This window comes from Taudactylus pleione, unplaced genomic scaffold, assembly GCF_031769625.1.
Source record: "Taudactylus pleione unplaced genomic scaffold, aTauple2 ptg000494l, whole genome shotgun sequence".
In the NCBI taxonomy this organism is placed as follows: domain Eukaryota; kingdom Metazoa; phylum Chordata; class Amphibia; order Anura; family Myobatrachidae; genus Taudactylus; species Taudactylus pleione.
In genome coordinates this window covers 1,487,564-1,613,071 of record NW_028284896.1, presented here as the reverse complement: position 1 = coordinate 1,613,071, position 125,508 = coordinate 1,487,564, and the positions used below count along the sequence as shown (strand labels likewise).

At 46.8% G+C, this 125,508-nt stretch overlaps 1 protein-coding gene across 1 annotated transcript; it reads left to right on the top strand.

Moving 5' to 3' along the window:
* Positions 1-34,532: 34,532 nt before the first annotated feature.
* LOC148502532 (urokinase plasminogen activator surface receptor-like) lies at positions 34,533-93,168 on the top strand. Its single transcript, XM_088449726.1, has 7 exons — positions 34,533-34,665; positions 63,846-63,959; positions 72,648-72,788; positions 75,273-75,410; positions 81,595-81,753; positions 85,950-86,081; positions 88,837-93,168. The coding sequence occupies exons 1-7, from the start codon at positions 34,617-34,619 to the stop codon at positions 89,082-89,084; spliced, it is 981 nt and encodes a 326-aa protein (XP_088305852.1). The 5' UTR covers positions 34,533-34,616; the 3' UTR covers positions 89,085-93,168.
* Positions 93,169-125,508: the final 32,340 nt, after the last annotated feature.

Sequence of the window (125,508 nt, the reverse complement as noted above, 5' to 3'; positions counted from 1 at the left end):
CTACTGGGAGCACTACAAGGGGGAGAATACTACTGGGGGCAATATAAGGGGGGAATACTACTGGGGGCACTACAGGGGGGGAATACTACTGGGGGCACTACAAGGAGGGGGAATACTACTGGGGGCACTACAAGGGGGATACTACTGGGGGCACTACAAGGGGGGGAATACTACTGGGGGCACTACAAGGGGGGGAATACTACTGGGAGCACTACAGGGGGGGAATACTACTGGGGGCACTACAAGGAGGGGGAATACTACTGGGGGCACTACAAGGGGAGGATACTACTGGGGGCACTACAAGGGGGGGAATACTACTGGGGGCACTACAAGGGGGGGAATACTACTGGGGGCACTACAAGGGGGGGAAATACTACTGGGGCACTACAAGGGGAGAATACTACTGGGGGCACTACAAGGGGGAGAATACTACTGGGGGCACTACAAGGGGGGGAATACTACTGGGGGCACTACAAGGGGGGGAAATACTACTGGGGGCACTACAAGGGGGGAATACTACTGGGGGCACTACAAGGGGGGGGAATACTACTGGGGGCACTACAAGGGGGGAATACTACTGGGGGCACTACAAGGGGGGCTACTACTGGGGGCACTACAAGAGGGGGGACTCTTACTAGGAGCACTATATAATGGGCACTGCATAGGGGGTACCACTACTGGGAGCACTGCATGGGGGATGGAGTACTACTGGGGCACTATATAAGGGGCTTACTACTGGGGGCACAAGGGGCACTGCACTGGGGGGACCACTACCGGGGGCACTGTAAAAGGGGCACTGCATAGGGGGGGGCGCCAAAAAAATACTCGCTTACCAAAAAATTTGGGCTAGGGCCGGCCCTGTCTCTTTTCCACCAAAAACCCGGGTTCCGACCTGGGTTTTGAGACATGGTTCCTTCCAACTCAAGTCAGACACCGTTTACACAGCACCATCGATCTGGGTTATGTTCAGGTCAGCCCCATTCACACTGAACCTGGGTCTGCCCTGCTAAACTTGTGAGGTCATAAAAAGTGGGAGGTGACTGCTCCACAACCACCAATCAGCTCATTTTAGGCATGACCCAAGTCAGATAACCTGGGTTGCGGCGTTTACACTGCACCATCACTCAGGTCCATCCGGGGTCCAACCCTGGTAGCTACCTGGGTTGGATTGCCGGGTCACTTAACAGTGACCCGGCAATCCAACAGTGACAGTGATAAGAGCCAGAGTGAAAAGTGATAAGGAAGTGATAAGGTGCCAGCCAATCAGCTCCCAACTGTCATCTCACAGGCTGTGTTTGAAAAATGACAGTTGGGAGCTGATTGGCTGGCACCTTATCACTTCCTTATCACTTTTCACTCTGGGGCCTATTCATCAACACTAAAATAACGTTTTTAAGGACATTTTCCTTAAATAACGTTATTTTAGTATTCATGAAGATACTTAGCACAGGAGATAACACTGATATCTCCTTGCTAAGTCCCCCTGCGTTAATTTCCACACTCCCCATACATTAGTACATTAGTACACTAGTATGGGGATATGGAAATTATGGTATTCATCAAATTCCGAAAATTATGTATTTTTGGAATTTGATGGAGTTACTATCCGCCACTGTGAGGTGGTGAATAGTAGGTAACACTTACCTGTGTCAGCGTGGGCAGGTCCCCCGGCGCCTCCCTCCGGTGCTCTGGTCTCTTTTCTGGCTCCGTCTGCTATGCTGACATTGTGTTCTCCTCAGCAGAACACAATAAAGTTTAGAACAAAAAAAAAAAATGTTTTTTTTTGTTTCTAAACAGTACTGTGTGCTGCTGGGAGAACAAATGACAGCATAGCAGATGGAGCCGGAGGCTGCTGCGCGGGCAGGTAAGTGCTGAACGGGGGGGGAGGTGAGCGGGGAGGAGGGGGGGGGCAGGTGAGCGGAGGTGGGTACACAAACTTACCGCATCTGTAGGCAGTACTGCGCACGCGCTGGTTTTACAGATGTAATATCACATGCACAGCACTGATTCCAGCTGCGGTAAGTTAGTGTAGAGAGGGATAACTATCTATTTCCTGAAAAGCTGTCATCGCAAAAATGACAGTTTTTCGGAATAGATAGTTATAGGGAGGAGGAATGATGAATTCCGCCGGTAATTAGGTAGAACTCCATGCGAGTTCTAAACCTAATTACCTCCAGGGAAACTTTAGTTATGATGAATAGGCTCCTCTGTCTCTTATCACTGCTTAGTAAATAGACCCCTCAAAGCTTTGCATTTTGAATTCCTTTATAAAAGTAAAAAAAATAAACAAAAGTAAAAATAAAATAATGTACTAAGAATATCAAAAACGCAATGCGCCCAATGTATGAATAATAGTAATGTTTTTAAGACGCTTTTAAAACTACTCAATGATGCAAACTGGGATGCACCCGCTCTAATTACGTCACGTCTGCGGGGGACCATGTTACACCTACATGAACACATACTCTATATATAGACACATTTTCTTTGCACGCACAGTACGGAAACGTGTATATTTTCAAAACATTTGTTGTGCGCCCTTCACTAATTGAAGCCTTTGCTTTTAAAAATAGATATTTTTAGCAGCTTAGTAATATCACCCAAAGACAGGGAGTTCCCGTCCTGGAGGTATATTTACTAAACAGCAGGTTTTTAGAAATGGAGATGTTGCCCATGGCAACCAATCAGATTCTACTTAACATTTAACTAGCACCTTCTAGATCAGTGGTCGACAACCTTAATTGGGGTGTGAGCTACTTTAGAAAAATGAAACCTCCTGAAGAGCTACTAAAATTGTAGAAAAAATCTGGCTAATGACCGAACACTTGAAGATCACTTAATGAACATTAAAAAAAAATGTTTCATAGAAAACAACAATGCATTTCATTATTACAGAGATATTGGGGCATATCCAATTAATTTTCACGCTTGTCGGAAGTCAATTAGCAGGGAATGCACGCGCGGGTGTCCCCGAGACCCCGCGCGCGAGTCCCCACTGTCGGACTTTACCTCGCACCTCATGTAGGTGCGAGGTAAAATCTGCATGATGCCGGCCTGATCGGCCTCGTGCTGCTGGCACTAACACACTGTTTCCGCGTTGTTTGCGGAAACAGTGTGTTCACGCGCGCTACAACAGATTTAACGGCGCGGGGAAAAAGCTATTTTATTGAATAGCTTAACCCAGCGCCGCGGGACTTCCAAGCCTCAATTACTCACGGGAGAGGTCCCGCGGGTAATTGGATATGCCCCATTGTTGTAGATTGTAAATAAAATTCAAGCACAGGCACATTTCACTGTTAATTACCGGCTGCAAGGAGGTACGTGCAGTAGAGGAGCAAAAGATATACAGTAGGCAGTTCTGCTGTGTGATTTTCCGGCAGGGCTGGCCGGGTGTCACTCCCTCCGCCATAGCGTAGACGCCACGGGTAGAACCACGGGGAAGCACGTCAGGTGATTGCTGTAGAGGCTACGGCAATCACCTGATGTGCTTCCCTGTGGCTCCACCCATGGCGTCGACGACATGGGGGAGAACGCGTCAGAGATCCTTGTTGACTCGGCAGTATTGCAGCTAGGTGAGCTACCAAAATTAAGACCGTGAGCTTGAGCTACGGGTTTGCGACGACTGTTCTAGATTCCAGAAGATGATAGCTAGAATCTGATTGGTTGCTATGGGCAACATCTCCACTTCTAAAAACTCTCAGTTTAGTAAATATACCCCCTGCTGATCATGACCATTAATAGGCGTAGTTTATATAGTTTCCTTACTAGAAAGAATTTATTGCTGACATTTGCTCTTTTTGAGGCAGGTGCCTTGTGTATATACAATGTGCAGCATCCCCTATCAGCAGCACCGAACCTTTGGGTCCTGCCATCCGGCTACTTATTTGGGTGTTATGACTGCTGTAGTGAAGTTTAAGGTTCTGGTTTGTTGGGCCTAAGCCTCTTGGTTCCTGCCTTCAAACTCTCCCACCCTAATGATTTTGTTTTAGTTTGGTGGATGTTTTGTTGGTTAACACACGGCGGGAAAGAACGGCAGGTCACCATCCCTGGGGCCATTTGTTTAATGTTTGGGTGCGCTCACCTTCATTGTCACGATAGAAGGATGAATGGATACCGTTTTTCTATAAATACACCGCACCCAACCATAACATCCCGCCTCACTGACAAGAGGTCTGCACCACCTGTGTTCCAGCCATCGAACCAGCAGACCAAGTCAGGACAAGGAGGAATATCCCGGCCGCAATGTTCACCACGCGAGCATCCTACTAGGTATACAAAGGAACTTGAAAGACTGCACCATACCACTGTGTGAGGCGCCGCCAGCACGAACTGCCATTCAAACATCCGCATACCCCATAGGTACCTGCACATTCTCAGACGGCTCATTAGACTGTAGACAATAGGTCCAGCAGGGATAACGTGCCGGTCCAGAACCACACAGCAAGGAGCCCCCTGAAAGGGTCCACCTACACCCCACCAGAACCACATCGCTCTCTCCAACTCCCCTACCCCCCATACTTCCCCAACCCCCCACTCCAACACCCTCCCCCCCATCCCCGTACCCAATCGGAGTAGCATTGTGCCTCTCAAAAAATGATTTTTGGCCCCCTTACTTGCTGTCTGTCATTCTTTATGGTACTATACACGACATTCCTTTCTACACCCACATACACAACCATCATGCCCAGTACACTACACCCCCTCACCCAGTAAACCCATACCCACAGGAAGAGTGCACCCGACCAAGAACTATCATATTTAAATAAATAGATAATATATTTCTGCCATTTTTCGGCCAAATCTAAACTATAAAATCCCTATAAGCAACAAAGGTATCCACTCGATCTTCTAACTTGACTACCCACTGGTTTGGGTGATGACGCTGCCCCCACGCTAGGGTGGTACAACCAACCACTAGTCAATGAAGGGAGCGCACCTAAATGAAATTATTGCCCCCGGACTGGTGACCTGCCGTTCTTTCCTGCCGCAAAATAGCAAACAATAAACAACCAAATGAACAAGATCAAAAAGGGAAGGGAGGGTGGGAAGACTGAAACACAGAGGTTTTGGCCCACAACTAAAGCCTATTAAAAAACTCAGACAAATACACCCCCTGCACTGCCATAGGCTGCTGCCCAGTGATCAGCACCCATGCCAGTCCCCATCCTAGAGGTTTACACCACCTCTCTTCTTATGTCAGTCATTCGGTGTCTCTATTGACTTACAAAAACACCACACTCCCCTATTACTTATCAGTTGATGCCCTCCTGTGTTGTTGGACCCAAGCAAGACTGTCCAGCCTTTGGGCCTAATCTAGAGTGGGACGCAGGCACGGATGCGGCAGCGTCTTCCATCTGCGACTTTATACAAAGTCCTTCCCTGCTGTACCTTCGTGCGTATTCATGTGTAAGGATTAAGGGCCTGATTCAGCATGGATCGCTATTGCAATAGTGTACGCAGATTGTTGTGTAAAGCGTATGCACCACAGTGCGCGACTGCTGAACTGCAATCGCACTGCGATCATGCACAGTCAGCCATAGCAGAGTGAGTGACAGGCAGTGAGCGTTTTGGGGTGGTGACGGGGGGGTGGTCGGAGAAACGCAGGCGTGCCTGTCCGTTTGAACGCCGTCACATGGGCGTGCATAAATTATCCCTGCGATGTCATACGATGTACATACTGTGTGCGACGAGGTTAGCAATTTCTGAATAAGGTCAGACCTGCTGTTGATGTTTTTGCTGGATTGCAAGGTTTTACGGATGTGAGATAGGGGACAGGGGTGTACAGTATCTATAATGGGTGCAGAGTGTGCGGGTCCAGGGGGGGCCTGCACCAGGGGCATCTTTAGAGAGGAGGAGGCCCGTGTGCCTTTCCTGTCCGGGGCCCCCTCCTCCCTTCCCGGCGGCCGGCAGCTGACTAACGCACCCATAAGACAGACCATCCCCACACTTCTGTTTAGCCACCTCCCAGTCACCGCCCAGGAACATCCAGCACTTTTCCAAAAACATTTCTGATATTATGCATTTCAATTACAACAGCGCCTCTGTGTGTACACTCTGTGAAATGCAGGAGTTTTCAGGGATTTTCGCGCACGTGCAGTATCAAAAAAAAACACCCAAATACGCAAACATCGGCATCATGTGCGGTTCCGAATGAGGCCCTTTATCTGATCAGTCTCACAGTATACATTATAAACACAATCAAATCACCTTCCTCTTTGTAACACAGGTGGTTGTGGATGACATATACAGGCTTTTATCTAGAATTGATCTTCACACGACTTGCAAATCTGATAAACCCTAGAGCAGTGTATTTACTAAGCGTCGGCTTTTGAAAGGGACATAGAATTAAATGTATAACACTCATGGTTTTTTTTTTAATTGTAACAAATTCTAAGAATTCTTTGTGTAGTCAACACCAGACTCTTCAATAATGAAATAGTCATGCAGAAAACAGATGTGCTGCATGCTAGGGGATTATTTCCTGTTCTTTGCTCTGCTTTCACAAACTCATAATGAAGGTTTTCTTCCTATAGATTTATCCACAGTAGTTGTACATAAGCGGACACAAGAAAAGTGCCAATCTGGTGCATTAGCTTTTTAACTTTTCCAATTCATTAAAAACAGTATACATATATATATATATATATATATATATATATATATATATCTATAACATAAAGTCCACGGTTCTGGGGTCTGTCTGTTCATTCAGGCTAATCTCTTGAACCACTGGATGGTATTTGATGGGGTTTTCACTATTCTATACATCATTGGTCGAGGAAGGTGTAGGTGTATGAACCATTCATCTGTGACAAAAGGGAGACAAGCAGTGATGATTTTAGTGAAGCAAGTCACAGAAAAAAAATCTTGCACCAAGCTGCTGTATAGGAGCTGGCCAGGGTGCTGAAACAGCAAGAGAGCATCTGAAACTTGATTCTTGGAATGAAGCAAGTCACAGAAAAAACTGTTCTGCTGTGTGAGTGATTCACTGCCGCTGCAAGGCTGAGGGCTCTGCTATGATTGGCTCTCGGAAACAGCGAAAGCCAATCAGAGGTAGCAATGTGCCATGTTGCTTAGCAACAGCCTAGAGAGTGGAGGAAATCAGGGAGTGAGCAATACAAATCTCTCATCCATGATCCTCCTGCCCTTCTCGGCACATCATATATCTTGAAAAAGATCCGTGTGAGGATCAAAACGTCGATGGCTGACTATGTTTGATTTTATTGCATTAAAAGAAAACATTATTCACTTCAAGACTGGCGAGTGCACTTCTTTCTGGACACTATATTAATCACTATATTAATCCCTAGACAATAGGGCATTGACGTGGCACCCCAGCTAACTGAATATAATGGAGTGAGTGTGGACACTAGTGACTGTGTGTGTATATATATTAGGGGTGAGCGGGTTCGGATTTCTGAAATCCGAACCCCCCCGAGCCCCCCCGATCCGAGTCCGATTCGAATCAGGCTCGACTTTTCCCGCCTGACTCGGATCTGAAATCGAGGCAAAACGTCATCATCCCGCCTTCCGAGTCTCGCGGGTTTTGGATCCTATATAAGGTACCCACGTCGGCGCCATTTTCTCACTCGGCTGTGGACAGTGAAGAGGGAGGGTGGGAGTTAGGGCTGTGTAGTGTAGTGTAGTGTAGTGTAGTGCTGCTGTTGTCCACTACTTCAAAGTCCATAGGGGCTGGCTGTGTTGTGCTGTGCTGCTGTTGTTAATAGGGGCTGTGTCCACTACTTCAAAGTCCATAGGGGCTGGCTGGACTGTGTTGTGCAGTCAGTTCTCCATAGGGGCTGTGTCCACTCCAAAGTCCTGTGCAGTGTCCCAGTCCTAAAGAGGTGCTGTAGTGTTGTCCAGGGGGTGCTCTGTCCATCAGGGGTGCTCCCCCCAAGTGCTAAAAAAAAAATTATTTTCTGTGTTTGTGAATTGTGTGCGCAGTAGCCGCATGTGCATCAACAAAGTAGTGCCAAGCGTGCGCCTGTGTCATAAGTAAAGGGCCAGCTGGCTTGACCGTTAAAGGGTGCTGTAACCCCCAAAGTACACTCCAGTCCAAACCAAAAAAAAATTTATTTTCTGTGTTTGTGAATTGTGTGCGCAGTAGCCGCACGTGCATCAACAAAGTAGTGCCAAGCGTGCGCCTGTGTCATAAGTAAAGGGCCGGCTGGCTTGACCGTTAAAGGGTGCTGTAACCCCCGAAAGTACACTCCAGTCCAAACCAAAAAAAAAATTATTTTCTGTGTTTGTGAATTGTGTGCGCAGTAGCCGCACGTGCATCAACAAAGTAGTGCCAAGCGTGCGCCTGTGTCATAAGTAAAGGGCCGGCTGGCTTGACTGTTAAAGGGTGCTGTAACCCCCAAAGTACACTCCAGTCCAAACCGAAAAAAAATAATTTTCTGTGTTTGTGAATTGTGTGCGCAGTAGCCGCACGTGCATCAACAAAGTAGTGCCAAGTGTGCGCCTGTGTCATAAGTAAAGGGCCGGCTGGCTTGACCGTTAAAGGGTGCTGTAACCCCCGAAAGTACACTCCAGTCCAAACCAAAAAAAAAATTATTTTCTGTGTTTGTGAATTGTGTGCGCAGTAGCCGCACGTGCATCAACAAAGTAGTGCCAAGCGTGCGCCTGTGTCATAAGTAAAGGGCCGGCTGGCTTGACCGTTAAAGGGTTCTGTAACCCCCAAAGTGCACTCCAAACCAAAAAAATATATATTTTCTGTGTTTGTGACTTGTGTGCACTGTGGCTGCACGTGCATCAACAAAGGAGCAGCGCCAAGCGTGCGCCTGTGTCCCATAAGTAAAGAGCCGGCTGGCTCATTTCTTAAAGGGTGGTGTAACCCACAAAGTGCACTACTCTCCAGCAAAAATAAAAAAATATTTTCTGTGTTTGTGTGCGCTTTAGCCGCACGTATATATATCAATATAACATAAATGGAGGACCAAACTTTCTCTGATAAAAATAAAATAGGGAAAGATCAAGAACCACTTCCTACTAGTGCTGTTGCTGCTGCTGGGAGTTGTTCATCATCCCAGAGAGGAAGTAGGAACATCACTACTTTTACTAAACAATTGACCCTCCAACAGTCCCTAGCGATGAGGATGAAGTACGACAGCAGTCATCCTGAAGCAAAACGTATAACTGAGGCCTTGACTGCTATGTTGGTGTTAGACGTGCGTCCGGTATCCGACATTAGTGCAGTGGGATTTAGACAATTGATGGAGGTAGTGTGTCCTCGGTTCCAAATCCCGTCTAGATTCCACCTGCATCCTCAAAGCAGCAGCGACAAGCGTGCGTCTGTCTGTTAAAGGGTGGTGACACCCTCAAAGTGTGCTACACAAACAATTAAAATATTGTTCTTTTTTTTTCTGTCTTTGTGAAATGTGTGGGCTGTAGCCGCACCTGCATCCTTAAAGCAGCAGCGACAAGCGTGCGTCTGTCTGTTAAAGGGTGTTGTAACTCTCAAAGTGCTCCAAAAAATCAAAAAAAATTTTTTAATGTGTTTGTGACTTGTGTGCGATGTAGCCACACTTGCATCCTCAAAGCAGCAGCGACAAGCGTGCGTCTGTCTGTTAAAGGGTGGTGACACCCTCAAAGTGTGCTACACAAACAATAAAAATATTCTTCTTCTTTTTTCTGTCTTTGTGAATTGTGTGGGCTGTAGCCGCACCTGCATCCTTAAAGCAGCAGCGACAAGCGTGCGTCTGTCTGTTAAAGGGTGGTGTAACTCACGAAGTGCTCCAAAAAATAAAAAACTATTTTTTTAATGTGTTTGTGACTTGTGTGCGATGTAGCCGCACTTGCATCCTCAAAGCAGCAGCGACAAGCGTGCGTCTGTCTGTTAAAGGGTGGTGACACCCTCAAAGTGTGCTACACAAACAATAAAAATATTCTTCTTTTTTCTGTCTTTGTGAATTGTGTGGGCTGTAGCCGCACCTGCATCCTTAAAGCAGCAGCGACAAGCGTGTGTCTGTCTGTTAAAGGGTGGTGACACCCTCAAAGTGTGCTACACAAACAATTAAAATATTGTTCTTTTTTTTCGGTCTTTGTGAAATGTGTGGGCTGTAGCCGCACCTGCATCCTTAAAGCAGCAGCGACAAGCGTGCGTCTGTCTGTTAAAGGGTGGTGACACCCTCAAAGTGTGCTACACAAAGAATAAAAATATTCTTCTTCTTTTTTCTGTCTTTGTGAATTGTGTGGGCTGTAGCCGCACTTGCATCCTCAAAGCAGCAGCGACAAGCGTGCGTCTGTCTGTTAGAGGGTGGTGTAACCCTCAAAGTGTGCTCCACAAACAATAAAAATATTCTTTTTTTTTTTCTGTCTTTGTGAATTGTGTGGGCTGTAGCCGCACTTGAATCCTCAAAGCAGCAGCGACAAGCGTGCGTCTGTCTGTTAAAGGATTACATCGGTGACAGCATCCAAGTAGGCATGTCAGACAGTCCGTACCTGTACTGGCAGGAAAAAGAAGCAATTTGGAGGTCCCTGTACAAACTGGCTCTATTTTACCTGAGTTGCCCCCCCTCCAGTGTGTACTCCGAAAGAGTGTTTAGTGCAGCCGGGAACCTTGTTAGCGAAAGGCGTAGGAGGTTGCTTCCACAAAATGTGGAGAAGATGATGTTCATAAAATGAATGATCAACTCTTCCAGGGAGACCAGCCTCCAGAACGTACAGAGGGACCTGTGGTTCCAGCAGGGACGAATTAATACTCTGTGAGGATGAGGATGTACATAACACTGAAGAGGGTGAGGAATCTGTGGATGAGGAGGATGAGGACGAATTCTTGCCTCCGTAGAGCCAGTTTGTGCAGGGACAGATTAATTGCCAGCTTGTTTTGTGGGGGCCCAAACGAACCAATCATTTCAGCCACAGTTGTGTGGCAGACCCTGGCGCTGAAATGATTGGTTTGTTAAAGTGTGCATGTCCTGTTTATACAACATAAGGGTGGGTGGGAGGGCCCAAGGACAATTCCATCTTGCACCTCTTTTTTTTCTTTGCATTATGTACAGTTTGGGGCCTAGTTTTTCAATGCCATCCTGTCTGCCACTGCAGTTTCACGCCTAGATGGGTCACGTGTTTGTGCCGCCCACTCGTGCCATCAGAAATTGTGGGGCCCGGGACTGACAAAATAGAAAAGGCCCCCCAACTCCCCCTCCCTCCCTGTGTTTCCGCAACTCCAGCCCTACAGTGTCTCTCCAGCTCCAGCCAGCCTTATTTAGTCTCTCCAGCCTGCACCTATTCTGTGTCTCCAGCCAGCCCCCCTTCTGTCTCCCCAGCCAGACCCCCTCTGTCTCCCCAGCCAGCACCCCTTCTGTCTCCCTAGCCGACCCCCTTCTGTCTCCCCAGCCAGACCCCCTTCTGTCTCCCTAGCCAGCCCCCTCCTGTGCCTCCAACCAGCCCCCTTTTATGTCACCAGTCTGTCCCCCTCCTGTGTCTCCAGTCTGCCCCTCTTCTGTCTACAGCCAGCCCTAGTGTGTGTGTGTGTCTCCATCAAACACCAGCCTGTGTGTCTCCAGCCAGCCCCAGCATCACTCGCTTACCTTATTCTGCCTTCTGGCTGGCAGCTGCTCCTATTCATTTTGCAGCTCCTTTCAGCGGTGCAGCGACTGTCCAGAGCTCCCAGTGTCCCTGGGTGGAAGGAGCCAGGGCCGGGCCCCCTTTTTGTCTGAACCAGTACACGGTTTTCTCCACCGCTGATATTTTCTATATACTGTAGAACTCTCTCTATACCTTCAGCAGGCCCGCCAAGAGACGCGGCGGGCCCGGGTAATAGGGGGCGTGACCTAATCGTGGGAGGCATGGCCACGCCCCCTTCCCGGGGAAAAAACCTGTTTGCAGAGCCGTTAAGCGGCGCTGCGTGCTGGGGTGGGGGGGTGCTCTGAGGGGCGCAATCAGTGTGATCGCTCCCCCCCACAGGCATAGGAGACTGCTCGTGGCTGCTGCTCAGCAGCCACGAGCAGTCTCCACTGCAGCTCAGCACACGCTGTGTGCTGGGCTACTGTAAGGGAGGGGGGGCGGCGTTGGACCTGGCCCCTCAGGAAGCCCGGGCGTGGGCCCGGGTAGTCTGTACCCGCTCCCACCCTCTCTCGGCACCCCTGACCTTCAGCCGGTGATCTCCACTGCAGCTTCACCAGTGCTCTGCTACATCTAAGCTGGTGAGTTATACTGCAAAGTTATTGTGTATCATCACTGCAACCATTGGATACACGCCGTATTTTGTAATGAAACCTGGATGACAGTGATACAATGGGATCTGTACCCCTTCATCACCGTACGGGACAAATCAGATATGTCATTTTGTCATGCCCCTTCCCCATGGGGCCATGCCCCTTTCTCGGGCCTGTGTCTTATGTCCCTATTTGAAAAATTGGGCATCACCAAAGCTCTTTCTGCCCCAGGGCGACAAAGAGTCTAGTTAAAGCTCCGGGTGCCGCACATGAACAGAAGACCTAACCCATGCTTTCCCTCCAGGAGGTGGCATCCAGGTCGGTGCTGCAGGAGGTGTGGCGGCAGTAATAGTGGGCAGTGTGGGGCATGGGAGCACAATGCCAAGATTTCCATCATTGTAAAGCAGGGGGCAGGGCTACAATTACGCAATTCAGCGCGAATCGGGTCATCTGACCCCTCCAGACCACCCACTTTACCAGGTAATTACAGGGAAGTGCAGGGGGAAGCGGGGGAGTGCAGGATGGTGGTGGCCAAACCAGGAGACTTGGCCTCTTCTGTGGGGAAGGGGGGGGCGGGAGCGCCATCCAATTCGAGAGCCTCGTGGCCATTGCGGGTGAGAGTCGGCAAGTATGACCTAATAGCGGCCATCTTGGTTAGGGATTGATGCCTCCTTAAAGGAGCATCATGGAGACTGCGCAGTAGCGTGCTCTAGATCTCAGCATATCCAAGCTGCATATGATTCAGCAGGAAGCCAGTGGGCAATAGCAGTGTGGGCAATGTAGCCTGTTGACATTCAAGTATACATACTGTACAATGTATTACAGTTGGGGTTAAAGTGGGCCGGAACCAGTTCCACCTCCACTGACCCAGCACAGCCCAGAGCTGCAGGGAAGCTCTATTTGCCAGGCACCCCCTGAGATTTTGTTACCAGCGGGTGCACGGCTCCCTCCCCACAGCTCCAGCGCCAGTCGGAGGCTGGAGCTCACTCCTGAGCTCCGGCTTCCGGCTCCCGCAGTGTGCAGTGCACTATGGGAGAGACGTCATAGTTCAGAGAGTAGCCTGGCGGACCGGAGGCAGCAGACACAGGATCAGGGCTTAAGGTAAGTATTGGGGGTTTTTTTTTTTTTGTGTAAGCAGCTTCACTACAGGGGGCATTACTACAGAGGGCATTGCTACAGGGGGCATTACTATTGGGGGCACTACTACTAGGGGCATTACTTCTACAGGGGGCATTACTACAGGGGGCACTACTACAGGGGGCACTGCATAAGGGGCACTACCACTACTTGGGGCACTGCATTAGGGACACCACTACTGGGGTTACTGAATAAGGGACACTACCACTACTGGGGGCACTGCATAAGGGGCACCACTCCTGGGGGCACTACATAAGGGCCACTACCATTACTGTGGGCTCTGCCAAATGACATCACTACTGGGGGAACTGAATAAGGGGCACCACTACTGGGGACACTGAATAAGGGGCACCACTACTGGGGGCACTGAATAAGGGGCACCACTACTAGGGGCACTGCATAAGGGGCACTACCACTGTTGGCACTGCATAAGGGGTACTACCACTACTAGGGGCACTGCGTAAGGGGCACTGCATAAGGGGCACCACTATCACTGTGGACACTGCATAAGGGGCACTACCACTATGGGCACTGCATAAGGGACACTACCACTATTGGGGGCACTGCATAAGGCGCACCACTACTGGGGGCACTGCATAAGGGGCACCACTACAATGGGCATTGCAGAAGGGGCACTACTGCTGTGGGCATTGTATAAGGGACACTACTACTGTTGGCATTATGTTTATTAGGGGCACTACTACTGTGGGCATTGTATATAAGGGGCACAAATGTGGGCATTGTGTAAAAGGGGCACTGCTGTGTGTAATACATGAATAAGGGACACTACTATGTGGTGTAATGTGAATCAGGGATGAATCAAGATTGTGCTACTGTGTTGCTGATTTTGAATCGGAAATTGACCACGCCCCTTTCTTTTGAGACAACGCCCCTTTTTCGACGTGCGCTGTCCCTTTTTTTTAAAAGTGCTGAGGTGGGCGGTGAGTTCCACCACTTCTCTAGGACCACTTTAAGCACTGATTACAGTATATACACTTAGGGGCCTATTCATCATCGTATTGAACTCGCTGTGAGGGATACTTAAAGTATCCAACTCGCAGCGGAAATATGAAACACAATTCATTATTGCTCCGGTGCGGGGACAGCTGCTCTGAAAAGCAGCTGTCTCCTCGGTTAGTATCGCAGCTACAGTAGTAGCTGCGTTACTTACCTCCTCCCCATCGTTCCGGTTACACATGCGAGGTCACGCATGCGCACAGCCGCCGGGGAGGTAGTGAGGAGGTGGCGGAGGGATCTGCTTGGATTCCTCTTTGCATCCCCGGAACTCCTTCCCACAGGAAGGAGCGGGATCTGAGAACATGCGCTATGTGAAGATGACGCTTGTTCTCGGCAACCAAATCCGAAAACCTTCAATTTTCGGAGTTTGCTGAATACCAGGGGGTCCATTTGGGACCCCTGATGATGAATAGCCCGGTAACCTAAATATGTTTACCGAGCCATTTATTGGTTGATGAATAGGCCCCATAGACACAAAAACATAAGCATAACATTAATACCAGTACACACATTACTAGGCAAGTTGGCAAGAGGGGACTAATCAGGGGACTGAACCTTTATTCCCAATGTCTGACCCCCTGATTTTGCCACACTTCATTCTTCCTATGACGCAGGTAGCCTATTGTGTAACTAAGACTAATCACTGATGAATGTGTGAAAATACTTTCTTCTTCCTGAGAACATTGGTCCACGCACGTCTCTGTGAGTATCAAGTCCAGAGGCTGTTCAGCTCCTGTAACAGGTTGTGTGCCAGTCCTGTTAGTCACTTCTTTAAACTTCAGCTGATATAATTGGTCACTAATTATTCCTTCTGTAAGGGTGTGGCTCACAATACATCTATGCCAATGCAGCTGTCAGTCTTCCATGCCACTAGCGCACGCCGGGGGATGGGTTCTGAGTACCTAGAAACACCCCCCCACACACACACACCCGCCAATTCATCGCTGCAGCTGATCGATTTTATTTTTCCTGGGAGACTGACCGAGGAGGGCAGGGTGGCAGCTGAGTCAGTAACGTGGCAGCTGCACCCTCATTGAAAGGCTGGCTGAATCTAAGGAGAGCTGCAGTGTCAGCGCACAGCTCCTCCCAGGCAGTTTCCATGGGGCTTAGAGCTGGCCGGGTGTCTTCTCCCGAATCTAGCCGCAGGAGTGTGCACTGTCAGTGTGTGTGTGGCACATTTGGGGGTGCTGGGGGGGGGGGTGACATACTAATAAAATTCTGTGTGTGGGGGGGGGGGAGTTGTGCTCTGGGGGTTTTGAAAACTCTGGCACATGGCACACTAGGTACCATCTTGGTTGCCATAGATTGCTATATACATTATACCTAGTAACCAGATGAACTCTATTCTGCTTTAATTACGTATCTGACAGTGGTATTACAGCTTGTTCATGCTCTCCTTGCCAGTCTCCCTGACAATAGGGCTAATTCAGAGATGTGCGTACATCTCCAACAGTGTCAGTCTCTGCCAGCGCAAGACCGTTACTGCACACGTGCAGTACCGGTCCTGCGGGATCACATACAGAGCGGCGTAGACTTGCTGTGAATAACAGTCTGCTGCCGTTTCTGGGCAGGGAGAGGACGGCGACAGCCTCTGGGCCTGATTCAGAGGTGAACGCTCTGACCAGAGCGCTAGCTCTGAATCAGGGCCCTCCTACCTTTTTTTGGAGCGTCCATGATGATGGTTACGATGGTCTTGACCATCGCGACCATCAGGCTTGCGACGGAGACCCTGCGGTAGGGTCTCGCTGCCGCAAGCCCTGGAGTGATTTTGGCCTCCGTCTGACAGGCACGCCCCTGGCACGCCCACCAAAGGGGGCGTGCTGTCAATCAACATCGACAGCATGCCCCCTTTGGTGCGAGACCCGGAGCGATGGAGAGGCAGTCGCTCGCCGGGTCTCGCACATGCGCAGTGGGGGAACATCGACCCGCTTGCGAGTGTACTGCCGCTCACGAGCGGGCCTGAATGACCCCCTCTGTTTCCCCAAACCAGGCGTGTTACTGCTGTTTTGGGGGAGGGGCCATGATTTCTGTCAGCTGATGGAGATTTCCTGGCCTCTTTTGAGCAACTCCATAGTCACTCAGCCGTCAGAGGACCACGCAGATGATCCATGGACACAGCTCGGAATAGTAATGCATGCAGGAGGCGTGATGCCTCATGCTTCATTACCATAATACATACAGTACTTGGCTATCCTTCCGATTCGTTTGGGAGCCTCCAGAAAATCATCTGCTGCTCCTGCCCTCCCGGAAAGGTAGGCAAGCCTCCCAGCGGCCACCGACGCCTGCAGCCCCATCCTCCACAATTATGAGAGAAACCCCCTCAGCAGGGGGGGATGATGACGCGATTCACACTGAATCTCATCATTTTGGCCCCGTCCCCTGCTTCACAATGCCGGTAATCTCAGCATTGTGTAGCGGGGGCGGGCCCAAAATGACGTGATCATGTGGCCCCGCCCACAAATGCAGGGTAAGCTGTCCTTTGTGTCCCCCTATGCCGGCCACGCCCCCCTGCTATGTCGATATGACTGCTCCCTCCCGGAAGGAGCAGCTAGAATGTAGGCAACCTTGCCATAATAGTGCTATCGCAACTGCTACCATGGTAGCAGTTGCGATAGCAATACCGTCGGATCCTGAATCACCCCCATTATATAATATCCTTTTTTTAGAAAAATGCTGACATATCGCACTGTACTGTTTCGAAGTGTGTGTGTGTGTGTGTGTGTGTGTGTGTGTGAAAACTTTTTGCCTGTTCTTCCGCCTAGGCGAATACTTCTGGAATTGAATAGGCTTTGAAAACAAGCGAAAAGTCTAAATCCCATCATTGATACCATTTATATTTTTGATTTATGTATTATTATTTATTTCCCTTTTTACTTTATTCATTTATTTTTTAGATGTATGTTAATGTGTATATTTATCCATCTACAATGTTATTTAATATAGGTGTTAAAGATCATATTTGTTTTAGGGAGATACCTTTTGAAGATATATACTATTGTGCATGCCAATCTCTATTCATTTTTTAGGTCTGCTTTGTGACATATTTTTGTATATTGTTATGCTAGTTCACACTGACAGATCACGTAAAGCTAGATAGGACAGAGGCCCTGATTCAGAGCCGCTCGTAAGCGGCAGCTCGTTCGTTCTGACCGATGTTCGCACATCTGCGCATGCGTATGGATTTTAATACGCATGCGCGAACCAGTCAGTGTGGACGAAAATCGTTTGTTCGCTATATAGCGAATGCCTGCTATTTTGAGTGACAGAAGGAGGCGTATGTGGGTGGTAACAGGGGAGTGCTTGAAAACGGGGGTGTGGAATTCGAACGCAGGCGTGCTTAAAGGTCAAAACGGGCGTTTTAAGGGAGTGCATAATTAATACAGCAGCGTCATTGACCACGTCACTTGGGTTTTTTTTACTCAGAACTGCTCACAAAATAGCGTTTGAAAAAAACAGCCACAAGAATAGCGAGCAGTTCATACGCTGTTCGATGTACTCGATTAATCTAATAAATAGCGGACATGACGTATGGTGCGAGCGGCAAGGGGGCGTATTTTTCAAAATTACAACCGCAAGTTTTGCTTGCTCGTTCAGACTTAGAGGCGTGAACAGACCGCAATTAGCGAACGGTTCATTTGAATAGCCACCCCTTGTTTTAGAACGAACGACCGCAAATAGCGAGCGGCTCTGAATGAGGGCCAGAGTTAGTGACAGAGATTTGGATGTAATAGGTCCTGGGATCGAATCCCATCAATGATATAACAAAAATTATTATTATTTTATTTTTTCTTGTTTCTTTTTTATTTATTTATCCTTATTACATTTTTTACTTTGTCTGTTTTTTGAAGAAACTTGCTATTGTGCATGTTACACTTGCTGTTTGCTGTGGAGACCCAGAGATTCGGCTGCTTTATTGTGCGGCTGGACACGCTGCCACTGTCCCAGTGGAAACTGGGCACATCAGGAGATCTACAAGATCGTGTACACCTGTCTATTGTGGAGCCCTGGAGACAAAGGCCCTCATTCAGAGCCGTACGCTCTGAGCAGAGCGCACGCTCTGCATGAGGGCCGGGCTCCTTTTTCATGGAGCGTCCTCCTGGACGCTCGTATAGCTGTGGGTCACCACCCACAGGCTATACGAGCGTGCATTTTGATGGCCGCGATGGTCGTGACCATCGCGACCATCGAAATTGCGAGCCGGAGCCTGCGGTTGAGGTTTTCAACCGCAAGCTCCGGAGTGATTTTGGCTCTATCAGAGCCAAAATCACTCCCACTGACATCACTAGTGATGTCAGTGGGCCGGCTTCTGATGGGAGGCGTTCCCGTGGGAACGCCCCCGTCAGGGAGGCACGCCCCCGGCACGCCCACCAAAGGGGGCGTGCTGTCAATCAACATTGACAGCACGCCCCCTTTGATCGGACACAACGAGCGAAGGAAAATCCTTCGCTCGTCGTGTCTGGCGCATGCGCACGACGGAGCTCCCTCCGTCGTGCGCATGCTCAGTGCAGACCATCGACCCACTTGCGAGCGTACAGCCGCTCGCGAGTGGGTCTGAATCAGGCCCAAAGGGCTCTATTTATTAACATTATTTTTACTAAAATAAAGTGAAAAAGGGTGTTTTGTGTTTTCACACCCTTTTCACATTATTTTAGTTTCACCTGTAGTTACTATAGGGCAATTGGAGTAGAATTAGTAAAATTCTACTCCAACCCCCAGTATCACTTATTTTTAGTAAAGCAGATCGCATTTCCCATAATTGTAATGGGAAATGTGATCCGACCACAGTTACTAAAAATAAATTGTAAAAAAATACCGGGGGAAGCCCTGTGATAATAACGCCACCTGGAGGTGGCATTATCCAGGGTCTCCCCCGGTTACCGGGCTCCCACTCTGCTCTAACAGGGAGAACAGAGCTGGGAGCCGGTACCAGTAATCAGCTATGTGGTCTAAAGAGACCGCAAGCTGATTGCTGTAAAAAAAAAGAAAAAAAAAATTAAACATTTTTTTTTTACTTACCTGACTCCAGGGACCGGTGATCGGGCCTCCGGTGATGGCTCCTCTCCGGTCAGCTGGTCTCCCATAGTACACTGGGGCCCGGTCATCAGGTGATCGGGCCCCAGTGCAGTATGGGAGATCACCTGATCGGGAAGCCCGGAGAAGATCACCGGAGGCCAGGAGGATGCAGGTAAGTGTAATGAAGGGAGGGAGGGGTCGCGGGGGGGGAGGGGGGGGTCGCGGGGGCCCGCGATCACGGGGGGCGTGGCTTAGCACCAGGGGCGGGGCTTAGCGTCAGTGGGGGGGTAGTAGCGGTGGTCGGTCGGCGCATGCGCGGGCTCTTAGTCGCGGTATTTTTTCCGAAAATACCGCGACTAGAGTGCGGATGGGATCCACAGGGACAGAGCTTTATCGCAAGCTCTGTCCCTGCAAGGGATTTATAGTAAATCCCTGTGATATTGCCTGAATTCGCAATGCGAATTAACTCGGTAATATCACACTACAATCCGCATTCAATATGTGGATTGTAGTAAATAGAGCCCATAGACATTGTACTGCACAGCTAACACATTGTTGCAGTTAAGGTTGAGGCTGGGCACAACACGTGAGTTACAGGACTGTACTTATCTGACAGAAAGTTGGTGCCTGGTACCTCCGTTTGGAGAAGTGCCTCCCTTTGTCTCCCCCTGTCCATATATTGTGTGCACAGCGTATGATTATACCTTACAGCCAGCGTTGCTATTACGGATGTCCACAGAACTCCACAGAACCTTGATTGAGTTCTATTGAACTAGCTACAGGACTTCAAATATATGGCACCAATTGATGTAAAATTACATTCTTGGAATATCACACAATACAATCCTTACACTGGTAATACCAGGTTTTTTAGGATCCACCTCCTTTAGGTTTTATTATACATTTTAGTGTTTTATTGATTTATTTAGCTTAATAATTATCTGTAGTTAATAATATTATTGTCTTATATGTGATATTCTATGACCGGTCATATTGTTGATTCAGGATATTAAATTTCCTTTTATATTTTGATAAATTATGTTGTGTTTTATTTTCAATCAGGTCTTTTCATCCCAATTAGCGCAGATAATACAATTATTCGTTTTGTGTTCCACCTGTTTTTCAGGTATACATTGTGCCTTCACAAACACATATTGTTTTCTGCTGCTGTATTAAATTTATTCTATATGTATATTCTTATTTTTTATTACTGTTTTTAAATTAATTATTTTTATGTTTATTAGCGCTTGGGTATTTTTTTGTTTCAATTAATACTGTGAAAAATGACAGAAAGCAATTTCTTTAGTGAAAAATAAGTACCGAGGTTAAATTTGGGGTACATGAAAATGGGTACTAGCATATTTTGAAGTTTAAAAAAAAATCTTAAAAATACACCTGCTACAGCCTCATGCAATCCCAGAAACACCTGTCCCATCCATATAGCCCCCCACTTTTTACCCATTTTCCAACACATTATGCATTTTCGCCCCAAAAATGACATAATTTTTGGGGTCTTCTACAAAAAAATTTTTCACATTTGTTTGTACCTGTAGTCATTAGGGGGGGGGTGACCAAGTGGTTCTGGACCAAATCCCCACATTTGCACCCCAAAATAGAGATTTTGCACTTCCAATTTGCCTGCCTATACATAGAGAAAACTTTTTGCCTGTTTTCCGCCTAGGCGAATACTTCGGGAATTGAATGGGGCGAAACTTTGAAAACAGGCGAAAAGTCCAAATTGGCAAAAACTTTTTGCCAAACCAGGCTTTTTGCCTCTAATTGAATTCGGCCCTTAGAGGGAGATGTACTAAGCCATGGAGAGAGATAAAGTACCAACCAATCAGCTCCTAACTGTTATATTACAGGCTGTGTTTGAAAAATGTCAGTTAGCAGCTGATCGGTTGGTACTTTATCTCTCTCCAAGGCATAGGGCCTGATTCAGCAGCGATCGCTAATGCAACTACATACATAGATCGAGCGATTGTTTGCCACTGTGCCTGCGCTGTGATCGCACTGCGATTACGTACTCACAGAGGAATCCATCGCAGAGTGAGTGACCAGCTGTTAGCAGTTGGGGGTGGTGATGGTGGAGTGGTCAGAAAAACGCAGACGTTCCTGTATGTTTGAACGCCGTTGCTTGGACGTGCATAAATTAGCCACAGCGATTGCATACGCAACTTTAGAGCCTACTGCGTGCCAGGAGACTTGCAGTTCCTGCGGCTGGTCAGACCTGGTGTAAATGCTGCGATGTGCGTTGATGGTACCGATGTTACACAGAAGAGCTTCATTGGGCGGATGCGAGAAAGCAGTAGCGGGCGTCTTTATGCCGGCTGAGCTTCGGAAGAATTAGAATATTTTTGCCACTGCGTTCCCTACAAATTCGCAGCTGCGAATGCAATAGCGATCCTTACTGAATCAGGCCCTTAGTCCATTGGTTCGCAAAGCACACTATACCATCCAGGATTTAAGGATATGCATACTTAAGTTCCCATGGAATGGCGTTTCAACGGTCAGACACACCTGTGTTCGCTTAACCCACCTCGTTACCTCCCCCAAACACTGACCACATGACATTCACTTTGTGAATGATCCCTATGTGCGTACGTAAACTCAAAACGATCGCAACACATGCGATATTCGATTTACACGCATGCGCAATGGCAAATAATCGCCCCATCTGCGAAAATCGCAGAATTGCATCGGCTGCTGTATCAGGCCCTATGGTAACATTTCCAATTTAACTTTGGCGAGGGGAGAAGCTTTTATTATTAGTCATTTAGGTCAGGGCCCGGAGCAAGTACACCATGCACGCTTTGATGATGCACCCACACTGTGGCCTTAATACCTGAAGTGTCGTCATTCCCTTTTAGAACACCTTGGGGGTATATTTACTAAACTGAGAGTTTATAGAAGTGGAGATGTTAATTTATAATAGATAACTAGTTTGTTCAACTGTCGAATGATCATCTCTGAGGATTAGTCTCAGACTGTATATAAAATGGATATTTGTAATAGTTGCATAATTATATGAAAAGGTGCCATAGTGCATTAGGTATTGTCATTAGCTATATGGTTCCTCGTTCTCGAAGAGTTCCCGCTTAATAAAATGATTTTACTTATTGTGTCACTTCCTGTTTCGGGATTGGGAACCACCTGTCTCTCTGCTGTGGGTGTAGAAAGTCAAGAAGACAACAGGTACGTCCAAGACAGCCCACACTAGAGTGTTACATACAGTATGAGTATGACTCCCTATGACTCCCTACTGTATGTCTTTAATGTATGTTCCCTGTAGGTGCATCGTCATTTCATGCAGTCTCTGTTTTACCTTTGACACGTTCTTACTTCTTACACAAGTTCATATTGTCGGACATCCAGTGGTGTCATTCGCATTTTGTAGGAGCCTGGGAAAGCGCTGACTAGCAGCTCCAGTATAAGACCAGGGAGTCTGTGTCACAATAGAGCTGCTCAAACCAGGCTAGTAGCAGTAAGACCCTTGTCCCTTAGAGATACATATGGCCATCAGTGCTGCCCCCCAGGGATGAGGCAACAGCGTTACACGTCAGCACAATGGAGGACCTGATTCTCATTCGCATGCAGCTCTAAATGTGGCTGTATACGGAATGTGAATACTTTGCGAAAGGGATGTTAATGTGACTATGGGCCTGATTCAGACCCGCTCGCTAGGATGCATACTCTCGCTGCTGCCGATGGTATACATTGTGCGCATGCCCATACCTTAGCGAAAGGTCACAATGCAATTGCTCGCTGCACATAGACAGCCCAGCAGAATGAGTGACAGGAGAAGCCGTTTGTAGGTGGTAACGGGCTGGCCATTGCTAACGGGGGAGTGGAGGTACAAATGCAGGCATGCCTGAGCATCTCAACGGTGTGTTAGAGGTGTGCATAATTATAAGACAGCATCATAGTACACGTCACCTGGCTTGTTTTTACACTGAAGTGCTCGATGTGCTTGCGGCAGGGAATGGTCAACCTCAAGCGCTGCGATGCCGTCCGATGTACCGATGGTTGCATACACTTCCTGGACATGACGTGCACAAGTGGGCATCTTAAGAAAGGCTGGTGGGTGTCTGCATACAATATGTGATCGCGCTCTAAGAAATACTGGGCGTGCTAATGCATTGCTGTGCGGTAGCGCTGCCTACGCAATTTGCATACACACAGCATGCGAGCGATAGCATCAAGCGAGCGGCTCTGAATCAGGCCCTATGCGTACGGCTTGCAGCAGACACATCTTCCCACCCACTGTTTTAACTTACACAGTCACAGCCGTCATCACTGGCATTGGGACTTACACCTACTCAGAACGTTTCTAGGATGGGGCTGGTGGCATAATATTTTTTCAGTTGGCTCCCCTATATAGTTCAGTGCCGTGGATTAAAGTCTATTGTTTATATAAAATGTTGTGGTCACACTTTCTCTTGCACCCCATTTTTCCATATGTAAGCCAATTCTTGTCAGCTAAGGCCTGATGCATCACGGATCGCTATTGCGATCGCAGCTGTGTAATCGCACGCAGTTCTGCTGTGAAAATAAGCTAACGTCTGTAACCGCTCAGCCAAAATAGAGACGCCCACTACCGCTATCTCACATGCGTAATACCTCGCAGTCCTGCGTATACATCGGTAACATCGAAGAACATCGGCCTGTCACGCACAATTACAGCAGCCCTGACCTGTCCCAGAAATTGCTAAGCTCAACGCACACGGTGAGTGCACAAGCTGCGTATGCTGTTGCAGTGGCTAATTTATGCATGCCCATGCACATACCCAATGCCGAGAGCAAGGGATCTTGGTGACATAGACATACACAACAAGCAGAATAGGACACAACTCTTAACTGCACAACTAAGTCATGACAATCCCATGAGACGGTCATTGTACCCAGCAACACCCATATAGTGGCAGCAGCAGAGAAACACAAGATCCTGCTGACCCAGAATCACCCTGAGACACACAAAGATTCGTATGAGTTATGAAACACCCCTGCATATGTATAAGACCCTAGCCTCCTACTGAGATCTTCTGCCTAAACCAACAACCAGTTGTTCCCATAGAGTTGAATACACTCACCGGTACTTAGGCAGTCGCCAGGTCTTAAGCTCAGGTAATAGGGGCTTATACAATACAAGGATGATTGCAGGATATTGGCTGGAGTAGAATCAGATACGCTAAATGGTCAGGGTAATTGCAGAACCAGCATCAACAGGGTTAATTGCAGGACAGATTGTTTGGATAGCAAACAGGTGAATTAGCAGACAGCAACAATTATCCACAACAGCAAGACTTGCAGGTATAGTAGCAACACAGCATATATATTGAATGGCAGAGGTACTATGGTAATCAAAGTTGGTAATCAGCAGAATAGCATTCACTGAGGCTTTGTACTTGCAGAGATAAATGCACCCATATATATGCACTTGCAACGCAGATATTTGTATTTGCAGACACACAACAGCAGAGATGATTTTCACTGTGAGAGCATAGATACATATAACTTGCAGTTGGAAAACAGCAAAGATTATGGCCCTCATTCAGAGCCGCTCGCTAGTGGCAGTACGCTCGTTCTGAGCGATGTTCGCACATCTGCGCATGCGTATGGTTTTTAGTACGCATGCGCGAACCAGTCAGTGCGGCCGAAAATCGTTTGTACGCTATATAGCGAGTGCCTGCTATTTTGAGTGACAGAATGAGGCGTATGTGGGTGGTAACAGGGGAAGGTGCTTGAAAACGGGGGAGTGGAATTCGAACGCAGGCGTGCTTAAAGGTCAAAACGGGCGTTTTAAGGGAGTGCATAATTAATACAGCAGCGTCATTGACCACGTCACTTGTTTTTTTTTAACTCAGAACTGCTCACAAAATAGCAGTTGAAAAAACCAACCACAAGAATAGCGAGCAGTTCATACGCTGTACGATGTACTCAATTAATCTAATAAATAGCGGACATGACGTATGGTGCGAGCGGCCAGGGGGCGTTTTTATCAAATAAACGAGCATATGTTTTGCTCGCTCGTTCAGACTTAGAGGTGTGAACAGACTGCAATGTGCGAACGGATCATTTGAATAGCCACCCCTTGTTTTTGAACGAACGACCGCAAATAGCGAACGGCTCTGAATGAGGGCCTATGTTCACTGTGTAGATTTGGCTGTGTTTGCAGTTGGTAGAAACAATAATTAAAGTTCCACAAGAAGGACGTAAACAGACACTGATGGACATATGCAGAGCAGGAGACCAGAACCACGATCAGGGCCGGATTAAGGCTTGTGGGGCCCCAGGGCAACTAAATTGTGGGGGCCCCCTTCAAGCCACATGGAGCCTACAAAACCGCCCTGTTGCCCCCCCCCCCCCCCTTAATCCGACCCTGACAACGATACACATGGAAACGGCCAGGAAGCAGCACTGAGGTATAAGCTATCACCGGCGTGGAAGTGCAGCACTGCCTGGGTAATAACAAGACTGAACCAATCGCCAGCTGAGGAGAGGACCAGCCCCTCTAATGATATACCAATAGCAGCTGCGCGAAGGCACGTACAGCCAGGCCCTGGCTGTCAAGTTAATTCAGACCCAGAGTGCCCTGCGGCTACCCCACGTATCAGTCGTCCAGCAACAGCTGAAACCCGCTGAAATGATGAGACGCGCTGGCGACTCATAACAGTATGCGTGGATAGTAAGATTCATTAGATGTGGCCACATGTGGCCCTGATAGAGCGCTCGCTCTGAATCAGGGCCGTCCTTCTTACTTTTTAGAGCAGCCTCCTGGCCGCAGCAGCCTCCTGACCACCCACAGCTATAGCGAGTGGCCAGGAAGATGGTCGCGATGGTCAAGACCATCGCGACCATCGGGCTTGCGACGAGACCCTTGTGGTAGGGTCTCGTTGCCGCAAGCCCTGGAGTGCTTTCAGAGCAGAGAGCACTCCCACTTACATCACTTGTGATGTCAGTGGGGCCGGCCCCAGACGGTAGGCGTTCCCATGGGAACGCCTCCGTCTGGGCAGACACGCCCACCAAAGGGGGCGTGCTGTCACTCAACATCGACGGCACGCCCCCTTTGTAGCGAGACCCGGAGCGACGGCTTGCCCGGCGCTATCCGGGTCTCGCGCATGCGCACGACGGAGCCGCCTCCATCGTGCGCATGCGCACTGGTCCAACAACGACCCGCTTGCGAGCGCTCAGAGCTCGCGAGCGGGTCTGAATCAGGCCCTGTGTGCGACTCAGAGTCAGAATCAGGACCAGATGCAGGGCGTAACTAGGGGCGTGCAACCGGTGCTGCTGTACAGAGCACCATTAGGCCCCATCCCCTTTACAGAAACCCCCCGCAATTCGGTGGAGTGGGCGGGGCCAAATTACACAATGTGCGCCATTTAGCCCCGCCCCTTCCCTATTGACCCTAAATTTCCACGGAAAATCTCCCCATCCTGCTCACTCACTAGGAAGTGGGCTGGATGCAGGAGATATGCCTACTCTTCTGGGGGTGCTCCATTCACTTTATCTCCATCCAAGGCCTAGTAAATAGACCCCAGAGTTTGGCCACCACTGTCTTATGGAGCCATGTTGTCTTGATCTTTAATAACTTTGAATGTGTAGTTGATTACTCCAAGAGGGAACACTTTATGTACTTCCATGTGTATACGTCTATACATGTGCTTACATACAAGTACTTTGATGCGTGTACTTACATGTGTGTATGTACTTCCATATGTGTACTTCCATACATGTACATCTATGCGTATACTTCCATAAGTGTGCTTACATACGAGAACTTCCATATGTGTACATCCATGCGTATACTTCCATACGTGTGCTTACATACGAGAACTTCCATATGTGTACATCCATGCGTATACTTCCATACGTGTGCTTACATACAAGAACTTCCATGTGTACATCCATGCGTATACTTCCATACGTGTGCTTACCTACGAGTGCTTCCATACATGTACATCCATGCGTATACTTCCATACGTGTGCTTACATACAAGAACTTCCATATGTGTACATCCATGCATGTACTTCCATACGAGTACTTCCATATGTGTACTTCCATACATGTACATCCATGCGTATTCTTCCATACGTGTGCTTACATACAAGTACTTCCATACATGTACATCCATGTGTATACTTCCATACGTGTGCTTACATACGAGTACTTCCATATGTGTACATCCATGCATGTACTTCCATACGAGTACTTCCATATGTGTATACCCATGCATGTACTTCCATATGTGTACTTCCATACATGTACATCCATTCGTATACTTCCATACATGTGCTTACATACAAGTACTTCCATACGAGTACATCCATGTGTATACTTCCATATGTGTACCCAGAAGGAAAAGAAAGATATAGGCGCACATGGAAGTGAGCACAAATCCTGTAGATAAGTACATATTGCGCATGCTCCATTGAAAATAATCGCTGACTGCGCATGCGTTCAGACAAGGCGTGCGCACATGAATAGAATTTGCATATGAACATGGATTGATCCGTCTGCTGGCAGAGCACCCTCTCTGGGGGCTTCTTTGCGGTAACTGGGCGGAGACCATGCAGATGCGCAAAGCTGATCCATCTTGTGGGAGTGTCATGGGAGTGTCGCCGGTGTGTAAGCCAAACCTCTGCGCTAGTCTGATGGGATGCCTGATGTTCCTCTTTGCACCCTGTATGGGGTGGGTGTAAGTGCCGATACTGATGGTGATGGCTGCAGGCATAAGAAAGAACAGTAGGCGGTATGAGCTTCCATATGGAGACGCACAAATCTTTGGTATATACAGGCGTATTCGCGCATTAGCTAGTAACCAGGCTGCTGCGGCTGTGTGGGAAAGCGGTACGGCCGTGAATGTGTGCGACCCAGAGTCATTCCTATAGTGCACACTGTTGGCCTGATTTATTTACGCAGTTGGCCGGTTTTGGAAGTACTGCACATGCATCCGAGTGGCACTGAGCACGTGTCCCGATGATGACCACCGGGAAACGCAGAACGGATTTGGACACAAGAGCCTTGGATTTCAGTGGGCGTTCCTGAGAGGTAGCACAGACACAGGACGCCATATTCAAATGGATGAAATTGCACCCACCATAGAGCGGGTGCAAGCTTCAATGCTGCAACCGATGGTGCGTCCAAAAACACACCGAGACGGATTACTGCTGCAGCCAGTGGGCATCTTAGTAGGAAGATCACCGGTCACGGCAGTAATGCATCTGTTCTTGAACATGTGAATCAGGCCCCGCCCTATATGTACAGTACAAATGTGGAGGAAATGGATTTGTGAGTAATTGCACTCACCTTGGTACAATGATAATCAAGCATTAAACAATCTCACGCCATTGTGGTTGGCAGTGCCCAACGTGGTGTTTGGAGATGGTGTCTTCTCTGTGGTCTTAGGTGTTAATGATCGCTGATTATCTGAATAGTGTATACTAATTTAAACCCTTCTTCAATGAAGAAGTTTTTGCTCATCACAGTGATAGAATAACCTAGTGTGTTTCATTTCTAAAAAACATTCACTGGGACAGCAGAATAATGCTCAGCTCCTGGCCGGTCATCCCTGGGTCTATTGTTTGTCAGGCTAGTCAGTTGTCTATGTATGAGCTGATTCCCCGACTCCCACGCTTTAACTCGATGCTCGGTCTTGAGCGTCTAGTTCTAGATTGAACTAGTTTGTTGCAAATTATATATAAAAAATAAATAAAAATAATAATAAAATATTCCATCCTGAGATGGCATTTGTAATCAGAGGACATAGGTGGGATTTGCACAGTTAATAACCATGACAAATACACCTCCCCTTAGTTTGCATGGAGAAGCATCGCAGGAGGCCCCAGTAAAGGCTGCTGCTTGTGATATCGCAGGAGGCTCCTGGTAAAGGCTGCTGCTTGTGATATCGCAGGAGGCCCCCAGTGAAGGCGAATACTTGTGATATTGCATGAACCCCCCAGTGAAGGTCACTGCTTGTGATATCGCAGGAGGCCCCCAGTTAAGGCTACTGCATGTGATATCGCAGGATGCCCCCAGTTAAGGCTACTGCATGTGATATCGCAGGATGCCCCCAGTGAAGGCTACTGCTTGTGATATCGCAAGAGGCCCCCAGTGAAGGCTACTGCTTGTGATATCGCAAGAGGCCCCCAGTGAAGGCTACTGCTTGTGATATCGCAAGAGGCCCCCAGTGAAGGCTACTGCTTGTGATATCGTAGGAGGCCCCCGGTGAAGGCTACTGCTTGTGATTATATTTAGGACAACCCCAGTGAAGGCTACTGCTTGTGACATTGCAGGAAACCCCCGGTGAAGGCTACTGCTTGTGATATCGCAGGAGGCCCCCAGTGAAGGCTACTGCTTGTGATATAGCAGAATGTCCCCAGTGAAGGCTACTGCTTGTGATATTGCAGGAAACCGCCGGTGAAGGCTACTGCTTGTGATATTTCAGGAAACCCCCAGTGAAGACTACTGCTTGTGATATCACAGGAGGCCCCCAGTGAAGGATACTGCTGGTGATATCGTGGGAGGCCCCCAGTGAACGGTACTGGGTCTGTGGGACAGTCCCCAAAAAGAGTGACTGTCCTGTTGAAAGCGGGACAGTTGGGAGATATGCCTATGCCACGAAAAGACAGATCCGACCACGTTTCGACCAATGCAGAATTATGGACATACTCAAACATGCGTACATTAGCCTCTGCTCATGTGCTGTATGCAAAACTCGCCATTTGCGTCCGTGCTCTGTCCAGCTCAGATTCTGGCCCTTTGACTGCAGAACTAGAAACTTTTAAGACACCTTACAATGTTACATTTTTAATGGATCGTTTAAAAGATCCATGTTTACACTGACATCACATATTGCAATTATACTTTATTTTTATCTTCGGTATACTGTAAAGACATAGAACAGGTGTTATGCAGAGACAGACAAATAACTCTGCAAACAATTTATGTCACTCACAACACATAAATATGTACAATGCTCTGCAGAAAAAAATCAAGAATTGGTATTTAAAAAGTAATTGCTTCCTCATTCATATCTCCGATCTTGCTGAGCCGAACAAGGATGAAACAGTCCCTCTGTCTCCATCACTGAGTCTCAGATTTATGTTAGGAAATATAAAATATTTCCATGTGTGTCATCGTGTTACATAAAGAAGGATCTTAGTTGGCACTAAACTAAAAACCAGATAGATAATAAAAATATTTTACTAGTGTTGATATAGATGTAATTGATCAATTTACTAGAAACATACTGTACCTGTAATACTCTCCTGGTACATGTGGAAGACTCCTGTGAGCAGGTCACCCTTCCACATCCTGCTTCTGGCTCCGATACTAGGGCGCCCTTCAAATATAGCGTTAATGCATATTATATCATTTTTACCGCTCATCCTTTTATACTATTTATACTATTATTCATTTTGTTTGAGCAGGTCTGCAATTTGTTTTTATGTTACGTGCACCAAATATGTGGAGGCATAGTCAGGGATGGCAACAAAACACTGATATGTCAGGGCCCCCATCTCTTCCCGGAAGGTACATGCTGGTCATTCATTGGCTCGTCCCCCCTATGTCTCTCCAGACATTCCAAGGGCAGGATACATGACACATCGCATTCGGGATGCGATGCATCCTGCCGCTCATGGCATGCATACCGGCATTGATTATGCCGGTACGCATGAAGGAAAGCAGAATAACAAAAGCGATGCAGGGGGTGCTGGGAGGGATCTATCTCACAGCACTCTGCGGAGAGAAGCCCATAGGCTTCTATAGGGTAATGCCATCAGAAGATGGTATTACCCACCACATCCAAGCCCCGGAATGCATCACATCCCGAGGTTTGGTGCATATGAGAAATTTTCGGGATTTGACTGCATTTCTCTCATTGCTGCATCCTGCCCCAAGTGTCATCAGCACCATCCCCATGTGTCTCTCCAGCCTCGTCCCCCTGTCTGTATCTCCATCTCCAGCCTCATCCCATTTCTCTGCTGTGCACCAGCACCCCCACTACGCTGAGTCTCTCCAGCACCCCCATCCTCCTTACCTCAAATTCCTACCCCCACTTCTCTCCGGCACACCAGTTCTCCCCCGTCACCCATGTTTCTGGCTCCAGCTCAACTGCCCAGTATTCACTGCAGCAGAACAGGCTGGCTGGAGGGGTGACAGTGGTCAGGTCCTGGGCTAGACTCTAAGTGGCCGGGGCCCTTGGTAATCTCTGCAATGCTTTAAAACTCAACCAAAGTGGAACTTAGTAACTGAAGTACCATTAACATGAATAAGCCACGAACCCGGGAAAAAGCAAAAGCCCACAAGGTTGGTAAAAGTTGCTCTGCAAATGAGTTAGGAGCTGATTGGTCAGTACTTTATCTCTATCCACTTTATTTATTACCAGTTATTTATATATCGTACACAAATTCCACAGCGCTTTACAGAGAATATTTGTCCATTCACATCAGTCCCTGCCCCAGTGGAGCTTACACTCTATATTCCCTATCACATGTAAACGTACATACTTACACACTATGTTTACATTTTGTAGGTAAGCAATTAACCTGCCAGTATATTTTTGGATTGTAGGAGGAAACCGGAGCACCCGGAGGAAACCCACACAAACACAGGGAGAATATACAAACTCCACACAGTTAGGGCTAAAGCTTAGTACTTCTCCCCCATGTGGGAAGAACTTCCCGTATGCTTAACGAGAATGATTTGATTTCTTAACATCTGCATAATATTAAAAAAGGATTTTACATCATACAGAGTCCCAGCACATTTTAAAGATGTGCATCATTGTTACCCAATCACCTGGCATCTTGTTATGGTATCCAAATAGTGCATAGCAAGTAAAGGAATAATACTATTGATGAGGAACTGGCAAGATGGAAATACTATTGATGAGGAACTAGCGAGATCGGAAATGCAAACTATTTTTATTTAGGTTCACTTACCCCCTATGGGCTAAAACTTAAACTAAAAAGAATTTGAAACAAAATAGTTCCTCATGTAAGGTTGTATACGCCTACATGTAATGAATTTGTCTGCATTTCTGCATGTCATTTTTTAAGTGGAGCATATTTATGCAAATTATGTTTATAATATATTGGTTAATATGTATGTATTGGTTTGTAACCTATCATACATACTAGTAATACTCTTCTATTGGTTTGCTCTGTTATGGAAACCATGTAAGGTAATGTGGATTTCTTCCTGTTATACTGTAATATATTTTAATGAGTCAGCTATATTTATATTGGTACTTGGGAAAGATACGGAGCTATCCCTTATATATCTGTGATACGTAATGCACGGATGCTGGACATGGAAGCGGCCACGTGACCGGTTATACACAGTACATGAGATCATAAAGGGGGGGTTTCCTTCTGCCTGGAAACCCCCCTCCCCAGCCCACACCATGACCACAATAAAAATAGTAATATAATAGAATGTTACTAGTGTTGCATGTTCTTCTCAGTATCACAAATGAAATAATTAGCACCACCTGTGGATCTTTTAACATGTATCAGTCAGTAATAAATAACCTGTGCACCAACCAGGAGATCTGGAAAACATGCACTGTTAGGGATGTGCTGCTATAGAGCCCAATATGTACATATATGTCCAGGGCAGTGATAGGTTTTGCTGGTCCCCCAGACTCCCGGACTTGCTTCCATGCTCTGGAATGATGCCCACATCTAAAATAAAAACATTCAGCTCAGGCAGGATGGCCCTACTGACACATATAATGGGTTACTGTGATCGCTGGTCCTATATATGCTGGAATTATGACACACAATACACTATATGACACATATAATGGGTTACTGTGACCGCTGGTCCTGTGTATGCTGGGATTATGACACACATAATACACTTTGTATGACACATATAATGGGTTACTGTGATTGCTGGTCCTCTATATGCTGGGATTATGACACACACTACACTATGTTTGACGCATATTAAAGCTGGTTAAGTGCTAATTCTGCCCTCTTCATGGACAGGACACACTCACTCTAAAATCAAGCATTTGGAAACCCCCCTCTAGAAATCCTGCGTTTGCCACTGCATGAGAGAGACCAGATTTATTTAACTCACCCACCTTAAATAAGAAGTCATACTTCCAACTGGTTGGCAGACTGAGGAGAATGCCTTCCCTGCTCTGCCCAATGCCTGAACATAATTGGCAACAGCAAGAGGACCCATGCGCCACCCCGGACTCATAGGAACTTCTAGGTTGTATACGGGTGAGTGCTAAAATAAATATTTTTTGTTAAATTCACCGAATGGCACTGTATCATACTTTGGGCGGGATATGCTAAACAGGAAAAATGCGGTAAAACTCCAGAAAATGGAAAACCGCATACCAATATGTACTAAGCACCGGAATGCTTCGTCCCGATGGGTAACGTCATCTTCAGGTGGCGTTACCCAATAGAAGCCAATCGGCTTCTTTTCGGGAAGTTCCCCCTGAGAGGGATCCAAACGGATCCCTCCCATCACACCCCGCAGCCCACGGCCTTCTACACAATGCGATTCAGTGCGGATCACGTCATCGCTGCCCAGAGCTCCCACTTTCACTGGGTAAGTGGATGGCGGCTGGCTCAGGAGACTTGCCCACTTTTTTGGGAACCTTTCCATTCTGGGAGAGTTACCTAGTATGTAGACTTTACGCAAAGTAATAGATGCCTGTCACAGCAATAACATGTGTGATGTACACCTCTGTCGGTCTAATATATATATATATATATATATATATATATAATATATCTGTAGATAAATATATATTTTATATATAGATGTATATATATATATATATATATATATTTGTGAATGTCATTAGGATCTGTTTTTTGTACAATATACATGTGTTTTAGGGTTAGTGGTCCTTATTGCTGAATTGCTTATTTTTGAGTATTTCTGAGCCTGCCACACTTTATACTGCACACAGACAGAAGCTCCCAGTACCTTTTATGGACTGAACAAACTTTGCGGCGCACAGACATCCGGGACACCTGGATTAAGCAACTCTGTAGCTTCAATTGGGTAAGTGTTCAGAAGTATAAATTCCATCTTTCTTTGCATATTTTGTATGGGAGGGAATAGGTCATCTAAAAGAGAAAAAAAGTGAGGTGTGTTCCTTCATCACCAAACCAGTTCTGAGCTATGTCCTCAATTATCAAGAGTGTTATTCAGCTGGGAGACAGGTGAGGACGGAGCCTCTCCCCACAGACCGTCCAGTATTGGCTGGGGGGGGAGAGAGCCTGAGGGGGCGAGCTGGACACCAGGATATTATGGATACAGTCTGGGGAATCTTACTGGTCTGGCTCAATATATCACAAGGTAAGTGGCTTTTATCAGGATCCTTATCATGATTAGAGTGAGTGAGGCCGGAGATTACTCACTCACAATGACCACTGGACATTTTCTAGAGTGTGATCTGGCTAGTGTGGAATACAAACGTGTCCAGTGAACTCCATGCAAGATAAACACATTACACTGATACTAGAGGGGCTATGTTCTGCCACGGTGTGTGTGCGAGTGATTATGTGAGTGTGAGGTATTATTAGTTGCTTTAAAAGAATAAACTTATAGATAGTATACAAAAAAAATTGCGAAACCGTTGGCCACCCATAAATGCATTTGCAATGCTACGTGTGTCATGTAGTATGTAATAAAGGCATATAGAGGTTAGTGAGTCCGTTTCATGTGGCAGAGAACCGTACGGCTTGTTTCAGCCTCATTTGTGTTTTTTAAAAGTAACATGAGCGCTGGAAGATGGCTGCTTACAGTAAATGATAGGTGTCACTTTTGAGTGTTTAAAGATTTACGTTGCCCTAAATTTGAAATCAAAAAAATTATTTTAGAGTAAGGGAGCAACAATATGGGCAATGTGTGCCAAAGGATGGCTTTTGGGGCATACCACTGATGCCAATGTACAGGTCCTCATGCTTTATGGCTCAGGCCTGGGCGTGGCTATGGTGGGTGCAGGGGGTGCCATCGCTATGGGGCCCTGGGGTTTAGGGGGCTCTGGACCCAGGTTATATAGTTGCCTACCAATTCCCTGGTTTGCCTGTTAAGCAATTGTGTCCAACCCATTGCCCACCCTGGGGTGACATTCCATTTTCAGTGAGAGGTGTGTGTAGTGGATGTAATAATGGTAAGTGGGCACTGTAAAGTGACATAATCTGAACTGGGCACTGTAAAGTGGTATGATATGACCCTGGGGCGTATCTATAATGGGTGCAGGGTGTGCGGTGGACACAAGCCTCTGGGTCCAGGGGGGGCCCACATCGCACACCCTGCACCCATATTTTTTTAATACTTACCTCTCCGAAGACCTGCGTCGTCTATAGCAGTGTTGCATTAAACGCCTGGAAAATGACAGCCGCGGCTGTTTTCCCAGTGTTTTGCGCATGTGTAGTGGGGAAAGCATCGGGACAATGCCGGCCACGCTATTTTCCCGGTGATCTGTGCATGCGCAGTAGACTCTGGTCACAGAGGGGGAAGGGGAAGGCACACAGGCCCCCTTCTCTCTTAATACGCCCCTGAATATGACCTGCTCATTGTAATGTGGTATAATATGAACTGGAGGGCACTATATCGTTACATAATATGAACTGGGGCACTGTCATGTGGATTAGTAATAGAGTGGAAGCACTATAGGGTGGCATAAAATGAACCGGAGGCACTATAATGTGGCATAATATGAACTGTGAGCTGTGTAATGTGGTACAATGTGAACTGGAGGCACTATAGTGTGGCATAATGTCAACAAGGGGCACTGTATGTAGTGGCGTCCCTACCTGCTGATGCACCCGGTGCGGGTAGGGATGGGCAGTATTAAAGCAGTGTGCGTGGCATCGCCAGAAAAAGGGGGCATGGCCTTGTGACAATGGGGCGTGGTCTTGCGGTTGGGGGCGGGGCCACACATTTGAACCCCGTTTTCGTCTCTCCGGGGGATCCCGGAGGTGCGGGCTGCCCCCCGGGGACCAGTGTACTATCAGTGCCAGCTCCCACACTGGGACAGGAGCCAAGTGCTGCACGTAATTCTAAAGTGCACCACCCAGCTCCTGTCACTGATCAGGAGTCTGCACTTTGGTGTCACCGCTCGGGTACTGTGTGGCATAATGTGTATTGGCAGCCCTACAACATGACATAATGAGAACTAGGGTACTACTATGGGACATAACATTAACTAGGGCACTAGAATGGGGCACAAAATGAACAATTGTTGCTGGGAGGTGTCTCTCTAGAAGCATTTGGGCATCGGCCTCTTAAAATGTTGCTGTGGGGCCCACAAAGTTCTGGTTATGCCCCTGCCTCAGGGAGCCTCTATATAGTAAATGAAAAAATTTAGACCCACACCTTTCCCTTCAGCTGTGACTGCATCATTGCGTCATTGCGTCTGTGGTACTTTTTTAAATTTGGAATGTATTCTAATTTATAGTCCCCACAGTGGCAACAGATCCCCAGCATTGTCACCCCCCACCCAGATCCCAGTGGCAGAGTCCCAGCCCAAGTGTTAATGGGCCCCCACTGTATTAGTGCCCCCACTTCCCATATGTCCCTGTACATGAATTTGTATATTTTTAATATATCCCCTCTCCAGAAAAAAAGAAAAAGAACCAGCGCTCACCCGGGAAGGAGGAGGGAAAGGTATAGAGGAAACGGGAAATGAGAATTAAATAAAAAATGAATAAAAACTATTTAAAACTTAATATAATTTCAAATGAGTGTATTTATTTGATAAAATAAGATTGTTTATATATATATAATGCGTACGTGTCACAAAGTACACAATAGGAGAGTTGAAGATCACAAATGTGTTTGCTAATAATCAAATATAACTAATACCGGTATACAACATATAAGGACTGAGACAAAAAAGACAATTGCAATCCATATGGAGCATTAAACTTACGAAGAAGTATCTTATTCTATGTGTTGGTTTCATATAGAAACACCATAGGACTATAAAGGAGATACATTTAACTATCTCTGTCTCTCACTCTGCCAATTTGCTGTTTAGCAAGAAGATCTGTGAATTTTATCTACTGAACGAATGTGTATTTGACATTGGACTTGTTCGGGTACCCCACCCCAGTTCCAGCAGCCCCCCCCCCTCCCCTTTCCTTCATATACCCAATTGTCCAACCCTCCCTCTTAAAGATCTAATTTTAGCGCAGTCTCTATTCTTATACATCACCCATATCCCCTCTCCAGACAAAAAAAAGTAACCCAAACCCCCCCCTCCCCAGTGCCAAATGATACCTTCCTTCATTACCCCCTTCCCACGTAGCATAGTCCTGATCATCAGTCCCCCCTGCTGCAGCCAGTCTCTGTACATGCAAAGTTCCCTGCGCTCGGCATCCTTGGGCATTCAGTGATCACAGACCGCAACGTCATTCCCAGGGGGTTGTAGCTGGAGGAGGAGACCCGTTCTGCACATGTGCCAAACGCATTTCCTCCATATAGTTGGCGGACACAGCGGGCCGACCCGGACGCATTGGATAGGGTTGTGTCATGTAAAGCACTGCTGGCTGCGGACGCATCTCATGTGTTAGTGCAAAAGCAAGTGGTTACAGTGGGTACGAGGACTGAAGGGGAAGGAGGGAGATTGAGGGGTAGGGAAGGGATATAAAGGGTGGTGTAGAGGAAAGAGAAAAGGAGGTTGACAGAGAAACAGAGAGAAGAGAGAGCCGGGGAGGGGGAGAAAAAAAACTAGGGTTGTAGTATAGGGCCCAGCATTTGTAGAGGTGTATAGGGCCTGGCATTTGTAGAGGTGTATAGGGCCTGGCATTTGTAGAGGTGTATAGGGCCTGGCATTTGTAGAGGTGTATAGGGCCTGGCATTTGTAGAGGTGTATAGGGCCCGGCATTTGTAGAGGTGTATAGGGCCTGGCATTTGTAGAGGTGTATAGGGCCCGGCATTTGTAGAGGAGTATAGGGCCTGGCATTTGTAGAGGAGTATAGGGCCTGGCATTTGTAGAGGAGTATAGGGCCTGGCATTTGTAGAGGTGTATAGGGCCTGGCATTTGTAGAGGAGTATAGGGCCTGGCATTTGTAGAGGAGTATAGGGCCTGGCATTTGTAGAGGTGTATATGGCCTGGCATTTGTAGAGGTGTATATGGCCTGGCATTTGTAGAGGAGTTTAGGGCCCGGCATTTGTAGAGGAGTATATAGGGCCCGGCATTTGTAGAGGAGTATATAGCGCCCGGCATTTGTAGAGGAGTATAGGGCCTGGCATTTGTAGAGGAGTATAGGGCCCGGCATTTGTAGAGGAGTATAGGGCCCGGCATTTGTAGAGGAGTATAGGGCCCGGCATTTGGAGAGGAGTATAGGGCCTAGCATTTGGAGAGGAGTATAGGGCCTGGCATTTGGAGAGGAGTATAGGGCCCGGCATTTGGAGAGGAGTATAGGGCCTGGCATTTGGAGAGGAGTATAGGGCCTGGCATTTGTAGAGGTCAGCTTTGATGAAATGTTAATATGATTATAATGTTGACAAAACATCCTTGGTGGTCTAGCGGTAACTTACCTGGTACAGCAGGATGTCGGCGGTGAGCTGATGATCATTTGGAAACACCTCTGGAAGTTAGTATGCCTAACCCCAAACCCTCCCCCTAGTACCTAACCCTCCCCACTCGCAGCCTAACCCTGACTTCTGGTCAATGCAAATGTCGGAGTTTCATATGTCGGATTTGTAAACATGTTGTCATGTGCAAAATTTCAACATGTTTACAATGTTCGATGTCGACATTTTAACAATGTTAACGTCATAACTGTCGACAGTTAAGGCTGTAGTGGGAATGGAACCAACTACCTCATTTCTCTGAGGGTAGTGCGACCTGTGCCATGGCACAGAGCACCGCAGGGCAGGGGGCGCTGCTTGGGCCTGTCATTGTCCCTTATTATTATAATTCTCACTTGTAGCTTCCTCTTCTTTTATCCTCAGCATCTCCTGGCTGCCCCAGAAGTACCCCTATCACTTCCCTGGCCCTTCCCCATGAAGCCATGGCCCTTTTTCAGGTGCACTATCTTATGTCCCTATTTAAAAAAAAAGGGGGGTCACCAATGCTCTCTCTGGCACAGGGCACCAAAAAGTCTAGTTACGGCTCTGGAGAGAGTATGTCCTATTTCCACCCTGCAAAAGGAATTGAATTTTAGATCTCGTCCTGGGGAGCGTTTTGCACCTCCATGTTGCACTTCGGTGAAGAAGCATCCAGCACCAATACAATGACAGCTTGGCACCCCGAAAAGTAGCACCTCTACTATCAGCAGTTCCCATGTTCCTTCACTTTCATTATTAATTTAAGTCATATATACGAGACGTATTTTAGGTTAAAAAAAAGTCTATTTTATGATAAGGGTTGGTCACAAAGTGGTACATGCATTCATTTACTGTCTTACAATGCACCTATAAAGATTGTTCTGCCTCTCTGCCATCTTAGTAGCCTCTTTATTATATTATTGTTATTATTATTATTATTATGGCCTGAAAAGACAGATTTTATATCCCAGATAGAAAACCTTTTTTGCTCCAGTTTGTTAATAGAAACATCACTGTGCAGCCGGTCGATGCTCCGTCCCCCCAGCGGCACTCCCTGTCACTTGTAAGAGTGCTCCTACCATTCGCTAGGTCAGTACAAGGAGCCCCTTCACATGCCAGGTGACACACGTACATTGCACTGGAAGCTCAGTCTCAGGCTTCTAGTTACAGATTCAATAAAAAAAATGAGAGATGTGCACCAGACCTTTTTTGCTGGTTTTGGTTCTAATTTGTCGACCAGTTTTGGTTTTGACAAACCGTCGTGACTGGTTTTGGTTTTGGCTTTGGTTTGGGGTTTTTTTTTTTAAAAAATTGTCAAAAAAAACTTAAATCCCATAATTTGAGCCTTTATTTGTTCCTAGAGTATTATTAACCTCAAAAACAATTTTCACTAATTTCCAGTCAATCCTCACCTTGTTTTCATCCAGTTTAGGCCAAAAGGTTGCAGCGAACTAGTTGGCTGACTAAGCTAAGCGACAGCAGTGGGCAGCACAAACATGTGGCCGTTCAACTTCAAACATGGCACATGGCTCACACTGCGTGGAGTCAGGGGGCTTATATATGCATGTGAACAAAGCGCACTAGGGTAAAGCGCACCAAACAGTACAAACAATAGAATTTACCTCAATTTTTTTTTTTATTTAGATTTTTTGAGGTTGCAACTCAATCCACACTACGTCACGGGGCTTATATGTGAACGTCTTTAAGGATGGACACAGTACAGCCAATTAACTGCAGAGTAGTGAACCGCATACAGCAGCATGCCCCCCCACCTATACACATTGACTAAGAGTAGCTCAGCCACTTGTGAGTCTGAACACAGCAGTTATACAGCAGAGTACAGCGCAGCTTACACATTGACTAAGAGCAGCACAGCCACTTGTGAGTCTGGACAAAGCACAGCCTATATACAGCAAACTACAGCACAGCATACAGTAGCGTGCCCTCTATACACATTGACTAAGAGCAGCGCAGCCACTTGTGAGTCTGGACACAGCACAGCCTATATACAGCAGAGTACAGCACAGCATACAGCAGTGGGCCTGACAGGGAAATGGCGCAGAGTCCCGTCCGTGGCACCTTATATAGAATCCAAACCCCGTGATGCTGCGAGAATGACGTTTTGTCTCAAAGTGGAATCCAAGTCAGGTGGGAAGACCTGAGCTGCCGCTCGGAGTGCAATGGACACCGGGAGTTTGGTTGGGTTCGGATTCCAAGCAATCCGAACCGCTCATCTCTATAAAAAAATAGACATTTAATTAAAAATAATGGCTCTAGGCTCATTACATAGGTAGAAGTGTCATCTTGGGCTAAAACAGCAATTTTCACCAAACATAGGGCTCTTCTCTCTATGGTAAATATAGATCCCTTAGGCACACTTCTTGCAAAGGCGTCACCCGACAGCCAAGAGCTTGTGTGATTCATACATAATATCCTCCTGACAGTTTCTAGGTAGGCTAGTGGCCCATGGTCACGGGTGCAGGGTACGCGGTGTGCACGGGCCCCTGGGTCCAGGGTAGGCCCGCACCACACACCCTGCACCCATAATATACTTACCTTTCTGGGGGCCCGCGCTGTAAAAAGGCTGGAAAATGGCTGCAGTGGCCATTTTCCCGGTGACCTGCGCATATGGCTATACCAGAGTCTGTAAGTGCGGGGCTGGCCACACACCGCTCAGTGTGCTGCCGGGCCGCCGGAGGGAGAGGAGGGGGCCCGTGATGGGGACTGCACATGGGCCCCCTCCTCTCTAGAAATGCCCCTACCCATAGCGATGGTCATTTGCCACAGTCTTAGCTGTAATGGATCATAACCAGCCATTGCAGCTTCAGTTTTATGTAATCGTTCTTATACAGCAATCCCCACTTATACCCCAATGGAGCGGCGGATGTCTTGCTGTATTCTCTGCCATTTAGCGATCCCGTACTTTTCATTTTACAACCCACATTGGGCTGGATTCAGAGATGGACGTAAAGCCGGCGCCGCTGAGATCCTGCCCACAGTGACGGTGTGACATTATGCCAATATCGTAGCTGCCGGGATCTGTATCGAGACTTCCACTTGCGGCATCTCGTGTCCACCGATTGTGTACAAAGCTGCAACCATCGGATGCTCATGTTTCGATCATTTGCCTTTTGGGTAACCCTTTGGGCATGCAGAATGGCCGACAGAGCTAAGTCGCCAGAGCCTTGACAATAGGGAACACAGTCGCGGGCTGTGCCACACCCATAAGATGGTTTGAGTCGCCACCCACTGTTACCATCCACAAATGGTCCCTGACTGTCAATCAGTTGGCGAATAAATTCTCTTTAAAGACCACCGCGGCATATGCGCACTGCGACTCCGATGCATGCACAGTTGTAATAACATCGGTCATTTGCAAAAACAGTGGTATCGCGTCCATATCTCTGAACCAGGCCCATTACCTGGAGCTAAGGCGTCTGTATTTGGCGTTGTTAGACAATGGACTATTACTGAAATAACTCCCTATGTGCACATTAGAATGCGTGTACAAAGGGTGTCCTTAATTATCTCATTAGGTAAATAGCACCTTCAGTGTTGAAGACAAATCAGTGTCACCCAAAACTTGTCTTGTATATTATGAGCTTGTTGGAAAATCTGAATTATCACGATTTATAGGTCTACACGGGATTATTACTGTTTAAGGCACATGTCCAATTTTCTGCCATTCCCTGACTCTTTTCTCTAGGTGAAAAGTGAAGATCACAAACACTTCATTATGAATATCAATGTTATCTAGTTTACAGCGCTTCAATAAATGGAAAGAAATGCAGATTTTATTTGCTAGGCTCCGCCTACATCATTTCAATATGCAAATTAGCATTTGGATTTATGTGTTTTTTTTTAATATAGCTTTGCTAAAGGTTGTGGGATTCAAATTCAATCATTTGATTTTGATGATGTCCCTCTGGGAAATGGTTGTTATCTATTGATGTAGTGAAATATATGAATCAGACTTGCTGACTCTCTGGCTGCCCCTTCCGAGAGGGAGCAGCCAGATCGGCATGACAGGGGGGGCATGGCCAGCACAAGGAGGCTGGTAGGACTACAAGTATTTGTGGGCGGGCCTCGGGGCCACGTGATTGCGTCATTTTAGCCCCGCCCCCGCTACACAATGCCGATATTACAGACATTGTGAAGAAGGGGGTGAGGCCAAAATGACGCAATTTAGCGTGAAAGTTGTAGTGAAGAGTAAATATAATAAGATTTCATTAGAGAAACTTGTGTATTGACTGCATCACTCCATATTGAGTTATAAATGATAATGCCAGTAAGCGCTGTTCCCAGGGGCGTATTTATAACGGGTGCAGGGGTCCCTGGGTCCAGGAGGGGGGGGGCCGCACCGCACACCCTGCACCCATAAAACTTACCTCTCCGGATTCCCACGTCGGCTCCCATGTCTGCGCCTGTAAAAAACGTCTGGAAGATGGCCGCCGCTGCCATTTTCCTTTAGTTTGCGCGTGTGCAGTACTGGGAATATGGCCGCCGTGGCCATTTTCCTGGTGACCTGCGCATGCGCTATGGGCTCTGGCCATTGCTCAGTGCGCAGCCTGACGGAGAGGAGGCGGCCCGTGACGGAAACTGCACACGTGCCCCCTCCTCTCTAGAAATGCCCCTGGCTGTTCCTCTAGACCAGGGGTGAGCAAATATTTCCGCAAAGTTTTATTACAATGTTGAGGATGCGCCCAATTACCTGGCAAGCCGTAATTTGCTCATCGCTGATCTAGACACTGATATGACGTCTGCTTATCCCATGAAGGACACCTCTGGTCATAGATAGGACTCTCTTCCCGATCATTCTGTTCATCAAACCTGTATTCCAGGGTGGTAGGTATTCCACAGGGCAGACATCACTGTCCTGGAGAAACTAGGATTCACGTGAGCCCTAACTTCAGAAGGAATGTAGTTTAGGGGTAGGAGGAGGGTTAAGATACTTAATGAAAGCTGTCGGTATCTTAACCCTGACGGGTTGCCGGCGTCAGGATTCTGACCGCCGGGATCCCGAGCGCCGGCATCTCATACCCAACCCCTTTTGGGGAACCGACTGAACAGCAGACATGTTGGATATATGCATTTTGTTCACATAGAGCTGCACTTTACATTCCAGTTTTCTGGCATTACTAAGGCAGGACACTCTGGGCTTGATTCAACGGTGCACGCTAACTGCACACACTAGGGGGAGAGTTAGGTTTAGGCTGCGAGGAGGGAGGGTTAGGGTTAGGCACCTGGGGGAGAGTTAGGTTTAGGCTTCAGGGAGGGAGGGTGGGTTAAGGGTAGGGTTAGGTTAGGCTTACTTACCTTGAGGCGTTGGGATTGGAACCTGGTCGGGATGCTGGTGTCTGACCGCTGGGATCCTGAGCGCTGGCATCCGATACCCATCCCAGTGCAAGCTTCTATGGTGCGACTGATGAGATGCACTGAGATGGATTAGTGCTACAGCCAGTGGGCATCTCAGTAGGAAGATCACCGGTCGCTGTATTATCATGAAGGAGTAGATGCGGCTGCTGCAGCAAAAGACGCAGCTCTGACTGAATGCACCTCTGAATCCAGCCCTCCGTGCTGCTCGGAAGACCCTGCTCCTTCCATTACATAACTTTCAGTCAATGGCCTCCTGCTCATATACTCCTATCATAAACAAGGACTATCAAACGGAACTGTCCACAGAGCCTGGTGCTGAAGAGAAACCTTTATGGTGCATACACACGGTCAGATTTTCCTTCAGATTTGTACAATAACGATTTAAAAAATCGTTCAATAGTTCATATCTGAAGGAAAATCTGACATGTGTCCCTGAAAAGATGAACGATGTGCGTTCCCGTTTGTAAGATAACAATATCTGACATCTGATGTGTTTGCAGTCAGATTTGGTCGATTTTCATTCATTTTAATACTGTCAAAATTCGTTCGTAGTTCATGAAATCGTTGGTAAAATCGTTCAATCGTTCGTAGTTCATCGTTCGCCTGACAGATCTGACCGTGTGTATGCACCATTACACTGATGGGATCATCTACAACACAGACGTAATGGGATAGAGAAGCTCTCACATAGCAGGAACATATCAGATTATGAGGGTTTTGTGGCAGTGATGTATCATGTTGTTGAGATAGTAAGTGGTTTTAAGTAGAGATGAATGGGTTCAGATCTCAGAGATCTGAACCCACCCGAAGCACAGCTCGGATCTCCCTGCCTGACCTGGATCCCTGACCCGAGACAAAATCTTGCGACCCCTGTCGAGTCGCGAGGTTTTGTTTTGAGCGGGCTTAACGCTGATTGGCTGAGAGAGCCGTCTGTCACGGCTCTCAGCCAATCGGCGTTAAGCCCATTGAAAACAGCACAAAAGAGGAAAAGAAGATGGCGCCCACCATCCCCCGCCGCCTGACACCGCCGGCACCCCCCGCTGCCGACACCGCTGGCACCCCCACTGGCAGTATCCCCCACTGCCGGCACCACCACTGCCGACACTTCTGCACTGCTGCCCAATGTACTGAGGACACCTTTAGCAACCCCCACACTGCCGACACTCCCACACTGAGGACACCACCAGCACCCCTGCACTGCTGACACAGTCAGCAAACCTGCACTGAAAACACAGCTGGCACGCCCGCTCTACTGACACTGCCGGCACCCTGCATTGAGAACACCCCTGCACTGCCAACACAGTCAGCAAACCTGCAATGAGGACACCGATGGCACCCCCACTCTGCCAACACCGCCGGTACCCTTCACTAAAAACACTGCCAGCACTGCCATTCCATGTACTGAGGACACCGCCAACAACCCCCGCACTGCCGACACAGTCAGCAAACCTGCAATTAGGACACCGCTGGCACCCCCTCACTGCCGACACAGCCAGCAAACCTGCACTAAAGACACCGCTGGCACCCCCCGCACTGCCGACATCACCGGTACCCTTCACTGAGGACGCTGCCAGCACCGCAGCACTGCCATTCCGTGTACTGAGGACACCGTCAGCAACCCCGCTCTGCCGACACTGCTGTCACAGTAAGTGCACTATTGGTGTATCCAACCCACACTGTATCTGTGTTGGAAATTAGAAACTGAACTGCCACATGTTAGTGCCGCCCACTGTGTCACTTAGCTTAGTCAGCCAGCTAGTTGGATGCAACCTTTTGGCCTTAACTAGATGAAGCAAATAATATTGTGAGGTGGTCAAAATTGATTGGAAATTACTGGAAATAAATGTTATTGAGGTAAATTATACCGTACTAACAAAAACAGGCCCATTTTATGTGATTTTAGCTGTTTTTATGATTTTTTAAGAAAAAATCCAGATCCAAAACACGAAAACAAAACACGGAGGTGAGGTTTTGGCAAAACCAATCCAGATCCCAAACCAGGGGAGATCCAAATCCAAAACCAGGGGAGATCCAAAACCAAAACACGGGGGTCAGCGCACATCTCTAGTTTTAAGAGACAATGACGCCGCAGCCATGGGGATGAAGTATATAATGAGAGGTCATGCACTTCTGGGTAACAATTTGAGGCATGCAGCGCGGCAGCGCCAGTATATAATATCAATAAGATGGGAATTACCAGAATGTGTTCCCTTTGTTTTTTTTAAACCTCAGTAAACATCCTTTCAACATCTATTATCCCACTCACCTGTCCCAGCACCTTTTTTCTTTGTATTGTATAAAAATAGCTTCTGTTAAAAGTTCACCAACCACATGACAGCTTCAGGGCAAAGGGCTCAACTGGAATTTTGTGAAATATGGCTTCCAGAAAGACAGTAACATATTTCTGCAACGCACCCAAATAATTGTGACATTCTTAATTATGGTACATTTTTAGGCTGTTCTCCATGAGGCAAATTGATGAATACATTATATGCAATATAAATGTATGTAACGTTTGTGTGTATGTATATAATATAGGGGTGAGCGGGTTCGGATTTCTGAAATCCGAACCCCCCCGAGCCCCCCCGATCCGAGTCCGATCCGAGTCAGGCTCGACTTTTCCCGCCTGACTCGGATCTGACATCGAGGCAAAACGTCATCATCCCGCCTTCCGAGTCTCGCGGGTTTTGGATCCTATATAAGGTACCCGCGTCGGCGCCATTTTCTCACTCGGCTGTGGACAGTGAAGAGGGAGGGTGGGAGTTAGTGCTGTGTAGTGTAGTGTAGTGTAGTGCTGCTGTTGTCCACTACTTCAAAGTCCATAGGGGCTGGCTGTGTTGTGCTGTGCTGCTGTTGTTAATAGGGGCTGTGTCCACTACTTCAAAGTCCATAGGGGCTGGCTGGACTGTGTTGTGCAGTCAGTTCTCCATAGGGGCTGTGTCCACTCCAAAGTCCTGTGCAGTGTCCCAGTCCTAAAGGGGTGCTGTAGTGTTGTCCAGGGGGTGCTCTGTCCATCAGGGGTGCTCCCCCCAAGTGCTAAAAAAATAATATATTTTCTGTGTTTGTGAATTGTGTGCGCAGTAGCCGCACGTGCATCAACAAAGTAGTGCCAAGCGTGCGCCTGTGTCATAAGTAAAGGGCCGGCTGGCTTGACCGTTAAAGGGTGCTGTAACCCCCGAAAGTACACTCCAGTCCAAACCAAAAAAAAATTATTTTCTGTGTTTGTGAATTGTGTGCGCAGTAGCCGCACGTGCATCAACAAAGTAGTGCCAAGCGTGCGCCTGTGTCATAAGTAAAGGGCCGGCTGGCTTGACCGTTAAGGGTGCTGTAACCCCCGAAAGTACACTCCAGTCCAAACCAAAAAAAAAATTATTTTCTGTGTTTGTGAATTGTGTGCGCAGTAGCCGCACGTGCATCAACAAAGTAGTGCCAAGCGTGCGCCTGTGTCATAAGTAAAGGGCCGGCTGGCTTGACCGTTAAGGGTGCTGTAACCCCCGAAAGTACACTCCAGTCCAAACCAAAAAAAAAATTATTTTCTGTGTTTGTGAATTGTGTGCGCAGTAGCCGCACGTGCATCAACAAAGTAGTGCCAAACGTGCGCCTGTGTCATAAGTAAAGGGCCGGCTGGCTTGACCGTTAAGGGTGCTGTAACCCCCGAAAGTACACTCCAGTCCAAACCAAAAAAAAAATTATTTTCTGTGTTTGTGAATTGTGTGCGCAGTAGCCGCACGTGCATCAACAAAGTAGTGCCAAACGTGCGCCTGTGTCATAAGTAAAGGGCCGGCTGGCTTGACCGTTAAGGGTGCTGTAACCCCCGAAAGTACACTCCAGTCCAAACCAAAAAAAAAATTATTTTCTGTGTTTGTGAATTGTGTGCGCAGTAGCCGCACGTGCATCAACAAAGTAGTGCCAAGCGTGCGCCTGTGTCATAAGTAAAGGGCCGGCTGGCTTGACCGTTAAAGGGTGCTGTAACCCCTGAAAGTACACTCCAGTCCAAACCTAAAAAAAAATTATTTTCTGTGTTTGTGAATTGTGTGCGCAGTAGCCGCACGTGCATCAACAAAGTAGTGCCAAGCGTGCGCCTGTGTCATAAGTAAAGGGCCGGCTGGCTTGACCGTTAAAGGGTGCTGTAACCCCCGAAAGTACACTCCAGTCCAAACCAAAAAAAAATTATTTTCTGTGTTTGTGAATTGTGTGCGCAGTAGCCGCACGTGCATCAACAAAGTAGTGCCAAGCGTGCGCCTGTGTCATAAGTAAAGGGCCGGCTGGCTTGACCGTTAAAGGGTGCTGTAACCCCCGAAAGTACACTCCAGTCCAAACCAAAAAAAAATTATTTTCTGTGTTTGTGAATTGTGTGCGCAGTAGCCGCACGTGCATCAACAAAGTAGTGCCAAGAGTGCGCCTGTGTCATAAGTAAAGGGCCGGCTGGCTTGACCGTTAAAGGGTGCTGTAACCCACAAAGTACACTCCAGTCCAAACCAAAAAAAAAATTATTTTCTGTGTTTAGCCGCACGTATATATCAAATCGATATAACATAAATGGAGGACCAAACTTTCTCCGATAAAAATAAAATAGAGAAAGATCAAGAACCACTTCCTCCTAGTGCTGAAGCTGCTGCCACTAGTCATGACATAGACGATAACATGCCATCAACGTCGTCTGCCAAGGCCGATGCCCAATGTCATAGTAGAGGGCACATACAATCCCAAATGGCAAAGTTCAGGAAAATGACCTTGAAAAAGACATTTAAATCAGCTGAAGAGAAACGTAAACTCGCCAATATGCCATTTACGACACGGAGTGGCAAGGAACGGCTAAGGTCGATCCCTAGTATGTTCATGACTAGTGGTTCAGCTTCACATGACGATGGAAGCACTCCTCCCACTAAAAAAATCAAAAGAGTTAAGCTGGCAAAAGCACAGCGAAGAACTGTGCTTTCTAAGAAGATATCACAAATCCCCAAGGAGAGTCCAAGTGTGGTGGTGGTTGCGATGCCTGACCTTCCCAGCACTGGACGGGAAGAGGTGGCTCTTTCCACCATTTGCACGCCCCCTGCAAGTGCTGAAAGGAGCACCCACAGTCCACTTGCTGATATGCAAATTGAAGATGTCACTGTTGAAGTACAACAGGATGAGGATACTGGTGTAGCTGGCGCTGAGGAGGAAGTTGGCGAGGAGGATTCTGATGGTGATGTGGTTTGTTTAAATCAGGCTCCGGGGGAGACAGTTGTTGTCCGTGGGATGAAAAAGCCCATCACGGTCATGCCTGGGCAGAAGACCAAACATTCCACCTCTTTGGTCTGGCAATATTTCTATCCAAATCCGGACAACAACTGTCTTGCCATATGTACCATATGTAAAGGTGAAATAAGTAGGGGTAGGGACGTCAACCACCTAGGAACATCCTCCCTTATACGGCACCTGCAGCGCGTTCATAAAAAGTTACTGTCAAGTTCAGAAACTTTGGCTCAGACCGTAAGCAGTCCAGGGACACCTAAATCCCGTTGTCCTGTTGTATCCAAGTGCCTGCAAACCACACCGTCAACTCCCTCCTCGTCAATTTCCTCCTTAGTCAGGATCGGAAGTAGTCCTGCAGGCCATATCACTGGCATGACTGACTCTCCTATCCGGGATTCCTCCGGAGGATCCTGCATTGCTACGCCTACTGCTGCCGCTGCTGCTGTTGCTGCTGCTGCTGGGAGTCGTTCATCATCCCAGAGAGGAAGTAGGAACACCACTACTTTTACTAAACAATTGACCCTCCAACAGTCCTTAGCGAGGAGGATGAAGTACGACAGCAGTCATCCTGAAGCAAAACGTATAACTGAGGCCTTGACTGCTATGTTGGTGTTAGACGTGCGTCCGGTATCCGCCATTAGTGCAGTGGGATTTAGACAATTGATGGAGGTAGTGTGTCCCCGGTTCCAAATCCCGTCTAGATTCCACTTCACTAGGCAGGCGATACCGAGACTGTACAGAAACGTCAGAAAAAGTGTCCTCAGTGTCCTGAAAAATGCCGTTGTACACAATGTCCACTTAACCACGGACATGTGGACAAGTGGAACAGGGCAGACTAAGGACTATATGACTGTGACAGCCCACTGGGTAGATGTATCACCTTACGCAGCAACAGCAGCAGCGTCACCAGTAGCAGCATCTCAGAAACGCCAGCTCGTTACAAGGCAGGCTACGCTGTGTATCACCGGTTTCAGTAAGAGGCACACCGCCGACAACCTCTTAGAGAAACTGAGGGAAATCATCGCCCAGTGGCTTACCCCACTTAGACTCTCCTGGGGATTTGTGATATCTGACAACGCCACCAATATTGTGCGGGCATTACATCTGGGCAAATTCCAGCACGTCCCATGTTTTGCTCACACAATAAACTTGGTGGTGCAGAATTTTCTGAAAAGCGACAGGGGCGTGCAGGAGACGCTTTGGGTGGCCCGAAAAATTTCTGGCCACTTTCGCCATTCAGCGACTGCGTGCCGAAGACTAGAGCGCCAGCAAACACTCTTGAACCTGCCCCGCCATCACCTGAAGCAAGAGGTTGTGACGCGGTGGAACTCAACCCTCTATATGCTTCAGAGGATGGAGGAGCAGCAAAAGGCCATACAAGCCTATACATCCACCTATGACATAGGCAAAGGAGGGGGTATGCACCTGACTCAAGCGCAGTGGAGAATGATTTCCGTGTTGTGCAAGGTTCTTCAGCCCTTCGAACTTGCCACACGTGAAGTCAGTTCAGACACTGCCAGCTTGAGTCAGGTCATTCCCCTCATCAGGCTTTTGCAGAAGCAGCTGGAGAAAGTGAAGGAGGAGCTAAGACGGAGCGATTCCGCTCGGCATGTGGGACTTGTGGATGAAGCCCTTCATTCGCTTTGCCAGGATTCCAGGGTGGTCAATCTGTTGAAATCAGACCACTACATTTTGGCCACCGTGCTCGATCCTAGGTTTAAAGCCTATGTGGTGTCTCTCTTTCCGGCCGACACAAGCCTGCAGAGGTGCAAAGACCTGCTGGTGAACACACTGTCAGCTGAAGCGGAACGTGACACGTCAACGGCTCCTTCTTCATTTTCTCCCGCAACTGGGGCTGCCAGGAAAAAACTTAGGTATCCTAAGCAACCCGCTGGCGGTGATGCAGGGCAGGCAGGACCAAGTTTGGACATCTGGTCCGGACTGAAGGACCTGGCAACAATTTCTGACATGTCTACTGTCACTGCATATGATACTGTCACCATTGACAGAATGGTGGAGGATTACATCGGTGACAGCATCCAAGTAGGCATGTCAGACAGTCCATACCTGTACTGGCAGGAAAAAGAGGCAATTTGGAGGCCCCTGTACAAACTGGCTCTATTTTACCTGAGTTGCCCCCCCTCCAGTGTGTACTCCGAAAGAGTGTTTAGTGCAGCCGGGAACCTTGTCAGCGAAAGGCGTAGGAGGTTGCTTCCACAGAATGTGGAGAAGATGATGTTCATCAAAATGAATTATCAGCTCTTCCAGGGAGACCAGCCTCCAGAACGTACAGAGGGACCTGTGGTGGTGGATTCAAGTGGGGACGAGTTAATACTTTGTGAGGATGAGGATGTACACACTGAAGAGGGTGAGGAATCGGTGGATGAGGAGGATGAGGATGACATCTTGCCTCCGTAGAGCCAGTTTGTGCAGGGACACATTAATTGCCAGCTTGTTTTGTGGGGGCCCAAACGAACCAATCATTTCAGCCACAGTTGTGTGGCAGACCCTGGCGCTGAAATGATTGATTTGTTAAAGTGTGCATGTCCTGTTTATACAACATAAGGGTGGGTGGGAGGGCCCAAGGACAATTCCATCTTGCACCTCTTTTTTTCTTTGCATTATGTACAGTTTGGGGCCTAGTTTTTCTAACTGCCATCCTGTCTGCCACTGCAGTGTCACTCCTAGATGGGTCACGTGTTTGTGCCGCCCACTCGTGTCGCTTAGCATAGTCATCCAGCTACCTCGGTGCAACCTTTTGGACATAAAAACACTATTGTGAGGTGTGAGGTGTTCAGAATAGACTGGAAATGAGTGGAAATTAAGGTTATTGAGGTTAATAATAGCATAGGAGCAGAAAAACCTACAAATTCTGTGATTTTAGCTGTTTTTATGCTTTTTTTCAAAAAAATACAGATCCAAAACACAAAACCCAGAACCCAAAACACGGAAGGGTGGTTTTGGCAAAACCAATCCAGATCCAAAACACGAAGAAAGATCCAGATCCAAAACCAAAACACAAAACACGAAAAGTGGCCGGTGCACACCCCTAATATAATATATACTTATTTACCCCGGACCCTGGCCTCCTCTCCTAGGTGTGTCCCCAGCATTGGGAGCCATGGGGGGCACCCAGGCACCCACTGGGTGCACATTGAGGAGACGGACAGAGCTTCAGAAGTGCTATTTATTCATCGCATACAAAATGGCATCAAGACAAAACTGCTGTCAAAAGTCGACATTTCGGGCCAGCATGGGCGTCTGTCAAGACCTAGCAGCAGGAAGACTGGATACTGAGTGCATAGGTCTTGACAAAGGCACATGCTGTGCCCAAATGTTGACCTTTGATCACAGTTTTATCTTGATGCCATTTTTGATGTGGTGACTTAGGAGACACAGTACAGATTTGGACACATAGGGGCTAAATGTAATAGACTGTGATTTTTAAAGCAGCAAGCATGTTAAAGGCTACCTACTCTTGGTGAGGAATGAACCAATACCTGCCCAGGACATTCTGTTCTGGTTGTCCTGATTTTGTACAGTACTGTTCTATCCAATCTAATTACAGTTGTTTATAATGGGAGTCTAGGGAGGTGCTTGGTCGACCATGGTACAGCTAAAAAGTACTGACAAAGGTTTTTTACATGTGCCTCCTGTTGCTTATGTTGTTCGCTTCCAATGTTTTTATCCTGGTCAGCCACGCACTTGCTTTAGATGTGGTGACTTTGAGTAGCGACTGTAATGGCACCAAATGTACATTATGCTGTAAAATTGGACATGTGTCTAGAGATTGTAATGATATGATATGCAATTTGAGTGGGCATGAAGGGCACCCCTACAGCAGGTGCCCCTGGGCAAGTCACAACATAGAGAGTGAGCGACAACAGCGTAGGAAAGAGAAAGAGGGTCCAGTGAAAGAAAAATAAATGATCTTTGTGTGAGTAAAACCAGGGGGTCTATGTACTAAGCAGTGATAAGTGACAGAGTGAAAAGTGATAAGTCTGTGATAAGTGCCAGCCAATCAGCTTCCAACTGTCATCTCACAGGCTGTTTGAAAAATGACAGTTGGGAGCTGAGTGGTTGGCACTCCCAGCAGATTGTCTTTGGAGGTGATTTTAACACTGTTATTAGGTCAAAAGACAGGAGAGGTTCAAAGACATCCCTGGGTCCTGATTCTAATTTTTTAGTTAGTATGGTTAGACTGGCTGGTCTGGTGGATGTGCACATTCACCATTTCCCAGACCTCACAGGTTACACCTAATTCAGTGGTAGTAGTAGGTTTAGGATAGATAAGATTTTTGTTAAGGGGTCCTCCAAATCCTTGCCTCCAGAGGTAAGGCTAGTAGAGTTCTCCGATCACGCTTTTCTCTCTGTCACTTTGAATGCTTCAAAAGCCACTCAGAAAGGACAGGGTCTATGGGGTTTGAACCCTGAGCTCCTAAAGGAAGAAATGATTAGACAATCCATTAGAGACTTCTTTCAATCACAGGAAACACTTTTGAAGGCAGGTTGGAATAGATCTGAGTGGTGGGAAGAGATTAAAAAGAGAATTCGGAGACTCTTCTGTGGGCTAGTAACCAAAAAGAACTTGGTAAGACAGAATATCTATCAGAGTCTGAGAAGGAAATTAGATTTCTTGATCTTGGAGATAGTGGGGAATCTCCCGGGTGAAGGCTCAGATGAAGGAATATCAGTATAACCGGCTGGATTCCCTGGTTCTGGAGAGGGATTTTGGAATGTACTACTCACCTGATCCCTACCAGAGCTGTGGAAAATTAGTTGAGATGAAGGAGGGAAGGGGTCTGTATGACGAACATGAGGATAGGGAAGGCATCTTGAATATCATTAGATCCTATTACTCCGATCTTTTGTCTGAGCAGCCACTCATCAGGGAAAGGATGGAAGCTATTTTGTGGGAGACGCCTGGACTTTGTAAACCTGATACCTCTATTGAAAGCTTGGGTAGTGATGTGACCGCAGAGGAGGTCAGGAAGGCAATTGACGATGTAAACTTAAAGAAGTCTCCATGCCAGATGGCTTAACATCTGAGTTTTATAAGATATTTACAGACCTCTTGATTCCTCGCCTTGTAGAAGTTTTTAATGAATGCCAGGGTGAGGGAATTCTCCCTACTTCTATGAGGTTATCTGCTCTCATTTTATTGTCCAAGGGTAAGGATCCATCTCGTATTGAGAACTGGTGCCCCATTGCCCTTTTCAGTACAGATAGAAAGATTTTGGCAAAGGTACTATTTAATAGGTTGTCAGAATTCTCTGAGCAACTGCTTTCCCCATCTAAGCACTGCACGGTAAAGGGTCGAAGCACCTTTAGTTCTGTCCTTGGTGTCTGGGAGGCCATAGAGTGGTGCCGTGCTCAGAAGTGGGAAAAGTAATTGTTGGCATTGGATCAGGCTAAGGCTTTTGACCGAGTGAACCATGAGTACCTATGGGCCTTGCTTGAAAGTTATGGTTTTCCAGTGAGGGTGGTGAATTGGTTAAGAACAATTTATAGTCAGGCCTTGTTGATGGTTGGGTGGGAACTACTTTTGGGGTGAGCTCTGATGTTAGTCAGGGATGTCCCTTGAGCCCCATCCTATATGAATTCGCGATCAATTCCTTCATCAGAAGGGTAGAGAATGGTGCAGTGGGGGGGGGGGGTGCAGCTGGGCCCAGAGTTCCCTCTGAAGGTAGTGGCCTATGCAAATTATGTCACAATAGTCCTGTCATTTGTGGCAGAGGCATGTGATGTGGAAGAGCTCATCTGTGAATACTCTGAAGCTTTATGCTCCAGTGTAAACCGTGAAAAGTGTGAAGCTTTCTAGATGGGGGGAGGAGGGCGAAGAATCTTGCTTTCCAGATAGCCTCCCCCGGGCCAGTTCACAAATAAAGATTCTAGGCATCCGTTTCAACCATGGCGATTATGCCACCCTAAATTGGGAGAAGAAACTGGAAAATGCTACCCGAAAAGTAGAGTGCTGGAAAAAATGGAAATTCTTTTTCAGGGAAAGGGTTGATTTGTGCAAAACTTATTTGATCCCAATTTTTTTATATATCAGCTATGTGTGTTTTTTGCCTCAGTCTTTATGGACCAAGAGGAATTCACTGTTTTTCCTGTTATTTTGGGGAAACAGGATGAATTTAATCAAGAGAGGTATTACTTACAAATCGAGTTGGGTATGGTCAACCCTGTTGTCTTTTTTGTAACCACTTTAATAAAAAACTCCCAAGGTAAAGTTTTAGAAGAGACTCCACCTCGATGAATAAGTGGATTTGGGGTCTGGGTGTCTCCTTTCCTCAGGCTATAGTTAGAGGGCGGTCAAGTGAAGAGTCCTCAAATTCCGTGTGCGTATCTTCCGATCTATGTTACTTGAAAGTGGCAAAGCGTTGGGGACTGGAGGTGGGGGAAGTAAAAAATCTTTCCAGGAAGGAGTTGGGGAAGAGGTTTTGCGAACTCACTTTCATGTACCTGCTATCGCTTCAGAGAGAATAGAGCTGAAGTTCAGAGATATTGCTTGGCTGTCTTTCCATGGGAAGCTTTGCATAAAGGGGAACATGATGTGTAAAATGCCAGCGATCGTGGTTGTCCACGGGTGAATGTCTAGGGGAGGTGGAGACGATGAACCATTTTCTGATCAAGTGCCCCTTTAACGTAAAAATTTATAAGAGAGTTTCAAGAGCTTTATGTATTCCGTGCCTTTCTGGGCTTAGTTACCCTGAGTGGGTTTATGGTTTATGGAGCATTCAAAGGATATGGTAGATTTAATTTGACCACTATTTATTTAGTCAGTTAGTGGTTAAATATTGCACATGGAGTGCACGGTGTCAGGTTTCCCTGTGCCATAAAGTCCTTCCCTGTGACGTGGTGGTGGATTTGATTCTGCAAGAGGTGGAAAGGATGATGGTTCTGGATAAGGGGAGGATGGATGCTGTCGGGTGGTCTCGATGGTGGAGTCACCTGAAACCCCCTTGAGTGGGTGGCAGAAGTCCTCTCTAAATCTAGCTGGAGGGCTTTCCTTATCTTTCTACGCCACTTAGATTTTGGTAACAGGTTTTTTTTTTATGGAATAAGTTTGCATAGATTAGTTATGGATTTACTTTCTTTGTGTATTGTACAGAATTTATGTTATGTATGACAGTATATATTATTATGCATTATTATGTAATGGTTATTTATTTATCACACTGTATATAATGTATATATGTTGCAAGTTTTAATAAATGGAAATATTCCCACCTATACTATCAACACTGGTACATCCTCACACCGCCCCTACTCCAACCTATACTACTGACAGTGGTACACCCTCACACCTACCCTACTCCCAGCTATACTACTGACAGTGGTACACCCTCACACCTACCCTACTCCCACCTATACTACAGATAGTGGTACACCCTCACACCTACCCTACTCAGTCCTATACTACTGACACTGTTACATCCTCACACCTCCCCTACTCCCACCTATACTACTGACATTGGTACACCCTCACACCTACCCTACTCAGTCCTATACTATTCACACAGGTACACCCTCACACTACCCTACTCACACCTATACTAGCCACCCTGGTACACACTCACACCTACCATACTCAGACCTATTCTATCCACATTGGTACAACCTCCCACCGAACTTACTCCCACCTATACTACTTACACACCCTCACACCGACTCCTACTCACACAACGGCACACACTCACACCTACCTTTTTCCCACCTATACAACTCACAATGGTACACACCTTCACCTTCACTACTGCGAACTATACTACTCACACTGGTATTCCCTTACGCCTCCCTTACTCACACTGGTACACCTTCATGCCTCCATTACTCACACTGGTACACCCTCACGCCAGTGGCGTAACTATACATTTTGCTCCCCCTGGCCATAAAACAAACAAAACCAAAAATGAGGTTTAAGGTGTGTAGTTCTGTGATGCAGTAATGTCCCTTATGACACAATAAGTAATACCCCTTATAACACATTATGCCACACCGTAATGCCCTTACACATATGCCACACCGTAATGCCCTTACACATTATGCCACAAAATAGTGCCACGTATAACACATAATGACACACAGTAATGCCCTTATAACAAATTATGCCACACTGTGCCCCTTATACAGTGCCCCCTTTAGTAGTCCTCCTGTAGTTATCCTCCTGTAGTTGTGCCCCTTATGCAATGCCCCCTATAGCAGTGCCCATTATGCAGGCCCCCCTGTAGCAGTGTCCCTTATGCAGGCCCCCCTGTAGCAGTGCCTCTTATGCAGGCCCCCCTGTAGCAGTGCCCCTTATGCAGGCCCCCTGTAGCAGTGTCCCTTATGCAGGCCCCCCTGTAGCAGTGTCCCTTATGCAGGCCCCTCTGTAGCAGTGTCCCTTATGCAGGCCCCCCTGTAGCAGTGTCCCTTATGCAGGCCCCCCTGTAGCAGTGCCCCTTATGCAGGCTCCCCTGTAGCAGTGCCCCTTACGCAGGCCCCCCTGTAGCAGTGCCCCTTATGCAGGCCCCCCTGCAGCAGTGCCCCTTATGCAGGCTCCCCCTGTAGCAGTGTCCCTTATGCAGGCTCCCCCTGTAGCAGTGTCCCTTATGCAGGCCCCCCTGCAGCAGTGTCCCTTATGCAGGCTCCCCCTGTAGCAGTGTCCCTTATGCAGGCTCCCCCTGTAGCAGTGTCCCTTATGTAGGCTCCCCCTGTAGCAGTGTCCCTTATGCCTTGCCCCCTGTAGCAGTGTCCCTTATGCCGTGCCCCCTGTAGCTGAGCCCATATGCCGTGCCCCCTGTAGCTGAGCCCATATGCCGTGCCCCCTGTAGTTGAGCCCATATGCCGTGCCCCCTGTAGTTGAGCCCATATGCCGTGCCCCCTGTAGCTGAGCCCACATGCCGAGCCCCCTGTAGCTGAGCCCACATGCCGTGCCCCCTGTAGCTGAACCCACATGCCGTGCCCCCTGTAGCTGAGCCCACATGCCGTGCCCCCTGTAGCTGAGCCCACATGCCGTGCCCCCTGTAGCTGAGCCCACATGCCGTGCCCCCTGTAGCTGAGCCCATATGCCGTGCCCCCTGTAGCTGAGCCCACATGCCGTGCCCCTGTAGCTGAGCCCACATGCCGTGCCCCCTGTAGCTGATCCCACATGCCGTGCCCCCTGTAGCTGAGCCCATATGCCATGCCCCCTGTAGTTGAGCCCACATGCCGTGCCCCCTGTAGCTGAGCCCATATGCCGTGCCCCCTGTAGCTGAGCCCACATGCCGTGCCCCCTGTAGCTGAGCCCACATGCCGTGCCCCCTGTAGCTGAGCCCACATGCCGTGCCCCCTGTAGCTGAGCCCACATGCCGTGCCCCCTGTAGCTGAGCCCACATGCCGTGCCCCCTGTAGCTGAGCCCACATGCCGTGCCCCCTGTAGCTGAGCCCACATGCTGTGCCCCTGTAGCTGAGCCCATATGCCGTGCCCCCTGTAGCTGATCCCACATGCCGTGCCCCCTGTAGTTGAGCCCATATGCCGTGCCCCCTGTAGTTGAGCCCATATGCCGTGTCCCCTGTAGTTGAGCCCCCACCCACACCCGTGTACCTCAGTCAGGTGATTCGGCTGCTGCATCCGCCTGTGTAAGCATGCTGCTGCTCTTCGGCTGAGCGCTTCTTCTCCTCACAGGCAGCCAGGCACGCAGAGAGCGTGCGTAATGGGTGGTCCGATGCGGCGGCGGAGCTGGCCTAACAGACACTAGAGGTCCAGTAGGACCTCTAGCATCTGTCTCCGCCTAGGCGGCGGCCATTCTTGGTGGGACGTTTATAGCAGATTTCATGCGGACGGCAAGTCCCTATGGAGTCTGCAGCCCCCAAGCCACTGCGGGGTCTGCGGAGGCCTCTCTTACTCACACTGGTACACACTCACGCCTCCATTACTCACACTGGTACACCCTCACGCTTCACTTACTCGCACTGGTACACCCTCAGGCCTCCCTTACTCGCACTGGTACACCCTCACGCCTCCCTTATTCGCACTGGTACACACATAACTTCAGCCTAGCACCCCCCCTTCCCTCGGATAGCTACACAAGCCCTTATGTTGCACCCCCAGTAGTCGTCCCCTCTATGCAGTGCACCCAGCAGTGGTGCCCCCTATGCAGTGCCCCCAGTAGTGGTCCCTCCGATGCAGTGCCCCTTATACAGTGCCCCACCTCTATGCAGTGCCCCTTATACAGTGCCCCACCTCTATGCAGTGCCCCTAGTAGTAGTCCCACTATGTAGAAAAATACACACAAAAAAACACAACACTTATCTGAATCCCCGCTCCTGTGCCCACTGCTGTCCGCCCCTCCATCCTCCTGCTTGACACATGACGTCTCTCCCATCACCCACTGTGGATGCCGGAAGACAGAGCTCATGAGTGAGCTCCAGCCCGGCTTCGGCAGTCTGCTCTCATTGTCTGCCTCACACCTACCTTACTCGCACCTATACTACCCACACTGGTACACTCTCACACCCAGACCCGTAACTAGACTTTTCAGTGCCCTGTGCTAGAGAGACCATTGCCCCCCCCATTTTTGAAATAGGGACATAAGATAGTGCACCTGAAAAAGGGCCATTGCTTCATGGGGAAGGGTCAGGATGAGATTGGGGTACTCCTGGGGCAGCTAGGATATGCTGGGGATAAAAGAAGAGGAAGCTACAAGTGAGATTAATAATAAACAGGAAAATTGACAGGCTCAAACAGCGCCCCCTGCCCTGAGGTGCCCTGTGCCATGGCACAGGTCGCACTACCCTAGTTACGGCCCTGCTCACACCTACCCTACTTCCACCTATACTACTCACACTGATACACCCTCACACTAACCCTACTCCCACCTATACTACTCATACTGATACACCCTCACACCTACCCTACTCCCACCTATACTACTCACACTGATACACCCTCACACTAACCCTACTCCCTCCTATACTACTCACACTGGTACACCCTCACACCTACCCTACTCCCACCTATACTACTCACACTGATACACCCTCACACCTCCCCTACTCCCATCTATACTACCCACATTGGTACACCCTCACACCTACCCTACTCCCACCTATACTACTCACACTGGTACACCCTCACACCTACCCTACTCCCACTTATGCATTTTTTGTGACTGTTGCATATGCACCTACAGCTCCAAACTCATCTCTGTCCACCCTCCCTCCTGTCCTCTACCAATCACTGCCTCACCTTCGCTCTTGTCATCTTATCTTAGTCCCTCATTCAAGATTTCTCCTGTCTTGTAGAACTCCCTCCCTCACCCTATAAGACAATAGTTCCAACAAGCCCACTCACCTCTTCATAAATGCCTAGCACCCCTCCTCATAGCTCATTATTCTACACATCTGACCACCCACTTATTCTCTTCCCCAGTTCTCCCTCCTTAGCTAATCCCCACCCTCCTGGGATCCACTTCCTCTCTTCCTACTTTAGCTCTATACCTGTCTTCTGTGCGTCTTTGTTCCCCTGTCTCCCAACGCTCACCAGTGACCCTCTCCCGACCAGTGACTCTGGACCTGTGTCCGCCTGTTGCTGTGTACAGGTTAATTGAGTGCTGATTTTCTTCCTACTTCTCTCACACCCCTTTGCTTATTCTTCTAGCCATAGTGAGTTCCTTTACCCTATCTTTCACCACCTCCATTTACTTCACCCTGAAATAGCTGTATAGTTGTGTTGATAGTTAGCTTATGTTATCCTATGTATTGATGTATAACTTTGTTGTTCAACCCCTGTACGGACACCTTGCGGTACCAAGTAAATAAAAGTTAACGTTGGTAGAAGTGAAGTGAACTACTACACAGTCTCCAACAATATGGCTTGACAAAGGATACTTAATTTCTCTTACCAAGATGGCCGCTGATACTATACCTGCACATGTGCGGTGCAGGCTTTTTCACTGTGCGTGAGCAATACAGGGACGGCGGTCCTCCTCTTAGCTCCTGGGACAAGTATGACTGCTGCATACCTCACAACTTTTCATGCTGGTGAGGAGGGACACTTGCCCACGCCACAGGTGTGCTCCTGGAAATGGGCGTGGCCTATCAACAAGGGGCGTGGTCTCACAGGAAATGCCGTGCCCGTGAGCCACTCTCCGTTTTCGTCATGCTGGGGGCTTGCCCAGTGCTCCGGAGCTGCCGGACAGGCTCCCAACCTCTAACAGAGCCGGCAATGTGTATATGGATGATGTGCACATGTGCGCGCCAGCCAGTCACCGCTGCACAATTCCCCCCCCCCTACCCACGGAACACTCTGGCCCGCGGGTGGGACAGCGGGACAGTGCCTGTAAAATGGGACTGTTCCACTGATATCGGGACAGTTGGGAGGTGTGCTGCTGTTCGAGCGCCTGCACCGTTACAGCATACTTGTCTACCCTCACGATTTGGTCGGGAGACTCCCGAAAATCGGGTGCCATTCCCAACCTCCCGGGAAGGCAGGCAATCCTCCCAGCTGCTGCCCACCCCTCTTATCCCCCCCCGCACTTACCTTAGAATCCCCCGGAGCGGGGTGGCCGTGACGCGATTCACGCCGATTCGCGTCATTTTGGCTCTGCCCCCTGCTTCACAATGCCTGTAATATCGGCATTGTGTAGCGGGGGTGGGGCCAAAATGACACTTTGTGTGGCCCCGCCCCCACTCCACCCACAAACACACATCGCCCGGCCCGCCTCCTCGCGATGGCCATGCCCCCCTGTAATGCCGATCTGGCTGCTCCCTCCCTGAAGGGGCAACCAGAAAGACGCCAAGCCTGCGTTACAGCAATACCTGAGACAGACACTGGATGGCGAGCTGCTAACCCCGCTCTGCTACAAGCTTTGCTTCATGCTCTGGACATCCAGTGCAACATTGAGTACAGCTGTAAAGCCTCCTATTCAATAAATCACATATGGGCCTATTCATCAAACGATAAATGGCCCGGTAACCATGCGGAGACGCTAGTTTCCGCATATTTAAGTTACAGGGACATTCATCATCAGGGGTTCCATAGGACTCACTTGGTATTCAGCAAACTCCAAAAACTGAAAGATTTCGGAGTTTGCTGCCGAAAACAAGCTCCATCTTGAGATGGCGTTTGCTCTCGGAGCCCCGCTCCTTCTTATGGGAAGGAGTTCCGGGGATGCGAAGAGGGCTCAGGCCCTGATTCAGAGCCAGACGCTCTGACAGAGCGCTCGCTCTGAATCAGGGCCGGGCTATTTTTTTTTTTAGAACGGCCTCCTGGCCGCTCACATAGCTGTGGGTGACCACCCACAGCTATAGCGAGCGACCAGGAAGATGGTCACGATGGTCAAGACCATCGCGACCATCGGATTTGCGATGAGACCCTTGTGGTAGGGTCTCGTGGCTGCAAGCCCCAGAGAGATTTCGGCTCTAACAGAGCCAAAATCTCTCCCACTGACATCACTCGTGATGTCAGTGGGGCCGGCCCTAAACGAGGCGTTCAGATGGGAACGCCTCCGTTTGGGCAGCCACTCCCCCGGCCCGCTCACCAAAGGTGGCGTGCTGTCACTCAACATCAACAGCATGCCCCCTTTGGTACGGGCAATCCGTCGCTATCCGGGTCTCACGCATGCGCTCTGGGCCACCATCGACCCGGTTGCGAGCGCTCATCGCTTGTGACCGGGTCTGAATCAGGCCCTCAGTGCAGATCCCTCAACCGCCTCCTCTCTACCTTCCTGGCGACTGTGCGCATGCGCGACCCGAAGTTACGCATGCGTAGCCGGGACGACGAGGAGCAGGTGACCAGTGGCGCCACAAGGGGGGCGCGGGCTGCACCGAGGGGTGACACCAAGGTGCAGGCTCCCCCTCAGTGACTGGAGCCGGGTGCTACACTGTAGCATTAAGTGCAGCACTCGGCTCCTGTCACAGTGAGGGAGCCGGCCCTGCCCGCACCTCTGGCACCCCCACCACCCCATTGATAACCATGGGCCGGTGTCCGGGGCGCAAGGCCATGCCCCTTTCCCGATGCCATGCCCCCTTTATGACGGCACGCATGGCATCCCTCCCAGCATCGGGTGTCACCACAGGGATGGACGCCACTGTAGCTGCGATATTAACCGAGGGGACAGCTGCTTTTCGGAGCAGTTGTCCCCTCACCGGAGCAATGATGAATTGTTCCAGTGTGCCGCTTACCCCGCAGCGAGTTGGATACTTAATTATCCCTCGCAGCGAGTTCAATACTTCATCATGTAAGGCCTTCGATGACGAATAGGCCCCATAATCTGGTTAAGTTTCACTGGACTAGTGGCCTGGATTCACTACAGTTCCGCTGATGTGTACACAATCATTGTCTATCCTCCTCTACCACATGGTAAACTTACACCTTCTCCATTTCTCTCCTGCAGTGCTCAGCCTGAGATGTTTACAGTGTATCGGCAGCAGCTCGAAGTGCCGTATGGTTGTAAGGACGTGCCCATTCTACGAGACCACATGTCTCTCCCTGGCCTACAAGACACAAGGTGGGATAATGAGAGTGAAAGTTAGGTGCAAATGACACCTGTTCTGAGTCTTCTCTTACTGTAAGAAGTATACTATCAGGCAGACTAATCCAATAAAGGAGAACAGATTACTGCGGTATTGGCGCATAACATGGGTAAGGATTAAGGGCCTGATTCAGAGATGTACGCAAAACCGATATTTGCGCAGATTAAAAGATTGTTCGCCATTGTGCATGTGTGTGTAATCCGCACTGCAGATGTGCAGCAATTGGACTGCGATTACGGTCGCAGAGAAGATCCACTTGCAAAGTGAGCGACAGGTAGTCAGTGTTGGGGGGAGGTAACGGGGGCTGGTAAGAAAAAAAGCTGCATAAATTAGCCACTGCGTCCTTGCTGGCAGCAGGAGAGCCCTCTGAGTGTCTGGGGACCGGCTGCATCTGCGGCATGTTAGTTCCGGTTTTGTGCGTGAGTGGCGGATGTGAGATGCTTTCAGCGGGCATCTCTAAGCACTGGACGCAGCTGCGATTACATTAGCGTACATCTCTGAATCAGGCGCTAAATGGAGAATCTATGCTACCTTGTGGCAGAAACATGATTAGTTCAATTGTAAATAGCTTGGAATATATGAGTTGAAGTAAACTTTCCTACTATGAATAGCAAATAGGGGGCATCCACCATTACATACTGCTCCACCACTCCCTGCTACCGAAGGCTAAGACCAAGCTAGATGTTTACAAGCATGATGCCCATTGCTCTGCAAAAGAGCTCGATTGTGAGCTATAGATGGCCATCAGCGATCCAGTATGTTGAAGCTTGGAGTAGTCAGGAAAATTAATATTGCATTTAATTGGGGGTCTGGAATAGGGACGGCCATTGACCATCAGTGGTTAACAGCCATCACTGGTGTTCTATTGATGGCTGATGGCTTGCCATCGATGGTGGAGATCCAATGGTCCTCCATCATTGATGGCAGAGGGCACAGAGCTTGGCTTCACCTATAATGTGGCCCATGTAGCCCCACCCTCTTCCCTGATTGTCCAGTCACCCACCAAGTCCTGCCTCAACACAGAAGTTGTAGCTACTGCAGTGATGGCTACTTTCCAGTCGATGGTTGCATGCCATCGATGTATACCATTAGGAACCATTGATGGTAGACCTGTCGATGCCCATCCTTAGTCTGGACAGCTTTGTGGCATTTGATTGGACGGTGTGGCAACGGTCTAAGTTGGTCCTGTCTTCACAGTTCCGGGTACAAGGTGTTCCAATGCTTCTGGCTTCTGCATTCCACCAAGTATAGTATCTTTGGTCTTCCAGGATTAAATGTACTAAGCCTTGGAGAGAGATAAAGTGGATGGAGATAAAGTACCAACCAAGTTGATTGATTGGTGCTTTATCTCTCTCCACTTTATCTACCCCTCTAAGAGTAGCATAGACCAGAAATCTATACAATGAATCACATAAAACCCAATGTGAGAGTCCCCACCTTAAATACAACATACATGACAGTGGTGTGTGGCCAGGGGCCTGATTCTCATGCAATCTGAACGCAGTGCCCATGTTCACACACTTGAGTGATTATTTGGAACTGTGCGTGCGCAAAGTTTCTGAAAACTCCTATGGCGCAGGCTTTACCCAAAGTGTACGCACAAAGGTGCTGCTGCGATCGGGTCAGACAGTATCAGAAGTGTGGTGGAAAAGTGATAGGCGGTGACTGGGAGGTGGTTACAAGAGCACGCAAAGATGGTCCATTCCCTGGGCTTGTTATGGGAGTGTCGCAGGCGTGTCAGTATCAGTGTTACATAGGAGGCCATGGTCAGACCGAGAAATTGCACCTGCCATAGGGCTGGTGCAAATTTGGATGGTGTTGTGTAAGGACGCACCAATCAGTATTACAGCGTGCACAGATGCTAATAGTGGGCGTGTCTGTGCGAATAACCCGCCCATTCTCACCATTGAAGTCTATGGAGAAGCGTTTATTAGCTGAGAGAGCCAGATCCTCGGCTCTCTCAGCCAATCAACGGTCTGCCCATAGATTTCTGCAGAATAGACCGCAGCAGAAGCTGTATTAGTGTAGTACAGTGCTAACTCCGATGGGCTCCGGTATTTCATTTTTTTTTTTTTAAAGATGGGATGCTACTTAGAGAAGAGGTTATATACATATATTTACATCATACCATCTAGTGTCCTTCCCTGGTCATCCTGCCAATAGGTCATGTTCCCAGGTACACCCGGCTATACTCTGCCAATAGGTCATGTGCCCAGGCGCTCCCCGTTATACTCTGCTAATAGGTCACGTGCCCAGGAGCACCCTGCTATACTCTGCTAATAGGTCATGTGCCCAGGAGCACCCTGCTATACTCTGCTAATAGATCACGTTCCCAGGCGCACCCCGCTATACTCTGCCAATAGGTCACATGCCCAGGAGCACCCCGCTATACTCTGCTAATAGGTCACGTTCCCAGACGCACCCCGCTATACTCTGCTAATAGGTCACGTGCCCAGGTGTACCCCGCTATACTCTGCTAATAGGTCACATGCCCAGGAGCACCCCACTATACTCTGCTAATAGGTCACGTGCCCAGGTGCATCCCGATATACTCTGCTAATAGGTCACTTACCCAGGTGCACCCCGCTATACTCTGCTAATAGGTCACATTCCCAGGAGCACCCCGCTATACTCTGCTGATAGGTCACGTTCCCAGACGCACCCCGCTATACTCTGCTAATAGGTCACATGCCAAGGAGCACACCGCTATACTCTGCTAATAGGTCATGTTCCCAGACGCACCCCGCTATACTCTGCCAATAGGTCACATGCCCAGGAGCACCCCGCTATACTCTGCTAATAGGTCACGTGCCCAGGCGCACCCCATTATACTCTGCCAATAGGTCTTGTGCCCAGACGCACCCCGCTATATTCTGCCAATAGGTCACATGCCCAGACGCACCCCGCCATATTCTGCCAATGGGTCACATGTATAGGTACACCTCGCTATACCCTGGTAAAAAAAATAACTGCATATCTGCACCAATGTCAATACTTTGTTCCTGAAATTCCTGTCTGAATCAGATTAGCCCCCCCCCCATTATTATTATTATTATTATCATCCTTTATTTATATGGCGCCACAAAAGTTCCACAGTGCCTTACATAGTACATAAGTGAGCACACGAGAAAAAACTTTATTAGCAGTACAAAACAATGCAGGACAAGGACATGGTTTATAGCGGCAGGGGCGTATTTATAATGGGTGCACCGCACACCCTGCACCCATATTATACTTACCTCTCACATCAGCGCAGATGTCTGTGCCGTAATAAACGACTGGAAAATGGCCACCGCGGCCATTTTCCCGTAGTTTGCGCATGCGCTATAGACTCTGAGCACAATCTAGAGTATATTAGTGCAGCGCTGGCTGCGCACCGCTCAGTGCAATTCCGACGGACGGAGAGGAGGGGGCCCGTGACGGAGACTGCACAGGGGCCCCGCTCCTCTTTAGAAATACCCCTGGTCAGCAGCAAAGTGTTAGGTGCCAATTGGGGAGTTAGGAGTACATGATAGTATAAGTAGGGGAAGGAGAAGCATGTTAGGGACGAGGGCTCTGCTCGTGAGAGCTTACATTCTAAAGGGGAGGGGCAGACAGACAGGGGTGACACAGCTGGGGTATGTAGTGAGGAAGGAACATGGAGCAGTGGGTTAGGATTAGGAATGGAATGGGGCTGTAGATCAACCCTGGCAGTCTGCCCTTTGCGCTCGCTCACGAAGGGGGTGTGGTTGTTTCAAGGGGGCGTGCTGCAAGTCACGCTCTTCCTGGCCGAGCACAGCGCACCGGACCATATTTTCCGCCACCCCTTCCATCTCCCTGAGCTCATAATGAATCGGTAGCCAGTGGGTGGAAGGTGGGGGACACTACCGCCCTCCTCGAGCCCAAAAACAAATTCAAAAACTAGCGAAATAAGGTTGTGGGGGTGCTCTAAGAAGGGGCCAAGTGTTTTGGGGGTTGCAGGTGCTTTTATGATGGAGGAATTTCACGTTTATTAAAATGTCACTTTAGCAACATTAAAAGATGATTGCACCCATTTTCAGGTACCCCAAATTTGCCAGGACTACTTATTTTCTCCCAAAAATCCTGCTGTATGCCATCCTTCACCACTTGTGCAACGACGCTAAGTAGTGGCAATTGTACAAACTTTTTAAAAAGTTTTATTAGGACTAATCGGGCACTACTACATCGATTCCCAATATTTCTGCATCTTTTTGGGGGGTTCAGGCTCTTTTCACCGATTCTGACATCACTTTCCGCCTGTTCTGACTTCACGTGTCTCCGTTTTCGCGTCTTTTGGAATTGAATACGGCGAATAGCGGGGACGCGCACGATAAGTTTCTGCGGCCAAAAGACGCGATGTAGACGAAAAGTCCAGCAGGCGGAACTTTATCGCGGGTGCGAAACGAATTGAATATGGGCCTATGTATCAATAGCACACTGTTATATTATTCACTGTGCAACATATATAGTAAAATCCAAATCTCCAGATAATCACTGTAAAATATGAGGTCCTCTGGTCCGTTTGCTCTGTTTGAGAAGTCCTCTATGTAGCAAAAAGCTGTATCCTCTCATCCTACAGTGCTGCCCTTTATCTTTCTAAACAGTCATATTTCAAGAACCTCATCTCCTCCTAGTCCTCGTACCCCCAGCGTCTTTCTCTCACTTTCAACGCCCTCCTCTGCCCACCCCCTCCTCGCTTCCCCTCCTCACTCTCTGCCCTTGACTTTGCCACCTACCCTTCCACTTCCCCCCTTCACCCTATCCCTTCCCGCCTCCTCCTCCACCTCTCTCCTTCTGCCTGTTCCCATCTTGCCCACCTTTTGTAAGAAATGATGATTGTCCGCAGACATAGGGGTATACTTACTAAAGTGCATGGGTTTGAAAGTGGAGTTGTTGCCCATAGCAACCAATCAGATTATAGTTATCTTCCAGAAGGTGCTGGATAAATGATAAGTAGAATATTTATGGTTGCTATGGGCAACAACTCCACTTCTAAAAACCCACACTTTAGTAAATATACCCCTTACATGCGTCATGCAGTGCTGTAGATTGAGCAAGTCATAATTAATAAATACCTACGGTGATATGTTATGAAGCGGCAGGGCTTGTCTAAATGTGCTAGGAGGGATGTAAGACGTAGAACATACTTGCGCTGCAGTGTGAGAGATAACCTAGATACTTGCTCCTGCACACACGTGACATTTTGGGACAGAAGTTGTTTAGACGGGTTCTATTGGTTGTTAATTATCATGCAGCGCCCCGTGACAGCACATTCCACACATTGACAACTCACTTTTTGTGGAATGATTTTGCAGGCCACTGGAGACTTTGGTTATTCATATGTCATTAACCTGATGCATATTTCAAATTGCTGCCCCATAGAATGTTAAAGGGGATGGGTACGGGATGCAAGGCGCTCAAAATCCCAACGCCAGCATCCTGACAGGGTTAAGATACCGATATGTGTTGGTAGGTATCCTAACCCTCCCCCTCTCCCTACCCCTCCCTACGTGATGCCTGAACCTAAACCCCCCCCCCGTGCCTAAACCTAAGCTCCCCCTTCCCGCATCCTAACCCTCCCCCTAGTGCAGGCCTGGCCAACCTGTGGCTCTCCAGCTGTTGTGAAACTACAAGTCCCAGCATGCCTTGCCAGAGTTTTAGCATTCCCTAATAGCAAAACTGTGGCAAGGCATGCTGGGACTTGTAGTTTCACAACAGCTGGAGAGCCACAGGTGGGCCAGTCCTGCCCTAGTGCCTAACCCTAACCCTCCCCCTCCCCCTAGTGCCTAACCCTAACTAACACCCCAACCCTCCTACTTACCTTCGGGATGCCAGTGCTGGGATCCTGACAGGTGTCGGGATTCTGGTGCCGGTATTCTAAGCGCCGCCATCCCCTGTGCCGGGATACTGAACGTATCCCTGTTAAAGTATAAGTATCCCTGTTAAAGTATATGATAGCATTCTTATAAACCAGGTCAGGTGTTATGTCACGTCCTTATGGTCAGAAATGACACCACACCACCGGTGATAGATGTAGTCGATGGTGTCTTGCCTGTTGTAATTGCCTATCGGTCCATATCATCTTCGCCTGAAAGTCCTTCAGCTGGGTACACACTGACAGATATATTAGCCGATCAATTGATCAGCTAATTTATCTGCTGCCCGTCGGCCAGTGTGTACCCACGATATGTCTGTGAATGACGTTGTTCACAGACATATCGCATTGGCTGTGCTGCATAGCCAATGGCAGATATATCTGTCCATCGGCAAGTGTGTATGGGCGGTCTGCAGACACGCCCCCTGGCCCACCTCTTCCTACGCACTGAACACAGATGATGGTTGTTCAGTGTGTACGAGCAACCAGCATCTGCAGATATATCTGTTTAGCAGAGCCGTAGCTAGACTTTTTGGTGCCCTGTGCCAGAAAGAGCATTGGCGCCCCCCTCATTTTTCAAAGGGACATAATGCACCCAAAAAAGGGGAATGGCCTCATGGGGAAGAGCCAGGAAAGAGATAGTGGAGGCCAGGAGATGCTGGGGATGAAATAAAACAAGTGAGAATGATAATAAACAGAAATGTGACAGTCCCAAACAGCGCCCCCTGACCTGTGGTGCCCTGTGCGATGGCACCGGCCGCAATACCCTAGCTACGGCCCTGCTGTTTAGTGTGTACCCAGCATTACAGAAAAATACAGTTCAGGAATCACATCTTTGGAAACTGATTACCCATATTTAACAGTAAACAATTCCTCTATAACCAGGGGTGCCGAGGGGATTGGCAGTATCCCAGATAAGATGATGAGGGGGACAGCCCCAATTTGGATTATTCCCATACCAAATAAAAAGGGAACTCGCTGAGATTACTGAACTGCTTTTGTTAATTAAAATAGAAATTTCCTCTACAGGGCAATTGTCAAATACGTTACACCGGTGTTACCACAATTCCCTGTGCTTCCTAGGTAGCTTGCGGGTGCATTGATTTATGGGGATTTGTATAGCTATAATAATGGTTTATGGTTCTCAGCTATAACATCCGGACATTCTAGATTATTTGCAATTAGCCAAAATTCCAAACTTGGGGCCAGATTCAATTAGCCGCGAAAAGACGAGATCGGTGAAAAGCGCAATGTTTTCACCTCATTCGCGTGTTTTGAGGCCAAGTTTTTGCCTGCTTACTCAATGTGCGCACCTGCTTTTCTATCCAGTTATAAAACAGGCGAAACGCATATGGACGAATGCAGCGAATAGCGGAACTAGCAAAAAGGTCAGTTTTGTTTGGGGATATCAATCTGTACCCCCTGTAAAGCCTAATGGAGCATACACACGGTCAGATTTGACAGATTTGTACGATTTGAACGATTTTACCAAAGATTTGAACGATTTTTGACTGCATTAAAATGAATGGAATCGTCCAAGTCTGACTGCAAACACATCAGATGTCAGATATCGTTATCTGACCATCGGGAACGCGCATCGTTCAAATCATTCATCTGACAGATCTGTCAGATTTTCCTTCAGATATGAACGATTGAACGATTTTTTAAATCATTATCGTTCAGATCTGAAGAAAAATCTGACCGTGTGTATGTTCCATAACTCACACGGGGAATCAATATAGAAGTGTATTAGCCATAATAAAAGTAATTAGGGATCTTATTTTGATTCAAAGGGCTGTTATTTGAATATTTGCATGTGTGTGGAAAACTGATATTAAGCAGAGTCTTTTATGAAAAATAATTGCTGTAGTTAAATTGGGGGTACATGTAAATGGGTGCTAGTATATTTTGGGGTTTGTAAAATGCTAAATATTTTTTTTTTTCAAAATACACCTGCTGCAGCCTCCTCCAATCCTAAAAACACCTTTTTGAATTTTCACATACTTTTTTGCATTTCCAAAAATGACATGGCTTTTTTAGGGGGTACTTGGAAAGTGTAAAAAAAATGTCTGCTTTTTTGCCTAATTAGTCATTAGGGGGGTGCCCAAAGGGTTCTGAACCAAGTCCCCACTTTTTTTACAAAAAAATAGGGATTTTGCACATCTTTTCTCCTGCCGTTTGGTGGAGAAACTTTTTCGCCTGTTTTTGCCTATAGAGTTTTTGCCTAGGTGAAAACATCCTGGAATTAAATAGGGCGATATATCAGAAACAGACGAAAACAACGCATCGGCGAAAACCTTTCGCCGATCGCGACTTTTCGGCTCTGATTGAATACGGGCCTTGGAAGGTAAGTTTTTGTAGTGCATATGTACCTTATTTTTGTGATTTATAAGTACACCAGAATTGCCTACTCTACCGGAATGTCCAGGACACTCCCAAATTTTGTGCAGTTCTCCCGGATCCAAGTACAGTAGACCAGCCCTATAGTTAGTGCCCACTTCCCCAGTGATGTGGCCAGTCCGGGGGCTTGGTGATGCAATTGCAGAGGATTGCCTCATTCTGGCCTAGCACCACTCTGCACACTGCAATGAGTTACAGCACTGTAATAGTGGTGGGAGGACAAGTGACGACGCATTTTGCCACTCCACGCATTTCCCAACTGGGCCTGCAGAAGTGGGAAAGAAGAATGTAGGCACGATTCTCATTGTCTGATGTCATCGGTTTGATCTGAGACATTCTTTGCAGCCATCTAATTTTCCGTTCTATTCTTTACCACTCTTATCCCCAGATGGCAGCAATACTGTGATGAAAGGCTGCTCCAAACCGGACATTTGCAACCAAACCTCAATCATTGATACAGGAACTAATTCAATCTATATGAGTTCAACATGCTGTGAGAGAGACTTCTGCAATATCAACCGATACTCCAGTAAGTACCCAGTCAGCATGTCGACATTGCTTTTTTACACCAATTAAGCCATAACCCTAACCGCATCTTATCTCTAACTCTAAATCTAACACTAACATGTACAGTTGACATTGTGGGGTATATTTACTAAAATGCGGGTTGGAAGTGGAGATGTTGTCCATTGTCAAACAATCTCTTGCTCCATGTAAAAATTGCCATTGCATACATCTCTATCAGGTCATCAGACCATCTCCATATTGTGCTGGTGACATTCTGACTGTAGACACAATATAACACACATGACCTAATGGTTCTTCCATGTGAATGGGGAACTTGAACTAAGAATTCTAATATATGATTGTTCGGCATTCAAATAAAAAAAAAGTGAAACAAAAAAGTTTAAAATACAAAAAAATTAGCCATGAAGGCTCCGTCAGGGAAATTTATAGTATATACTAAATACAAGCTGCAAACATGTACCACAAGTTTGCTGGCGTCAATTAAACTCATGATTAATTTATCCATACATCACAGTTGTATCTGCGGGATGTGCTGGAAAAAAACGTCCGAGCCACGGACAGATACCACAGGACATTTTCAGAGGTCTTGTGAGCCCCACCCCTCGACAGGTCACAGCTGTTATGAAGGCACGAGGGGGATCTACACAATATTGGGCAGGTGGTTTTATTGTTATGGCTGATCAGTGGGCCTGATCTCAGTACAGATCGCGATTGCAGCTGCGAATTTGTACAGAACTCAGCTGCAAAATTATGCTAATGCCAGCCGGCATATAGAGGCCCACTGATACCTTCTCATATCCGTCCAATGTCGTCCTTCTGCGCAAACATGGGTACCCTCGACGCATATCGGACAGTCCCCCAGCATTTACAACAGCTCTGACCTCCCGCAGACAGTGCAAGTCTCCTCGCACGCAGAGGGCTCTCATGCTGTGTATGCAATCGCAGCGGCTAATTTATGCATGCCCAGGAAACGGCGTTCAAACGGACAGATGAGCCTGCGTTCTTCTGACCACTGCCCTGTCATCACCCCCAAAAGCTGACAGCCTGTCACTCACTTTGCGATGGACTCCTCTGTGCGTCTGTAGTCGCAGTGCAATCCCAGCGCATGAACAGTGCGGCTTACGCACGATGGCGAACAACCGCTCTATGTGCGTCCGTACAGTAGTTGCACTTGCGACAGTACTGAATTAGGCCCATATATACATTTTACATTAGTGGAATCAAGCGCTCCGGCCCAGATTTTTGAGGCATCAGATAAATTGCAGTGACAACTGATATTTATTTAATATTGCCTTGATAAATGGGCCAATGGGTATCACACAAGTTATAACTCCAGTATGGGGAAAGCAGAAGGCTACAGAACCAGCCAAGGGAGACAATGAAGGGCAGCAACATGGCAGTTCAGACACAGGAACAGATAGATACATCAGGCACAGATGCAAGGGCGTATTAATGCTCAAGGGGGCCCCTGTGCAGCGGGCCCTCTCCTCTGACCAACGGTGCCCCCCCCAAACCCTTCATCTTACCATGCTTCAGAAAATGGGTCCCTCCTCTGCGGTGCCATCTTCCCAGATATATTCGGGAAGAAGGTGCATGCTTGCAAGAGAACAAGTGCAGCACCATCTTCCTGATAATGTCATTGGAAAGATGGGGCCACGGAGTAGAAAGGATCTGATTTCTGGAGCAAGTTAAGTAGACTTTGGGTGCAGGGTGTATGGTGCAGGGGTCCACTGGGCCTCTGCACCCATGGTAAATACATCTGTGCACAGACAGTAAGTAACACAGTAGGAACTCTGAAGGGGGGACCATATATTAGTCAAGTATGTCAGCAGTGTTAAAAAATAAAAAACCCTTCAATGACTCACTTACAAACAGACTGGAGAAATAGGACAACTAATGATTGTGAAAACGGACAACAGATTTAGGGGCAGATGTACTAAGCTCTGAAAAGAGATAAACTGGAGAGTGATAAACCACCAGCCAATCAGCTCCTGTCATTTTTCAAACACAGCCTGTAACATGACAGTTAGGAGCTGAGTGGCTGGCGGTTTATCACTCTCCAATTTATCACTATCCAGAGCTTAGTACTTCTCCCCCACAGCCTGTAAAGTGACAGTTAGGAGCTGATTGGTTGATACTTTATCACTCTCCACTTTATCACTTTTCAAGGCTTAGTATGTGAATGTCGGGAACACCTTGTCCTTTAAAGTGTTACCAAGGGGGGCAAATTATTCACCTCTCTAACACTATGGTGGGAGCATTGCCAGACATGGACATTCTGACCCATCGCCAGAAGACTTGATGCTCATCCTGTCCCAGCTTTGGCAAAATGCGCAATAAAGGGATGGTGCGCCACTGTCGTATTGCCATGCTTTGTGGCGGTAAGACATGACACTTTTCAGGGCCACACTGACGGTAATGATAACTATACCCTCAATTCTCAGCACAGGTCATCTCATGACAACTTGTTTTTACATTCCACCAGCTGCTTCGGTGTTCTCCAACCGATTATCCTGCAAGAGATGTAAGGATGCCAATGGCTGCTCATCAAATCTACAAGATATGTTCTGTGACGAAGTTAGTAACAACTGCGTGGATGTGGTCACACAGGAATTCGTTAATGGTGAGAATGTTCTTTACCATATATTTCATGCGCATTACGTGTATTTGATTTCATCTTGACTAACTGAGGCCAACATGTGATATGTTCCTTTCCGTGGCTTACAGCTGCCATCACTAAATGAGCTTTTTCCATCTTCCATCACTCTGGTGTAATGTAGAGACTAAGGAGCCCATTTATCAACGAGTTTTATCATACGCAATGAGTTTAAACAAGTTTTAAAACTCATTGTGTATGATAATGGTGCTCCAGCCTAACTGCCATCTGTTTGAAAAGTGACAGTTGGGAGCTGATTGGCTGGAGCACCATTTATCATATGCAACAAGTTTTAAAACTCGTGTATGATAAAACTAGTTGATAAATGAGCCCCTTAGTGACATGTTTACAGTTTGGCAGGGTTGAACTTTTGTTACATTATCTCCTAATATAAATGCTTACTACAGCTATAATATACTACTGGTGGTATTTTGGGAAGTATTGTTCTCAAAAATAGTAACTTCCATGTTACTGTAGGTCTATATATAACCAGGGGTTACATATAGAAATAAAATTAAATTATTAATATTTAGCATATATTCCTGAAGTGGTGGAGAAACGCGTCATATTGTTGTTGTGATTCACTGATATAACTCTGGGGCCAGATGTCAATATTCTCAAGTTGGAACTAAACCCCTAGAACCAGATAATTGCGATCTTCACCTTTAGTAGCGACTTTCCCATAGAGCGGTAGATGTTAACCGGTACTTTGCTGCCCCCAGTACTTAAGCACATGAATGTAGGGGCTTAATCCTAGAAGTTTTTCACCAACGAAAGGTCCAGATGTGAAACAACTATCTGAGTGATGGTGGTTTGGATCCAGAGATGAGATCAGAGTATCTGCAATAAAGAGTAGTCCTTATCTAAAGTAAATGGACAGGCCAGGCTGTGGTAAATGGACAGGGCTGGCTGTGATCAAAGGGCATGATTCAATTGAGCGCGATGTGAATAGCGCCGGGAGATAGCTCCCGGAGCTATTAAATTCATCACGATGTTAGGTCGGGAAAGGCTCGTTCTCGCGCCTTAAACAGTTTGTTTAGGCGCGATAACGGGCATTCCCCAACCTAACTTCCCAGCGCGAGGCTGTTTTCCCGGCGCAAAGGGCAGAAAACAGCCTCGCGCCGGGACTTTTGTTGGATTTCTGCTCGCATCCCCGGAGGGATGCGAGAAGAAATCCTTAGTCGGACTTGGCAGCTCAGTGTATTGAATAGCTCCGGGCGCTCACTCCCGGCGCTATTCACATCGCGTTGAATAGAGTCGTGCCCAATGAGTAGTCAAAATACTAAGCTGGGGTCATAACTAGAAATCAGGGAAGAACAGATTAAGCAGACTCAGAAATGTGGCTGCACCTATAATTGGCACTGTGACTATTGAAATGCCTGCCTGGCTGGTGGTGTTCATGGCAACCAGGCAGCCAGTAACAGAAGAAGAGGATCATGGTGGAGCAAGCACCCATGGGTTCACTGGGAGTTAATCAAGAAGCTCCTAACAAGCGACATTATTTCACAAATGACTTGATTCCCAGTCTGTAACTTTAAATCCTACTTGATCAGACTTTACCTACTGTGGAGCATTATTCTCCACAGTAGGTAAAGTCTGATCAAGTAGGAATGTAAAGCTGCAAAGTACAGTATGGAGAAGGCACCCATACCCACTTTTAGAAACTTCCTTCCAGAACCCAGGGTGTCTCTATGTAAGGGTATAACTCTCACTAGGCATTTGTGATCCGGTGTACTTGAGGCAGACAAATTCCTCATCTTCTCTGGCTTACTGAAGCTCCCTCTACTGATCAGTCTGCTGCTGTACCAACCAATAGAAAGCAGCTTACACAGTAAACCAATCACAGGCTTCATTAAAGTTATTATGGGTGAGGTTATTAATGATCGCATTTCTTATGGAATCATTAACATACATCATCGCCTACATCCTGGCTGCTGGAATTCTTCATTAAAATCTTGCCAGGACAGGTGAGCGATATGCAATGATGTCTTCAATTTTGGATGTACGACCTGGCTGATGTACTGTGCATGTAGTGTTAATAGTAAATGCTAACGTTACAGTTTCAATTAGGGGCCTGATTCTGAGTAGGATGCAGCGGCGATGTTGGACGCATGGGGAGTGATGTTTTTCGTCTGGGCATGCGTCTCAGTCACACCGCGCATGCATTCCGATTTTGATCGTACATTGTCGCAGGACAAATTAGACACATGGGACCTGACTCGCTAATGTAACAGACTCGCAAATGTAATAGGGTGTGACTATCGCCAAACTCCCATTTTTCGGGCTTTACTATAACTCGCAAAAAAGCTTCTCGCATCCAGATGTTTTCCCATTCACTAGATAGAAATCGGGCAATGTAATAGAGTGCGAGTGCTGCACTCGCACATTTTTCTGCCTGAGAGATCGCAAATAAAATAGACCAGCTTCAGGATAGCGAGTTTATCCTGAGCAGGTCAGAGTAACACAGAAACATGCACATACCCGTGAGATACGTGTATGTTTCTGTGTGTACATATAAAAAAAAACATAAAAATAAATAACGTACACCCTCCCAGAAGCATAACCAGCCCAGGGATCTGTAGAGCCTGTGCTGGTTTTTAAAATACAGGGGACAAAATGCATAGGGGTCCACTGTATTTTAAGTACCAGCACAGGGCTTTTCTGAGCTGGTCCTGGTTGTGGAAATACAGTGGACAAAACGAGTAGGGGTCCCCTGCATTTTTCATAACCAGCACCGGACTCTTTCTAGTGGGGGAGTAATGCCACAGCCATTGGAACCCTTTCACCGGGTCCCCTGGCCAAAGCATTAAACTGGACCGCTAGTCAGCCCAGGCCGGAGATCCCTGGGGAAGTGCGGACCCCCCCAATAAAAGAGTTCCCCCGCTCCAGGGCACCTCAGGCCTGGGCTGATAAGCCTAGACTAGCCCCAGCACCCCTGGCTTGTGGGTGCCGGGTTGATAGTGTAAATGTGGTATAAACAATAGCATGATCTGCACACATAATCGTCATTCCGTTCATCTCTGAATTAGGCACTCTATCTATTTCCTTGCTGACTTCCAGTGGCAAACGCAGGATTTCTAGAGGGGGGTTTCCAAATGCTTGATTTTAGAGCGAGTGTGGCCAGTCCATGAAGAGGGCAGAATTACCACTTATCCAGCTTTAATATGCATCATACAAAGTGTATTGTGTGTCATAATTCTAGAATATACAGGACCAGAGATCACAGTAACCCATTAGATGCGGCAGTAGGGCCATCCTGCCTGAGCTGAATGATTTTATATTAGATGTGGGCACCATTCCAGAGCATTAGAGCAAGTCCGGGAGCCTGGAGGAGCAGCAGAAGAACCCAGCACTGCCCTGGACATATATGTACATATTGAGCTCTATAGCAGCACATCCCTAACAGTGCATGTTTTCCAAATCCCCTAATTGGTGCACAGGTGTATATATTGCTGGCTGATACATGTTAAAAGATCCACAGGTGGTGCTATTTATTTCATTTATGATACAGAGAAGAACATGCAGCGCTAGTAACATTCTATTATATTACTATTTATATTGTGGTCATGGTGTGGGCTGGGGAGGGGGGTTTCCAGGCAGACGGAAACCCCCCCTGCGGTTGCCTATGACTTCTTATAGTGCACATAACATTGCTCCAGATCGTGGGCCTGATTTAGAGGTGCACGCTATTGTAGTTGTGACTGCGTCATTTGCCGAAAGACTGTGTCTCTATGCTAATGCAGCAGCCGATGGAATCCATACAGTGATGCCGGCCAGCTGTAGCGCACCACCGGCCGCTCATCAGTCGCATCATCAACCATTGCACCAGTCTTATGGAGGCGCAGAATCTCTGTCTGAACATGACCGATGGTGTCAGTGCAACTGACTGCGACATAACCGCGCCTGGCTAGCCACCCCCTATTACCCAACCAGAAACGCTCAACAAAATTGTCTCTTTCTGCCGGCAAATTCATTCTGTGGCTCCTGGTGGTACAGTAACTATTGGGACACATGCGTGTGCAGACTGAAAACATCGGCAGCTAGTGTGCGACAGCGACGCTGCGTGCTCCTCTGAATCAGGCTTTCTGTGTGCCATATTCGGACCTCACACTGCCCACTATAAATACAGCTTTGTGGTGTCGGCTCTAAAAGTATATTAATAAAAGTCAATCAATTTATTCAGCCCAGGTCATAGCAACCGTAAAGTCAAAGGCAGAGTATTGTTTACCAGGGGATATGTTGGAGAGTCGACGACTTAGGGCCTAATTCAGACCCGCTCGCGAGCGCAGGTCGCTCGCAAACGGGTCAATGGTGCCCGAATGCGCATGACGGTGGGAGCTCCGTCGTGCGCATGCGCGAGACCCGGCGAGCGACGAGGAAGCCATCGCTCGGGGTCTCGCACCAAAGGGGGCGTGCTGTCAATGGTGAGTGTCGATGGTGGGTGTGCCAGGGGCGTGGCTGCCAGACGGAGGCGTTCCCATGGGAACGCCTACCGTCTGGGTCCGGCCCCACTGACATCAGTAGTGATGTCAGTGGGAGTGATTTTGGCTCTGATAGAGCCAAAATCACTCCTGGGCTTGCGGCAGCGAGACCCTACCGCAGGGTCTCGTCGCAAGCCCGATGGTCGCGATGGTCTTGACCATCGCGACCATCATCATGGACGCTCGCTATAGCTGTGGGTGGTAACCCACAGCTATGCGAGCGTCCAAGATGCCGCTCCATTTTTAGGTAGGAGGGCCCTGATTCAGAGCGAGCGCTCTGGTCAGAGCGTCCGGCTCTGAATCAGGCCCTTAGTTCACAATAGGGCAAATTCATCATCAAGCCCCGACTGGCCCCCGTTAATTAGGGATCTTGCTCGCAGTTGCGGCGGTGGATAGCAAACTACCAATTCCGTATTGCTCAGGCGCGGGGACAACTGCTCCGAAATCCAGCAGTTACTGCACATGCATGAATTAAGTCCACACAAGCGGAAGGAGATGGTCAGAGGGATCCCTAGCGGAAGAAGCACAGCCCCAAGAACTATCAGTTCCTGCAATCAAACTCCTGAAAACATTCAGTTTGCAGAGTTTGATAAATGTAGGTCCCCATACTAGTGTACGGGGACGTCGTGCTACATCGGTATTGTGCCGAGTGCACAAGGTGATATATCCTACATGGCAGCAATGCTAACATGGTCTGTTACTAATAACAGCATTTTCCACATGTATATCTCCTAATAATATATCAGGAGTATTCAACATGTGGCCTTCCGTCTGCTGTAGATCTACACTGCCAGTTTTGCTATTAGGGCATGCTAAAACTGTGGCAGGGCATGCTGGGATGTGTAGTTCCACAGCAGCTGGAGTACCACATATAGAATACCCCTGTACACGATAGTTCTCTCCAGCATGTCCAAAACAAAAGGAGGGCAATCTGACTAGGGACATGCACTCAGGGTAGTCAGAGCTCTTGGAGCAATTTAATTGTAACTTATAAACATCTTCTTTGTTTATTGTAATCATGTTTATAGTTAACACTCCCCAGCTTTGTGGAGCTCCCTGGGACTGCAGGGAGATGAGGCAGCAACAGCTCAGCCTCGCTTCTGTATAGTCAGATACTGCTTGCAGAGCTGGGGGCAAGGCCACACCACACGCAGTTAGCTGCACAGAAAGAGAGCTAATAGAGGCATGCCTCTGAGTTTGCGGGGGGTGTGCCTTGAGCACTGATGGACACCTTGGATGTGTCATGTTACCAGTGCACTGCAGTGTTTAGAGATTGGAGTTCAGTCAGCAATCAAGAAAACACAGTGTAGGAGACTCAATGGACACTGAAGCTTATTGTAGTGAGGGGAGAGTTACAGTGAGTAGGGGGTGAGACAGGCTCCCAGCACTCAGACCCATCTCCATGTGTGCACTCCCCAGCCATTGACCTCACCGCACATCACTGAATGTGACCTGGACCCCATCCCTCTTTATCTGTCAGTTATTATTATTGCCCAGTCTTGTTGCAGTACTGTGTTGTTCCCAATTGTAAAGCACAACGGAATATGCTGGGGACCATATAAATAACTGTTAATAAATAATAACTGATTTGGTATTAATAATTCATAAACCACAAACATGCTTCCACATCATCCGTCTCATTGTATAATAATAGCAGCTTTTATCTCCAGGAAAGGTTAATGCATCGGGTTATAGCAAAGGTTGTGGATCTGCAAGCATTGGAAACGTGAAGTGTACAGATTTGTTTGCCTACGACACAGGGACCCGCCAGCGTTACACATATATGTCTTGCTGCACCAGAGAACTCTGCAACAGCCCTCAGGTGTCCGGTGAGTGCCGCAGGAACTCCTGCAATAACCTGTCACAAGGATTTGTTTTACAGGTGTTTCAGAACAAGATGAAGTAATGCATTTAGGTTTAGATTCTCTTACCTCATGTGTTGTTGCCTGAAGTATCTTGCATATATAAAAATATATAGCCAATGGCGCTCAAAATGGAGCACTATACAAATCTTAATAGAATCAATATAGGAGTTACCACACAGCTGTTATGGCTGCAAGCCAAAAGAAATACTAAAAAAATGACCAACACCGCTGTGGAAATACCCAAATGTATATTTGCAATGTAAATCAATAAATAATGATATGAAATAAAGCACAATACTAAGAAAACTATACCAGAATAAGATGAATTATATAAATCATGTCATATATAACAATTTAATATTACAAAACAATACAGTAATAAAAACAAACATTGGCCAATGTAACATACAATAATATGAATACACCTTATATTAAATAATTATAAAAATATAACCAAAGTGACACTGTGAAAAATAATTTGTCAAAATCACCGCAATGAGCAGCTGGGATTTTTGATGCAATATAAGAAAACATCTGATTCCATAGAATAAGTCTCTTTTAAGACAAACAGGGAACCTGCAATATGTAGCATTCAAAAGGCAAGAATGTAGCTGCTTGTGCGTTCTGAAAGCACAGTTGTAGCAGCTTTAAACTCCAAATACAGGAATATTGCAACTTTTGAGTTGTGTTATCCAGATGTATGCTTTTTAATGTGTATGGTAGGGATAATTGTCCACTAACAGTATAGAGCAGTCTTAATAGATAGTGGTATCGTGCAGTAATTGTAGTTTGTGTTCACTCACCGGTGAATTTTGTGTTCCATGGGACTCCCAGGGGAACTCCGCTCTCACACGGGATGTGCTCCGGTTTCTGGCTCAAGCCTCGTAATGCGTGAGGCACCAGGATAGTTAAAACTGATGAATTATCATATACAGGTGCCATATTCATTGGACCTGGTATATTAAGGGTGAATGGATTTCGCATTACGAGGCTTGAGCCAGAAACCGTTTTTCTGGGACTGTCCCGCTGTCCCACCCACGGGTCGCAGTGTGACGTTGGGGGAAGCATACACCGCTGCACTGCATAGCATAGCAGAGCAGCGGGTATGCAGAGTGAGAATAGATGCTGTGCGCATGCGCACAGCATCTATTCACAGTACGTGGGGAAGCCCGGGAGCAGCCCAGCATCTCTGAGATGCTGGGCACGCCCCATTAGTGATGTAAATGGGGAGTGACACCAGGCCACGCCCACTTTACTATCAGACCACGCCCCCTTTTTGGGGGCACGCGCCTCCATTGCGCGGAAGTCCCGATTCATCTGAGACAAATGTTGGGAGGTATGCTTGTACCTACATCTCTCAGGCCAGTACAAAAGGCCCTTGGTCTTTTTTTTTTTCTTTTCAAGCAACCTGTAAATTTTAACAATTAAATAATACCTAATGCAGCAAAACATAAACTAAAATTAATTTAAGAGGCTAAAAATGGGTGGGAGCAACATACATAGCCCAGTTTATTAAAGGTCAAAAAGCCAGAGTTCTGTCAAAAATAGGTGTTTGAGTTGGCGATGGGAACTTTATTTTTGTTTCAACCAACACAACCAAGGTATACCGTTCGTGATAAATCTGATTCGCCAGTGTCGTAACCAATGGTGTGCGAACGCAGTGCTCTTTGGGCGGCACCGCCAGTCATCCACGGCCCACAGGAAAAAGAGGCGTGGTTTTAAAAGAAATGGTCGTGGTCACACAATAGTATTTCCAATTCAAATTACGCCACACAGTAGCACAATCTTGATTCACATTACACCACACAGTAGTGTCCTTTTTTCATGTATGACACACAACAGGAATTCCCCTTTACACAATGCCCACATTTGTGCCCCTTATACACAATACCCACAGTAATAGTGCCCCTTAAAAATGCCCACTGTAGTGGTGCCCCGTATGCACTGCCCCACAGTAGTGGTAGTGCCCCTTATTCAGTACCCTCAGTAGTGGTGCCCCTTAAGCAGTGCACCCAGTAGTGGTAGTGCCCCTTATGCAGTGCCCACAGTGGTAGTGCCCCTTATGCATAGCCCACAGTAGTGGTGCCCCTTATGCAGAGCCCCCCTTATGCAGTGCCCCCAGGAGTGGTGTCCCTTATGCAATGCCCCATTAGTAATCACCTTGTAACAGTGCCCCCAATAGTGCCCCTAGTAATAATGCCCATGTAGTAGTACCCCCAATAGTAATGCCCCAGTAGTAGTGCAGCCTGAGTAATGCCGCCAATAGCAGTGCCCCCAGTAGTAGTGCCCCCAGTAGTAATGCCCCCTGTAGTATTGCCACCAATAGTATTGCCCCCAGTAGTAGTACCCCGAGTATTGCCCACAGTAGTAGTGCCCACTGAGTAATGCTCCAATAGTAATGTTCCTTGTAGTAGTGCCCCCTGTAGTAGTGCCCCCAGTAGTAGTGCCCCCTGAGTAATGCCCCTGCAGTAGTGCCACTTATAGTGAAGCTGCTAACACAAAAAAAGAAACTAATACTTACCCCGCTGCCGTCTGGTCCACCTGACTGCTCCTCTGAACTATGGGAGAGACGTCATGACATCTCTCCCATCGTGCACTGCGGGAGCTGGAAGCCGGAGCTGAGGAGTGAGCTCCAGCCTCCGGCTGCTGCTGGACCTGCGGGGAGGCAGAAGGGTGCCTGCTGGTAACAAACTCTCAGCGGGCACCCGGCAAATGGAGCCTCCCTGCGGCGCCAGGTTAAGGTAGGTCGAAGGAGGCGGAACTGGTTCAGTCTCCAAACAGAAGTGACGGAACACAGTTCCGCCCCGTTCTGACCCACTTTAACCCCTGCATAACAGCACAAACAATCATTTACAAACCTAATAGATGGACACTAAAACTGTCAGTGTCCTCCCTGTCCTTCCGTTTTTTTGAAGCCAGCTTGCTCAAGTTAGGTTGATAATTTATAGTGTGGAGACAAAGACATGCTTCAGAATTTTGCATTATTGTTTGACTGTGAGCAGGACTGACTGTGATACACTCACCAGATGCCCCGGGCCTGTCTCAGAGGGGCATGCATATGCAACCGCGGCTGCCTGTTTTTGCAGAGTCGCAGCAGCACTAATATGCAAATGCTAATTTCTGCCTTCCCCTTGTGTACTGACTTCCACTGAAATGTGCAATCGATGAGACGTCTACTTTCATTGTCCATGCACGGTGTAATACCGCCGGTGGTTCTGGACAATCCACCATCACGTGCACCACCGACCATCTGAACTCCGCCCATACTTACCTACTCTCCCAGTAGACTCACGTTTTTTTTCGGGTAGTCCCCACCCCCACGTAAGCATAGTGAACTGGGCAGGATGGGGTACTGGGAATCGCGAGTCCATAGAGAGGGGATGGGGCTAAAATTAAACCAATTTGCCACAGTAGGGGCAGGGCCAAATGACCTAAAGACCCAGGCCCTGCCCCCAAAGTAATTTACTTCACCTCTCCAGGCTTCTCCTGGAGAGAATTAAGATGCAGGCAAATGTGACTCTGGCTAAACTTGGCCTCTGTGGCTGCGGCTCTGCATCTGGGAATGCAGCTGCTTTAGACAGCATTGCTTATGGAAGTCTATGGGCTTCATACTGCAAAATCCTCTGCAGGGCACTAGTAGTATTATTGGTTATCCAGTAGACTATTTCATAACCAATTATATTGCTACTGTATAGTATAATATTTATATATGTGGCTATTTGGTTTTGTTATCTTATGTATGGTTCTTGTTTATATTTTTAATAAACCCTAATTTTTGTTAATAATTGTTTTCATGTGAGGTTGGCAAGCTCCTGCTTTTTGCACCTGCTGCAGACACAAACCTCTATTTCTCCTGTGTTTCTCAGGCGCTTGGTTGCCTGTTGTTTATTGTTTGGAGGTTATGGGAGTGTTGTGGGCATGTACCAAAAGCTCTGCAATTCCTGAGTGGTGCGCATGGGGAATGGAAACTTGTTTTTGATGGGTCTCTGGAACCTAGCATGGGGCAGGTGCACGTGGCGATACTGTTGATAATTGGTATCGCCACGTGCACCAACATTAGTAAACCAGGCTTCTCCGCAGCTGTCCGGAACTCCAGCCACTTTGTGTGTGACCCATTATATGTAAATATGTCATTTCTTATCATATATTTCTCTCTCCAGTTCCGATACTAAATAACCACAATGGAGAGACATGTTACGGATGTTATGACACTGGGAAGAACGAGTGCGCTGATGCAAATCTAGGCCAAGTGAAGTGTAAAGGCAAGCTCATCCGATGCATGGAGGCATTTGGTAATAACTGACTTTACATTTGTTTTTGTTAAGTATGTTGTATGCAAGAGTTCTCTGATGTTAAAATCTCCCAAAACAATTATTTAATATTACTACTAGACAGCACCATTTATACTATATGGCATGTATATTACAATTGGCTACTGGGCAATACTATTTTTTTTAAAATGAAATAAACCCCAACAACTCTTTCGAATTCCACCTCTACTGATATTCCCGGCCTTAGCATTGGCACATAAGGGCATTTTTTATGGACCCATATGTATGTTCCAACTTTTGAGTCAGCGAAACGCGTGTAGCTTGTGAATGGGTGCTGTTAATCCATCATCTAATAGAAACTATAGGGGCTTTGAAATATCTATTTTAGATAGCAAATATATTCTACACTATGTAGATAAAAGTGATTGGACACTGACAGCCAATAGATAAACAAGATTTTATTGACATCAGTACTTTGTAGGTCCACCACGTGCAGTGATTACTGCAGACACCCTTCTTGGTAAACTGTCCACAAGTTCCTGGACAACAGCAGTCGGTATGTTTTGCCATTCCGCCATAACTACAGTGACCTACTGTGACAATGAAGTCAAGTTGGTCTAGAACGCACCCGTCGCTCCAATTTATCCCAGAAGTTCTCAGTGGGGTAAAGATCTGGACTGTGAACTGGCCAGTCCATCCGGGGTAGAGAATTGTCTGTACGCCAGTCCAGGGTTGCCATGGAAGCATGACAGGTGGCATTGTCGTCCTCATAAAAACATTTGTTGTTTCCGTAGAACTGTGAGTGCATGGGCCTCCCTACAAAGTGTTCTTGCTGAAACCACCACATTAGTGGTCATTTGGAACTTGTGTGCAATGGTATGCATTTTGCTTGCACGGGGGTGTCCAATTACTTTTGTCTACATAGTGTAGTTATAATCTATTTCAGTCACTACCATTACTGTGAGCAGAAACAAACTCAAGCCACCTTTCTCAGAACCTTTCCAAAGTCAGTCTCAGGAAGAACAATATAGAGCTGCAGTCCTCCAGAGGGAGACCAATCTGGATAGTGAATCTAATGGTACAATAGACAATGCTGAAGGTAGGGGCAATATCAGATTATCATTGAGCCCACAATTTGGTAATAGCGAACTAACACTGTGATCTGAAATACTGATATTCAAAAACGGTGGTTGCAAACCTCCCAACATCACCTGATGGTAACTCAACATAGGGGGGGGGATTTACTGTCATAGTGAACATGGCCACAACCTGGGCTCTCCAAGGACCTTGAAACAGTACCCTAAAATAGGGATTGTCCCTCAGAATTTGTGACAGTTGGGAGGTTGCTGGCATACAGTTACCTAGCAGACAATAGAGACACTCACACCAGACAGTCCATGGCTGATGTTATTTTGCCAAAGCAAAAGCTTCTCATTGCCTTAGATTCGAGGCAGAAGGCGAAGACGAGGAAACTATGTTGCTACTGTAATACAAATGAATGTACCCCTGGTGCTTCACATGTAGGCCAATTTCTATAAGTGAATACATAGTTCCAATATACATATATAACCACAATACTAAAAGTGGGTAAAAGTAAATAAATTTATTAAAAAATTATAGAGTATCAATATTGTCTATCTGGACACATACAAAAATACGTACACACATATGTAGCAACTGTCAGATTACAACGAGATAAGTGTTTGCCGGCAAACCACCTTCGTGCACCTTCATCTGCAAGCGACCCAGCTTAGCACAGCAAACGGTGAGAACTATATTTTCCAACTCCTATGTGGACATACACCTAATCCAGGTGTCAGTTGCTACATTTGTGATTACATCTTTACCAAAGATACTGACTTTTTTCACTGTATACTGTTTTGAACACTTACCGCTTAGTGTGAAGACTATCATTTGGAGATAATCTCCATTAAGTTAAAGGGGAGAGTAAAACGCCCAATGGTGTATCCCACCCCTACAAAAATAAAGTTGCACTGTCAGTTTTATGTTTTTTGTTATATGTGTGTACATATTTTTGTATGTGTCCAGATAGACAATATTGATACTCTATCATTTTTTAATACATTTTATTTACTTTTACCCACTTTTAGTATTGTGGTTATATATGTATATTGGAACTATCCACTTATAGAGTTTGGTCTACATGTGAAGCACCAGGGGTACATTTATTTGTATTCTAGTTCGCCATAACTTATAGGGAAGCTGAATCCCTATTTACCCCCAGGCCTGCATCATATATAGGTTTTATAGGTGTAGCGCAGCCTTAATTTGTTTCTCCATATGTTGCTACTGTAGTCTCTGTGGATCTTGCTTTGCTCTAAATAGAGCTGAGAGGGGGCCTCTTTATGAGTATATTCAGCGGGCGTATGGTGACTCATAAAAGGACTCTGCTCTACTGCTCTTTCCACTTGCCTTGGAGGAGCCATGAGTGCCCCTAAGTCAGTGGTCAGTGCTAGAATAGCCCCAGTAGCAGGCGCTACCTTTGCACCTAAGGTAGGTCCACCACTGAGCATTGCCTCTTTGCCTGACTAATGTCCTCATCATGCACTCCCACAAAATGGCAGCCTGACAATTAAAAAGTGTTGTTCAAAAACATCTACCCCACAAGCAGATTTTATTAAACACACAATTTGCATAAACTGCTCCCTCGTCTCAAATAATCTGTAATCGATCAAAATCTAACAATGGATTCAATGAAGTTAATTGATAGAAGCTTTGTGTAACTAACGATGTCTCATGTTTTCCTGTTCTGCAGATAAGAATCGAGTGACCGTGATGAAAGGCTGCAGTACCGTGGGCTTCTGTTCCTCCACATACCCATCGCTGCAAGTTCCCAATATAGCGGAGATCCAGTGCTGTGCTGGAGCCTTCTGCAACAACTTCACTCGGGAAACTAGCATCACTCCTGCTACACCCGTCAGTAGCGCCATGACCATAAACAGAGACTTCAGGCTCATAGTCTTATTTATCTTAATATATGCCACAGTAAGACACATTTCCTAACATTGCCCAGTAAGCACTGCAATATACTTGTACAGAAGACTTGTTATTTATATGTGAGAATACAGAGGGAACACTGAGCTGGGCTTCAAAATGGAACCTCCTGCTTTTTCCTGCCCAGGATTCTGGGACATCTTTCCAGCTAACTGGATTTGCAGATCTTTTTCCCAAATTGTACAGTGTTTATGAGCCCGGTCTGCCGAGCCATACCTGGAAAAAGATGCCATTTTTAACATCGTACAATGCGCCGGTTCCCCCAAAATGATCTCCTGTAATTGGCTGTTGAAAAATCGGTAACAGGCAGAAGACAGCAACTCTGAAAAACAATGCATTTGAGAGGCAACATTCCTATATCAAAGGTCAAATGAATTCTGGATCTGTCTGCAAGCTTCTGGATAAACAATTCCCCAACAGCTGCCAAGTTTAACTGCAACTCTACATGATTTTAAGGGGTATAGTTACTAGAAGTGGAGTTGTTGCCCATAGCAACCAATCAGATTTGACTTATTTACCTAGCACCTTCTAGAAGATAATAGCTAGACTCTGATTGGTTGCTATGGGCAACATCTCCACTCCCAAAAACCTGCACTTTAGTATATATTCCCTTAACTGACTATAAGGTTCTTGCACATCTACAATCTAGGGAGATGACACGGAGTTGAACATATGCCCTTTTGCATAGCGTAACTTGAGTTTTTTTGCAATTAGGCAGAATTAAATAAGGGCGTGTTCGTAAAAATGAAGCCCATGCAGACCAGCACATGACACATGTTAGGAGGCGTATATTTTGCATCCAGTTTAGGGAAGGTGTAAGTACGCGCCGATGATGACTTGTAGGAAACGAGGTGACGTGGCAGATGCATCTCAAGATATGTGCAAAATTACACATTATATTTTAATGCTCATTTCTTTTGAGTAGTGTGCGGCCATTTTACTTATAACTCTGCGTCACCCCTTAAATATCTGGTTTTTATTTTATTTTATTAGGTGTACAGTAGAATTAATTTCATATATATTAAGGAGTAGATGAAAAGCAAGTTACTAAGGTCCTGATTCACAGATGGATGAAATGTCTATGTTTGCGCAGTTGAGCGATTATCGGTTATCTGCACTTGCCGCACACTGCTCGTGAGTCTAGTTTAATTTTCGTTTTCGTCGCACGCAATGAGGACTTATTCCCAAAGTAATTGACAGGCAGGGTCTGTTTGTGGCCGGCAAGTGGGGTGTGCGACTCAAACGCTGGCATGTCGCGTCCATTTTTGGGGCACTTCTCAGCCTGCTGCTGCAATCCCATCTGCTGTAATAATGTCTCCGGCGTCGTGGCGGGTCTGCGCCACCGTAGGGTTAATCAGAAGGCCGATAATTGACCTGTCTGCGAGCGATGCTACGTCTCTGTACGCAGTTACTTGGATTTCCAAAGCTGCCGGTGGGCGTCTCAGTACAAATACAGACAGCTGTGACATTTTTATATTATCACCAGCCGCTGAGTACAAATTCGCACCTACGGTAGCATTACCGTCCATCTCTGAATTAGGCCTTAGGCGCTGAGAACGTTTTTTTCATATATGTGCTACGAGGAAGGAGTAGGTGAAAAACAAGCTGCTACGTAAGAACTAAGTACTGGGAAAGTTCTACAACACTGGAATGATAGAAATGTGTAACTAAAAATAAATTGCAATTTGAACTCGTACAGTATGCCTTTTGCACATTCTCAGAACCGGCCCTAGGCATAGACAAATTAGGCCAATGCCTAGGGCCAACTCAGCTTGACAACGGGCAATGATGGAACCGGGACAGGCGGACACACCGCTGCTCTTGCTGTCCTAACGCGATCAGAGCTCTCAGCTCAGCTCTGATCGGGTGGCAGCTCATACAGCCGGCAGCAGCGGGACTGGGGAGCAGAGTCAGCGGGTAGTAACAAAAATTGCCACTGGAGGAGGGCTGCTGGCCATGCCCAGCCACAGTAGCTCCTCCCATGGACCTTTGCGGTGTCCAGTAGCCTGGGCCTGTCTGCAGGTAGACAAACATGGGTGGAGCGCCAATGCTCTTGCTGGCACAGGGCACTAAAATGTCTGGTTACAGCTCTGTGGATGAGGATTGCAATGGGTGAGGGGTGATGGATGTTGCTGGCTGCTGCTGTGATCTGTACTGCTGGTTGATTGGTGCTGTGCTTGGAGAGGGGTACTGGGTCAGAGGCGGAACTAGAGATGGTGCTTGGGGGCACCACCCAAAATCTTGCCTAGGGCAGGAAACTGGTTAGAGTCGGCTCTGCACACTCTAGTCAAGTTTTGTAGCATTTCAGAGCTTGTAATGTGGAATAAATTAAAGATGTTCTTATTTGAAAAATCTCTGACCATAAATATTGTAGCCAAACATTACGGTTCCACCATTACTCTGAATGAGAATAAAGTGTAACTGCAAGGAAATATATAACAAGTATATATCCGGAATTGGGCGCCAGCCAGGTAAAGAGAAGCTGTTATAATATAAAGGGAAGAGTCAGTCCCCACAAAACCAAATTTGCAAAAAAACACAAGAAAAAACAGTGCTATATGGGGGCGATACGATTCAGCGTGATGCAGAATAGCCCCGGTAGTGAGCTCCCAGCGTTATTCAATTCATCGTGCTGTTTGGTCGGACTTAAGGATTTCTTCTCGCACCCCCCAGGGGATGTGAGGAGAAATCCGACTAAAGTGTTTTACTGCTTAGCGCGGCGATGACCGCTGCGTGGCCGGTACTTTAGTCACAGAATGCCGGTACTAAACACTCAGGTTAAGTTGCGAGAATGGCATTCTCTGACTTAACCACTTGCCGACTAAGCAAACGGCGCACTGAATTGAATCGCCCCCTATAAATACAGTAATCATAGGTACCTTAAATAATATCCCAACAAAAAAGGGCTTTGACGCAAACAGCCTGGGAGATTTTACGTACTGTACACAACACGCATTTGAAATGCAAAAATAAATCTCCCACTTTCAATAGGATGCATTTGTACACGGAGATAGACCTGTGGTTACAGGGACTAAGGAGCTCATTCAGACCCACTTGCAAGATGCGATCGCTCGCTGCCAAAAAGGGGCCGGATATTTAAATTAAGCACTTGTACTGCGTCGCATAAGGATGCCCACTATGTCTGAGCGAGCTACGACAATAAGCACTCGTAAGTGTTTAAAGATGCCCCCTTGCCACTCGCAACACACGTCATCTCCGGGAATTGTAGGATTAATCGGGAACATCGAGAGCCATCGGAGCTGCTCGCAGCCCTTGAGGTTGCCTTTCCCTGCCGCAAGCACTGCGATCAGTGAGGGCTGAAAAATCTGTTCAATGACGCTACTTTGCTAATTATGCAAGCCCTTTAAATGGCGTTTTGGCGGGCAGACACGCCTGCGTTCGCAACACCACTCCCCCGTTCACAAGCACCTTCCCCTGTTACCACCCACAAATGGCGCTATCTGTCACTCAAAGTAGCAACCTGATAGTGGCTTACGAGCAACCAAAATCAGATCGCAAAGACTGGCTTGCGCACTGCGAATTATACACGTGCGCAGATGGGCAAAAATTGCTCAAAGCAAGCGCAACTTAGCGACCGGGTCTATATCAGGCCCTAAGTATCAATCCCTAATTCTGCATTTTTAAGATTGTGATTTATTTATTAATTAAACCCCTTACGCCGAAGAAATATTCTGATTTCCCTGACGTTTAAATAGTTAATGATTGTTGTCACCATATATCTCTAGGGGAGCAGCAAAATGACCCAATTTATCTCTGTAGCTAGCGTCTTGTCCTGGCAGGCAAGATTTGGTAAATAGCTCCGATATATCAGAGTTAAACAATGTAACACGAATTGTTATTTAGCATGGAAAAGTCTGATAAATAATAAAAAGACCAGTATATCTGCTTTACCCGATACAGAGTGTATATAAACTCTCCCAGGGACAACAAAAACAAAACTTATTCTGCGCATTCATGGCACTGATTTGAGGTAAAGGTGGGGCCCTGGGGGACACTAGTATTTAGCATAAGCCATCAAATAAGCCATTGATACTATTTTTTAGCTAAGATATCAAGGGGTATATTTACTAAAGTACGGGTTTTTAGAAGTGGAGATGTTGCCCATAGCAACCAATCAGATTCTACTTATCATTTATCTAGCACCTTCTAGAAGATAGTAGCTATAATCTGATTGGTTGCTATGGGCAACAACTCCACTTCTAAAAACCTGCACTTTAGTAAACATACCCCCAAGGGTGAAGATGCACAGTTTCTAGGATCCAGAAGAGGAGTCAGAGAACAAATTCTATCACCCCACTTGGGGCTCTGACCCGCAGGTTGCACACTTCTGCTCTAAGCTGTTATTAGGATAATATACCCCCTCTATACATGTTGCTATATATTATTCTGTATATGTTCTGTTACATTGTATTCTGTAAATTATTTTTTTCTCTGTATATTTGTACTTATTAGCAAATATGTTATCTGATATAATCATTTCATATGAAATATCATCCAATGCCACCACTTAGCCAGATATATTTTTACTAAAACATTTGAGAATGTCACCATTACCAAGCAAGTCAATCACAAAAACAAGCCTGTATTTTATTTGCTATAATACATTCATTATCTAGCCAGGGTAAACGCTGCAATTGGCCATAACCCACCCACCCCTGGGGGCCCAACAAGTTCTGCAAGTCCCCACCCCGAATAGCAAACTGCTCTGCATGCAGGAATCTTGGTTGGACCACATCGCCACCTACTGTACATTAAGAGGCAGCACTATTTTCCCTGCAAGCAAACACTTTACATTTGTCACACGTCAGAAGGGCACAGGCAGGGAATGAAGACTTTTAGAGCATTTGATTACAAATGAGGGATTGGGATGGCGTCAAATGTCCATCTTGCCTCAGGTGCTAATATTTCTAGATAAGTTTCTTGTTTGGCACAAAGACATTAGGGCGTGATTCAGGTGCACGTAATGATGATGCCGCAAGCGAGCGGCCACTGTTTTCAGTCTGCGCCTGACTCTCACCGCGCATGCAAGTAACAAGAGGATGGCTAGCTAGACGCGGACGTGTCGCGGTCAGAGACTGCCTCTAGTGACGCAGCTGCACTGACACAGGTGACCATGATGAGATGGATAATCTGCTCCTCCATAGGGCTGGTGCACTGTCTGATGGTGCGTCCGATGGTACAACCGATGAGATTTTAATACGCACAGTGGCAGACTAGCACCGCAGCCGGGGGGCTCTCTGTATGAATACCATTGGCTGCAGCATTAGTACAAACTGACGCAGTCACGGCTCCAATAGTGTGCACCTCTGGATCAGGCAGCTGTTATTATGGGATGGGCTGGGTTGGCCAAGTGCCTTTAGTGTGCTGGAGTCACCCTCAGGGGGTGCGGTCGTTCCCCAACATGCCATGGCCACAGCCCTTTTACATAGAACAATGGTGGGAGGTTTCAGATGACTCTTTGTTTAGCTCTTAAATCACTTTATGTATATATAAGTGTTTCAGAGGCAATATTACACTTGGGCTCGGTTATTTGGGGTGATGGCACAGAGCCAGCTTACAGTAAAATTACTAATTGCACCATCAGAAGTCTCTTTATTGCAGCCTGATGTGTCTCTTTGCAGTTCGAAAAGTGGATATTTTTCTGTGAAACAGCTCAAAATAATAACGTTTTTTACTTAGTTACATGCCCTGGCCTCCCCCCATATGTGCATGCCCCACACCCCATATGTGCATGCCCCACACAGGGGTGTATCTAGGGGTCTGGGCAACCTTGGCAAAGTAAGGGACTGGCACCCCCCCTGCTCCCACCCACCCCCTGATCAATGGGAGGGAGGGCTCTGACAGGCTGTCCAGCTGTCTGTGCTGCTGCTCTCAGAAGCATCAGTGGTGGATGATGAGGGAGGGGAAAGGGAGGGCCGATCTGATCCAAGCAGTTAGTAAACAGAAACCGTGGTGGCTGTACGGGTGGCGATCGCTCCCCACCTCCCCGTCGTCCAGCGCTGATGCTTCTGACTGAGAGATCAGCAGCAGCACAGACTTGACAGATAGAACTGGCCGTGGGTGACCCCCCACACTCTGCCGGTGCCCCTGGTGAGTGCCATCCTAGCCAATAGAAAGATACGTCCCTGGCCCCACACACCCCTAAGTGCATGCCCCACCCCCCCTTTCATATGTGGATGCCGCCTTAAAAAAAACATTGTGACCTCTATGCTAACCAAAGAAGAGCTTGACCCACTAACTCCATTTTCCCTGTTCCCTCTCATTGTTGGTATAACAAGCACCCCTTATCCCTCTCCTCCTTGCTGCACTATGAGGTGCAATCACCAGACCAGCTCTTCACTTTCATAGATTCAGAATGACGTGGCTGCATGGGCTTTTCCATGGCTCTAACATAATGGAACTCATTACCTCTCAATGGGACTGAATAAGAGGTGGATGCCCCATTTCTGATGCCGTCTGTCCCGAATGCAACAGCCCCTTAGTACATACACTCTGTGTAAAGGAAGCGTCGTAAGGGTTTTCTGAATGTCTTGCGCATGCGCAGTTGCAAATAATCGCATGACCATCGGCACTGCGTCCAGATTGCCCCCGGATTTCATGCACCTCTGAATCAGGCCCAATGTGTGTCAAGCGACCAGCCACGGCCGTTTTATGGAACTGCACCTTAGGCTCCTGTTTGCGCTTCCTATACCAGCTTAATCCACCATTAACCACCCTTCCCTGCCCCCTTCTCACTTTAGATATTATTGAACCCTTTCCTCTATGAATCCCACCCCCATACACACGTTCATCAGTCACAATGTGGCATTTAATAGTTTTATTGTCTTGCTTGGTTTTATGTTTGCTATGACTTATAATGCCTGTTTTCTCACTGTATATATCTGGACAAATTGTGTTATAGCTGCATCACTTTGAGACTTTGGGAGTCAATCCTATTGGTGTGAATGGCGAGGTGCGAGTTGCTATTTTCACTTCGAATTTGCATAGCGAATTAATTTTGCAATCCAATTAGCAACTCGCCCTGAATCAGTCAGACTGAATTCGCAACTTTCCACTCGCACCTCCCTGAGTGTTAGAGATAGAGAGGAAAATCTTTATTTTAAGGTTAAAATGTGGGGACACCGTGCTGAACCCCTTGGACACCCCCCACCCCCCCTCCACTAATGACTATTAATTAGGCATTTGGAAGTTTACAATTTGCTTATTTAGTCCAATAATTACATGTCATTTTGGGGGGGTAAAAAAAATCCTCAAATTATCCCAAAGTCAACTTTTTCGTTAGTTTAGGCACCCAAACTTAATTATATATATTTTTCAACTAAAAAATTATTGTATTTTTTTATTTGACACCATGTAAAAACGTACAGTACCTTCCTAATGCCCACATACAGCCTTCTATACGGTCCTGCTAACGTAATTACCCGCTTTGGGGGGTCCAGGATGGTCTTCCCACATTTACATGCATTTCTCACAAATCTCATTTGGCAGTCAGTTCGCACCCCTCCGCTGCGAGTAGTGCGAATAGGGATTTTTAATTGGATAATTCTCGGGAGCGCACTTTGCTGCAAAGTGTGCGAGATTCAAGAAACAAACTCGCTACTCGCCATTCACACCTAATTGGACTGACCCCCTTGTGGTGATTTGTTATCGCTTGTATTACGTTATGTATAATTTTTATGCATTCTTCAGTTTTTTTCTCTCCCGCGTCATATCTGTAAACAGCCACAACCACACATAAATAAAATGATACCCTATAGTGAAGCTTTGTGGTTTGTAATATTTTAACAGGAAATATTGTATTTTTGTTTGTAATACCGAACCCAAGAGCACACATCTGTTCTCTCACCCTCCAATTGTCAATCAAACTTGATTTGCATGTATCTCTCCAGGGCAGATCCAGCCGCATCATGATAACCAAAGGTAGGAAGCAAAAAGCTATATATTTAGCTATATATTTAGTAAAAGCTGCAGGACGACGAAAGCTGCAGGAATAAAGTCAGTAAGAAAATACGCTGGTCAAAGTTGGAAAAGTGCCGTAACTAACAGCAACCAGGGAAATGCTAGATTTCATTCTGTATAGAATAATAGAAAATTGTTAGAATCTGTTCAGTTGCTATGGGTTACAAGCACCTATTTCCTACCCAGGTTTCCATAATCTGCTACTATTGGTTGGGCTGCTGTGATGTCACTGCAATCCAGGACATCAGATTGTTACTTCAATGGAGCAGGAGAATGTGAAGCTAGAAGTTGAGTCCACAGAATAAGGGGCCTATTTACTAAGCATTGGATGGAGATAAGGTGAACAGAGATAAAGTCCCAAGCACTCAGCTCCTAACTGCCATGTCACAGGCTGTGTTTGAAAAATTACAGTTAGGAACTGATTGGTTGGGACTTTATATTTGTACACTTTATCTCCATCCAAGGCTTAGTAAATAGTCCCCTAAGACTCTAGAACCTGACAAGCCTGGGTATTTGTCTATAGTAGTCTCCTTTCCCATAGAGATGGACAAGCAAACTGGATCTAGGTAGCTCTCAGGTCTTGTGACATTGTAGTAGAGGCTTATTCAGAGATGATGACATGGGTGCTGGCACCAGAGATATTGGAGGCACAGGTGCGCAAGTCACATGCAAAATATACAGAGAGAGCTGTATACACTTAGGTACGTGCGCTGGCTGGGACCAGGCGGAACAAGATCCAGGGTCCAGGCAGAGGTCAGAGCAGGCAGCAATACAGAGAATGGTCAGTGTCCAAGCAAAAGATCAGGACAGGTGGGCTATCCAGAGGATCTGAACCAGAACCAGTTAGGGATAAGGGTAACCGGGAGACAAGGGAAAACCTCTCAACCAAACAGACCCACAGTGCTGAGTATACTACACCTACGATGGGCAATGAGAAATGGCGGTGCCTGCACTATAAGGGAGGAGGCAGCCAATCAAAACATTCCAGAGAAGCCAAGCCCCCACAGCTGGATTTGGTTGGGTTGATCCTAGTTCCCCTTCAGCTAAAGGACTCGGACGAGATGTGGAGTGAGGGCTGAAGTGCGGTTCCATGCCCTGACAGCGCTGTTATTTTGTCTCAGCTGTAGTATCTGACCACCAATAGTAGAAATATGTACCCTCGCGTGCTCGCCACAGGTTACCATTCCCAATCTTTGTCCACGTTGATAGTAATTGATGACGTCAGGTTTCTGTAGCTGAAGGGGATCTAGTTTTGGATGTAATCCCCGCACAAGGTTTGTTCTGCAAATACACTCTGGCTTCTTGCCGACACCCATAGCAGCTGAGAAGGCAGAAATACTGGCTTATATAGCTTGCACTGACAATGATTGGGGGGTCGATGGGGTAAGTACTGGCGATACGGGACAGCGCTATATTTGATCGGCTGTACTGTACATATGGTAGCCCCGAAATGGTGCATTTTAATGCACACCCGCTGGACTGTAATCTAAAATGTGTGATTTAGAGGTGAAATTGGGGTGTGCATTGCCCCTACTTGATTTGACCCCATCCAGTCTGCCAATGCTGCTATGTAAAACCTGCATATTCCAGGTTGGTCAATGAGAAAAAATATTAAATGATATCTAAGTCCTCCCCATACTATAGTTTTTATTTATGGTTTCTGAATTTGGATACTGCAGCTTTCTTCCTCCTCATCAGTAACATTTTGAGGTGTTTATACAGGCTATGGGGTAGATGTACTAAGAGAGAGAGATAGGGGTATATTTACTAAAGTGAGAGTTTTTAGAAGTGGAGATGTTGCCCATAGCAACCAATCAGATTCTACTTAACATCTAACTAGCACCTTCTAGAACAGGGATGGGGAACCTCAGGCCCTGGGGCTGTATAAGGCCCTTGGAATCATTTGGTCTGGCCCTCTGAGATTTTTTATGCTAGCCTCATCTGGCTAGCAGGGTGCCTAGAATGGCACCATGCAGCCAGAGTCTATGCAGCAGTGCCGCCTGAAGAGTCCTTGGGATGCTTCAGATGGTCACATCTCTGCCCTTACAGCTCCCCGGTGCATCCTCAGGATGCTCTGGACATTGCTGTAATCACCGGCGATTGTGACATCACACGGAGGGGGCATGGCCTGCACCGGGCCCGCGAATAATGATATATATCAAAATGGCCCTCAGCAGAAAAAAGGTTCCCCACCCCTGTTCTAGAAGTTAAAAGCTAGAATCTGATTGGTTGCTATGGGCTACATCTCCACTTCTAAAAACTCTCACTTTAGTAAATGTACCCCAGAAAGAGGACAAAAACGGAGTGTAAAGTGACAATTAGGAGCTGATTGGTTGGTACCTTATCTGTCTCCACTTTATCACTCTCCAGGACACTTTTGTGCATTTTGCTTTACCAATACAATCCATTATACTGCGCTCTACAGTACATTGAATTCTAGAACGCAGTGGTAGCAATAGCCGCCGGTTCATATCCCGACGCCGGCAGCCCAAACTAAGATCTCGACAGGGCAGGTAAGTACCCTATGCCTACCCCTCTCCCCCCTCCTAACCATCCCTTAGTGGTTAGGGGGGGGAGAGGGGTAGGCATACCCCTCTCCCTAACTTCTCCCCGGGGGTGCCTAACCCTAACCCCCTCTTACTGCACCCTAAACCTAACCCTCCCGAAGGGGGTGCCTAACCCTAACCTCCCCCCGGGGGGCTTAACCCTAATGCTTCCCCCTAGGGGGGCCTAACCCTAACCTCCCCCCCAAAAAAACTATCCTAACCATGCTACGCTCCCTATACCTAACCATCCCTCCTGTGGCTACCGCTGAGGGCGCCTCGGACTTACCTCGTTCAGGCTGGCGTCCTTCGGCGTTCCGGCGTCAGGATTAAGATTGGCGGCTTCCGCCGGATGTCGGGGCTCTTGTGCGCATGCGTGACCTGTAGGTAAATATTCACTGCTCCGAGAGGAACAGTGGAAAAACCCGCGGAGACAGCTGATTTTCGCATCACCTGTCTCCGCACCGGAGCAATGATGACTTGCTCTGGCGCTCGCAGTAGGAATGTTAATGATCAGGTTCCGATAATTAACATAATGAATAGAGCCCTTAATAACATACTTACCAATTTTTAATATCCCCTCTCTAGGAGATGCCCAGAGAGCAGACACCGCTGGACACTTTGGGGGTCATGCCGGGTACCTATATTAGGGGCTAAATGACACGTTCTCGCAGTATATAGCCCCACCCCCTCCATAAGGATTGGGAATCCCAGCAATTATGCTGCGATTCCTGCCAATAATCTCCCCCATCCTGCCTGCTTCGCTAGGAAGTGGGTGGGATACAGTAGATCCGGATATTCTTCCTAGGGTGCGGGTTGCTGCCCAAAAACTCGGGAGCCTCACACAACAACCGTGAGAGTAGGTAAGTATGCTGGATAAACAGAAACAAATTTTACATCTGAAGCAACATGTAGCATCTTTTATATAAGTAATATCTTCTAAATATATGCAATAATTATTCGCACACTTTCCTGGATTATAGCTCAGATCACAACTATTAGGCTGCATAGCCAAGGCTGCTAGAGCAAGAGTGCTGAGATTCTAAGTGCTTAGTTTAAAGTGTACTTAGAATTTTTTAAATGAAGCCGGAGTTATTCAGGAGGAGAACAGAAGGAGAAAAATCAATCAGCAATTTCTGCTACTAAGGACCGTTTTCATCTAATACCACATTTCCACCATGCCCATGGATTGCGGCTGCTCCTGGGTCCCCAATGCTGCCCGCAGCCCTCTGATCCACTCCTGGCTGGTTGTGCCTGCTCCTGGGTCCCCAATGCTGCCCGCAGCCCTCCTGATCCACTCCTGGCTGGTCTCCCCATGCAAGCTGCTGATCCACTCTACTTGTGCCATACTGAACGACGCAGCAAGATGACCCCTCAAATAGACCTTGGGTTGTGATCACCAAATCATGAGGCTTAGTGCAATTTTATTGTCTTTGCCTCTTAAGTTTAGATTAACCTTTCCACATACTTGGCAACCCTCCCGGAAGTCGTGGGAGACTCACGATTTTTCGTGTAACCCCCTGCACCCCCGGAAGGGTAGGCACTTCTCCCGCATTCTGCCCACTTCCTAGTGAAGTGGGCAGAATGGGGAGAATTTTATTGGGGATCGGCGGGTCCGTGCATTGGGGGGCGGGGCTTAATGACGCAATGCTATGAGACTCGTGCCATTTAGCTCCACCCCCTATTTTAAATATCCGGCGTTCACTGCAAATTCCCGTGATGGGCGGGACTTAATGACATGACCCGGCCGGCCACTCCCCCAACTCCGCCCATCTGCTTGTCCTCCTCAGGCTTCTCCCGGGGAGGAGAATTTATAAGTCGGCAAACATGCCTTTCCTTAGATGTTATATTGTTGTCACTCTTGTATTAATACTGTCAATTTTGCCTCTGAATTCATCATTTCTTTTTTTTTTCCTCTTTACCTGGATGTCATACTTCTACAGGTTGCACATTCTATGCAGTGTGCCCAAGATGGCTGTCTCAAATGGTGCTGACATTGTCAGAATGAGCAACTTGTGGATCTATTCATGCAATGCATATGACACCACATGTTTCAGTGACCCGTATTTGTTCCTTCTATGATATCTCACACACTGTAACCTTCATGGTGCGCCTAAGATGGCTGCCTCACCTGGTACACCCGTGGGTGGGATGAAAAATACTTGGATGTACTGGCTATGTAAGGTCCCTGCTCTTAGATTTAGTACGCTGCAACTTCCCCATTTTGTGTTATCTTTCCTAAGAGTTACCTATTCCACACAGGGTAACCTATGTAGTGTGCCTAAAATGGCTGCCTGGTACCCTTCATGAGTGGGATCAGTGTTGGACTGGGGCCTGAAGGGCCCACCAGGGAAATGTAATGGTGGGGCCCCCTGAAGAGATGTTACCAGCCATTGGGTAGGTGTGGCCATGAACTGGAGGGGCTTACCAAACCAAGTAGGACAAGGCGTAATATTATGCACCCTCAGATATGCAGACATAGCACTGTTGTGTAAGATGAACTGGTGTATCAGTTTACAAGTCCCACTTGAACATACAATACTGCATACACAAACCAAGACACGCACAATCCAAAAGGTAGTTTAACTTATGTTCAGTTAGGAAAGCAATTAGTACATATTATCACCTTGAAAAATGTTGATCTTCTGTTCTACGACATTCTGACTGCATATTTATTTCAATAAACATAATTCAGCACATATTTGTTTGCACTATGATTCTGCAATAATTTGTGACGAGGGATAGAAACCTGCTCTGCGGCCACTTACAATACTTGTGCTGCCACAAACCATGTATACACATGGCATAGACATTCATATGGGTGCATGGGTGGTACTTGCAGACCCCTGATTCTTTAAAAAAGTTGGCTCCTGTGACTAGAGCAGTACTCGTATATGATGTGATTATCTGGGATATATGTAAAATTCTTATTGCACCTTGTAATTAAGGGGCCTATTCATCATACCTAAACTTTAATTAGGTTTAGAACTCGCATGGAGTTCTAAAAAAGATAGATAGCCCAAGCACCAGTAATGGTGTGCTGTTGACCCCCTTCCTTGTGTAGATTGCAGCACGCCCACAGGAAGTTTTTGCCACACTTCCAGCAACAATAAAGAAATACACAAAAAAAGCAGGCGGCGTCTAAGAACACATATCACGGAGTGTATTTATAAACCACCTTTATTAAAGGCTCCAATATCAGTATATGTAAACTTAAAATATCAATAAAAATCAATAAAACTCCCTAATAATTCTATACACACAGGATGTATTTAAATTGATAACATGTCTTCAATGAAGCACAACATTACAATTAAAAGACAAACAATCACAATAAAATATCTCTATTATTCTCAAATTGATGGATTGAACATCTGAGCTCTGGTGCTTCAATGAGCCAAGTGAAAATGACCCAGTTAGCAGCAATGTTCTGAATAACTGAGAAAAAAAATTTCATGTAGCAATGAATTGAAAGCTGAATGGCCCAATAAAACTAAGTAGCTGACAGTGGGCCTGATTCAGACCCGCTCAGGAGCGCTATGCGCTCGCAAGCGGTTCGATGGTGGCCCAGTGCGCATGCGCACGATGGAGCTGATGCCGTCGTGTGCATGTGCGAGACCCGGATAGCGACGGGCAAACCGTCACTCCGGGTCTCGTACCAAAGGGGACATGCTGTCGATGTTGAGTGACAGCACGCCCCCTTTGGTGGGTGGGCCGGGGCGTGGCTGCCCAGACTAAGGCGTTCCCATGGGAACGCCTACCGTCTGGGGCCGGCCCCACTGACATCACAAGTGATGTCAGTGGGAGTGCTTTCGGCTCTGTTAGAGCCGAAAGCACTCTTGGGCTTGCGGCAACGAGACCCTACCATAAGGGTCTTGTCGCAAGCCCGATGGTCACGATGGGAGTGGATAAAAATCCACTCCCAGTAGCAGCAGCAGGCATAGCGCTCAAGGACTCTCAAGAAAGACACAACGTAAGACTTAAACCTTAAATCTTGCATTTGCTCTGTTCAGCTTGTCCGCATATCTGTAGATAAATGGATAGTGGGTACAATGGCATTTTGGAGGCCACTAATTAAGTTTTTAGTGAAGTGGAATCATTGCAAAGGATTGCTTAACAGTCAATTGTTTTTAAAGCACTACTAGTAGTCTTCCTGGTTCCCTTCGGAGATCAAAATTCACTCTCAGCAGGCATAGTGCTCAATGATTCTTCTGGGACAAGGACTGATGTGAATGAGTAAAATATTTTTTGTAAATGCCTCCCCTCCTCCCTCATAAATTTGCTTCGGCATCAAAAAATTTAATTCAATTTACTACTAATCAAATCTTTATTTCCCTGCCTTCAACTACATACATACTCCAACTCCCTCAGCCTCTTGAATAATAAAAACATTTGTTTCCTGATGTGCCATGTTGGAAGTTGAACTTCCACATGTTTGTGCCGCCCACTGCTGCAGCTTAGCTTAGTCAGCCAGCAAGCTTGGTGCAAATTTTGGGCCTAAACCAGATGAAAACATTATTGTGAACTGCGAGGTGGTCAAAATTTACTGGAAATTAGTGGAAATTAATATTATTTAGGTTAATAATTTTGTAGGAACAAAAAAAAAAATTATGTGATTTTAGCAGATTTTATAAATTTCTGAAAAAAAAATACAGATTCAAAACCAAAACACGCAAAACCAAATCCAGATCCAAAACACAAGGAGATACAGATTCAAAACCAAAACACGGAGGTCAGTGCACATCCCTAATTATGTGCATCATGCCCATTATGTTGATTGTTTGTGGTTTGCTTTCTTCTTTCTGTAAAACTAAACCCCTGAAATTGTTTTTGATGTTGTAAAGCGATTTTGAGTCCTGATGGAGAAAAGCGCTATATAAATAAAATTATTATTATTATTATTATTATTATTATTATTAGATTGGTACGAATATGTGATGGCACATATCTAGAGGAAATCACTAATATTCTCCTATACAGTGCAGTATGTCACAATTCCAATTAAGATAAGTGTTACTTTAATTAGAATTTTCTATCTTCTGTTATGGTTTCTGCAGAAGCCCATGTGACTGAAATACAATCAATATGCAAATTCAGAAATACAAACCTGGATTCAATAAGGAGATTATGGCTTAATGTCTGCAACAATTGCTTCTGATTGTTTATTGTAATAGGTGGTTAAGTCTGCAGCATGCTAGTTGATTGTCCAATACATATTATTTCTTCTTGTTGTTTTGTTTTTTTAAACCTAATGAGAAACTTGTTAAAAATATTTATATTCGTATTATAAACCAACAGCGCCCTCTGCTGGGAAATGCATCAAACAGCTCCCTACGAACTACAGGTTGCAGACAAAATACTACAAATACCATACATACCAAATGGATAGTAATAGAGGTTGGGAATGTGTGTGTACAGGTGCGGTGGTATAGCAGAGTTATGTACACACCAGCATAATGCCTCAATACTACAGACAGCCCAGTTGCTTTACCAGTTGAGGGTTTATTTGCAGATAGGTGATGTACAGCCGTACTTACTGTGATACACCGGTTGATATGGAGCGGAGCAGGGTGCGATACAGCTCACCAGCCAGTGAGTGTATGGCTCTAGCGGTTGGCAGAACAGTGGTAACACCATGGATATTGCAGGTCTCTCTCGGAGTGAGTGGAAGATGTCTGTTTCAAAGAAGGTGTTCTCTTTAGGTATCTCAGGAACCCTTTTTGGGGTTAGTGGCAAACTGACTCACTTGCTCACTGTATGGGTGGTGTCAGGACGAGTCCCAATACTTGCATACATTAGGTGTCCAAAGGCATTCTTGTATGGAACATTCCTCTTGTCCTCAGCTTCTTTTCATTTTTAGGCGACATCTCTTTGGTCAACTGTGTACCTTTATCAGTGAGTGTGCCGATCAGGTTTTACAGCTGACATCCCATACTAAGTTCTCCAGAATATTTTTGATGTAAGTTTGTTGGCAGACAGATATGATGCCTTTTCAAGGTCTTGATTAATTCTCAGACCAAGTAGGTAATGTGATCTGGAACCTTGGTCCAAGTAACTCCTTCACATCTTTGCTGTACATTTATTGGCCTGCCAATAACAAGTCATCCATACACAGCATATAGCAATAACAATGATGAAGAGCTTCTTCAGTATGTGTTTGTGGTAAAGGCAGTGAACCATCTTTGACCGCTCAGAACCCATTTCTTGTATTACAGCATTTAATGTAATATAGCTTCTGACCATGTCATGCCCTTTTGAGGAGGCAGATTTCACCGTCTTCAATTTTTTTTTCAATATGATGCTCTGGCGGCTCCTTGTATATTTTTTCTGCCAGTTCACCATTTAGAAGAGCCGAATAAAGATCCAGCTGCTACAGCAGCATATTTTTGTAGGGCTGATATAGCCATAACCAGTCATAAGGTACTGTATTTTGCAACCGGAGAATAAGTCTCACCATAATCAATCCCTGATTGTTAGGTGTAAACCTTTGCAACTAATCGGGCCTTGTAGCATGCAATCCTCCCATCTGCCTTTTTGCAGAACACCCATTTACTTTTGACTGTTTTACGATGGCTTGGTCTTTGAACTGTGATCTATGTGTCATTATTGCTAAGCGATTGAATTTCCTTAGCTATCGCTGACTTCCGCTTATTTCAATCAGATCTTGACTGTGCTTCTCGAATATATAGAGGTTCACTGAATGCAATATTTGAAAATACCTCATCATACCTCCTAGGTGGTTTGCCGATATTTGATCTCGCAGAAGACTGAACTTCCAAGCTGGTACAGTAGGTTTAGATACACCTCTAGCTGATGGCATGTCCAATGACACCTACTTGTTTTGCATATCAACTTCCAGATTTTCTCTCACTTGTGCTAAAACATCTCTGGACTTGACAAGCCTTTTGGTAGTTGGTTTCCATAATCTGTAGGCTTTACTTTCATGGCAATAGCCAAACATGACGCTCTTTACTTTGACTCTAGCTTGCGTTTTCTCTATTTTGGTACGTGTACATAGATATTACTTCCAAAAGTTCTGAGATGACTTACACTTGGTTTTCTCTTTGACTAGGTTTCAAGAGGTTTTATGTTTTTTAAGGCAACTATGGGAGACTATTTCTTGAAATAAATTACTGTGGAAATTGCTTCCACCCAAAACTGTTTGTCTGGGCCTAAGTTCTTCAGCAGACATCTTGCTTTCTTCACTAGAGTACAATTTGCTAGTACATTTACACCGTTTTGCTCAGGAGTATAGGCAAAGGTCAATTGATGCTCTATTCCATGTTTTCTTAGGAAAGATTACACTTCTTTGTTTAGGTGTTCTCCACCATTATCAAATCTTAGTATCTTGAGTCTGTAACCGTTTTGATTTACTACAAGTCTTTTGTAGTCTGCAATTTTCTTTGCTACTTCAGAAGCTTGCATGTATCATTCTTGTGAAATCATCTATGAATATGATGAGAGTATCTTTATCCGCTTACTTACTTCACCTCTACTGGACCACACACATCTGAATGTACTATTACAAGTGGTTTTGTAGCTCTGCTTGATGATTTTGGAAACGGCTAACAACTTTGTTTCAGCTCTCACATAAGGTTTTCTCTTTATTAGTCACTGACATTCCTGTGACCATCCCGTTCCGTAGCTTTTGTACAGAAGTAAGGTACAGGCTGTCTGGCAACAGACTTTAATCATCAAACAAGGAATGCTTAGTGTAGGCATCCTTATATAATACTGGGGGCAGAGACCCAAATAGAAACAGGATCCCCTTGCACTTGTGCACCCACAATTATTACCTCCTCTATGACCTGTAATGCCGGCTGGCAGTAGTGAACGCCGCTGACCCATATCAACAAACCAGCCAATGGAAGTGGAGACTGCAGGACCTGCAGGAGACAGCAATCGCCATAATAGAGGGGGCCACCACCAGGACCAAGAGAGCTGTCACAGGCACAGAAAGAGCAGCTGCAGCGGTATGTGACAGTCACAAATGGGGCTGTTCATGATAAATAGGCCCTGATGTGACACCCATGAAACGGGCACCCATAGGACTGTGAAGGGTTAATACCACCTTGGGCAAGGAAGGAGTTAATACATATCTCCCCAGCACGTGTGAAGCAAGGGGACAGCTGGTGCTGATTGGATGAGCCTGTCCTGTCTCTCAAGCGGTGGGTGTGGTCAGGGGCCCGCGAAGAAGAGGGTGAAATATAGAGGGCGTGCCAGGAGCTGAGGAGAAGTGTGGCGTGCAGCACGAGGACAGCGGGCAGAGACCGCCAAGCTGCAAAGCTCTAGTGGAGTGTGGAGCAGCCGAGCCGGGAGCGTGGACGCCGGGGACCCGCGTAAGATAGACTGGGTCAGGTGAGCCACAGCAGTGGGAAGTTGGGACCAAGAGCAGCACACCATTAAGGCATCCAGCGCAGCAGCAAGAGCCGCTCGTGGAGGTACACAGCCACAGTGGCAACACGCAGTACAGGGTAATCATCCTCCCTGCCCCATACCACAGCAGCAGCCATCATAGGGTAACTTCAAAGCACCCTCATTTCAGTTATACTACTTATAAGAGAAGGCGCTGTCCTATTGTGATTTATAACTTTTTCTGCCAACCACAAGATGGCCGCAGGCCAACAGCAACACTTGCTTTGAGTTGCCATGCTGCCAACCACAAGATGGCCACCGATTAATTGCAGTATAGACATACAGCTCCAGCAGTGGAAAAGTTACATAGCCTTGCACCAGAGGTAACTACAGGAGTGGTGAGTGGAAGATTGATTGCACCACAGGCAGAGCTGCACTGACACTCAGTAGTACTGGACTTTCTCATACCTTGTTGCAAATAGCAGAACCTCAGTGTTACTTTCACTTTCAGTATATAGGAGTTACCTGCTTCACTGACCAAGCTCACCAATATTTACCCTGCATGTTTTCCGGATCACACCAAGACTGTCCTATTTCACAGCACAGTGATTCTTTGATACTTGAAAGCTGGAATACACTACTTAAAGGAGATAATATAGCCCATCAACCTGGGATAGAACTGCGGGACACTTTACAGTAACAGTTGTCTAGGAATATTGAATAACCTTCTGATTGCCTGAGAACTGAATGCGCCTATAGAGAGAAAAATGGAATTAACATTCAGTGACTGAATTGCTGCACTGTGTACAGGACTTCCATATACACATTGGCGATCCTTCCCTCCCAGATTTAATGCTAACAAACGTTACACTAAGTGGGACTAGTACCGTGGTCAACTTAAACTGATCTATAAGAGCTCCACCAGCTGCAGCAGCGAAGACGGGTAGGAATACAGTGTTTTGTGTTTAAGGTCATCTGGACATTGAAACTGTTAGTTAGTTTAGTACTGACATCATTGCTGAATTGTTTTCTTGTAGTGTGCAACCGTTTGATATAAGAATGTATGCTCAATACTGAATTTAACTGTGAATAGTAACGTAAAACTTGTCTTACATTGTATGGTCATACTGCCAAAGTATTATTACACCAATCCGTATGGTGCCGTGCAAATGCCATTGTTTTTATGTGTAATCTCATTATTGATGTTTTTCCCACTGATGCAATACAAAGGCTGCCTCATTGAATGCGGAGTGTTATTTATGCAAGTGCTCTACCGACTCTCTAATAAACCTGTGTTCACAAAATAAAAACCACAAGCTGCCTCGTCACCCCTTCATGTGCTTCCATTACTCTCACCTCTCCGTAAGTCGAGTGAAGATTGAACCACAACACACAAGGTAAACTCTTTACTTACCGCATAAAGTCAAGGTTACCACACTTATATCTTTGAGCTGGATCTCTTGCTTTTAACAGGAATAAAATTCAGTAAGCTCCCTAGTCACCTTGATGGCACTAGTTTGCAGTATCAAAATTAAGTTTCTATAAAGATACAAATCTTTTTCTCTATAGTATTAGACCTTAAAATATCATACTTAGAGATTACATAGCATATATACTTTGTACAGTGATACAAGTATCCCACGTGGATGGATACTGATCCGCTATGCTGCACCAGAGAAGTTACAGGTAAATCCGAAAGGACTGAAAAAAAAGGTGTAAAGTAGGTGGGCCTTCAATCAATGACACTTTAATTTTTTCAGTGCCTCTGGCTCTTCAGTGTTGTGGAAATGCAAGAGTACAGTATGTTCTACTAGAACAGCAGCGGTGGCCAACCTGTAGCTCTTGAGCCAAATGTGGCTCTTCCATTGTTCCGATGCGGCATTGCTGTTCAGAGGAGGCTCGTCCTTTGTTGCACCAGTCTGTTCTGCTCTGGAAGTATGTATGGGTGACGTGGTGACGTCATGCCACAAACAGGAGGCAGAGGGCCTGATTCAGAGCCGGACGCTCTTTAAGAGCACTCGCTCTGAATCAGGGTGTTTTTCTTTTTTTGTTGTTGCGGCCTCCTGGCCGCTCGCTAAGCTGTGAGTGACCACCCACACCTTTTGCAGGCGGCCAGGTGATGGTCACGATGGTTGCGACCATCGCAACCATTGGGGTTTGCGACGACACCCTTGTGGTAGGGTCTCGTCCGTCGCAAGCCCCAGAGAGCGTCCTGCTCTAACAGAGCAGGTAGCTCTCCACTGACATCACTGGTGTTGTCAGTGGTGCCTCCCACAAATGGCAGGCGTTCCTTGTGTAGCCACTCCCCCGCCCTGCCTACAAAATGGGGCGAGTTGTCGATCAACATCGACAGCCGCCACTTTTGTAGTGAGTCAAACTCTCTCGCTCCGGGGCTTGCGCATGCGCGTGGTGTGCGCCGCACGTGCGCAGTACCCCACCATCATCCCGCTTGTGAGCGCTATGCGCTCGCGAGCGGGTCTGAATCAGGCCCAGAGTTCAACTTGTCACTGAACCTGCAGCCACGAGAACACGGTCACAGACGCTTGAGCCTACCTACGTGACACAGATAGTCCACAACAAAGTAAGAGCGGTAGGGTTTTTTTTATTTTTTCATCTTATTTGTGACATGTGGGGGGGCTGGAGTGGCCCATGGAATGGGAGGGAGTGTGGGGGAAGAAGGCTAGGCTGGACGGTCCCAGGGAGAGAGGGGAGCAGCTAGAGTGGCACATGGGGGGCTGAAGTGACACACGAGAGGCTGCTGAAGTAACAGATGATGGGGACTGGAGTGACACATCGAGGACTGGAGTGACACATGAGGGACTGGATTGTATTATGCAAATCTGGGGTTTGAATATGCTGGGCTGCCCCCAGACTCTCCCTGTACACTAAACAGATGCTGTGCGCATGCTACTGCTCTCCCCTATCTCTTGCCAAAAATGGGACTGTTGGGAGGTATGCTGCAATTCACTAGAATAATGCCGTGCCTGCATCTCGGGCTATTACATAAGGTCCTATGTCATGTTTAGTTCTTCCTATGCAATCTGATCCTTTAAATCAAAGACTAACTATTGGCCTGATTCAGAGTTGCACACAAAGCCCGGTGGTTTGCATGCATGTCCAACGGGTGGGTGGACTGCACATGTGTACATCCTGTTCTGTGCATGTGCAGAATAGGTCTAGTGTCATGGCCAGAGCCGTAACTAGACTTTTTGGTGCCATGTGCCAGAAAAAGCATTGGCGCCTCCCTCATTTTTCAAAGTAACATAATGCACCCAAAAAAGGGCCATGGCTTCACGGGGAAGGGCCAGGGAAGAGATAGGAGAGGCCAGGAGATGCTGGGGATGAAATAAGAGGAAGCTACAAGTGAGAATGATAATAAACAGAAATTTGACAGACCCAAACAGCGCCCCCTGACCTGTGGTGCCCTGTGCGATGGCACCGGCCGCACTACCCTAGCTACGGCCCTGGTCATGGCATGCAGTGCCCCATAAGCCGCAGTCTGATAGGTGGTGGCCATTTGGTGGCGGGGAGGGGGCGGCGTTGGGCAGCATTCTTGAAAATGGGGGTCATCCCCATTCTCTGGGAGTGCCGAGGGCAGTGTCATTTACTAGCCCCGACAGCGCAGGTAAGGTTGTCTATCTGAATAGCCTTAGGCTTAGTGAGATGGCCGATGCTGTAAGCATCGCGACGATCGAACTTATGCTGCATCTTCGGCACTTGGTTCTGCGATGCTGACAGGTGGCGTCTGCTGTTGTAATTAAACTTTTAGTCATTTCTTGCCTAAGGTTTCTTGCCCTTCTATAAACCACTTTTGGTTTGGCAGGGATTTGTGTCTTCAGTTCGTCATCCAGGATGTCCCAATGCATTTTTATAATGTGTTCTATTATTTTATGGTTTCCATTGAACTGGGTAAAGATAGTGATCTGAATGTTCTCTTTTTCCTTTTCTTTTTTTTTTTAATCTCTTTATTTATTAAAAGGTAGATAACAGGTAAATACAAAAAGAAAAAAAAAAAAAAAGATGATATACAGCCATAAAAAAGAGACAAAGCAATTATAGAATCAAACTACCTTATTTTCTTGGTTTTGGTATTGAAAAAATAAAAAAAAAACAATAACATCTAGAAAATACAATTAAGAGTATAAAATAAGAGAAAATGGATATAACGGGGGACACACCAGGCAGCAGAGTCGAACAAAAAATAAATAAAAGAAGTAAATATAGAAAATAAATAAGAGAGTTCCAAATATTCAAAATTAAGGTCAAACTAGACCTGGAAGTGACCTATTAAAGTAAGAATACCAGGGGTTCCATACGTCATCAAATTTTGGAGGGCAGTGAGGAGGGCAGTGATATATTCCATGGAAGAAGTGTACCAGATTCTATTGAGTATTATTATTATTATTACATTTTATTTATAGGGCGCCACAAGTGGTCCACAGCGCCATACATACAGGCATGGGGGGTGAATATGTTTTTTTTCCAGTTAATAGCAATCAAAATTTTAGCAGCGTTAAATACATGACCACATAGTCTGTTGTAGGGTTTAGAAGTATCAGGAAATGGTTTACATAGCAAGACATGTAATGGATCTTTAATAGGTGCAGAATTGAAGATATTGCCTAGAAGCGATAAAACTTCATCCCAGTACTTTGAAATCAGTGGACAGTCCCACCATATGTGGAAGTAGGAGCCTTTATGTCACACTGACGCCAACAAAGGTCTGATGTCAATGAGTAGATGGAATGAAGTTTTTCAGGAACCATATATCATCATCTGGTCTAAAATTTGTAAACCGTTTCATTAAGGTTGGTGTTAATAGATGTCTTAGAGACCAACTGACGAATATCAGACCACTCCTCATCATCTAGATTCCTACCCAGGTCAGGCTCCCATGCTAGTTCAAATGGTTCCTTGAATTCAGTGGGAGACCCAGATAATAGAGAATATAGAATGGAAATAGCACCTTTACGACCAGGTTTGTAAGTACAGAGTCGCTCAAAGGAGCTGAGTTCCCTGAGGGATTGTGACTTACTGAGGGAATTGATAAAACAAATTATCTGTAAATATGCAAAATAGTATTTCGGTTGCAAGCCATATTTTTCGCACAGTTCCTCAAAAGTGTGAGGGGCAAAATCCCCAACAACATGTAAAACTCTAGTGATACCCACCGCTACCCAGGGGCGCGAGTAAGGACTACACAACCCAAAGGGAACTGAGGGTGTCTCCAAAGGGGTGTCAAGGGGGATGGGTACGAGGCTAAATTCAATCATTTATTCACCCTGTCCCAAATACTCAAAGTGGCCTTAACACATGGAACCGTATGCACCGAGGCTGGTCTCAGATGTGGAGGGAGCCATGGGAGAAAACCCACCCTCTGGTCCCCAATCAAATCGCTTTCAATATCCACCCATTTTTTATGTCCAGGGTTTAGATGCCAAGACATAATGTGGCTGAGCTGTGCAGCAAAATAATAATGTTCAAAGATATGGAGGCCTAAACCCCCGTTAATAGAGGACTTAGCTGGACAATTTCTGCTAGTACGAGGTCTTTTACCCTGCCATATGAAAGTACCACATAGCGACTGGATGGTGCGTAGAAACTTAGTCGGTATAGCGATTGGGATCGTTTGAATAAAGCTGTCTGGGCAAAATATTCATTTTGATAGAATTGATACGTCCAGTACAGGAAACACAGAGAGAAGCCCATCTGGCCAAATCCGCTTTGATAGATTGCAAGATAGGGATATAGTTAGCTGCAATACAGCTGGTTATGTAGTTTTGTTATCTGGATACCAAGGTAAGTAAGAGACTTTGGCCGCCAGAGGTAACCAAAATTGATTTCCAGTAAGTTAGAAGTGGGAGGGGAAAGGTGAAATGCCAATGCCTCCGATTTTGATCCATTTATTTTATACCCTGAATATGTACCGTACAGGGCTACTTCAGCTTCCAAATTGGGAAGTGAGGTCAGAGGAGAGGAAAGGGTCAGCAATACGTCGTCCGCAAATAGTGATAATTTATATTGCTTATTTGAAATAGAAGTACCTTTGATATCGGGGTTTTCCCGTATCTTGGCTGCCAGGGGTTCGATGCTTAAGGCGTAAAGTAAGGGAGAGAGGGGACAGCCCTGTCTGGTTCCATTATTTATTTTGAATGTCGGGGATGAGAGCCCATTAGTGGATACTATTGCAGTCGGATTGATATACAATGCTTGAACTGCCTGCAGGAAACCACCACTAAAACCATACGCCTGTAATGCATTAAACATAAAAGGTCAGGACAACCTATCAAAGGCTTTCTCTGCGTCCAATGATAACAATACCGCAGGTGTTTTAAATCTATTAATATATGTGATCAGATTAACTGTACGTCGAGTATTGTCCAGAGCTTGTCTGGTAGGCACAAAGCCAACCTGATCTATATCAATAAGTTGCTGAATGTACAAATTAAGTCTGTTGGCCAGTATTTTAGCGAATAGTTTAAGGTCAGTGTTAATCAATGAGATTGGTCGATAATTTGCACAACAGGTAGGGTCTTTTTGTGGCTTTGGAATTACAATAATAACCAATTTAAGGAATCGGCATGGCCGGCGGTTCGATTCCCGGCAGCGGCAGCCCAGCAGATGAACAGATCCCGGCAGTGGCAGCCCGACAGCGCTGGAAATAACGATTGTCCTCAGGTAAGTAATAACTAACCTAACATCCCTAACCCTAACCCTCCTTAGGGATGCTTAACCCTAACCTCCCCCCCAAATGCCTAACCCTAATCCCCCATGTAAGTGCCTAACCCTAACCCCCCCCTTCCCCGCTGCCTAAACCTAAGTCCCCCGGGGGGTGCCTAACCCTAAGTCCTCCTGGGGGTGCCTAACCCTAACCCTCCCTCCCACTAGCCTAACCCTCCCAGGGGGTGCCTAACCCTAAGTCCCCCCCGGGTGCACTAAATCTAACCCTCCCCCCGCGGCTGTCCGCTCGCGGCACCCGGCATCCCTTCGATCGGGATGCCGGGCACCTGTCTCCCGGCTTCGGGAAAATGACAGGCGTCTAGTTATAGACACCTGTCATTTACCCCACGCCAGGATAAAGCAGTCGGGAAGCCCGGCTGTCGGGATCACGTCAGCCTGTTTCCCGATTGCATCCCCCAATATAAGGGTATCTGTATGAAAACTTTCCCCCTGTAAAATCTTATTAAAAAGAGTGATCACATGGGATGACAATACACCTGAGAAAGATTTGTAGAAAGAAGCAGGAAGGCCATCTGGGCCAGGGGCTTTAGAAGGTTTTTGGCTGTTCAGGGCGGTGGCTAGTTCTTCAATTGAAATTGGGGAATGAATTTTAGATATAGAGGAACTATTCAGTTTGGGGAGGTTACAGGAATCTAAATAGGCCTGTAAATCAAGCGAATGTGGTGCAGGTATACGGTCACCATCTTGCAGGTTGTACAGAGATTTGTAGAAAGAATAGAAAGACTCATTGATAACTACTGGATCATAGCTAATACAGGTTGAGTCTCCCATATCCAAAATGCTTGGGACCAGGGGTATTTTGGATAACGGAATATTCCGTATTTTGGAATAATTGCATATCATAATGAAATATCTTGGGAATGGGACCCCAATATACACACAGAATGCATATATGTGTTATATGCACCTTATACACATAGCCTGCAGCTCATTTTATACAATATTTTCAATAATTTTGAGGCTCAAGCAAAGTTTGTGTATATACATGAAATAATTTTATGTTTCATTTACACACTATACACACAGCCTGAAGGTAATTTTATAGCATATTTTTAATAATTTGTGCCTTAGACAAAGTTTGTGTACATTGAACCATCAAAAATCAAAGGTTTTATTATCTCAGTCATGCCAAAATTATTCCGTAATTCGGAATATTCCGTATTTCGGAATATTTGGATATGGGAGACTCAACCTGTAGTACCCTTTTTATTCCTAAGGGACGTAATTGTTTGGGTTGCTCGTTTAGCACGCAAGCGAGCCGCTAACAACCTATCAGATTTATTTCCTTTCCCATAAAATCTCTGATTCAACCATCTAAGAGATCTTTCTGTCTGTTCGGCCAGTAAGGACTGGAGCTCCCCTTGTACGGCCTGGATCTGGGTATATACTAGGGGTGAGCGGGTTCGGATTTCTGAAATCCGAACCCCCCCCGAGCCCCCCCGATCCGAGTCCGATCCGAATCAGGCTTGACTTTTCCCACCTGACTCGGATCTGAAATCGAGGCAAAACGTCATCATCCCGCCTTCCGAGTCTCGCGGATTTTGGATCCTATATAAGGTACCCGCGTCGGCGCCATTTTCTCACTCGGCTGTGGACAGTGAAGAGGGAGGGTGGGAGTTAGGGCTGTGTAGTGTAGTGTAGTGTAGTGCTGCTGTTGTCCACTACTTCAAAGTCCATAGGGGCTGGCTGTGTTGTGCTGTGCTGCTGTTGTTAATAGGGGCTGTGTCCACTACTTCAAAGTCCATAGGGGCTGGCTGGACTGTGTTGTGCAGTCAGTTCTCCATAGGGGCTGTGTCCACTCCAAAGTCCTGTGCAGTGTCCCAGTCCTAAAGGGGTGCTGTAGTGTTGTCCAGGGGGTGCTCTGTCCATCAGGGGTGCTCCCCCCAAGTGCTAAAAAAATAATATATTTTCTGTGTTTGTGAATTGTGTGCGCAGTAGCCGCACGTGCATCAACAAAGTAGTGCCAAGCGTGCGCCTGTGTCATAAGTAAAGGGCCGGCTGGCTTGACCGTTAAAGGGTGCTGTAACCCCCGAAAGTACACTCCAGTCCAAACCAAAAAAAAAATTATTTTCTGTGTTTCTGAATTGTGTGCGCAGTAGCCGCACGTGCATCAAAGTAGTGCCAAGCGTGCGCCTGTGTCATAAGTAAAGGGCCGGCTGGCTTGACCGTTAAGGGTGCTGTAACCCCCGAAAGTACACTCCAGTCCAAACCCAAAAAAAAATTATTTTCTGTGTTTGTGAATTGTGTGCGCAGTAGCCGCACGTGCATCAACAAAGTAGTGCCAAGCGTGCGCCTGTGTCATAAGTAAAGGGCCGGCTGGCTTGACCGTTAAGGGTGCTGTAACCCCCGAAAGTACACTCCAGTCCAAACCAAAAAAAAAATTATTTTCTGTGTTTGTGAATTGTGTGCGCAGTAGCCGCACGTGCATCAACAAAGTAGTGCCAAGCGTGCGCCTGTGTCATAAGTAAAGGGCCGGCTGGCTTGACCGTTAAGGGTGCTGTAACCCCCGAAAGTACACTCCAGTCCAAACCAAAAAAAAAATTATTTTCTGTGTTTGTGAATTGTGTGCGCAGTAGCCGCACGTGCATCAACAAAGTAGTGCCAAGCGTGCGCCTGTGTCATAAGTAAAGGGCCGGCTGGCTTGACCGTTAAGGGTGCTGTAACCCCCGAAAGTACACTCCAGTCCAAACCAAAAAAAAAATTATTTTCTGTGTTTGTGAATTGTGTGCGCAGTAGCCGCACGTGCATCAACAAAGTAGTGTCAAGCGTGCGCCTGTGTCATAAGTAAAGGGCCGGCTGGCTTGACCGTTAAAGGGTGCTGTAACCCCCAAAGTACACTCCAGTCCAAACCAAAAAAAAAATTATTTTCTGTGTTTGTGAATTGTGTGCGCAGTAGCCGCACGTGCATCAACAAAGTAGTGCCAAGCGTGCGCCTGTGTCATCATAAGTAAAGGGCCGGCTGGCTTGACCGTTAAAGGGTGCTGTAACCCCCGAAAGTACACTCCAGTCCAAACCAAAAAAAAAATTATTTTCTGTGTTTGTGAATTGTGTGCGCAGTAGCCGCACGTGCATCAACAAAGTAGTGCCAAGCGTGCGCCTGTGTCATAAGTAAAGGGCCGGCTGGCTTGACCGTTAAAGGGTGCTGTAACCCCCGAAAGTACAGTCCAGTCCAAACCAAAAAAAAAATTACTTTCTGTGTTTGTGAATTGTGTGCGCAGTAGCCGCACGTGCATCAACAAAGTAGTGCCAAGCGTGCGCCTGTGTCATAAGTAAAGGGCCGGCTGGCTTGACCGTTAAAGGGTGCTGTAACCCCCAAAGTACACTCCAGTCCAAACCAAAAAAAAAATTATTTTCTGTGTTTGTGAATTGTGTGCGCAGTAGCCGCACGTGCATCAACAAAGTAGTGCCAAGCGTGCGCCTGTGTCATAAGTAAAGGGCCGGCTGGCTTGACCGTTAAGGGTGCTGTAACCCCCGAAAGTACACTCCAGTCCAAACCAAAAAAAAAATTATTTTCTGTGTTTGTGAATTGTGTGCGCAGTAGCCGCACGTGCATCAACAAAGTAGTGCCAAGCGTGCGCCTGTGTCATAAGTAAAGGGCCGGCTGGCTTGACCGTTAAGGGTGCTGTAACCCCCGAAAGTACACTCCAGTCCAAACCAAAAAAAAAATTATTTTCTGTGTTAGTGAATTGTGTGCGCAGTAGCCGCACGTGCATCAACAAAGTAGTGCCAAGCGTGCGCCTGTGTCATAAGTAAAGGGCCGGCTGGCTTGACCGTTAAGGGTGCTGTAACCCCAGAAAGTACACTCCAGTCCAAACCAAAAAAAAAATTATTTTCTGTGTTTGTGAATTGTGTGCGCAGTAGCCGCACGTGCATCAACAAAGTAGTGCCAAGCGTGCGCCTGTGTCATAAGTAAAGGGCCGGCTGGCTTGACCGTTAAGGGTGCTGTAACCCCCGAAAGTACACTCCAGTCCAAACCAAAAAAAAAATTATTTTCTGTGTTTGTGAATTGTGTGCGCAGTAGCCGCACGTGCATCAACAAAGTAGTGCCAAGCGTGCGCCTGTGTCATAAGTAAAGGGCCGGCTGGCTTGACCGTTAAAGGGTGCTGTAACCCCCAAAGTACACTCCAGTCCAAACCAAAAAAAAAATTATTTTCTGTGTTTGTGAATTGTGTGCGCAGTAGCCGCACGTGCATCAACAAAGTAGTGCCAAGCGTGCGCCTGTGTCATAAGTAAAGGGCCGGCTGGCTTGACCGTTAAGGGTGCTGTAACCCCAGAAAGTACACTCCAGTCCAAACCAAAAAAAAAATTATTTTCTGTGTTTGTGAATTGTGTGCGCAGTAGCCGCACGTGCATCAACAAAGTAGTGCCAAGCGTGCGCCTGTGTCATAAGTAAAGGGCCGGCTGGCTTGACCGTTAAAGGGTGCTGTAACCCCCAAAGTACACTCCAGTCCAAACCAAAAAAAAAATTATTTTCTGTGTTTGTGAATTGTGTGCGCAGTAGCCGCACGTGCATCAACAAAGTAGTGCCAAGCGTGCGCCTGTGTCATAAGTAAAGGGCCGGCTGGCTTGACCGTTAAAGGGTGCTGTAACCCCCAAAGTACACTCCAGTCCAAACCAAAAAAAAAATTATTTTCTGTGTTTGTGAATTGTGTGCGCAGTAGCCACACGTGCATCAACAAAGTAGTGCCAAGCGTGCGCCTGTGTCATCATAAGTAAAGGGCCGGCTGGCTTGACCGTTAAAGGGTGCTGTAACCCCCGAAAGTACACTCCAGTCCAAACCAAAAAAAAAATTATTTTCTGTGTTTGTGAATTGTGTACGCAGTAGCCGCACGTGCATCAACAAAGTAGTGCCAAGCGTGCGCCTGTGTCATAAGTAAAGGGCCGGCTGGCTTGACCGTTAAAGGGTGCTGTAACCCCCGAAAGTACAGTCCAGTCCAAACCAAAAAAAAAATTATTTTCTGTGTTTGTGAATTGTGTGCGCAGTAGCCGCACGTGCATCAACAAAGTAGTGCCAAGCGTGCGCCTGTGTCATAAGTAAAGGGCCGGCTGGCTTGACCGTTAAAGGGTTCTGTAACCCCCAAGGTACACTCCAGTCCAAACCAAAAAAAAAATTATTTTCTGTGTTAGTGAATTGTGTGCGCAGTAGCCGCACGTGCATCAACAAAGTAGTGCCAAGCGTGCGCCTGTGTCATAAGTAAAGGGCCGGCTGGCTTGACCGTTAAGGGTGCTGTAACCCCAGAAAGTACACTCCAGTCCAAACCAAAAAAAAAATTATTTTCTGTGTTTGTGAATTGTGTGCGCAGTAGCCGCACGTGCATCAACAAAGTAGTGCCAAGCGTGCGCCTGTGTCATAAGTAAAGGGCCGGCTGGCTTGACCGTTAAGGGTGCTGTAACCCCCGAAAGTACACTCCAGTCCAAACCAAAAAAAAAATTATTTTCTGTGTTTGTGAATTGTGTGCGCAGTAGCCGCACGTGCATCAACAAAGTAGTGCCAAGCGTGCGCCTGTGTCATAAGTAAAGGGCCGGCTGGCTTGACCGTTAAAGGGTGCTGTAACCCCCAAAGTACACTCCAGTCCAAACCAAAAAAAAAATTATTTTCTGTGTTTGTGAATTGTGTGCGCAGTAGCCGCACGTGCATCAACAAAGTAGTGCCAAGCGTGCGCCTGTGTCATAAGTAAAGGGCCGGCTGGCTTGACCGTTAAGGGTGCTGTAACCCCAGAAAGTACACTCCAGTCCAAACCAAAAAAAAAATTATTTTCTGTGTTTGTGAATTGTGTGCGCAGTAGCCGCACGTGCATCAACAAAGTAGTGCCAAGCGTGCGCCTGTGTCATAAGTAAAGGGCCGGCTGGCTTGACCGTTAAAGGGTGCTGTAACCCCCAAAGTACACTCCAGTCCAAACCAAAAAAAAAATTATTTTCTGTGTTTGTGAATTGTGTGCGCAGTAGCCGCACGTGCATCAACAAAGTAGTGCCAAGCGTGCGCCTGTGTCATAAGTAAAGGGCCGGCTGGCTTGACCGTTAAAGGGTGCTGTAACCCCCAAAGTACACTCCAGTCCAAACCAAAAAAAAAATTATTTTCTGTGTTTGTGAATTGTGTGCGCAGTAGCCACACGTGCATCAACAAAGTAGTGCCAAGCGTGCGCCTGTGTCATCATAAGTAAAGGGCCGGCTGGCTTGACCGTTAAAGGGTGCTGTAACCCCCGAAAGTACACTCCAGTCCAAACCAAAAAAAAAATTATTTTCTGTGTTTGTGAATTGTGTACGCAGTAGCCGCACGTGCATCAACAAAGTAGTGCCAAGCGTGCGCCTGTGTCATAAGTAAAGGGCCGGCTGGCTTGACCGTTAAAGGGTGCTGTAACCCCCGAAAGTACAGTCCAGTCCAAACCAAAAAAAAAATTATTTTCTGTGTTTGTGAATTGTGTGCGCAGTAGCCGCAAGTGCATCAACAAAGTAGTGCCAAGCGTGCGCCTGTGTCATAAGTAAAGGGCCGGCTGGCTTGACCGTTAAAGGGTTCTGTAACCCCCAAGGTACACTCCAAACCAAAAAAATATATATTTTCTAAGTTTGTGACTTGTGTGCACTGTGGCTGCACGTGCATCAACAAAGGAGCAGCGCCAAGCGTGCGCCTGTGTCCCATAAGTAAAGAGCCAGCTGGCTCATTTCTTAAAGGGTGGTGTAACCCACAAAGTGCACTACTCTCCAGCAAAAATAAAAAAATATTTTCTGTGTTTGTGTGCACTTTAGCCGCACGTATATTATATATCAATATAACATAAATGGAGGACCAAACTTTCTCCGATAAAAATAAAATAGGGAAAGATCAAGAACCACTTCCTCCTAGTGCTGTTGCTGCTGCTGGGAGTTGTTCATCATCCCAGAGAGGAAGTAGGAACATCACTACTTTTACTAAACAATTGACCCTCCAACAGTCCCTAGCGATGAGGATGAAGTACGACAGCAGTCATCCTGAAGCAAAACGTATAACTGAGGCCTTGACTGCTATGTTGGTGTTAGACGTGCGTCCGGTATCCGACATTAGTGCAGTGGGATTTAGACAATTGATGGAGGTAGTGTGTCCTCGGTTCCAAATCCCGTCTAGATTCCACCTGCATCCTCAAAGCAGCAGCGACAAGCGTGCGTCTGTCTGTTAAAGGGTGTTGTAACTCTCAAAGTGCTCCAAAAAAATCAAAATTTTTTTTTAATGTGTTTGTGACTTGTGTGCGATGTAGCCACACTTGCATCCTCAAAGCAGCAGCGACAAGCGTGCGTCTGTCTGTTAAAGGGTGGTGACACCCTCAAAGTGTGCTACACAAACAATTAAAATATTGTTCTTTTTTTTTCTGTCTTTGTGAATTGTGTGGGCTGTAGCCGCACTTGCATCCTCAAAGCAGCAGCGGCAAGCGTGCGTCTGTCTGTTAAAGGGTGGTGACACCCTCAAAGTGTGCTACACAAACAATAAAAATATTCTTCTTTTTTCTGTCTTTGTGAATTGTGTGGGCTGTAGCCGCACCTGCATCCTCAAAGCAGCAGCGACAAGCGTGCGTCTGTCTGTTAAAGGGTGGTGACACCCTCACAGTGTGCTACACAAACAATTAAAATATTGTTCTTTTTTTTTCGGTCTTTGTGAAATGTGTGGGCTGTAGCCGCACCTGCATCCTTAAAGCAGCAGCGACAAGCGTGCGTCTGTCTGTTAAAGGGTGGTGTAACTCTCAAAGTGCTCCAAAAAATAAAAAACTATTTTTTTAATGTGTTTGTGACTTGTGTGCGATGTAGCCGCACTTGCATCCTCAAAGCAGCAGCGACAAGCGTGCGTCTGTCTGTTAAAGGGTGGTGACACCCTCAAAGTGTGCTACACAAACAATAAAAATATTCTTCTTTTTTCTGTCTTTGTGAATTGTGTGGGCTGTAGCCGCACCTGCATCCTTAAAGCAGCAGCGACAAGCGTGCGTCTGTCTGTTAAAGGGTGGTGACACCCTCAAAGTGTTCTACACAAACAATTAAAATATTGTTCTTTTTTTTCGGTCTTTGTGAAATGTGTGGGCTGTAGCCGCACCTGCATCCTTAAAGCAGCAGCGACAAGCGTGCGTCTGTCTGTTAAAGGGTGGTGTAACTCTCAAAGTGCTCCAAAAAATAAAAAACTATTTTTTTTATGTGTTTGTGACTTGTGTGCGATGTAGCCGCACTTGCATCCTCAAAGCAGCAGCGACAAGCGTGCGTCTGTCTGTTAAAGGGTGGTGACACCCTCAAAGTGTGCTACACAAACAATAAAAAATATTCTTCTTTTTTCTGTCTTTGTGAATTGTGTGGGCTGTAGCCGCACCTGCATCCTTAAAGCAGCAGCGACAAGCGTGCGTCTGTCTGTTAAAGGGTGGTGACACCCTCACAGTGTGCTACACAAACAATTAAAATATTGTTCTTTTTTTTTCGGTCTTTGTGAAATGTGTGGGCTGTAGCCGCACCTGCATCCTTAAAGCAGCAGCGACAAGCGTGCGTCTGTCTGTTAAAGGGTGGTGTAACTCTCAAAGTGCTCCAAAAAATAAAAAACTATTTTTTTAATGTGTTTGTGACTTGTGTGCGATGTAGCCGCACTTGCATCCTCAAAGCAGCAGCGACAAGCGTGCGCCTGTCTGTTAAAGGGTGGTGACACCCTCAAAGTGTGCTACACAAACAATAAAAATATTCTTCTTTTTTCTGTCTTTGTGAATTGTGTGGGCTGTAGCCGCACCTGCATCCTTAAAGCAGCAGCGACAAGCGTGCGTCTGTCTGTTAAAGGGTGGTGACACCCTCAAAGTGTTCTACACAAACAATTAAAATATTGTTCTTTTTTTTCGGTCTTTGTGAAATGTGTGGGCTGTAGCCGCACCTGCATCCTTAAAGCAGCAGCGACAAGCGTGCGTCTGTCTGTTAAAGGGTGGTGTAACTCTCAAAGTGCTCCAAAAAATAAAAAACTATTTTTTTTATGTGTTTGTGACTTGTATGCGATGTAGCCGCACTTGCATCCTCAAAGCAGCAGCGACAAGCGTGCGTCTGTCTGTTAAAGGGTGGTGACACCCTCAAAGTGTGCTACACAAACAATAAAAATATTCTTCTTTTTTCTGTCTTTGTGAATTGTGTGGGCTGTAGCCGCACCTGCATCCTTAAAGCAGCAGCGACAAGCGTGCGTCTGTCTGTTAAAGGGTGGTGACACCCTCAAAGTGTTCTACACAAACAATTAAAATATTGTTCTTTTTTTTTCGGTCTTTGTGAAATGTGTGGGCTGTAGCCGCACCTGCATCCTTAAAGCAGCAGCGACAAGCGTGCGTCTGTCTGTTAAAGGGTGGTGTAACTCTCAAAGTGCTCCAAAAAATAAAAAACTATTTTTTTAATGTGTTTGTGACTTGTGTGCGATGTAGCCGCACTTGCATCCTCAAAGCAGCAGCGACAAGCGTGCGTCTGTCTGTTAAAGGGTGGTGACACCCTCAAAGTGTGCTACACAAACAATAAAAATATTCTTCTTTTTTCTGTCTTTGTGAATTGTGTGGGCTGTAGCCGCACCTGCATCCTTAAAGCAGCAGCGACAAGCGTGCGTCTGTCTGTTAAAGGGTGGTGACACCCTCAAAGTGTGCTACACAAACAATTAAAATATTGTTCTTTTTTTTTCGGTCTTTGTGAAATGTGTGGGCTGTAGCCGCACCTGCATCCTTAAAGTAGCAGCGACAAGCATGCGTCTGTCTGTTAAAGGGTGGTGGAACTCTCAAAGTGCTCCAAAAAATAAAAAACTATTTTTTTAATGTGTTTGTGACTTGTGTGCGATGTAGCCGCACTTGCATCCTCAAAGCAGCAGCGACAAGCGTGCGTCTGTCTGTTAAAGGGTGGTGACACCCTCAAAGTGTGCTACACAAACAATAAAAATATTCTTCTTTTTTCTGTCTTTGTGAATTGTGTGGGCTGTAGCCGCACCTGCATCCTTAAAGCAGCAGCGACAAGCGTGCGTCTGTCTGTTAAAGGGTGGTGACACCCTCAAAGTGTGCTACACAATCAATTAAAATATTGTTTTTTTTTTCGGTCTTTGTGAAATGTGTGGGCTGTAGCCGCACCTGCATCCTTAAAGCAGCAGCGACAAGCGTGCGTCTGTCTGTTAAAGGGTGGTGACACCCTCAAAGTGTGCTACACAAAAAATAAAAATATTCTTCTTCTTTTTTCTGTCTTTGTGAATTGTGTGGGCTGTAGCCGCACTTGCATCCTCAAAGCAGCAGCGACAAGCGTGCGTCTGTCTGTTAAAGGGTGGTGTAACCCTCAAAGTGTGCTCCACAAACAATAAAAATATTCTTTTTTTTTTTCTGTCTTTGTGAATTGTGTGGGCTGTAGCCGCACTTGAATCCTCAAAGCAGCAGCGACAAGCGTGCGTCTGTCTGTTAAAGGATTACATCGGTGACAGCATCCAAGTAGGCATGTCAGACAGTCCGTACCTGTACTGGCAGGAAAAAGAAGCAATTTGGAGGTCCCTGTACAAACTGGCTCTATTTTACCTGAGTTGCCCCCCCTCCAGTGTGTACTCCGAAAGAGTGTTTAGTGCAGCCGGGAACCTTGTCAGCGAAAGGCGTAGGAGGTTGCTTCCACAAAATGTGGAGAAGATGATGTTCATAAAATGAATTATCAACTCTTCCAGGGAGACCAGCCTCCAGAACATACAGAGGAACCTGTGGTTCCAGCAGGGACGAATTAATACTCTGTGAGGATGAGGATGTACACACTGAAGAGGGTGAGGAATCGGTGGATGAGGAGGATGAGGATGACATCTTGCCTCCGTAGAGCCAGTTTGTGCAGGGACAGAT

Coding starts and splice junctions, on each gene's coding strand:
- LOC148502532 (XM_088449726.1), top strand. CDS start 34,617: ATGGATACAGTCTGGGGAATCTTACTGGTCTGGCTCAATATATCACAA. Junction 63,960..72,647: donor CCTGGCCTACAAGACACAAG/GTGGGATAATGA, acceptor TCTTATCCCCAG/ATGGCAGCAATACTGTGATG. Junction 75,411..81,594: donor CACACAGGAATTCGTTAATG/GTGAGAATGTTC, acceptor TTTTATCTCCAG/GAAAGGTTAATGCATCGGGT.